The sequence below is a fragment of the Peromyscus californicus genome, unplaced genomic scaffold (assembly GCF_007827085.1).
Source record: "Peromyscus californicus insignis strain IS unplaced genomic scaffold, ASM782708v3 Scaffold_9__1_contigs__length_137607984, whole genome shotgun sequence".
Lineage (NCBI taxonomy): Eukaryota > Metazoa > Chordata > Mammalia > Rodentia > Cricetidae > Peromyscus > Peromyscus californicus.
Window position 1 is genome coordinate 91,026,696 of NW_026294617.1, and position 144,179 is coordinate 91,170,874.

A 144,179-nucleotide genomic window follows, 5' to 3' on the forward strand; every position below is an offset into this window, starting at 1 on the left:
AGAAGCAGGTTGATCTCTGTGAGTTCAAGCCCAGCCTGGTCTACATAATGAGTTCTAGAACAGCCAGAGCTGTAAACTAATTTTAAAATATTATAATTACAAAGTAAAAAGTTTTGTGAAGTGAGGTACTCCTCATATGTTAACAATGCTACACCCCAAAGCCACAGAACTCTAAACAAAATCTTATTATCAGATTGCAGGATACTTCTTGATGAGTTATTGGGCAGTTATGGCCCAGAGCTGTCCAAAACAATATAAGTTGTTGGAGTTGCTCTTGGTTACCTACTAGAACTAAACAGTAAGGCCTTATTATTTAGGGTAGTTTGGGGATAGGACATAGAAAAATCAAACCAAAACTGAGCTGGATGCTTCCTTCTAGGTTGCTAGCTCTCTTAGTGTTGAAATGTTCTATGCAGACTTTGAGGGTAGAGAAGTCTTCAAAGGATGCATCTAGCTGTGAATACTGTGAGTTACAACACCAACATGCCATGCAAGATGTACCCACTGGTATAGTGGCAGCATAATTGATATAGGGATAACCAAATCCTTAATGATTGAATTTCATACTCACATCATAAGAGAAATTCTGGTGCTCTAAACCTGACCAAAAGCTCATAGTTCAGTATGTCAATGAACTTGGTGGGGGAAATTACTATGGTTATTTTGCTAAACAGACATCATGATGTCCAATATTTTCTACATGGTTATGCTTATACACATTGATTTGCATTGTTCTCATCCTTGGTCAGTGAAATTTCCTGTTCTGTGAGTGACAACCAAAGTTATAAAATTAAGTAACTGTTGAGTACTCATCCTAAAAGGGGACCCTAAAACCCCATTCAAAGATCAGAGAATATCATAGAAGAGGTGGTGGAAAGATTGCAAAATCTGAGGATTGAAAGGCATGTTGTGAGATGTTCTCTTTGGTACATGAAATGACTGTTGCATTCATAAAGTAACACAGCAGTGATTAACTACACAAGTTCTGCTTGAAATTGGGCACATGAAGATTCCACTATGGATTGGCCCCATCCCTTCCGGAGGGGTGGGTGAGCTATAAGCAATTAATAGTTGCTAGTATGGGGTAGATTATATTCCTCAGTGTTTTATACACTAGTCAGTTGCTTTTGTTCATGTAATTACTTTCTAGCCAGGCTCATGCAACTTTACTTAAGAGCAGTGGGTCAAAAAAAGACATAAAAAATGGGGGAAGGAGGGATTTGGTGGGCAGAAGGGGTCTGGTGAAAAATGGGAGGAAATAATGGAAGATAAGGGAGTGAATAAGATTAAAGTTATTATATATTATATGAAATCAAGAAAACTATATTTAATAAAGAAGAGAAGTTAAGGTACTATGAGACAAATGGTACTTGTGATTAAACAACATATTCATTAGAATGTCTTCATAGATCTGAAAATTGCCTTTGACAAATAATTTAAAGAAAAACTTATAGAACATATTAAAACTTATATGTAATTTTCTCATAAATATATATGACTTTAATGAGCTTTTTATTACCAATTCAGGTTCATTGATATAATGGATTTTACTACATGTGAATGAAGTATAAAAATTAAATTCATCCCTCAGATGAAGGGATGATTCAATATACAAAAAACTGTCAAAAGAATCCATCGTATAAACAAATTGAAAGAAAAAAAAACACATGATCATCTCATTAGATACTGAAAAAGCTTGTGGCAAAAATTCATCACCCCTTCATGATAAAGGTCTGGGGGAGATTCAGAAATAAAAGAAACATATCTAAACATAATAAAGGCAATTTACAGCAAGCCAACAACCAACATCAAGTTACATGGTGAGAAACTCAAAGCAATCCCACTAAAATCAAGAACAAGACAAAGCTGTACTCAAAGTTCTAATTAGAGCAATAAGGCAACAAAAGGAGATCAAGGGGATACAAATAAGAAAGGAAGAAGTCAAATTTTTGCTATTGGCAGATGATATGATAGTATACATAAGTGACCCCAAAAATTCTACCAGGGAACTCCTACAGCTGATAAATTCCTTCAGTAATGTGGCAGGACATAAGATTAACTCAAAAAAATCAATATCCCTCCTATAAACAAATGATAAATGAGTTGAGAAAGAAATCAGAGAAACATCATCCTTTACAATAGCCAAAAATAATATAAAATACCTTGAGACTCTAACCAAGCAAATGAAAGACCAAGCTGACAAGAACTTTAAGTCTCTGAAGAAAGAACTTGAAGAAGATATCAGAAAATGGAAAGATCTCCCTTGCTCATGGATAGGTAGAACTAACATAATAAAAATGGCAATCTTACCAAAAGCAATCTATAGATTCAATGCAATCCCCATCAAAATCCCAACAAAAATTATTCACAGGCATTGAAAGAATAATACTCAACTTCATATGGAAAAACAAAAAGCCAGGATACATAAAACAATCCTTTACAATAAAGTAACTTCTGGAGGCATCATTATCCCTGATGTCAAGCTCTGCTATAAAGCTATAATAATAAAAACAGCTTGATATTGGCATAAAAAAGACACATGGACCAATAGAATTGAATTGAAGATCCTGACAGCCACCTATGAACACCTGATTTTTGACAAAGAAGCCAAAACTGTACAATGGAAAAAAAAAGAGAGCATCTTCAACAAATGGTACTGGCATAAATGGGCATCAACATGTAGAAGATTGCAAATAGATCCATATCAGTCGCCATGCACAAAACTCAAGTACAAGTGAATCAATGACTTCAACATAAACCCAGCTGCACTGAATGTGATAGAAGAGAAAGTAGGAAGTAGCCTAGAACACATCGGCCAAGGACACCACTTCCTAAATATAACACCAGTAGCACACACACTGAAAACAACAATTAATAAATGGGACTTCTTGAAACTGAGAAGCCTCTGTAAGGCAAAGGACACAGTAAATGAGACAAAACGACAGCCAACAGAATGGGAAAAGATCTTCACCACCCCCACATCTGACAGAGGGATGATCTCCAAAATATATAAGGAACTCAAGAAAGTAGGCCTCAAAATACCAAACAACCCAATTAAAAAATGAACTACAGAGCTAAACAAAGAACTGTCAACAGAGGAATCTCAAATGGCTGAAAGACATTTAAGGAATTGCTCAACATCCTTAGTCATCAGGAAAATTCAAAATCAAAACAACTCTGAGATACCATCTTACACCTGTCAGAATGGCTAAGATCAAAAACACTGATGATGGCAGCTTGTGTTGGAGAGGATGCAGAGCAAGGGAAAGACTCCTCCACTGCTGTTGGGAATGCAAACTTGTACAGCCACTTTAGAAATCAGTATGGCGACTTCTCAGAAAATTGGGAATCCATCTACCTCAAGACCCAGTGATACCACTCTTGGGCATATATACCCAAGGACACTTGCTCAACTATGTTCATAGCAGCATTATTCATAATAACCAGAACCTGAAAACAACCTAGATGCCCCTCAACCGAAGAATGGATTAAAAAAAAATGTGGTACATATATACAATGGAGTATTACTCAGCTTAAAAAAAAAACAGTGACATCATGAAATTTGCAGGCAAATGGATGGAACTAGAAAATATCACCCTGAGTGAGGTAACCCAGACTCAGAAAGACAAACATGGTATGTACTTATTGAGAGTTGCTCATAGCAAAAGGCCATGGGAGCATACAGCAGGTGCAACTATTGTTCAGAAGGTCAACCTATCAGAACCAAGGGTTCTGTTGGAGGAAACCATCATACAAGGCATTTTGGAATTACTGCCTTGTGATTGAACTGGCTGTTTCTTGTTATAAACTTCTTGTGCAACAACAGCTATGATATCTTCCCATTAACATACATCTTCATGTAATATATATATATATATATATATATATATATATGAAATCTCATGATTACATCTCAATCTTATGGGTGGGCACATATATCTGTGGGTAATCAAGAAGATGAATTTTCATTTAGCTGTATAATATTGATATATAGAAAATATACGAGGATATGCTTCATAGCAAGATCTATTTTCCCATGAGACTGTAGACACTGAAGCCTGTTTTGTTCCTTCTGCTCAGACTAACACAGGAAATAATAATCTCTCCTCAGCCTAACACAAACTGCACACATTTAGCTCGTTTTCACCTCAGAGCAAACTAAACTAAAGGCCTTTGTAGATAGATCATAAGTTTAAAACTTTACAGTTACGCACAAGATCAGAGTTGCAGGCATCTACCAAGGTTACTAACACAAAACACCCTAAGAAAAGCCTGCCAATTCTTTGCTTACCAAGTCTGCTGATAAAAACTATGTCTCAGAGTTTATTGCATTGGCCACTGCACCCCCTCCCTCTGGTCCTAAGACCTTGAAACCTTGTGTTACTATGGTATTGGCTCTGCTCCTTCTCATCTATTCTAGGAATGTGCTATGGCCTTGAGGGTTTTGAAACTTTTCTCAGGATTGCCAGGAGTCTCCAGTTAGAAATGTAAGAATTCAGGCAAGAGAAAGGATGAGAGGAGAGAATTAGCCTGCATAGAACAATAAAGTGAATGGACTGAAAGAGCTCAGTGTGCATAGATTCAATTGCTATCCCTCAGATTAGATATCTGCCACTTGTAAGTGTCTTCCCCAGGACTCCAGAGAAATCTCCTGGGGGCAGGTACCCCTGGGACTTTTGATATGTACTCACTCATAAGTGGATACTAGATGTAAAGCAAAAGATAATCAGACTACATTCCACAGCTCCAGAGAAGCTAGGAAACAAAGAGGATCCTAAGAGGGATGCATGGATCACCCTGGGAAGGGGAAATAGATGAGATCTCCATGAGTAAACTGGGGACAAGGAAATAGAGGGGAGGAGATGAGGGATGAGAACATAAGAGAAGAGGATGGTTGAGCTGAGGGAGGGATAGAGTGGGAAAGCAATGAAAGAGATATCTTGATAGGGTTAGGGAAAAACCTGGTGCTAGGGAAATTCCCCAAATTCCAAAAGTCAACCCAGATTATACTACTAGCAATAATGGAGAGGGTGCCTGTACTGGCCTACCCCGGTAATCAGATTGGTGAATACCCTAACTGTCGTCATAGACCTTTCATCCAGTGACTGATGGAAGCAGATGCAGAGATCCACAGCCAAGCACCAAACCGAGCTCCAGGAGTCTAGCTGAAGAGAGGGAAGAGAGACTATATGGGCAAGGGGAGGGGGGTCAAGATCATGATTGGGAAATCTACAGAGACAACTGAACCAAGCTCATAGGCACTCACAAACTTTAGACCAACAGCTGTGGAAATGCATGGGACCAGACTAGGCCCTCTGCGTATGAGACAGTTGTGTAGCATGGTCTGTTTGAGGGGCCCCTGGCAGTGTGATCAGGATCTATCCCTGGTGCATGAGCTGGCTTTCTGGAGCCCACTACCTATGATGGGACGCCTTACTCAGCCTTGATGAATGGAAGGGGCTTGGTCCTGCCTCAACTGAATGTACCAGGTTTTGCTGACTCCCCATGGGAGCCCTTACGTTTTTGGAGGAGAGGATGGGAGGAAGCCAGGGGAGGGGTAAAGCTGGGAGGGGAAGTGGGAGGAGGGATGTGGGGGGATCTGTGGTTGGTATATAAAATGAATTTAAAAATATCTTAAATAAAAAATTAAATTATACGAAAGAAAAGAAATACAAATGATTGATGCTCTCAATATGTATTTATTTTAAACTTTATATTTTTGATTCGGCATGGATTGCAATAAATGGGTCTTCAGCAGAGTTACTAATAGAAAAGTGAGCATTGCCATCACTGTCAACATAGACTTTAATTCCAGTGCAATTGCCGTCAATTTTGTCTCCAGAAATGACATCACAGTATGTGCCAGCAGGAAGACCAGTTTGTAAAGTTGTTGACAATTCCCTGAAAAAGTAAAAAGAAGTCAAATTCAAAATAGGAAAATTCAAGAAAGCAAACTATCTCCAAATTAAATAATTGCCTAAACTTTGTGCTGTACAAATAAAAATTATAATTTACTGGCCAGAAATCAAGTAAGTGAAATAGATAGGTAGATGATAGATAGATAGATAGATACATACATACATACATACATACATACATACATACATACATATAAAAAGAGCACTTGGTAAGTTAAAATGTTGGTCCCCATGTAGTGACATAGTTTGGGGAGGTTAGGAAAAGTGAATTTGTTGGAGGATTTGTGTCACTGAAGGCAGCGCCTTGAGAGAAAAAGAGTCCTACCTTTTCTAGTCAGCTCTTTCTATATTGTGCTGAGGTGCAAAGTGTGAGCCATCAGCTTCCTGCTCCTCCCCTCATACCTTGCTTTCAAGGAGTCTAGCCCACCCCCAGAATTGCAAGCCCAAACAAATTCTTTCTTCTATAAGGTGCCTTGCACATGGTGTTTAATGACAGATTTAATCCAATAATCTAAATGAGCAAAAGATAACTTTCAACTGAGACTGTCAACTACTTACACAGAGATTTTTCTATGTATAGTTATATAAATATATATGAAGAAATTATTAAAGGAGAAGAAAAAGATGCATGCATCAAAAATGGAAGACCAGTCATTGGAAACTGTAGAACCAAACCTCAACTTCCTCTTGAGGAAAACCACCAGCCATAGCCAAGTATACAAATGCAATGAAACTACTCATCACACAGAAGCAGAGAACTTAAGATTATATATTAAAGAAACAGAAAAATAAATAGTTGAGATACAGAGCTAGGGGATGGGGGAGTGCTTTGAATCTAATAATGCCCATACTTACACGGATTTTTAAGACTTTTATTGAATGTTTAGACTTGTACAGATGTCATGTGTATATGAATGAGAATATATTCACATGACAGTGTAAGACTACACCAAAAACAACAGTAACAACAAAACTCTACTTAAAACAAAAGCTACAAAAATGGAGAAACAAATTAAGGGCAAGTATCTTTTTCTATAGTTTTCAGGTCACTGGTTTGAAAAGCTTTTCAGCTACACATGAGCAGGAAACAAAAAGAATGTCTAAAAATATAATAGTATGCAATCCTAATTTAATTGATATCCACTTACCAGTCGTCATTGTTAAAGACAATGAATCCTCTGTTCCCTCTGCCAAAAGCCACTTGGTTGCTGCCGTTATCCCACCAATTTGAGAAAGGCTGACCATTTACGACGTTTCTGAAGGCAACCATGTTCCTAAAAGCACAATATCATGTGAAATGCTGGTACCCTTAAACTTCAACAATTTAAAACATGAAGTTACACAACTTTCTTATTAGACAAGATCTGTAGGGGACACTCCCAACCTTATTTGACGCCATCGATGTTCACAGACCCAGCCATTGCCACAAGTGGTGTCTGCATTAATGGTCACTTCTTTGGTTACTCCATTGTCATTGGGTGGTCCAACCCAATCATTGATATCCTATATTGTAGGGGAAATTTTCAGGATTTTAACGTGAATATTTCATTTCCAATGCACAAAACTCAAAAAGTTCTGCTACTTGAGTCTCTATAGTATCTACTTAGTGTCTAACTTCTTCAGTATTTATACAGACATTTACCGAGTTTTAACTATTTGAGTGTATACACCACAGTTCTCTAGAGTCATATTTCAAAGGATTACACATTTTTATTCACTCAGAGCCTTTGCATGCAATAGCTTCTTATATCTCTCTGACTTCTTTAATGTCACTAGAATGGTAAGAGCACTAGTATTGGGAAGATTAGGATTAAAGACCAGTCTCCAGTACCAATGGCTTTAAAAACTACACATTCAAGATACATAAATTCCCTAGGCCTGAATTTCATCATTTGTAAAATGGAAATATGGTTTGGTTGCTACAAAAAAAAAAAAAACAATGTCTATAAAGCCTGTAAGATTTTTTAACAAATATAATTAATTCCAAATTAATACCAGTTTAGGTTTTGCATAATCTTTTAAATAAAAGAGATAATAAATATACCCTGATATTCTGTAATAAATTCTCTAAAATTTTAATATGCCATTTCATGATTGTCAACACATTCAAACATCTTCCTAAAACAATCGAACAAACATTCTCTCCATTGTCAACAGAGGAAGGGTCTCTCCCCCTAAACCCAGAGCTGGCCAATTTTATGATCCAGGAATCTTCGGACTCCACTTGTTGGGCAAATGCCTTACAGATGAGATATCAAACTGCTTAGCATTGCAAGGTGACAGCGAACTGAACCCTGTCCCTCCTGCAAGAGCTTTACCCTCTAAGTCATCTCCTCTGACCCTTAGTTGCTTTTTGAAATTATTCAGATTAATATATTGCATAATATTTTTGGAATTCTTAGTATTCTTGAATAAATCTTCAAATTTCTTTGCTTAATTTAGTATAATCACACACACACACACACACACACACACACACACACACACACACACACATATATATTAGTTAACCTCAGTTAAACTAAATGATTTCTTTCCATTCCATAGAAAAATCTAATAATATTTAGCAAATATTTATCTTGGTCAAGTTTTAAACTGTGAATCTGGCATGAAACTAAGAAGTCAAGCTTTTTTCATAGTGATAAAGTAGTGGATACTTCTGTGATAAACTTACTTTACTAAAATTACAATAAATAAATATTTGATGACATGCACTTTATGCAACAATTTTTATGTGAAATTAAAACAGGACTGCTTCCCTTCTCTTGAAATAATATATTCACTTACCTGTCCATTCTCAAAATACCTTGGCCAATGGTAACTTGACATTACTCTTGTGAATCCATAAGGATGAGCCAACATAAATCCAACTGCCATTTTATATAGTCTGAAGATTACAAAATATATTATAATAGAAGAATAGAAAACTTGCCATCACTAAAGAGGAAATAACAAGACAGTGAACAATGGTTTTACCCACCTAGCATCCCAAAATGTCAGGATAGATGCTCCTCCAGCCCCATGCCCTCGCTGATTATCATGGTTGTCCACAAAGACAAGGGCTCTGTCGGAAGGCATGAAACCCCAACCTTCTCCCCAGTTCCTATTTAAAAAAAAAATGCATATATTATTCTTTTACAACACCTTTAGATTACCCTCAATCTGTATCTCTTTTTATAATCTATTTTCATTTAACTACTGATTCTCTAACTAAGTGATTATTCCACAGGAAAAAGTTCTTTTACATATGTGCATATATATGTATGTAATTAGCTAATATGTTCCATGATTCTATGTATGGTAAGTTTATTTGCATTTCATTCACATTGCTCCTGTAAGATTGCAATGTAGATGGACTCAAGAAGGGTAAATATTCATATCACATTACATACAATAAAAAACAAAATGAGGATTGAATATTACACTGTATTAAAAACAGTTAAACATTTCAGATTAATTTATTGCAATGTATAAGTGTAACAGTATGGCCACATTATAGTTTTATTTATGTGTAGTAGGGTTTTTAAAGTAGTATCTTGACTTTAGCAGATTATAATTACCAAAATCTAGTTGACTCATATCACAGGCAGAAAAAAAATCTCTAGGTGATGTTTTGTATTTCAGGAATGCCTCCTTGTTATTGACATTTAAAATGAAAATTATTAATTCCAGATGATTAATTGTGATTTAGAGAACAATGAACCTTCTTGATAGCTAACGTATTGATAAATATTTAATAAATCAGAATGTTCTAAGATGATCATGTATTGGGATAATAGGTCAACAGATACGCGGCAGACAAAATCACAAAGTGTGCTGTGTTTACTTTAAGTAGGCCATCTTCTCTCCATCCCACTTGCGGATGACTGTGCCGAGTTTTGCTCCGTACTTGAATTCTGTCACACGACCATTTCCAAAATACTCACTGCTTGTCACTGCTTCACCACCCAGATCAATGACCTAGGAGAGATAAAGGGGAAACTGTCATTTGAATAAAGTAATATTAAAATATTTAACGTGAAAATAATGTCCTATAAATTCCTTATGCTGTTGATGCTCAAATTGGTTTTCTTTATTTCTTTATAAAATATATACATCACTCTTGAAAGAAACTTAACGACAATGCCATTTCTTGTCCAATGAAGATGGTTGACAAATTTCAATTTAACATATAATTGAAAATTCAGAAATTCATATCAACAAAGTACTGTCAGATAAACAATTTCAGAACTTACAAATTCTTCCAGTTCTCCAAAGAAATCAAATACAAAACAGTACTAACCTCTTCACATAAAAAATTTGCACAGAAATATTAATCAATTTACCCAAAATTTACACATTTAATAATACCTCAGACAAAATTTAAATCTAGAAAGACTGGCTTGCTTCAATGACTAAGATTTTCTGTCTTGCATAATGGTCCCTGAGTATATATTAAGTGACACAATAATGTCGCAGGCTATATAAATTCTCTATACTCTCCTAGACCATTATTTTGGAAAATAATTCAGTCTGTTATATCCAAATAAAAGGAAGTTAAAAAAACTGCACATGTAATAAGACATTCAGACATTAATCTATTAAACTTATATTTAATAAAACTTTCCATCTATCTTCTAGTTAATAAAAATGGTGTCATTTATATGCACATATGTGTATTACTTTACCTCTTGATAAATGAAAGGTCTGCTTCCTTGGGAGAACCACTGTGTATTTAAGTCATGCAGTTTGTCCAAAACCGCCTTTATGTCTCCAGGCCACATGTGCTTAGAAGCATCAAGTCTGAAACCTGCTACACCCATGTCAATGAGATGGTTCATATAATTAGCCACTGTGGTACGAACATAATCTTTCTCAAGTGCAAGATCCAGAAGGCCAGACAGACGACAGTCTCTGACCTGTTGAGACAAACAAATAAACAAATAAAACAAAATGGTAATTGACTTATAAATGTCAGCTCTCACCCTACAATCCTTTGATCTATAGGAAGCTTCATAAAGCCTTTTCATGGGACACTGGGAACATTCATATTCAACTGTGGATACATTCTAAGAATATTTTCCCATATGAAGACTGAACTATGAGGAAATAAAGTAGATAATATTATCAGTTGATCAAGGAAACACTTTTTCTTCCTCTCTCTTTTTCTTTTTTTACTGTGGTACAAGAATCAAACCCTGAGCCATCAAATAACTAGGAGCTCTTTGAAGATTGATTTGCATTTCTAACTCTTAGTAATATGTTTCCTGAGGTATCTAAACCACATGTCAAATGGTATTCCAACAGTTATATGTGCACAATAAGGCCATATGATTTTTTATTCTGATCATTTTCCTCACCTGATAAGCATCATTGTAGTTCTCAATGCCTCCACTTCCACTTTTACATTTGCCATCATTAAAATCCCAACCGGAGTATGGAACCTCAGGGAAGTCCCTGCTCTGTGGGTTGAAATAACTTCCACACGTGCTGCTTGTTCCTGCTTCAGCCCCTTCTCCACACATGTGGTTAATAACAGCATCCACATAGATACGGACCTGAAGAGACAAGTGTGTGCTTCAGTTCAATGTAGAGAGCTAAAACCTATATAATTAAACTGCACAGCATGCAAGTAAAACTAAAAAATAGATAGATAAATAGATAGGTGATAGATAGATAGATAGATAGATAGATAGATAGATAGATAGATAGATAGATGATAGGTAGGTAGATAGATAGATAGATAGATAGATAGATAGATAGATAGATAGATAGATAGACAGATATGTTATTTTATAGTTTAATTTTTAGATAAGACAAAAAGTGAAGTGTAAAAGAAAACCAGTGTGAAATGAAGATCACAAACAGTCCTAATATTTGGTTGAGGATTTATAGAACTGATAAGTGGAAAACCAGGAACCGTTATCACTAAAATCAAATGAAAAGTACTGTTTTTTTTTTTAAACTAGAATTAGGTTAAAGATAATTGAACATTCTTGATTTTAAAAGGAGTTAATGTGAGTCTTTTTTTAGTCTCTGAAGATAAAAAGGGTAGATACTGATCTTATTAAAAGGAGAAATAGCTATGTATCATAAAAATGACAGTAAGTATTGCATCTGAAATTTCTAATCCATGATGAGAAAGGGGTTAGTAGAAAATGAGTGTGGTTATAAAGATTAATAGTCAAAGGTTTGCCTTCTATGTATTCTTCTTTAGATGGTTCATATGAAAGAATTTTTTTTAAAGTTTACCATATTTTTCAGAACTTTTTTAAAGTTGAGTTAGAGCTAAAATGTAAAGAAAAAATTAAAGTATAAAGTTTTTTGCTCAAGAACAATAAGAAACAAAAGACAGAAATTGGTTTTTCATATAATGACTTCAAAGGAAATATGAATTCACTTACACCAACATTATTGCACCTATTCACCATGTCCCTGAATTCATCTTCATTTCCAGACCTTGAGCATATTTTGTAGCTAATTGGTTGGTACCTTTCCCACCAAGGTCTTGAAGGACTGTTAACTACTAGGTTTTCATTGGGTGGAGAGACCTAAAAATAAAACAATTAAGATTGTCAGATTATGGTTTACTCCTGTAGAAAACTATGAATGAGCGTGAAATTCTTGAGCTGTATACTTGTAGATCTATTGCTTCAGAACCACTAAAATCATTGACAGCATGATGGAGAGGGCCTCTTGGTGTCCTAAAACATGATATAAAGTTGCTATCAACACCGACCTTTTTTCTTCCTCAAGAAAATTATGCATGAAGTGAAATATTGTTTCAGAATAATTATAAGCTATTAGAAAACAATTTTATATAAGCACAGTGAACTCTTCATTTAAGTTGTGAACAAATCTTACCTGCACTCCTCCAAATCCATTAGGAGCTAAGTATCGCTCACATTCCTTGGCAATATCAACCCAGCGCCACTCGAAAAGGTGGACAATAGCACTTCGTCCATATTCAGTATGTGGGTCATATTGAGCCCAGCAGAACCCAATGAGGGAAAACAGCAGGAAGAACTTCATTTTGGTATGATGTTGTTAGTGTTTTTTCTAACAACCACTTTATTCCTGAAAAATAAAAAATAGAAAGAAAAGGGGGGGAAAAGCACAATGAAATAAAAGCTAACATGAATCAATATTCGAGTACTAGCTATTTTTCAACTGTAAAGGATTACTAATAATATGGTCAACAAGAACCTAATAACAGGAAAAAGAGAAATGCTAAACATCTAGGTATTTGAAAGTGATATCACCTATTAAGGAGAAGAAATGAGAAAGTATCAGATCTCTGAGAAGGTTTATCAAGACTGATATAGATATTAATTATTCCTCTGTCAATTATGATGCTCTCTTTTGCTCCCTCCCCAACAAACTGTATGAACACTATCCTTAATAAAACTAGACTTTTCCATATTTCACAGGCAACTCTATGCTATTCCATGTTCTCCCTATGACCCACCACCCTTAGGTACATGGTACATATTCAACTGAAAGAATATTTTTGTTTTAGTCTACATTTATATTCCCAGGTAAAATTAGTAAATATTTTTTGTGTGACAGCTTTTAGATTATGCTAATGAATTGTTTGATTTATATTATAAATATATTAATATTTACACATTCACCTTTCTGAACTAAACTTTATTAAAGATGTACTTCATATCTAATATTCCTAGTCCTAGCAAATGTTTATAAAGTCTCCTATGTTCTCAGTTAATGGCTATAACAGGCATACACTAAGTTCCAGGTATTGTACAAGATATTGACATGAATTGTGTCCTAATTTTTAGTAAATGAAAAGTATATCAGAAAATATATTTTATGGTCAATTATAAGCCTTGCAATACACACAAAAATATACACACAGGACTAGGGAAACTGTCAATTAGGTTTATGTAATGATTGACAATGTCAGAATTTGATAATATGTCTAACTAAAAATCAGTGTATTCTTTATTTCACCAAAATTTCTGACATTATACTTCACAATATGATACCTATTAGTAAGGATTACTTATTGAATCAAATTAAATGGAGGGAAATTTACAGCAACTCCATTAAAATCAGGAACATTACAAAGTTGCACACTCTTTCCATATCTATTCAATATAGTTATTGAAATTCTAGATAGAGCAGTAAGACAACTGATGGATATCAAAGATATATAAATTGGAAAGGAAAAAGGAAAAGTACCATTATTTACAGATTATATCATAGGGTACATAAGTGACTCCAAACATTCCACCAGAGAACTCCTACATCTGATAAACACCTTCAGCAAAGTGGTTAGAAACAAGATTAACTCTAAAAAATGAGTAGCCCTCTGACAGATGACCCATTGTCTAGCCTTTGACCAACTTTTGACCAGCCTTTCAGCCTTTTGGGGGTCCTGACAAGAGCGCCCCAATGCCAGCTTGAAGCAGTTACAGAAGAGAATACATCGTCCCATGTTCCCTGTTCAGAAAAGGCTGAAATGCTGGGTCAAAAGGAAACTTCTTGGCATAGAGTCAAGATGGCCAACTATAATGCCCATTGACATACCATGAAAACAGGTTCAGAGTTGCCAATAGATAAATTTATTAACTGAGAAGTTTCTGCAATAAGATAAGACACTTGACCTTCTTTATGCAGAACCAAAGAGGTACTATATAAAATGTTAATCTGGTTGTACTCAAAGATCAGAACTACAGGGCCTTAAAAAATGACAATAGACACAGATGTCACTGCCCTAGAAAAATCTGTTAGCTAATGGTTCTTAGGTCCCAATACCCTTGAACCTCTGGACAGGTAGGACTCATGATTGAGTCCTGTCATTGGTACTTGTGAAGGGGGGGATGTGAAGGCCTAGACTTAACTTTACAGGCTCAGGAATATGCCATGATAACTTGAACAGATACAGAACAGTATCCTCCTGCAGACGTCCTGTCTGCTGTTTATACAGGAAAGGAAAGCTTAACAGGATCCTGTCTGTGGTTTATGGCCCTTGGAGATATCTAGACAATCCTACTGAGCAGTCCAGATAATCCTGTTCAGTGGTTGTTGTTCCCGCCAAATGTCTAGACCAATAGTTTCAAAAAATCACCTTGCCCCTTCTACCCAATCCCAAGTTGCCAATTCCCTGCTTGTGGTTTTTCCCTATAAAAACCCTCTACACCTGGGCTCGTGGCCGTCACCACATTTCCTTCCATCTGCCATGCAGCAGCCCAGGTTGAACCTGAATAAAAGGACCCTTATGTGCTTGCATCAGAAAAAAAAAAGTGAGTAGCCCTCCTATATACAAATGACAGACAGACCAAGAAAAAAATCAGGTAAACAACAACTTTCACAATAACCTCAAATAATGCAAAATATCTTGGGGTAACTTTAACCAAGCAAGTGAAAGACTTATACAACAAAAACTTCAAGTCTTTGAAGGCAGAAGTTGAAGAAGATATCAGAAAATGGAAAGATCTCCCATGCTCATGGCACCATAGGATTAACATAGTAAAAATGGCTATCCTACCACAAGCAAACTAAAGATTCAATGCAATCCCCATCAAAACTCCAACACAGTTATTTGAAGACCTTTAGAGGAAAATTCTCAACTTCATATAGAAAAACAAAAAAACCCAGGATAGCAAATATTCCTGAAAACTAAAAGAACTGCTGGAAGTTTCACCATCTCTGATATGACCTTGTACTGCAGAGCTATAGCAATAAAACCCACATAGTATTGGAATAAAAACAGACATGTTGATCAATGGAATCAATTGAACACACAGGCATAAACCCAAACACCTATGGACACTATTTTTTTATAAAGAAGCCAGAAACATACACTGGGAAAAAAAAGAAAGTATCTTCAGCAAATGGTGGTGGTCAAACTGGATGTCAGCACAAAGAAGAAGGCAAATAAATCCATATCTTCACCCTGTACAAAACTCAAGTTCAAATAGATTAAAGACTTCAGAGACAGTGAGGACTAGCCTTGAAATCATTGAAACAGATGATTTTCTGAACTGAAACTGCCAGAGCAGGCACTAAGATCAGCACTTAATAAATGGGAACTCATGAAACTGAACACCTTCAGAAAGAGAAAGGACACTGTCAACTGGACAAAGTCACAGCTTAGCAAATAGGAAAAGAATTTTGCCAACTCCACATCCAATAGAAAGTCTTCTATCTAATACCCAAAATATATAAAGAACTCAGAAAAGTAGATATCCAAACACCAGATAATGCAATTTGAAAATGGCATACATATCTAAACAGAGAATTTTCAACAGAAGAATCTCAAGATAAACACTTGATGAAATGTTCTTGGCACCAAATCAACTAAGCAGGACTCACATGGGTTCACAGAGACTGATGTGACAAGCACAGAAACTACATGCGTTTATACCAGGTTCTCTACTTATATGTTTTGGCTGTTAGGTTGATGTTTTGTGGGACTCCTAACAGGGGGAATAGGTGTATCTCTGACTCTTTTGTCTGCTCTTGGGAGTCTTTTCCTCCTAGGGAGTTGCCTTGTCCAGCCTTGATATGAGGGCCTTTGCCTTGTCTCGTTTGACTATTGTCTCTTAGAGGACTGTTCTTTTCTGAAGAGCAAACCGAGGGGAAATGGATCTGGTTGAGAGGGGAGGTGAAGGGAAGCTTGGAGGAGTGGAGGGAGGGGAACCCTTGGTCAGTATGTATTGTAAAAGAGAAGAACCTATTTTCAATTTTTAAAAAAAATTAAAAGGTAGAAATGTTCAACATCCTTAGCCATTAAGGAAATGCAATCAAAACTACTTTGAGATTCCATCTTACACCTGTCAGAATGGCTAAGCTCAATAACACAAGTGACAGATCATACTGGCCAAAAACTAAAATCAATACAATGATTCTTAATAACATTCTGCTATACTCATATATCAGTACTTTTTCCAGTCATCATCATAGACGATTATTCCAGCAGCAGATAGGAACAGATGCAGAGGCCCACAGTCATAAATTATGTGGAGAGAAAATCTAAGTTGGAGATCTTTATCAAATCTCTACCCAGAAGAGGAGGCAGAAAAACTGTATAATCCAGAGGGGATAGAAGATGCCAGGAGAAAAAGGCCCTCTGAATCAACTAAGCATAAAATTTTGCCTGGGAGAATATTCAGCTAGCTAGGACTGTGTTCATATAAATATAGATGAGCTAACAATGTGGTAAACTAATATTTCCAAGTGACTGAATGATCCATGGGCTCATTTAAAAAAAGTTATCTGTTGAACTATTAAAATGCTGGTAGTCTGAACAGACCAAAGCTTTTCCCAGAAATTATATGTTTTTAAAGTAAAATCCCAGTGTCACGTGTGAAATGAGTGCACTATGAGTTGTTGGCCAGGGAGCCCCCAAGGCAATACATGTATTGCTATTGACAATGATTCCAGTTACCTGTCAAAAGAAAATGGAATGTGTTGAGAACAACACATTCTTTGGATACAGAATACAGAAATCAAGTTGAACTGAGCTCTAAGTTTCCTTCCCACTGACTAGTTTTCATAGTACAGGAAGGTTCTGTTCAAGTGATTGAGAGAAAAAATTCAGCGATGATCTAATACAGTCTTGAACCCTGTGTTAAAATAGCACCCTTCAGCCAAGATGTATTAATAACATGACAGTCCCGGAGACAAGCTATCACTTTCTTTTTGGATCTTGGGGCTGCAGGAATCCACACCTTGTACTGTAAACCTGGTCAAATATTTATGGCCTGGGAGATCATGGGTCCCATGGTAGACTCTACTACCAATGTTTTGTTAAATAAACTAATTGAATTGCTTTCTAAATATTTGTGTTTACAAACATAGATTGGTATAAGTCTCAGCCTTAGCCAAAGAACTCTTCAGCAATGGGTGACAGTCAAAGCAATTACTCAAAACTCTTCAAAGGGCTGAGAATCAGGGAATTTAGAGTATTTGGCCACAAATAAGACATCTATATTATCCACAATGGGTCCCAGAGAGCATCATGGAAGAGGATCTGGAAAGCCAGTAAGAGTTTGGGCCTGGAGTGATGGTTCAGACATTAATAGTGTCTTCTGCCCTTCCACAGGACCTGTTTTTGATTCTCATCACCCACCTGCAACTCACAACCATCTGTAACTCCAGTTCCTGAGGATACAACTTCCTCTTCCAGCTTCTGAAGGCACTGAATGCACATGGTGCAAAGATAGGCATGAAAGCAAAGCATTCAAACATATAAAGTAATCTTTTGATTTTTTTAAAAAGAATCTAAGATCTGGAGGACGGAGTTAAACATTGTAATATGTTACCTTCTGGATATAGCACAATTTTTGCAAATATAAGCACAAAGCAAATATGATCATACACACAAGACTTGCACAGAAGGATAAAAAAAGACATAAAAATAGAAGTTGAACTAGTTAGGAAAGATGTCAAAAGTGTGAGTATAAGACTAAGAGGATAGCCGGGCGGTGGTGGCGCACGCCTTTAATCCCAGCACTCGGGAGGCAGAGCCAGGCGGATCTCTGTGAGTTCGAGGCCAGCCTGGACTACCAAGTGAGTTCCAGGAAAGGTGCAAAGCTACACAGAGAAACCCTGTCTCGAAAAATCAAAAAAAAAAAAAGACTAAGAGGATAAAAGGGAAGGGAATGTGATCACAATATCTTGTGTACAAGTAAGAAATTTTAAATAATAATAACGTCAAATAGAGCTAAGAACAGTTCATTGCCTGAATCTGTGCATAGGATTTATGTGGCTTTGTGTTCAATTTCCAATACACACACACACACACACACACACACACACACACACACACACACACACACACACACACATATATATATATATAACACCTTTGATAATATATATTAGAACATTTGATAGCATCTGAATAACAAAATAGTTCCTATCAAGAATAGGAAGAAGCAAAGTACTAGAGAGGTCCCCAGAAATCCACAAAGATACCTCCACAATAGACTACTGTCAATGGTTGAGAGAAAGCCTGAACTAACCTACTCTGGTGATCAGATGGCCAAACACCCTAACTGTCATGATAGAACTCTCATCCAGTGACTGATGGAAGTAGATGCAGAGATCCACAGCCAGGCCCCAGGTGGAGCTCCAGGAGCCCAATCGGCGAGAGAGAGGGGAGGGATTATATGAGCAAGCGATATTGAGACCATGATTGGAAAAGCACAGGGATACTTAGCCAAACTTGTGGAAACACATGAACTATGAACCAGTAGCTGAAGAGCCCCCATGGAACTCGATCAGACCCTCTGGATAAGTGAGACAGTCGATTAGCTTGAACTATTTAGGAGGCCCCCAGGCAGTAGGACCGAGACCTGTCCTTAGTGCATGAGCTGGCTTTTTGGAGCCTGGGGCCTATGCTGGGACACTTTGCTCAGCCTAGGTGAAGGGAGGAGGAAACTGGACCTGCCTCAACTGAATCTACCAGGCTGAGCTGAATCACCAGGGGAGTTTTTGCTTTGGAGGAGGTGGGAATGGGGAGTGCTGTGGGATGTTCTGTATGGCAAATGTGTTGCTAATTAGTCAATAAATAAAACACTGATTGGCCATTGGCTAGGCAGGAAGTGTAGTCGGGACAAGGAGGAGAATAAAGCTGGGAAGTGGAAGGCTGAGTCAGAGAGACACTGCCAGCCGCCACGATGAGAAACAGCAGGTGAAGATGCCGGTAAGCCACGAGCCACGTGGCAAGGTATAGATTAATGGAAATGGATTAATTTAAGCTGTAAGAACAGTTAGCAAGAAGCCTGCCACGGCCATACAGTTTGTAAGCAATATAAGTCTCTGTGTTTACTTGGTCGGGTCTGAGCGTCTGTGGGACTGGCGGGTGACAGAGATTTGTCCTGACTGTGGGCCAGGCAGGAAAACTCTAGCAACAAATGGCGTCCAACGTGGTGGCAAGAGTTTCCACCTAAAAACTGAGAAAAAAGATTCTAAAATGGAGCTAAAAACAGCTTCCTAATTGTCTCTCTCAAATGAGCGGCAGCTGCCGGTTTGAGCTACTGGTGGGTTCCTAGTGTGAGCGCTCGACCTGCCTATGGCAGGAATGAGGCCTTTGCAAGTGGCACTTTGAGCTGCATGGTGGATTTAGCCTTTGCTGGTGCAGAGCAAAAGGGGAGGTTTCTGGGCTACACACTGCTTGGCTAAAAGCATAGACCCCCGATAGCTCCCAGAGCTGGCGGTAAACCATGGCCATGTTGGGAAGCTGAGGTGGGTGGATCCAGCAGCCACAGCTGCTGCAGTTTAAGGCAATAGATTCACAATAAGACAGATTCAGATGTAATAGTTTACAATGTGTGTAAAAGATACGTAGGCTTGAAAGAGACAAAAAAGATGATATATAGAGTTATAGAAACAAATACATAGTTTTAAAAAATAAAGTCTTTAAAGAGACAGTAAAGGTAGTATAAAAAATAAGCCACGTAAAAATGGATATTACACAGAGAATCTGCATTGTGTTGTCTTTGGGACTTTTAACTGCAGAAAAACATTTCATTGTAAAAGCTGTTGAGTTATGCCAAAATGTATATTTTAAAGGTACCTTGACTTCAAAATTTGAATATAAGGATATGTTGCTTTGGAAAGGAGACTCTGCTTTTGTTCCCACAGAAAGCCAGAGGCTATGGATTTGTTCCAGATTAAGATACATCAGGTTTGACCAGTCAAGACCCCCTGAAAGGTCTCCAATGACACCATGGCCCAGATGATCCAACATCCAGAATGGTTTGAAGGCAACTGGCTCAGATGATACAGCCTCACGGACTACTCCATGATCCTAAAATTTTCTTTGTTTCCCCAGAAGATACAGCGCCCCCCTCCAGCAGGAAGTAGTAAGAGAAGCTACGCCCAAATTCCCAAATTATATGTAATTTTATTTTGTTAAGGTTAAAACCTTCCTTTTTGAAAAAAAAAAATGGGGGAAGTGCTGTGGGATGTTCTGTATGGCAAATGTGTTGCTAATTAGTCAATAAATAAAACACTGATTGGCCATTGGCTAGGCAGGAAGTGTAGGCGGGACAAGGAGGAGAATAAAGCTGGGAAGTGGAAGGCTGAGTCTGAGAGACACTGCCAGCCGCCACGATGAGAAACAGCAGGTGAAGATGCCGGTAAGCCACGAGCCACGTGGCAAGGTATAGATTAATGGAAATGGATTAATTTAAGCTGTAAGAACAGTTAGCAAGAAGCCTGCCACGGCCATACAGTTTGTAAGCAATATAAGTCTCTGTGTTTACTTGGTCGGGTCTGAGCGTCTGTGGGACTGGCGGGTGACAGAGATTTGTCCTGACTGTGGGCCAGGCAGGAAAACTCTAGCAACAGGGGAGTGCATTGGGGGGAGGGGGGTGAGAGGAGGGAGGACAGGGGAATACGTGGCTGATATGTAAAATTAAATTAATCATAAATTTTTTTAAAAAGTTCAAGATCAAAAAAATATTAATAACTAACATTAAGAAATCTACACATATTATTTCACAATTATGCAAAATGCAAATTAAAATATATAAGAAGAAAAATTAAAAATCTTAACTAACATTAAGAAATCTAACTAAAAATTAAACATAATATTACCAACAGCATTTTCTAATCAATGTTCTAAAATAGGTCTTATTACATCAGTATAAATATTAAAGAGGTAAGACTATTTTAAATTCAAGATTCCTCTTAATGCATCAGCTATCATAAATTTAGGCATTTAACTTCATTCTACTTATGGACACCAAAGTCAAATAATTTGAAGAAACTTGATCTAAATGTTAAGAAAAAGGTAGTAGTAAACTCTAATTTGTATTTGTATCTCTATATATCCATGTTTGCATATGTAAATACTAATTATTTACAAAATTTTTTTTTGGATTCTGCCCAAAATTGATGGCACACTAAGACATTATAAAAACGAATTAACAATGATCAATAAGAAGCAGGTTATCTACTCTTGCCATTAGTAATTAGTAGCCTAGAAGACTCATAGTTAAGTATCTTTATGGTGAATGATTATGTATAGTGTCATTAAAACATTAGAGTTTCTTTCATCTTCACATGCAATTTTATCATCTATATCTGTAGTAACACTATCTCTAAGTGTTGAAAGTGTCCATGTTTTATTTTTACAGTTTTTAACATTCTAAATTGTTACTAAGAAACATTACATAAAGAGTATTCAAGTTATGGTTGCTTTACTTAAATAATTCATAATTCCTCTGAATTGTACCTTGCATTCTGTCTCAAATCAGTGAGCATTTACCCAGGAATATCTCCCACCAGAAAAATATATGAACTTACACTTAACGTAAGTCACATATGAAGACTAGAGTTTATCAAGTTTGCACACCAGATCTCTGAAATTAAAGATAAGTTTTGCGCCAAGGCTCAGTAGTGTTTCCAACACAAATAGTACATTCTGTGCTTCTGGGCAAGCAAACACGATCTGTCAACAAACCTAAAAAAAGGCTGTGAAACCCTTAAGCCTGAAAAGGATCATGAAACCATTTAAACACACACACACACACACACACACACACACACACACACACCTCTTATTTAAGTGCAAAAAGGAGGAGAGTAAAAAATGTATGTATTTTTAGAATAACTTACCAGAGTCACTTCTATAAATCAGCAATCATCCAAACCTACAGCTAAGTGTTTGTCAATTGTAAAATAACAGGAATCTCACGGTTTTGGTTTCAATTTCTTTTCAGTTGAAAAAAAGGTCAGATTCAGAATTTTATAATTTTCTATAATCTCATCTTTTCAATATTCACTCTTGAAAACCTTATATAATTCTCCAAATAGGATTTCTGCCAGCATTGTATCTGATCTCTACGGTGACTGACAGTGGACTGGGCAACACCACCCTGGTGCCCTTGAAAGGCTGCTGCCTGCCCTCGGTTGCTGCTTTGCCCCCTCTTCTGTTACAACACAGCTCATCAGCTTGCTTTTTCAATATGCAACATTTCCTTCTACTTTCAGCTTTTCCTCTTATGATTTATATGAAATGCCAGGGTAAAAGTCCAGTAAGACAATTTTAAAGATCACATTAGTTTGTCACTGAGCCAAACTGAATCAATAACATAAATGAGAGCACAGTGGGAACATATTCACTGAATCAAACATCTATCGTTAAGTCTGAAGTTGTCACCCACAATGTGATACTTAAACAAAATATTAAATTCATAGAATTCATGATGTGCCCATATATCAAATAATAAAACTATTGTTAACTGTGATTTAAGAAAAGAAAAAGAACAAACACTTAATGTTTTGTGACCTGTTTCATCATACACTTGAAAGATGGAACTGTAATCATCTTTACATTTAGAATGAGAAAAGAAAGTTATGGACCAAGTAAATGGCAAGATTGGTTCAAAATCATATAACAGGAAATACTGCAGTCATAATTCTAAGCCAAGCAGTCCAGCCGCACAGTGAGTCCCCTCCTCCTACCTTGTCCCTTACTATTTGCTATTTTTAAAAATCAAATCATTTTTTTGTTGAAAATATCTTGGAATATAGAAAAAATTAATGTAATAACAGTGAACATTATACTCAATTGTCTTATTTTTTAAATGTTCGCTCAAAATGAGATTACTTGTCTCTGTTACATTACTCTTTAATCTTACACAGAGAAAATAAATTATTATGAAGAAAGGATTTGATGCTTTTCCATTTATCTAAGTATATTCACAGCTGAGAACGAATATGTGATGTTGACAAATAACTGTGAAAAAATGTTTTTTTTTTGTTTTTCTAACTCTTGAATTATTTTTTCTTAAATACACAATGATATAGTAACTAGAGCCTTGAGAAATTAACATGAGTAAAATCTATCTCAGAAAAATTTTTCAGAAAGTAAATTTAACTCACCCAATACAAAAAGTCAGTGGTGTTTCCCTTGCTGTGTTTTTTTATTAAGAAATTTTTTATTCATTTTACATACCAATCAAAGATCCTCCTCTTCCCTCCTCCCGCCCCTCCAGCCTTCCCCACTTAACCCATCCCCCATTCCCTCCTACAAGAAGGTAAGGCCTCCCATGGAGAGTCAACAGAGCCTGGTACATTCAGCAGAGGCAGGTCCAAGCCTCTTCCCCTGCCTCTAGGCTATGAGAGGTGTCCTACCATAGGTAGTAGGCACCAAAAAAAAATGTTTTACTTAAAGGCCTCCTAAACTGCACATCTCAAAATGAACTTTTCTTTTTCATATCTTTTCTTTCTTTTCACGACAAAGAGACTTCTAAGAATCCCCTTGTTGATGTTTGAAATTTTCAGGGTTTTTTGTTTTTTTGTTTTTTTTGTTTTTTTTTTAAACTAAAACATATCTTCTCTACTAATTAGTAAAGACATTTGATTTCAATGCTCTATTTACTTATTTATTTATTTTTGGTTTTTCGAGACAGAGTTCCTCTGTATAGCTTTGTTCCTTTTCCTGGAACTCACTCTGTAGCCCAGGCTGGCCTCGAACTCAAGTAGATCTGCCTGCCTCTGCCTCCCAAATTCTGGGATTAAAGGTGTGTGCCACCACCGCCCGGCTTCAGTGCTCAATTTAATTCACAACATGTTCTAATGGCATTCATTTCTCCTGGGAAATATGATGCCAAAAGTGTATTAAATCAAAGTGTTGTAAAATATTAACAATGAAAGAAAACTTTGGAATAATTTAATTCAGTGATTTTCAGACTGTTATAGAAAACCAATATAATTTTCAATATTTATCAACCCCCTTTTACTGTTGTCTTGAAGATAAATCTGCGACCTTTTGTTTGCAAGCAAAGCACTCTAGCATTGAGATATATCTCTAGCCCAAGTTTCAAAAAGGTTACAGAAAGACTTTCCTCATTGATAAAACTATCATTAATACATTGTTCCTTCTTAATTTTTTGTTTTTGTTATTAAGGTCACATGCATCCATTCTTATTTAACATCTATGGAAGATGAGAAGTAAAAATAGACAAGTGCATATGCTTAAATAGAAAAACTTTAAATTAGCAACAATGTGACAAAGTAAAACGTTGCAAAAATAATTCTAGGATATCTATGGTATGACCCTAATTACTAACCTATACTTACCTAAACTTCTATCAGAATAAACACTGAAAAATGAGCAATAGAAGAGAAGAAAAAATTAACAACATATAAAATAATGAAGACATAAGAGCTCTAGGTACTAAATAAACGGGAAAGTAGAGAGAAATTTGATACAAAACGAGCAGATCTTTTCCACGGGAAAGGTGGTCAAAGAAGCACAGTGTAGCTGAAAATATTTTTTTTCAGCCAGAAAGGCAAAAATTAGAGACACAATAACATCAATTTTCTGTTAGAGTGTGGAAAATGATCCTACACTGCCCTATAATGAAAAAAGAAAATACAAAATACTACATTTTTAGAGGAGTTTTTGTACATTATTATTCCAAATATACTGTAAATTCTCCTTGTATTTATCTGTGCTACAGAGTGGCTCACCTGTGCGCACAGAGAAAGCTGCCCACGTGTTCATGAGGACCTTTCTTCTAACAGGGAAGGCTCGAGCAGTAAGCGTCCATTGTATCAGAGATTGGCTACATACAAGAAGCCGTGTTTCCCACGGGATCTAGGCCTGCTGACAGTAGAACACTGTGCTGTTCACATTCTTTAGAAGACTCACTTTCTGACCTCACACGCAGACGACTGTGCAAAGGATATGTAAATCTGTGGATATGTCCATTTGGTCCTTCATAATTATTTGTGTTAGTACTTTAAATATCTCCCAATTTGATTGTGCATTCCTTAATATTCCTAATTTCACCCCCGCCCCAACCTTGATCTTTTTTTAACATAAAATTGGTTCAAAGATTTTGAAATTGATGAGTTTCAGTCCCAGTAAAATAGTTTGATATATAAAAGATTTACCTTGGCCATTAATGTGGCCTCTACTTAATTTTGTAAAAACTCACTGGGTTTCATAGTTATATTCACTGGGTTTTTGTTGTTGTTGTTGTTGTTTGTCTGTTTGTTTGGTTTGGTTTGGTTGACACAATTTGCATGGGTAATGTTTGTTATAGCCTTTTATTTTTATCAACTACTTTTATCAATTTTTATCACACCTGAAAATGCTTGTGCTTTTAACAGAAACAATTTTCTTATATTGGGTTAAAGCACTAATACATATTTGCATTTAAATACACGTTCTTACTGAATGGTTAATTTTTCTTCTTAATGTCTTACCTACTTAAACATTGTTTTTATGATATAATTTCCTTTTTGCTACAGTAGAAATTATGTACTCTGTTTCTAATCTGTTACTGGCAATTACATCATGCAGCTTGTCAAAGCTCAAAGAAACATCAAAGCTGGTTGCCAGAGAACGTCCAGTGACATTAGGACAAATGAACATTTCTTCTAAGTTTATAGTCTCCGTGCTCATCCTTACGTCACCCTCGCATTAAACCTGGAAGACATTATCTTCTGAAGTGGGGAAAAATAGTGTAGGTTAGCCCATATCCTTGCCACCTCACTTTCTACTTATGAATCGGATAGCTCAGAAACTCTATCTAGGATTACTCTGGACATCCAAAATAGTTTCTTTATAATTTTTTTTGGTGACTATCTCCTCAGACAAATTCTGTTACTTGGTGGTCTAGAACTGACTGTTTTTTACTTTTATTATTACAATTATTACATAAATAGAATTATAGAAATAATTTTCTTTCAGCCCCTTGAAGGTATTCTGAAGACATCTGCTGTATGTTAAAATTATTTGGTGTAAAAATATTTTCAGTATTTACTACTTTAAAATATTTTGTGATTATAACCAGATGCCTTTACAAGTGTCAAGTGCATGAATTTTTATTTGTATGTTTCTTGGAACACGACAGTTCACATTTGCCTGTGACTCCAATTTCAGGGAATCTAATGCCATTTTCCGAACATCATTGACTCTAGCACATACATAGTGCACATACATACACTTGGGCATACACTCATACATAAAAAAATTAATGAATTTTAAAATTTTGTTTATTCCCTTAGTGTACAGTGTGCTATAGTCATCAGAAATGTAAGCCATAAGAATTGCAATGTTAAACTATGTTTTACTCCTTAGGGCTTTGTTTTGGGTAGTTTCTTCCCACTTTTTGTACCTTAAAGATAATATATAAAAGTTAACATTGATATTAAAACTTTTGTTAAGCTGACTTCCATGTGTCCATTTTTTACTTTTTACTATCAAAGCTGGGTTTTGTGGAATCTCTTTAAATATATATGGAGAAAAGCCTTGCCATGCTTTGCAATCCACTCTGTTGTACAGAATAGTAACATTCTGGCTCTGCTTTGCCTGAGTGAATCGATCTTATAAACAGAAGTTTGCCATGAGGTATTGCATTTTGACTGTAAGTTCCAAAGTAGAATGCTCTATTTATACAAGTAAACACCCACCTGCCAGCACACCACAGGCCACAACTGGTAAATAATTTATTAGTGCCAATAAAAAGTTCCACCCATAGACATTTCAAAACTACAAGAACGATCAGACACATGAACTCCGTCTATTACACCAGTTCTCTCTCCCATAACTAAAGACTAGAAACAGAGGCACTCCAAGACAATGGCACAACTGCCTGCCCACCACTCAGTCATTTGTCAGGGAATTACTGGGGTGTATCAACAAGAGGATTTCCCACTGTCCTCATATTTCAGTTTAAGCGTGCTTTCTTCTTCCAACTCTGCATGGTCCACTTCAAGGTGGCCCATCAAAATGACACTGAAACTGCCTGCCATGTGGGCCAATGCATAATTTTTCTGTGTCTTGGCAGCGCTCTGATGGGTTTCCTGATCATTTATTCAGCCAGCAGTATCAACCTTCTACACCAGTATTTGCTCTCTGAGTTTGCTTTCAGTATTGACTGTTTACATCCCATGGCCTCTTCATTTATTTACTTGCTGGTCTGTAATCCATACGTCATTGTGTGAAGTATAATGTACGGAATGTTATTGATTTAGCAATTGAAATTTGAAGGGAATCTAGAATTATGATTGCCATAGTCATGTTTACCAAGCTAACTCAAAAGTACTTGGTGGCTTAAAGCTGATGAAAGAAATAACTTGTAAATTCTGACATAGATATAAGGTCAAATGTACGTGATTACACTCCTGGCATATTTTACTAATGAGAACTGTAGTAGTTATCATGATTTCACTAAAATTCAACAAATAAAATCACTAGTGCAAAATATTTGAAGTGATATGATTTTCCAAAAAAAATTAAACCATTTGATGATATGAACAAATCCCTGTTGAGATTTGTCATCAGAAACTAAAAATTAATTCTGTTAAGCCAATGCCTGCCTTGTGCTGTTACATCCTTCTATGTTATACTTGATCACAGGGCTGGAAAGAGGCATAACTTCAATCAACACAGATGAAAAATTAATGAGAATGGAAGTCATACCACTAACAAAGGGAAGGGTCTTATTCTCATGAGAAACTAGCTAGTAAAGGAAATAGACAAAGCACAAAGCACCATAAAGAAGAGAAGGAAACACCAAATCATGCACCTAACATTATTTTACTGAAAATTCCTGTGTCTGTTTTAATTAATTTGTGACATTGGTTTTGTTTTAAAGATTTGTTTCTTTATTTATTTGATGTACATTGGTGTTTGCCTACATGTATGTCTGTGTAAGGGTGCCAGATCCCCTGGAACTGGAGTTACAGGCAGTTGTGAACTGCCATGTGGGTGTTGGGAATTAAACCCAGGTCCTTGGGAAGAGCAGCCAGTGCTCTTTACTGCTGAGGTATCACTCCAGTCCCCGTGACATAGTTTTAATCATATTACAGGTTTCTAGTTTACTGGTGATATCAACAGATAGATAGATAGATAGATAGATAGATAGATAGATAGATAGATAGATAGATAGATATAGATAGATAGATAGATAGAGATTGCTGAGAATTTATAAATTTAATTTTATATCTTATGTGACTGTTCATGTTACATTATCCTTAACTAACTGCTTTGTGAATTGATATGGATACCCAGATATGAGCATATGTTTAGGTATTTTCATGTCTAGCCAAATAATTACTGAATATCATTTAATTCCACTCAAAATAGCACCCAATACCTTTCACAATAAACAAACAGTTCTATGGATTTCACAAACATGCAGCCATAACATGAAACACAAACTCAGTTGCACTGACAGCCTAACATGAAGACACTAACAAAATCCGTACTCAGACTAGCATGCCCTTCAAAGAACACATACCATGTGCAGCCTTCCAGCGCAGTTGGAATCTGCTGATCTGGATCAAGAGTGGCCGCTCTAACCTGAGCAGCTCAATTTATTGTCACCTAGGAAAAACATTGTTCTTATTTTTGGCCATTCTATTAGGGTTCTGCTTCCATACAGCTTTCCCCGGTAATCTCCATAATGCATCATGTAGAAAGAACAATGTGTTTGTTCTGGCCACAGAGTCATTGCACTTCTTCTGTCCCGAGTCATGGGGCAGATTGTAGAGAACAGACTGTGCTTTGATCTGCACTAGTCAACACTGAATAGAATGGCAGGTTTGGGGTTGTGTACTACCCTGAATTTTCTACTTTGTGGGGCAGTAGTTTTTCATGAGTTATTCCATTATGAGCACAGCGGTCAAAGTAGAGTAACTCTGTATCATGTTTAAACAAGTAATCAGCCACCAGCTACCTACCTACCAGTGCATGAAAAGACAGACTGACTATTTATTCATAATGATTAAAAATTCTATTTGCAATAATTCAAAATGATATCAGGAACACTAGGAACATGTGCTGATCAACATAACTTCCCTACATGAGATTATAAAGGAAATAGTAGTGCTAGATGATGATGCTGTAGCATTCAAACCATCACTCTGACACTTCTTAGGGGATTCTCCTGACAAAAGCACCTGAGAAAGAACTTCTTGCTTTCTCCAGGCTTCAGCTCAAACATGGTTTCTCCTGTCAATGGTACATGGTCAGCTTCAGGGTGACACTCCAAACTGCCTGTCACATGAACCTGTGCCTGATTGCTTTGTGCCTTAGCATCTTTGTGGCTGAATTTATGTCTTACCTTCTGACAATCACCGACATTCTATTCCACCAACTCCTCTCTACATGTGACTTCAGTATCAACTGTATATTCCTTGGCTTCTTCAAACATGTTCTTTGATGTTCTATAGTATATATGTTATATACATATGATACAGGTCATGTATGTACTATTATACAAAGTATAATGTGAAATCGGAGTGTTACTGGCTTTGGTGATTAAATTTGAATAACTTAGAAGTTGTGATTGCTGTAGTACTTGTTATGAAGCAACTCATTTGTTCAGAGAGACTAAAGTTGCTGAAGTTGAGATAGGAATAGCTTTTATTCAATAAATGGTGATACAAATTATGCAAACATGTTCATTTAAGTTAATATACTCCTTCCTGGCAATTGGTAGAGTTCATAGGATTTGATTCATTAAAGAAAGAATAGAATAAATAAACTGACCACTGGCATAATATTTGAAGTTATATGACTTTATCACAGACAAGTTAACCAACTCAGTGATGTATATAAAATGTATTTACACTACATGGCAAGATTATCCTTTTTACAGTTATACCTGTTTTCTGTAACGAGAGGTAGCACACCTCTGACATGGAGATCAACAGCTGAAACTTAAGAGATCCTGGGAGGCACACACTATCTTTCCTGCCTACACAGCAAAGAGTCTCAGTCTCAGGAAAAAGTACCTAGCAAAAGAAATATACAAAACTGCAATAAATAAGAAAATAAAATATCAGATCTAATATAATTTCAATGTAAATTGGATTATAATATATTAAGAGTTATAATATACTAAGCAATTATTTGAATTAGCCTGATGACTAGACTATGCAAAGGTTACACCCAAAAAACAACAACAAATAAGATAATGAATTTTACTAATACATAGATACAGGATATATAAAATTCTCATTCATGAATGCAATTTTTAATTTACAGAATAGGCTAATTATATATTACCACCATTATAATGATCATCATTATGTCATTATGTCCCAATCATATAAAATAACATTAATGACAAAATAACTTTCAAATTAGGACCTCCCACATCCAGAAAATAATTAACCTTAGAATACTAAATTAACCAAACACATCTCTGATGAACTACATAACAATCCAAAATTGTAGACTATAACAAAAAATACACAAAATCTATACCACAATAAGTGATGCATATCATAAGCCTAGGAAAATATGAGACAGCTAGGTAGTTACATGAATGTAAGCAATAAAGCAGAAAAAGTTTTCAAAGAACACATTCCCTCCAAGAAAACAGACAAAAAGAAGCATTTTTTTCTCATAACCTGGAAGGAGACCTGGACAAAAATAGTATCATAGAATCTTGGGGTACTAAATCATACATACAATTAGCATTGAAAATTTAAAAAATAGAAAATCACATTCACATTACTACAGGGCCCTATTTTACATATAAGGTTACATATGAAAAATTGTGGAAGGCTGAATTTGAAGACAAGAAACTAATTAACGTGATAGTAAAAATTTCAGTGCAGCTCAGCACTCAGGTGGTATTATAGGTCTTTGTGACTGCTTTCAGTCAGATATAGAGTGAGATTCAGGAACAAAAAGCAGAACAGGATGCAAAAGCTTTCCGTTTGGTGAGGAAAGAAGCAAGCTTAAAATTAGGGCTTATAAAACTAGTGGCTGAAGAAATGAGCACCATGAGAAAAAAAATGGTGTGATGACTATAATGTAATTGAAATTAGGGGGAAATATCTTTACATATTCTTTTATGATTCTGGTGTCTTTTGCCTATATTCCATCGTGTTTCTTACTGTAAGAACTATCTGTTTTATTAGCCCATTTGTTCATTTTGTTTCCTTGGTGTTTAATTATTTATATTATTTATAAATTATGAGTATTAGACCACTGTCTGAAGTATAGCTGATAAATACTTTCTCCTGTTCTGCGAGATTTTTTTTAATCTGTTAGTAGGTTTTTCCTTTGTTTTGTTCTCTTTTGTTTGCTGTACATAAACTTTTTTAATCTCATGTTGGCCCATCTGTAGATTCTACTGCATTTTATATAAAAATTATAACCATAATCTGCCAGTATGCCACAAGAGTAATTCAATCACATCAATAACAATTCTGCCTCTGAATATTTCAAGTCATCTCTGAAATGCCATATTGTGAACTGATCAATATCCCAGTATAATTCCCTCACTTAAGACTATTAAAGAAGAACTGGCCCCCATAGATTTCATAGCATGTGACTCATCAGTCATTTGTTAGGGAACTCTTTCAGGAAGATCACCTGAGGACTAACTTCTGACTGTTCCTGGATCTCAAGTCAAGCATAGTTTCTCCTAACCAGGATACATGGTCCACTTCAAAATGATGCTCCAAGCTGACACTCAAAACTGCCTGCCAGGTAGATTTGTGCCTGAAAGTTCTATTCCTTGGCAGCCCTGTATCTGTGCTCCTTAATCCCTTTTCCAGTCATGGGCATCCCCTTTCTGTACAAGAACCTACCTTGTATTTTTGCCTTCAATATTAACCATGTAATTAACTTCATACATTATAAGCACAAGCATTTTTTGGCTGTTTGGTAACTGGCATATCATGTTTTCTTGTGAAATAAAATGTGTCAACTGTCACTGACTTTAGCAATCAATATTGGAACAGATGGAAATGGCAGATTAGGATCTCCTGCATATGTGTGAATGAGTTTCAAGAATTCTATATTTGCAAATATAGACTGTATTCTAATAAGACAGTTTGAAAGAGCATCAGAAATCAAAGATAGGATGATAAGACATTGGAAAAGTACAGAGAAACAGAAGCCTAACTCAGCACAGAGTGCAAAGCAGCTCATCAGTTCATCAAGCCTGTACTCCCCAAAGGGCTGTAGGTGTGGATGGGGGAAAAACACAGACTTTTCATTCAATAGGTAAAGCAGATGTTCCTGATGAAAAGTAATTGCAAGTCATACCCACAGCATAAGCCCATAGTTCTTTAAAGCTGTGGATCTAGTTGGAGAATTTGATGAGACAATGATTCTTCCTTCATGCCAGTTCGGCAATCAATAGGAGATCAATTTTGTTACATTTTGTTACTCCTCAAGTTTCAGAGAGTCGTAGGAGAATACCATCTTCAACAATAACATATCATTTAATGTTAGCTTACTGTAGGATCCTTATAACATGGAACAACCATGAGGCAGTAAGACCTGGAAATAATTTAAATGAAATGAACTTTAAGCAAGAAAGTTCTAGTATAGTTGAGGGCCATGTTTGTCCATCAAATCAAAATACTCTAAAGTCTATACTTTATATGAATAATTCACTTGATAATTGAGGTGTAAATGGTCATCATCTATTTTAGGTAACACTCAGTTTAGAAAGATATCTTTTTTTCTGCAAAAGCTCAACTTGGATGGGAGAATTTTCATGAGGCCTCACCCTTAGATGAAGAGAAAAAGGCAATTAATGGCTACTGAGAGATTGGCAATTGATCTCCTGTGACAAGTCTCCTAATAGATTACCCATTCCCAAGTGGTCAGTGTTAAGAACATACTCATATGAACTCTGTGTGTGTGTGTGTGTGTGTGTGTGTGTGTGTGTGTGTGTGTGTGTGTGTGTGTGTCCATAAATAAATAAGAGACCATGAATTTGAGAACAACATAGGTGGGGCATGGAAAGAGTTGGATGGGTAGAAATGGTATCATTTGAATAATCATAAATGAGATTCTCAATTTTTTAAACAACAAAAAAAGAAAAGACACAACCTTTCATCCATGTATGAGAATGAGTCAAGCTAAAGAAAAAGAAGAGCAAGAAGGAGGAGGAGATATTTCAGGGTTGGGAATACAGCTCAGTCAGAGGAGTGGTTGCTGATTGCCTTGCATAAGGCCATAGATACTATCCCCAACATCACAAAGACTATTTTAATAACTGGTAGCTGCAGCTTCATTCGCCTAAAAATAAAACCTGTTTATGTGACATGACATGAAATATCAATAATTTTTTTCTTGAAATTGTATTATCTCAAGTAATCAAAATATTTAATGCTGTGGATATCGCTCTGTATAAATAAAATACTGATTGGCCAGTAGCCAGGCAGGAAGTATACGCAGGACAAGCAGAGAAGATTATTCTGGGAACAGGAAGGCTGAGTCAGGAGACGCTGCCAGCCGCTCCCATGAGTACCAACATGTAAGATATTGGTAAGCCATGAGCCATGTGGCAAGGTATAGATTTAAAGAAATGGGTTAATTTAAGATATAAGAACAGCTAGCTAGAAGCCTGAGTCATTAGGCAAACAGTTTAAATAATATAAGCGTCTGTATGTTTATTTTATTAGTGGGCTGTGGGACTGCTGGGGCTTGGCAGGAGCTATAGAGAAACTGTCCAGCTACAATTTAACAAGAGAAAACAAAAGGAATTATCAGGATACAAAATATCATTAGTCTTAAAGTTCTCTCATAAAATTTTATTAAGCATTTGTTTGATCATTTTTTGAATTAAATTTGATTTATAACTCTGGTTATATAAGATTCTATAAGAGTTTTCAAGTTTTTTAAAGTCTGGTTTTCCTAATAGAATTTTATCATGATTGTTGTTTTAACATGCTATAAAAATATCTAAAATTGGATTGCTAATTTACTATCGTGAACATGCATTGTCAATATTGTTTCAGATGACATGACCTGTCTGTGTATGGTTAGTAAGGGATAATCTGGCTTTATTAATTCTCATTTTTTGCATGTGTTTATTCTTTAAAATTTTTAATGGTTTCTCTTATACACAAAATGTATTATGAGTGTATTCATTCCCTACCACCCCTTATATCCACTTTCCTTCCTGTCTTATTCCCTTATTCTTCCTACTTATTCTCCCAGTGACTACATTATTAGACAAAAGGGACACTCCCTCTCCAATAGCCATTCCCATCCATTAGATTCTTAAGAAAGGATGCAAATTCATGGAAACCTCCTCTATTCATAACAGAAAGTTAGAAGGCCCATTCTTGTGCAGGTATCCATATATGATCAATGTTCATGGCAGCAATGACAATACCATATCTGGATGTCAGTGCTTCTTGACTCTTCTTCATCTTCAGTCTCTTAAATCATTCCATCCTCTCTCTTGTGAAATTGCTAGGTCTTAGGGATAGGAGACTACATAGATGTCCTGAGGACTTATCAGTCACTTATTCTCAGCACTTTGACCATATGTAAATCTATTTATTAGCCATGATTCTCTACAAAAACTCATATTCCCAGGCTAAGAGTTTCACTACCCTGTGGGTAAAAACATACATGTTTAGAAGGCAGTTTGACAATATATTCATTTAGGGAATAATGGTAGTGTGTTCACAACTTGGATACTCATCTTTCCCAGACACAGGATTTGATCGGGATGATGGCATCTTGTGTGTGTTCTCTAGTGTGGTATGTACCCCCCAAACCTATCAGTTGTTTTGAGGTTTTTAATCTCAAAACATTCATACCACCACTATTGCACTAATAAGTGTAACTTGCCTGGTTTATCAGTACTGTAGCACGAATAATTTAGAGCTGGATAAAGTTGTTGATGCATTTTCTACCTCAGCAGCCTGCATGACATCATCTGGCACTGTGAACATTAGAGAGTAGGAAGGGAGTTACCAGTTAGGTTCTATCTTGATTACTCTGCGACATGTAACCTAAATGTGGTGTTCTCATCAACAGGGACTGCCATCAAAGTATAGTGGCAAATAAGATGAGTTACAATAATCTACATTTTGCTACACTTCTCTGAGGCTTTTTTGGCCAACAAGTAATAGGGAGGTATCCCACATCTGACACCAGAATTCTTGTTTCAAAGTCTATGACTTCTGGGGAACAACATTATCTATCTGGGAAGGATACTTCTGCTCTGTTTTTTCTTTTTAATTTTTGATTTTAATTAAATGTTTTGTTTATATATCAGTGAGGTTTCATATTTTTTGTGTGTGTATTCTTAGTTTTTGTTAGCCCTTTTCTCCATTTCTCCCTTCCCCTTATCCAGTCTATCTCAACCATTTAAACCTCTTTACATTCAGTATCTCCCCAGTTTCAAATTTAGTGTATTTTATAATTCTCCCTTTAGTTCACTACCCACATGGCTTTGTTATTGCTCACTGGCTTCTGTAAAGACACTTAAACTTAAATACAAAAATCTAAATTTGAAACAAGGCTCTGGATTCAACATTTTTCTTCGTGAGCCTGGTTCCCTCACTCAGTACATTTTCCATTTCCATCAACATTTTTTCAAAGTTCAGTTTCATTTTTATGAATGAATAGGATTAAATTATGAATATATACCCTTTTTTATTATCCATTCATCAGCTAAAGTATATCTACCCTGATTATATTACCTAGATATTGTAAATAGATTCGTGAATTAGGTTATAGAGTCCTTTAGGTACATGCCCAAGAGAGGTATAGCTGGATCATAAGGAAATTCCACTTTTAGCTTTACAAGAACCGTCATACTGATTTCCATAGAGGTGGTATGAGTCTACATTTCCACCAACAATGAGTAAGGATTCTGCTTTCCCACTGTCTCTCCAGTATCCGTCGTCATTTTCCTATATCCATTCTGACTGAGGGGAGGTGGAACCATAAAGTACTTTTTACTCACATTCTGCTGGGGCTAATGATGTTTAACACTTTCTGAAATATTTGTAAGTATTTGTAGTTTTTATCTTTTTTTTCAAGAATTCTCTGTTTAATTCCATGGACCAATGTTTGATTGGGTTGTTTGGTTTCTTGATGTTTAATTTCCTGAGATCTTTGAATTTTCTAGATTTTTTCCTCTATCAAATATTTAGCTGGCATGATTTTTTTCTATTCTGTAGGCTACTTCTTCACATGATTGATAGTTTACATTGTGGTACAGAAATTGTATAACTTCACAACATTTCACTTGTCAATTGTTGTCCTTCTTTCCTGAGCAAGTCAAGTCCTATTTTTAAAGTCCTTATCCATTCCTGTATCTTGTAGTGTACTATCTACTTTTTTCTCTAGTAGGTTCAGAGCTTTGGGTTTTATGTTGAAACCCTTGGTTCATTTGGAGTTGATTTTTGTGCAATGTGAGAGAAATACATAGTTCCATTCTTCTACACATAGACATCTTTTTAGTATCATTTGTTAAAGAAGCTCTCTTTTTCTATGTTTGTTTTTTGGAGTCTGTCAAAAGTCAGGAAGATGTAGGTCTGTATCTGGGTCCTTACTTTATTCCATAGATCTATGTGTCTGTCTTTATGTCAGTATCATGCAGCTTTTATTACAATGGTTCTAAATTATAGCTCCAAATCAGGTAAGGTAATCTCTCCAGCAGGATGATTATTACTTGGGATGACTTTGGCTATGTAGACTTTTAAGACTGAGATGTGAATATAGCATCTGTAGGATTGGCTATTATAGAGGTTTTCTCATACTATTATAAACATCAGAAAATTAAAATGCATTGAAGACACAATTATGATGTGAATATTTATATAAATGTGTGTATTCATTATTGTTAAGTAAGCAGTATTTCCTAGAGACTGCTTCCAATGTCTTTGCATTTCTGTGTCATGTGCCTTAGGAGGTCTAAAGACGTCTATAAATAAAAACGTTTCACTTCCAAAACACAGGTCTTCATGTTCTGTGAAGTTACATTTTGATCAAGAGTTAACTTAGCACTTTGAAGTGATACTTAAAACATACTTTTCTACTTTTTTATGTTGAATATAAAATGTATCTACCCAAATGGTTATTTTCCTTGTTTTTTACTTGTCTGTTACTTTTATAGATAAATTAGTTTTAAGCTTCTGTGAACTCTGAAATATTTCCAGGGTACCACTTCTGCTTTATGATGCTATCCCTCTAATAACGGACTTCAGGTAATTTCAACCTAAGGGCCACTCTTTCCAAACTTATTTTCTTCAGATTATGTAGAAAGATATTTTTCTTCACATTGTCACTCCCCCATATGAGACCAGATGAGAGCAAGTCACATATGTTCTTCAGGGAAACCAAAGTACAGAAAGATTAGTAATGTTTTCAGACAAAAAGTTTCGAAAGACTGAAATTGCCCCCACCAAAAAGCTGCAATGAGAACAGACAGTATAAAAGTTCGGGTTCATCTCATGCATCCTTACAATAGGTGGTGCACTTAGCTATCATCTGTCATTGGCTCCTTCTCCATTCCTTTCAGGCAAAAGCTTGGGAATCTATTACTGATGTGCTGCAGGCACCCTCATTCATAGATGAATTCAGTAACAGATGGCCAAATAGATAACAAAGTGTCAGAAGTTTCTCGATATTAGAGAAAAAATTAAAAAAAAGAGGGGATTATAATTGGAGCCCAGGAGTTAGAATCAATTTTCAAAATTTGTCTTTTGTTGTTGTTGTTCCTAATTCCAGCTCCCTTAAAATGGAAGACCAGGCTAACGCTGTGAGAATGATTTATCTTCAAGTTATCTATAGTATCTGAGCCTCACAGATAAAGCACACATGTATATTTACTGGCTTTTGTTTCTTTTTTTTTAATGTTACAACATTGATGTGGGCAAAGTGGAGACTCAAAATTCTTACTATTTTTGAGCAAGCTATAAATGTATATATGTGTATATTCTCTCCTCTTCTCCACCTCCATCCTCTTCCCACCTCACCCCCCACTCCCTCTCTCAATGTAGTGCACCTAGACTCAGAGACAGGCCTTTAGTCAGTGATGCTTGTAACATTTCAGTCGATTATAAATTGCTCTGAAATATGTCTTTTATGTTAGCATATGAACTGTAAGTACAATTTACTTATATTTCACTCATTTTCAGTGAAGAGATCATTGACTGTGATAAACGTGTAAATTAGAAGAATAAGTACTACCCCATTCAAGATATAAAACGTTTTCTCACTAGAAAATTCTTACATTTTATCTTGATGTAAAGATTTGGCTATTCATTGATTAGATCCTCATCAAACTAAGGATTATTCCACAACTTAATAAATATAAAACATTATAGTGATGGGCTTAACAAGGTCTGAAAAATATCTACTCTGGAAAGAAACTGCCAGGAAACTAGGAAAGGTAGAAAACTAATGCAACTTGATAAAGAAAACAGAAAAGAAAAATGAGGTATAGCTAGCACCATTTTTGATAGATAGACACTTTAAGCTTTCCTGAATGTTTCTCAGAGTTTCTTTCCAGAACTATATAGAAGGTTCTAGTTAAGAGAAGAAAAAAAATAAATGAAAGGTGTAAAGATGGAAAGAAAAGAAATGTATTTGCAGATGATACAACTGTTAGGTTATAAAATTTTTTAAAGTGATAAAGAAGGAAAGGGGAAAACAAACAAATAGGTAATTATAGCAAGCTTACAGGACACTGTTAATATGCAAATATCAGCTGCTTTCTTACATACCAGCAATGTTAACTTTGGATTTTAATTGTTTTAAATAGCATTATTTTGTAACTATCTAAAGGTTGAAATGTATTTGTTTTTTATTGAATTTCATACAGAAATACAAAACATTTCAATCATATGGCATTCCTTTCTTTCCCTTACAATTCCTACCATGCCCCCTCACATCTGCCTTACCAGAAGTAGTACAATCAACCATGAGACATACAGAAATAAATCAAGGCCAAGTGGGTTTTTGTTCTGTTTTGTTTTGTTTTAGTTTCCTGCATAAAGGAATAAGTTGGGAGAGGAATAATTTTGGCTGTTTTGAATACCTTCAATGGCCTTTGGGTAATAGTGGCTGTCTCTGATTGGTACCTAAACATGAACAGTTTGGATGGGAATGAAGTTGCAAGACTGTAACAGTTCTATAAGGAGGTGGCTGGGTATTTTGACTGAACTACTTAAAAGCAGGACTGGCCAGGTCCTCAAAACTAGATCAAGATGACATTCATGAAAAGTATATTATGACAGTCTTATGCTTTATATCACTATGTGACATTCTATACATATAATGTACCATCATATGTTTATCCAATCACATGTTGGTAGAATTTGAGTTGTTTTCACTTTGAACAAAGCTGTTACAAATGCTTGCCCATTTTTCAAATGCTTGCCCAAAGTGAGAGTAACATTTAATACTCCAAGCTATCAAATAACAATGGAGCTTCTGCATGTTATTCATAACATTTGACATTGCCAGTCTTTTGAATTTTAAAATGTCATTCCACTGTATCTTATTAAGGCCTTGATTTTATTTAGATAACCACTGAAATTGGACATCTTGTTCCTGAAACGTTTAATAGTTCTCACTGTATGGGTCTATTTAATACATTTATTGCTAATTATTTTATATTTCTAATACTACCATGAAAGGTATATTTAAAGTCACTTTCTCATTTCTAGTATATAAATATAAAACTTTTGTTATATCATTGCTAAATTCATTAGTTACAACAGGGTTTTGTGGCCTTCTTTAGGATTTTCTACATCGATCCTAATAATCCATGAGCATGGCAGGAATGGAAGATTTTTCCATCATCAGATATCCTCCTCAATTTCTTCAAAGACTTGAAGTTTTTGTCATAAATCTTTCACTTGCTTGGTTAGAGTTACCCCAAGATATTTATTGTATATTACTTGTGGTTATTGTGAAGAATGTTGTTTCTTTTATTTCTTTCTCAGTCCATTTGTTATTTGAATATAGGAGGGTTATTTATTTTGTGAGTTAATCTTGTATCCAGCAACTTGGGGATATTGGAGGCATGCAAAGAGAGTAGAGGAGTTCCATAGGCAAGCAGTCTCCTGGACTTCTGGCAGCTTCCACCGTTTTTGGTAGAGCAGGAGGTCTCTGCCTGAGTTCACCCATCTGTTCACCTATCTGCTCTTTTGGCTAGTGTGGCCTGCACATGAGCAGGGAATGTCAGTCCAAGTTGGGGTCAGGGACACAGCAAAGTGGAGTGAGGAGTGGTGGTGGAGGATTATATCTGTGGGAACCATGGGAGTGGGAAGTTCTGAGGGTGGGTGTCCTACTTATTTTTGTAGCTGGCATGGCCTGCACTTGAGCAGGGTATGTCTGCCCAAGTTTGGGGCTGGTCCAGGGCAGCATGGGTGGGGAACTGGGAGGGAAGAGATGGCAGCAGATTGAGTCTGGGGAAACCAAGCAGAAGGAGTGGGAGAGTTCTGTGGCTGGGTGGCCTACCTGTTCCTCTGGCTGTCATGGCCTGATGACACACCTCATCTTGATTGGCTCCATTTACTACTCCACAGGAGAAGTGTGGTCTTTACCAAAGAGATGAATCCATGTGAACAGGTGACCAAAGTCTCACAACAGGGAGCATTTTTTTTAAACAGGGAGCATCTTAAGACAGAATCATAAGCTTTCAGTTCCTGGATTCCTGGTGAATTCTAAAGACTAGATTTGTTCTCTGACTCCATTGGCTTTCCTTGCCCCATGAGCTTCCATCTCATGCAAAAAGAGAAGGCAAGGGACCAAGATGGCTCCAGGAACTCAGACAGAGTCTGAGAAGCTGAATCTGGAGAAATCCCCTACTCAGCTGAAGATGAGGGTAACACCTGGAAGTCCCTTGCCCCATGAGGTGAGTCACAGGCCTTCTGAGACCAAGTCCTTGGGCCTGATGAGCCAGACTACAGCTGCCCCAGCTAGAGCCCTGGCCTCACAACCCCACCCCCAAAGCTCCACAGAGTCCCTGTTCTTGTATGCATGTGTGCAGGTGGATGCACCTAGAGTTGGTAAAAGAAGTAAAGTGAAAGGGACTCAGAGGACCCAGGAGGACTGAGACTTTTCCCAGTGTATTGCAGCTCAGTTTTAAGCAGCACTGGTGGCCTGAGGTGGTCTGGATGAGAGGAAAGGCCCATAGGGGAGCTTCAAGGGCCAGTGCCCTGACCACTTGGAGGGGCGGAAGCTTTGATCCCAGGGTTTGAGACTCTCATAAATAATACTCCAGGCCCAGGTACCCAGGGTACCCATGCAAATGCTGCTGGCTGAGAAGGTAGACCTGCCAAGCCCCAAGTCAGACATGCCTCTGCTGCAGTGGGCTGTGGCAGGCTTACAGCCAGTGGCCTACATTTAGTTACTTCAGATTTATCCCCCTTCTTTGAGGGCATGAGAGGCCCCAAAGGCAGCCTGGGAGCCCTTCAATAACCCTGAAATGCTGTCAGAGCCAATGGAGGAGCAGGTAGAAGCCATCCCATCCCTGGGCTGGGGCTTCCTTCTGAGTCCTCATGCTACAGACCTTTCCAGACTTGGAATTACAACCCTGAAGCCTATTGAAGCCAAGCAGGTCCCTAGAAAGGATCCCAGGAACTGATTCAAGAGAATGAGCGTACCCAAAGCCAGAAGGGCAGACCTGGGGAAAACAGGAACCCCACATGGAAACTTCTGGCTGCTGTGGAGAGCGGCTTGTTCTGGCTCCCTCCATGCAGGTGCACCGATAATGCCTGGGACTCTCACCTCGCTGCCTGCTTGCTCATCTTGCCACAAGGCTGTTTGTGAAAACCTTATATATGCAGGTGTCCATGCACTTTGTGTCATGTCTGGAGATGGGGGTGTATTAACAAACAGATGTATGTATGAAAAGAAACCATTTCTCACTTCACCCCAGTACCAGGCTGGGCCTATATGTCTATGAATTAGAATTGCAGACATGGGTGGAAGTAGAGGGTCAGGGATACATTCAAAGTTAGTAGCTTCCAGATCCCTGCTCTAGCCCACTAAATAAGTCTAGGGCAGTAAAAGAGAGTTCATAGTGAGAACTGGGGTTGGTGGTGTTTGTTGTTTTATTTTTGTTTTTGTTGTTAATTGAGACAAGGTCTCAAAGACACTTGTCTCAAGACATGTCTGGCCTAGCACTTGCATAGCTCTTTCTAGCCTACATTAATAGCAATCCTCCTGTCTCAATCTCCCAAATGCTAAGATTACAGAAATGCACTACTATGCCTGGCTGCTGATGTTTAACAGAAAGACAACTACTGTAGATTCAAAGGGATGGGAGGGAAGAGAAGCAGGAGTGAGTGGAAAGAGATGTTAGAGACAGAAAGAGCTTGAGAAAGCACCCAGATGTCCATAGAGTGCAGTCAAATTGGCCCCACATGGGGTCAACGTGAACAGTAGGATGTGCACGGGGTAGAGAAGAGGTCCAAGAAGGAAAGCGGAAAGGACAGGAGAAGGGAAGGTGACCCAGGAAAGGAAAGGAGCCAGAGTGGGAAGTGACCAGCAGGGAGGACCATTTGTTCCAGAAGGCACCACGACCTGGGTTTGGCAACTATTTCCAACACAGCCACATCTGTGAGTGGCAAGTGAGTGCCAAGTGAGTGGCAGCTCACTTGGCAGCAGGATCCAGGGCAGCCTGCCCTCTGGCCACTCCCCTGCCACAGATTGGCAGCCACCCAACCCCAGGCCAGAGCACAAGACTAATGAGCCAAGCCAGGCCAGGCATCCAGAAGCAAACTTGTCACCTCTGAGAGCGCGTGTGCACAGAGCAGGGGCTCAGTGTGAGCTGATGTATGTGAATAGGCACCTGGCAAAATCCAGCTGGGACCACTGTAGAAGTGTGACACCCTTCACATGCCTGGGGCTCCACAGGACATTTCTGTCTTGACTGTACCCTGTACCGCTGTTGAGAGAGAAACTATTCTAGCTATTTCTTTCTACAGCCCTAGCAGTTCCTTCACTTGGCTCTGCAAAGTCTTCCCTTTGTGTCCTTGACTGTGTAGCATAGGAACTTTTGACAGGACTGGCTGGGTTGGGCTGGAATGGGTCAACTGGTCCAGCGGCCTGAACCAGAAAGGCCAGATCTGGCCCTGACAATGAAAGTGGACTTCAGTTCACTTCTTCAAACCAGACTACACTGTCAACCCCACTCTATTGTTTGAGGTGCTGTACCAGACAGGGGAATCTATGTTTGTAAGTGTGCATGTTGGATGTGTCTGTGTCTCTAAGTGTTATGGATGTTATGAAAGTATCCAGAAAGATCAGATGTGGGGATTGCTCAGCCAAGTGTCATGTGGACCCCAGGTGTCAGGAAGAGGCCCCTGTGACTATAATCCTACAATTCCCATACTGTACTAGCTCAAATGTATCCTCCTCCATGAAGCTTCCTTAAGACATAGCTAGAAATGAACACTCTTCCTCCGTGCTCTGCTTGGATGAACAGAATACTGCAATTGGTTTATTGTCGGTGATTTTTATGCATCCAGACATGCAAAGTGACATAATAACACCTTGTGCAGGGAGGTGTAGGGGTCCCTGTGATCTTCACCTCCTGGTGTTCATGACTTTATATAATGGCCCCCATCTTTGAATGTAGGCAATGCCTCTGACTTGCTTCTGATAGAATCAGGAAAAGGGGATAAGATGCCTCATGACAACGGGTTGAGTAGAGCTTGGTCTATTTCCTTCTAAATTCAGATGGTGATTCTTTCAGATGGTGATTCCATGACCATTATGGCAAGGAACATAGCAGCAGACAGGCAGGCATGGCCCCAGAACAGTAGCTAAGAACTTACATCCTGATCCACAAGTTGGAGAGAGGGAGAGAAAGAGATTTGGGGATGGTATGAGCTTTTGAAATCTCAAAGCCCACCTCCAGTGACATACTTCCTCCAACAATGACATACCTCCTAATTTTTTTTTTTTTTTTTTTTTTTTGAGACAGGGTTTCTCTGTGTAGCTTTGCGCCTTTCCTGGAACTCGCTTTGTAGACCAGGCTGGCCTCGAACTCACAGAGACCCGCCCACCTCTGCCTCCCAAGTGCTGGGATTAAAGGCATGCGCCACCACCACCCAGCACCTCCTAATTTTTTTCAAACAGTTCCACCAAGTAAAAATCAATCATCCAACCATGTGAGTCTATAGGAATCATTCTCACATTCTCATTCAAACCACCACAGTGGTCCTTGGCTCTTGCAGTGAACATTGTCAGTCTAAATGAAAAATTTTTATTTAAACTCTACATGTGTATTTATACAAACTTACATGTATTATGGGGCTTTAAAATGTAGTTAATAATATGATTTCATATGACTTTTGCAGATATCATTATGGTTATTCTACCATCTCCCTCCCCATACTTTTCTCCCATCTCACTCCCCAATTTAGAATCCCCCTTTTTTCCTATTTCACCAATCAGATCATTTGTACTCTGGTATTCTTCTCTATTGATCCCACAACCACTCACCCTGGCAGTGGTCTCATTTCCTGGTTTCTGCAGTTACTCCATTATATGTACTCATATCTAAAGATTTAGAGCTAGGAGACTACAAAGAGAGAACATGTGACATATGTCTTTCTGGGTCCGTGTTACCCCACACAATATGGTCTTTTCTAGTCCCATTCCCATTACCTGCAAATTACATGGTTTCATTTTTCTTCTAAGTGAATAGTATTCCATAGTGTATATGCATACTCTCATTATCCACTCCTTGGTTGAAGGACATTTAGGTTATTTCCTTTTGCTAGCAAATTTTGAATAGAGCAGCAATGACTATGGCTAAGCAAGTATCTGTGGTATATGATATTGAGTCCTTTGGGCATGTGCCAAGTAGTAGTATACCTCAGTCATATAGTACATTTGTCTTACCTTTCTGAGAATTCTCCACACTGGTTTCCATAGTGACTGCACCAGTTTTCAATCCAACCAGCAATCAGTGTGGGATAACTTTTCTCTCAACCATCTCTAGCATTTATTGTTGTCTATTTTATTGGTCTTTGCCATGATCACTGGGGTAAAATGAAATCTTAGAATTGTTTTGATTTGCATATTCCTAATTGTTAAGGTTGATGAACATTTTTTGAGATACTTCTTAGACTTGGTTTCTCTTTTGAGAACTCTCTTTTTGGGTCTCAAGCCCATTTTCAATAGCTCATTTGATTTTTGTTGTTTTATGAGTTTTATAGTCTGAATAGTAATCTTTTGTCTGACATATAGCTGGCAAAGATTCTCTCCCATCGTGTGGGCTTTCTCTTCACCCAGTTGATTTGTTCTGTTTTAGCTGTATGTGCACATTTTTAGTTTTATCAAGTTCCATTAGTCAGTCATTGGCCTTAATTCTTGGGCAAATGGAGTCCTATTTAGAAAATCCTTTTCTACATCTATATCATGAAGGGAATTGCCTATGCTTTCTTCTAACAGTTTTAGTATTCCGTTTGTTTTAGGTCTCTGACCCATTTGGAGTCACTTTCTGTGCAAGGTAACAGATATGGGTCTTATTTCATTTTTCTCCATGTAGACATCCAGTTTTCTCACCATCACTTGTTTAAGACACTTTCTCTGCTCCAGCTTATAAACATTAAATGTCTGAAGTTATGTGTACTCATGTTTGAGTCTTTCATTTTTCCCCCCTGGCCTAAATGTCTGTTTTTGTGCCAGCATCATAAGTTTTTATTACTATAGCTCTGTAAAATATCTTCAAATCTAGAATGGCAAATCCTACAGAATTTTCACTTTTGTTCAGTATTGTTCCAGCTATTTCATCTCTTTTGTGTTTTCATATGAATATTAAGATACCTTTTTTCTATATCAGTGAAGGAAGATGGAGTTTTTGATTGAGGTTCATTGGGTCTGTAATTAACTCTTATAGTTATTTTCAAAATATTCAGTCTCCTACCCCTTAAGCATTGTGTTTTTCCATTTTTCAGTGTCTTTATCTTCTCCTTCATAGATTTGAAAGTTTTATTGTAGAGGTTCTTCACTTTCTTGGCTGTGTTTATCCTTATTTTATTGTCTTTGAGGCTTCTGTGAATGGGAGTGTGTTCATGATCTTTTCTATATGTTAGTTGGTGGTGTACAGAAAAGCTGCTTTGTTCAGATTGATTCTGTATCCCGTCTCATTGCTGAATTTACCCTTTCTGGGAGTTTTTACATAGAACTTGAGGTACCTTTATTGTAGAGTATAATGCCTTCTGCAAAGAGCAAGTTTGATTCTTGTTTTCCTACATGTATTTCCTTTAATTTCCTTCTCTTGCCTTATTGTCTCAGCTAGTAGAAGCACAACATTGAAAAGGAGCAGGGATAGTGGAAATTCCTGTTTGGTTTCTGACATCTATGGGATTGCTTCAAGCTTTTCTTCATTTAAGATGATGTTTTTATTATGTTGAGGTATATTCCATCCAGTTTTACATTCTCTAGGATTTTATCATGAAAGCCCACTGAATTTTGTCATAAGCTTTGTATGTGTGTGCTTATGATCATCTGATTTTTGTCTTAATTCCATTTACATGGTTTACTACATTATTGACTTGAGTACAATGATTCATCCCTATAAGGATAAAACCAACTTGGTCATAGTGTATAAACTTTTGCAGGCATGTCTGTATTCTGTTTCATGTATTTTATTGAGCATTTTTGAGTCTATGGTCCTCAGGGATATTGGGCTGGTATCAAGGTGATACTGGCATTTTAGAAGGAGTTTGGGAGTACTTTTTCTGGTTCCTTTGTATAGTCTACAAAGGACAGCTGTAGATCTTCCTTGAAAATATGGTGGAATTCTGTTGTAAATCTATCTGGCCCTGGATATTTTTAGCTGAAAGGGTTTTTATTACTGTCTCAATCTCATTTACTAAAGCTATGTTTAGGCTGTTGACTTCATCTCAGTTTAATTTTGGTCATTTCACTGAATCTAGAAATTCACCCATTTCACCACCCTCAGTTTAATGGAGAACAGGTTTTTAAAACACTGCCTTGTAATATTCTGAATTTCTTTGGTATCTGTTGGAATAATTCTTTATTCATTTTTAATGTTAATTAGTGTCCTCTCTTTCTTTTGGTTAGTTGTGCCAAGGGTCTGTCAGTTTTGTTTATCCTCTCAAAGAACCAGATCTTACGTTCATTGAATCTTTGTATTGTTTTCTTTTTTTCAATTTCTCTGACTTCTGCTCTGATTTTTAATATTTCTTGTCATCAACTGGGTTTGGATTTGAGTTGTAATTGTTTTTTCAAATTTTTTTTAGTTCTACATCATGTATTTACAAATTTCCTAATTTCTTAACATAAACACATAGAGCTATAAATTTCCCTCATAAGACTGCTTTCAATGTGTTCTGTTATGTTTTCATTCATTTAGTTCCAGGAAATCTTTGCTTTCTGGATTTCTTGTTTTACACTCATCATTCCATAAAGATTTCTTTAATCTCCATTAGTGTATTTACTACAGATTTGTTTGGTGTCAATTTGTTTAACTGCACAGTGGCCAGATGAGTTACAAGGAATCATTTCAAGCTCTTTGAATTTGTAGCAATTTGTGTCCCAGGATGTAGAATATTTTAGAAAAGCTTCTATGTGTTGCTGGGTAGAATATTTTGTAGATATCTGTTAAGTCCACTTGACTTTTATCAATTAACTGATATGTTTATTTATCCACATGATCTATCTATTGGACAAAAGTAGGTAATTGAAATCACCTGCTATTAATGGGTTGATATTAATCTGGCTTTCCATCCAATTGTATATTTTTTAATGAAATTGGGCACCCCAGAGTTTGATGTAAATATGTTTAGGACAGTAGTATCTTCTCAATTAACTGCTCCTTTAATTAGACAGAAGTGTTACTCTTTCTCTTTTCTGATTAGTTTTAGTTTGATGTCTCTTTTTTTTTCCAGATATTAAGGTAACAACACCCACTTGCTTCCCAGTCCCATTTGATTAGAGTACTTTCATCCATCCTTTTACTCTAAGGCGGTGCCATTCTTTAAAGCTATGGTTCTTTTAGAAGGAAGCCAGATGGATTTTTCTGTCATTCCTTACAGATTTGGGGTCAGTACAAAATCTTCTGTGAAGCTTAGCAGTTGGGGAATATTAGAGAAATAATAGCGATGCTTTTTGGTAAGACCCTTTAGCAACATAACTGCTTGCTTTTCCTGAATTTAAAGTGGGACACTGCTTTCAATGTTCCCAGAAATGACATATTTTCTATAATATATAATTACTTTGTAAAGTTTGTCACACACAGACACAGACATAATATATATGTCATGTAATAAATAGCAGTAGTAACAAAATTTAAAATGTTTATGTGGACATTTCTGCTAAACAGAACTGATAAGTTGGTGTTATACTGTTAACATGGAAATCAAGTTTCAGAGATGTATGAAAGGCAAGAATTAAGACCAAAAATTGCATTAATAGCTGCAGATACAGGCAAAATGTTCCAATTAATAGCAATAGTAACAACGAATATCCTCAAATGGGCTTACAGAAAAAAAAAAAATCAGTGATGAGCCTGGCTCTCCACCCAAACTGAAGACACTTCATACATAAAATAGATCACAGATTTAGAAAAATCCTTGAAAGGCATTCTTAAAGGAAATTACTTTAAGGGAGAAAATTACATGTTTAATGTCTGCTAATAGCTTGGTATCTAATAACAAAGATACTCAAGGTGAATCAAAGCTTATCATGAGAAATTCTATACTACTTATCACAAGGATATACACAAATCACAAAGGGCATAAACAGGACAAATACTTTATTATGAAAATTTCACATACAGTAAAATCTGTTGTCTGATGCATAGATCTAGAGTTTTGAGAAAGTACGTTTTTAAATAGAACCACAGCACAGAATGAAGTTACGGTATCCTAAACTCTCACATCATTTTGTACTCAACTTGTTCATCTACTTTTGAATTCTGACTAGTTGTGCCCTGTGTATCCTAGAGTCTACCTTCACATTGTTTTTTTGAAAATGCTGTCACAATAAATTGTAAGCTTGTTGTTTTTATAGTTATTTCTCAATTGCATGTAATGTTAACATTTGGGTGCTAACTTGCACCCATTAGTCCTTGAATTAAGTGTCTACCCAAATTTGTTCCTCATTTTTGTATGTTGCCCACTTTCTGCTCTTTCCTATTTTGATTACTTTATGTGTTTTAGATACAATTGTCATCAAGATATGCTTTACAAAAACGTTTCTCGGGCTGGAGAGATGGCTCAGAGGTTAAGAGCACTGCTTGTTCTTCCAAAGGTCCTGAGTTCAATTCCCAGCAACCACATGGTGGCTCACAACCATCTGTAATGAGATCTGGTGCCCTCTTCTGGCCTGCAGGGATACGTGCAGACAGAACACTGTATACATAATAAATAAATCTTTAAAAAAAAAAATTAAAAGAAACGTTTCTCTATCAATTGTCTCTTTATTAAGTGCTTTTGCAATGCAAAATACTGTCTGAAATCCATCCCTTAAATGAATCCAACAAGTGGTGGTATATGAATTCGTTGCTTAACTGTAGTCAGTGATTTTATCTTATGTTTTTAATTTTTAGTTTTCCATTCTACAATAGGCACATCTTGAATGTTTCTGTGTGAATATATAATTTTTAAATGGTGTTCAAATATTCTATTTTGTGGACAGATGTATTTAAAAAAAACACCAAGACACTACTTTATGCCTACTGAATTGGCAATTGGTAGTAGTAGATGCTGAACAAGTCCTGCATCTCCCAAAATAAATACCACATGGCAGAACTGATGGCCACAAAAAAATTACATCCCCTTCACCCCACTCATCCATTCTAGCTACCCTCCAATGTCCTCCTCCCACTCTTAAGTTGCCTTTATTATTATCATTACATAATATATACCTGTTAAGTTATGCATGTGTCTTCACTAAATTTAAGGAGATGTTTAAAATGTTATGTTTTCAACTCTGAGATACCACCTTACGCCTGTCAGAATGGCTAAGATCAAAAACACTGAAGACACCTTATGCTGGAGAGGATGTGGAGCTAGGGGAACTCTCCTCCACTGCTGGTGGGAATGCAAGCTTGTACAACCACTTTGGAAATCAATATGGCGCTTTCTTAGAAAATTGGGAATCCCTCTCCCCCAAGATCCAGCTATACCACTCTTGGGCATATACCCAAGGAATGCTCAATCACACCACAAGAGCACTTGTTCAGCTTTGTTCATATCAGCATTGTTTGTAATAGCCAGAACATGGAAACAACCTAGATGCCCTTCAACTGAAGAATGGATAAACAAAATATGGTACATATACACAATGGAATACTACTCAGCAGAGAAAAACAATGACATCATGAGGTTTTCTGACAAATGGATGGATCTAGAAAAAATCATCCTGAGTGAGGTAACCCAGACTCAGAAAGACAAACATGGTATGTACTCACTCATAGCAGGATACTAGATGTAGAACAAGGATGACTGGACTGCTACTCACCAGGGAGGCTACCTGGAAAACAGGACCCCAAGAAAGACACGGGGATCGCCCAATGACAGAGATATGGAATGAGATCTACATGAACAGCCTGGACATGAGTGGGGGTAGTGAAGGGCGAGGGTCGAGGGAAAGAGAGCTTGGGGTAGCGGGAGATCCCAGCTGGATCAACAACAGAGAGGGAGAACAAGGAATAGGAGACCATTGTAAATAAAGACCACATGAGAATAGGAAGAAGCAAAGTGCTAGAGAGGCCCACAGAAATCCACAAAGATACCCCCACAACAGACTGCTGGCAATGGTCGAGATACAGCCCGAACTGACCTACTCTGGTGATGGGATGGCCAAACACCCTAATTGTCGTGCTAGGAACCTCATCCAACTACTGAGGGATCTGGATGCAGAGATCCATGACTAGGCCCTGGGTGGATCTCTGGGAGTCCAATTAGCGAGAAGGAGGAGGGTTTATATGAGCGAGAATTGTTGAGACCAAGGTTGGATAAAGCACAGGGACAAATAGCCAAACGAATGGAAACTCATGAACTATGAACCAATGGCTGAGGGGTCACCAACTGGATCAGGCCCTCTGAATGGGTGAGACAGTTGATTGGCTTGATCTGTTTGGGAGGCATCCAGGCAGTGGGACCGGGTCCTCTGCTCATTGCATGAGTTGGCTGTTTGAAACCTGGGGCCTATGCAGGATTGCTTGGCTCGGCCTGGGAGGAGGGGTCTGGACCTACCTGGACTGAGTCTACCAGGGTGATCTCAGTCCGTGGGGAAGGCTTTGCCCTGGAGGAGATGGGAATGGGGGGTGGGGTGGGGGGAAGGTGAGGGGGGCGGGAGGGGGGAGAACAAGGGTATTCGTGGCTGATATGTAGAACTGAATTGTATTGCAAAATAAAAAAAAATGTTATGTTTTCACAATTTGGTGAATATTTGAGAGATTTAATGATACTATGTTGGTTACTGGTCTTTTGTCTCAGCAGTGTGGGTAGGACAGAAGATTAATTGCATGAATCTTTTCTCTGAACCAGGTTTGTGGATTCATTTTTACATTCTATTATTTTCTTCTACCTGTTTATCTAAAAGCTTCTGAAAATACAAAGCTATTAAATTAGCCTTCCCTTCTAAAATCAGTAACCTTTATACATGCCTTTAATTATATCTCATAATTAAGTTTCTCCTTTCCAATCTATTAAAACACTTGATTTCCTCAGAAAAACTTGCTTTGACCCATGTTAATGTTAATATTCAAAAATTTGAAGAATTTTCAAATTTCTATGTTGTTGAAGCTTTCAGTTATAATAGAAGAATATACATTGCATGATCTTTTTTAGATTGTAAGCTTATTTAGTTTTTCTTACATGTGTTTTGTCCTGGAGTGCAGAGGGAGAAAAATCTGTGCATGGACAGAGCGTGCACAGTATAGAAACAGACATACAGTACATTGTGTTTCCAATATTTTGTCATGGAAATTTCATGAGTTATTTAGTAAAATTTAGCTAAGGTTGGCCAGGACTTCAAGATCCTCTTGCCTCTATTTCTAGAGTACTGAGGTAACAGGGTACATGCTGTTACCAATTTTAGTTCCCTGTTTCTTTTAAGGAAAAAATAAACTATTCACAGAATTGCTCACTGACCCTCAAACTTTCTACTAGGAAACCAGAGAAATGGTTCAGTAAGAGTGCTTTCTTCGAAGCCCAAAAAGCTGAATTTGAACTCTGGTACCAACATGGTAGCAAAGAGGTGTGTTCACCCACATACCCACATAGATACATTCCATACTTTCACAATCTAAATGTAATGTAAAAATTAAAAGATTGTATCTTACAAAGTTGATAGAATCATTTCCACATGTCATATATAATGCTGTATTATTTGATTCTATTAATGTGAGCAATGTATGATGATGGAGCCCATTTGGGTTTCCTAGTGGCTTTACCCAGCAGGTCTGCATAGAGAGGGTGATTGGACCAAGGGCCTGAGTGCAGGTGTCTGAAATGGTCTGCACTTGGCTGTGCTGGGTGGAGGTCCTTTGCTCCACCCCTTGGCATTCCTTTAAATACCCTAGGGCAGAGACAGTTGGGGCCCAATGGATTCGGATCCAGGCTCTCTCGAGGCTAGCCTGTATTTTCTGTTGCTCTCCCCTCTATCCTTCTAATTATTTCTTGCTGCTCCTATTCACGAGTACTCTGGGGAAATGTGCGGGTGAGGGATGGTCCCCCACAGTAAGGTAGCATCTTGCATAGCAATCTTTTTCTAAGTTCTAGAATATCACATGCAAGTCCTCAGTTTCTTCTAGCCTTTACATTTTCAAAGATCTGGTAAAAACCATCCCTTTCTTTTTTAAGATGCATTAATATCTTTTGATCTTAGTTTCTTAAGTGTTTCCTTTACAAAACTTTCCAAGAAACAGCAACTTCCAGGCTAATTTGTGTGAAAATAACTTAATTAGGATTATGCAATTCCACTAGAGACAGTAAATTTAGATTCCTGGGAGTGACTGTTCCCTTAACCTTTAATCTCCACCAGATCATCACACAGCAGCCTGGCCACCAGGCCATGTGTGGTATGAATGGTAAAAGATATGCAATTGAGCTTTATACAATGAACACCAAGGTAAGACACATGCTTTCAGACACCTATGCAGTTTTCTGCTTTTTTCGTGCTATACTTTCCCTGTGTAGAACAAATTCCCCTTGTCATGTATTTAAGAGAAAACTTCCCCTCTGTAGTGTCATTATTTGACCTCCATTTAACTAGTTATGCCTAATTCTTCCACTAAATAGTAAGGGACTTGGTTAAAGTAACAGAGTATTCATTTGTGGTGACATTTTATTTATATGTTAATAAATAAAGTTGCCTGGAGATCAGAGGACAAAGCGAGCCATAAACAAGTCAGGTGGTGGTGGTAGCCCACACCCTTAATCCAATCACATGACAAGCAGAGTCTCTGTGTTGTCAAGGACACAGTCAAACATGGTGACATAAACCTTTAATCCCAGTACCAACCAGACACCTGGAGGTCTGTACAGACAGGCAGTGAGTGAGGAGGAAGTCATGTGGCTGGGCTTAGAGCCAATGAGAAGGCAGAACAGGAAGGCAATAAAGCTCAGTTTAGACAGGAGGAAGCTTGCTCTGTGGAAGCTACTGCATGGTGGTAAGCTAAGGCTAGTCGTGGTTATTGGCTCTGATCTCTTTGGCTATTACCTCTGTTTTGATTCGGGGGTTTCTTATTTAATAAGACTAGTTAGAAATTCGTCTACATTCCTTTTCTACAGATTCAAATTACATTTTCACTACTTCTCCTCTGTGACAACTCTAGTTTTGGTTCACAGATAATGACAATGAACTGTCATCAGGATGACTCATAGCACAATGGAAGGCAACTCTTGACTTAGTTCTATCCAGGAGAAAAAAGGTTCATGTAGTAGTCTAGGCATTTTTATGGCTAACAAACTTGGGCTGCATGTTCCAGAGATGAGGTGAGCATAAGGTTCAAATTTTATTATTTCTCTTACACTGTGTGGTGGTTTCAATGAAAATGAATTCCACAGGCTCAGGGAATGACATTATTTGAAATATTAGGACATGTGGCCTTATTGCAGTAGGTGTAGCCTTGTTGGAAGAAGTGTGTCACTGGGGGTAGGCGTTGAGGTTCCAAATGCTCAAGCCAGGCCCAGTGGCTCACTTTTTCTGCTGCCTGCCAGTCCAAATGTAAAACTCTCAGCTCCTTCTCCAGCAAGCACCATGTCTGTCTGCATAAAACCATGCTTCCCACCAAGCTTCAGAGGACTAAACCTCTGAACTGATAAGCTAGCCCCAATTAAATGTTTTCCTTTGTAAGTGTTGCCATGGTCACGGTTTCTCTTCAGTTTGAGAACCCTAATACCTGCATACATGCTTTCTTAAACTTGTCAAATAACCCAAAGCTCTAGATGAGAAAAGGGAGGTAAATAGAGAGGGCATCTCAGAGATAATTAAATTGGAAGGATGACTAAGGAGTTTTCGAACACTTTGTGATCTTTACCCAATTTACAACTGAGTTAGTTTGATACTAGTTTTGACATGTTTTAGTTCTTCCTGTAAGAGGTTAATGTTAGTGGCTTATTCCTTGGTGTGATAATGTTAAAGTGATAGAATCTTGTATGAGATGGAGCATGGTGCTAGGTGGTTGGGTCTCTAAGAATATATCCTCAGAAAGGATTGAATATTTCTCATGGAACCCGTTAGTTCCCCCAAAATAATTGTTATAAAAGGGCAAGAGCACTCCTTCAAAATCCATTCTCTGCTCTTCTGCCTCACTGCAATTTGTCCCTCTAATCACGCCTTCCAATGATGGTGATGCCATTTTACTATAGAACCCCCATCAGAATCCAGTGGCAGTCAAAGCCAATCCTGGCCCCTCAGAGATATGAGCTAAAGAAACTTTATTCAATCTCAGATATTTCCTTATAGCTATGGAGAACAGATTAATAAGTTGATAACATAACTAAAATCTCTTACTTAAATCTTACCGTTTTATGTTTACATTTTATACTAACTTATGGTACTAACATTGTAGATACTATTATCCCTATAGAAATGAGACACAGAATAAAATAATTCTCCTCATGTTATAATTTAGGCTATAATGTAGTATTTAAATTCAAAGCATTTTATTCCTGATGCTACTACCTCCAGGACAGGTGGTATATGCTTGAGATCTCCACATTGGAGGCTGAGATAAAGGGCTATAACCTCAAGGCAAGCCTAGGTCCCACTGTAAGACCTTGTTTCAAACAAACAACAGAAAAACAAAACAAACAAAAAAAACCAAAACACAATTATAATGTTTGTATTATTTAAGACTAAAACTTCGTATTACCATTGTAGGACATGAACACAAAATTAAGCTTATTTTAAAAACTCCTAATTTTATTTATTCTATTCCTACTTGTATCTCCTTTATTTCCAAGTCCAACTTCTAGGAGAGAACCCTAAGCCATCTTCAGCTGTACCATTAATCTGTATATAATTATGTTATTTTCTACAGTCTCAATCTCTTTTTATGTGTGTTTTGCTTTTGCATTTTGAGACAGACTTTATCTGTGTAGTTCTGGCTGTCCTGGAACTCAATTTGTAGACCAGTGTTCTCAAACACAGAGATCCACCTGCCTCTGTCTCAGGAGTGCTGGGATTAAAGGCCTATGTCACCACCCAACCTATCTCAATCTCTTTTTCACTTTATTCTTTGGATTATCCTTCCTATGTTCAAGACCCTGGTTCTTCTTCAGTTTTTGTTATATTCATTTAAGAAAATCTCACCTTTGATTAAATTCACATCCTAAACCTGTATTCAAGGATAGCACTTAGAACTTCAACACTCAATGCACTATTTTGAGAGGTACTGTAAATTCTTAGAAGGAACTTACATGGAAAATATTGGTCACTGTAGATTTTTCTTAAGAGCTGTGTCTTGCCATGTCCCTTTCAAGTTTGTCTCTTTAAGGTTCCTGTCTGCTGCAATGTAGCAATTCTGTTCTAAATGGCCCTCAACCATGTTGTATTGTCTCACCATAGCTCCAGAAATAATAGGAGTCAGAAACCACAGACTAAACTCTGAAACTTTAAGATATAAATCTTTCCTTCTTTAAGAATGATATTCTCAGGCATCTGCCACGTAAACATCAAAAATTTAACATAATTAATGCCAATAAAAATGTAATACGGTCTACCAAACTAAAAGTATCTAGGCTGAAAATATGTCTTTCACAGCATTAGTATTAATGAGCTACTTGTGTTCCTCTTTAAAACTATCCTTTCTACTTATATGCAAGATCTATAATTCAGAAACAGTCCTTTCCTTTCTACAATGTTTCTTCCTTTTATCAGCCCCATTACCAAACCAATTTCTTTGCCAATCTTAAAAGCAAAAAAAAAAAAAAAACTTGTTAACAAATGTCCCATTAAAAACCTATTTCCCTTGTCCAATTAAAAGGCAGCTTTTGCCGGGCAGTAGTGGCGCACGCCTTTAATCCCAGCACTCGGGAGGCAGAGGCAGGTGGATCTCTGTAAATTTGAGGCCAGCCTGGTCTACAAAGCGAGTTCCAGGAAAGGCGCAAAGCTACACAGAGAAACCCTGTCTCAAAAAACAAATAAAAAAAGACAGCTTTTAAGAATTATCTTCTAAGTGGATGATATAATAATAATGCAATACACTAATAATGCACATATAACTTCAAAACAAAACAATTAAATTTTTTGATAACTGAACATACAAAGAGTATACTTATTATTTACCTGAGAGAGAATTGTTTTCAATTTTTATTAAAATCTTCTCGTCCATTTTACTGAATACCATCTCTCTTTTTATCCATCTAACCATTCACTCTGATCCAGGTCATGTGTACAGCTAAACCTTAATCTTCTTTAGTGACTCATTGAGGAACTTCTGTATTTGTCTACTGTCTGCAGCAGATCTCAAGATTTTCCTTCTTGTTCTCTACTAAAGGTTCTTTATCTATTTGACCAGCTAAACATTATCCGCATGTCCTAGGGTTCACCTCTATTTCTAATTCTTATTGAATTCTTTCATTCTGCCCATTCTACAATGCCATAAATACAAGGAAAGAATCTATAATTCTCAAGGGCATATCGGTGACGGCACCAGCTGTAGCAGGAATCTTAAATGGAGCCAGGTATTGGGGTGAACGCCGGAACATCGGAGAAGCAGAACAAGCCACAGCTTCCTCACCTCACCAATTCCTCAGCTGATCCTGTTTCCTCAGACTGGAAGCTTCTGTGTCCTCATCCAAAAATGGATCTCAGCTGAACTGCTGTTCAAAGCCTGAAATCTTAACCAACTAGTTCCTGGTTTTCACAGCTTATATACCTTTCTGCTTTCTGCCATCACTTCCTGGGATTAAAGGCATGAGTCACCATGCCTGGCTGTTTCCAGTGTGGCTTTAAACTCACAGAGATCCAGATGGATTTCTGCCTCTGGAATGCTAGGATTAAAGGCGTGTGTGTCACCATTTTCTGGCCTCTATATCTAGTGGCTGTTCTGTTCTCTGACCCCAGAAAAGTTTATTAGGGTGCACAATATTTTGGGGAACACAATACCACCACAACCAGCCTCTGGGGAGCCGCTCTAAGGTAAAGGTATATTCTATATAAAGGTATATTCACAGGTGACAAATAAGAACTTTTGTAAAAATCTAATTCTTCTACCAAAAATAAATTTTACTAACAGAACAAAATAATTTACTATCTTTGAGCAATGGTTCTACAGAAATTAAGTTTACAGATATAAAATTCAAATTAGAGGTTAGAAATGGTCACAAATATTAACACTTTATAACAGATAAATCTACCATTATCAGGAGAGGGGGCGGTGATAGTCTCAATAAAAATTGAAACTCTTCTTAAAACAATTGCCTAAATAATACTTGTAAAAATATGTGTAAAAGTGTATTGTATATAGGTAAGAATGAAAAATAAAAGTATTAAGAATCATAAAGGAAAATGTATAGTTAGTACTAAAAAATTAATAGTTCATATTCATTGCTAAGTAACAATTCCTTAGATATATAAACAAGTAATAAAAAATTATCGACACTGCTGAGAAGAAAATAATTTATTATATATGCAATAAACTATTATAAAATATCTCCAAACACTAATGTGAAGATATGAGACTTTTGAATGCTTTCAAAGTTGTTACGCACAGTTCCAAGGTCCAGATGGCCAATTTCTTCTCTCATAGTTCCACAGTACTTGAAAGACAGAGAATTCAGAAGGAACCTAAAACACCACAAAAGCCCATTAAAAATAATAATAATTCAATTCATTAACTTTAAAAAGCCCAAATACTTATATGTAGAAAATTAGTGAATCATGTCAGCACAACAAAATATATATTAATGACTGCTACTTATAATATTATAATACTTAAATCTAAACTAATTCAATTGTGTATATCAAGAGAATATAATCTCAGTTTTGGTAAGTTTCTAATATTAGGGTGACAAATAAGAGAATTTTGAGTAGTTTTATAGCACTTATATTAGCACCATTTCCGACAAAATGCTGAGGATTTTTATTTTACTACTAAAAAAACATTGTATGACTAAGTTGGTATGCAATGGCCAATCACTTTAACTAAGTAGCATCTAAACTTGTCAGTGGTCCTTTCTATTACTAAGGGAACCTTTAAAATTATATTGGGCGTAATTTCAAGTGATTTTGATTTATAGTTCTAAGATAAAAGTCTAAAAATATTTATACATAGAAACTCTTCCTCTATATTAATAATATACTAGAATCAAACTCTAAGTCAGAAAACGGGTAATATATTATTACCTAATTTAGAGTTATCAGAATTTAAGTGTGCAGGAAAATTTGAGACTAACTGTTCTGAAAGATTCTAGTCATCATACAGCCTGGAATCACTGTTCTTATTTCTACAAGATAATTTACTAAGCTATCTGAAGTATAACATGTTTTACTTATTATTCTTTTCAAATTTATATATGTACATCAAAATTTATATATACATACATATATATTTAAATCTAGGTTTTTAATTTTTCATTTTTGTTTTAAAAAGACCAAGAGTAAGAGAAATCCTTCCACTTGTCAAAGACATTTCATTTAGACTGTCGATGTGGTATCTGTTACTCTACTTTGAGATTTTTATAGAATTTTGTTAATTTCAATATACTTATTAATAAAGGGAAAAAAGATCCTTTCCCAGTCAAATTTTAGAACATGTTATATAGAACAACTCTGCTGGATAGCCTTGTCAACTTGACACAACACCGAATAACCTGGGGAAACAGTCCTAGTAAACCATTATCTAGACTATGCTGGTCTGAGGGCATAAGATGGTCTTGATTATTAACCGATGCAAGATCCAGCCAATTTTGCGTAGCACCATTCCTTAGGAAAGGGGACCCTGAACAGTGTAAGAGAACAAAAAGCTAGCTCAGACTAAGCAAGTGAGGATCTATATGTTTATTCTCTCTCTGCTCGACTGCAGATATGAGCTTTTAAACTCATGCCTTGCCTTCCCCACAACAATGAACAGTAACTTGGAATTATAAGACAAATAAACCCCTTCTTCCCTAAGTTGCTTTAGGTCAGGGTATTTGTCACAGCAACGGAAATGAAACTAGAACGATACCTCAATGGGATATGCCAGGAAACAGAAAGCCAACAGAGAAGAAACACTACCACACTCTGCAGTCAAACATAGGTATACACTAAGTGACCTGATTCACTAACTTTCCCTGAAAAAAACTCCTTGATTATATGACAACATAGAAAGTTAAACAGTGAATCTAGAATACATGTAAAATATTTGTTCAGGCTACAAAACTAACTTGAGAACCATTTCATTTGAATGAAGTATAAAAAGTTTTGCTTAATCTGGATAAATGATAGAAGGAAGACAAAGCATTTCTAGAAAACAAAAAGAAACAAAACCACTGCCCCAAAAAGGATACAACAAGAAAGGATACACTTGTATGACAGTATTACAGCAGTATTTACGCAGGAATGCTTCTAAAGAAGAACAGCAGAATGTAGTTTATTTTTTTTCTACTTGGTAGCAAATAGATTTATAAACGATTTACTAAACAGACTGAAATTCTTCATTTTTTCTGTACAGTACTTATGAGACATCTGATTGTCTTGAAAGAAAACCGAAATACTCCAAGAAACTCAGAGAGTCAACATTAAGCGAATCTTTCTATTTTTATAGTGTTTTCCCCAGTTAAACAGCAATTTTGACCAATTATTTTCATGTTCTTCCAGGTTCTAAGAGTAGAAAAACTAAAAGTAAAATATCTCTAACTCACACCCAAAGAACTCAGAAAGAACTATTTCCACTCATTTCCCAAAATATCCCAACAATTTAAAGTCTACAGCTCTACCACTTCAAATCATTTACTTACTTACATAGGTAGTCAGTGTGCTCCAAATAAATTATGCCTCAAAATCGTGTTTGTAAAGAATGTTAATCATTCTAAATACACAGCACTGTAGAACTGTAGTAACTGTTTCCCTCAGTTTTCAGTGCCGTCCCTGACCAAACACCTCACTGTCACCTAGGAACTCAATGACTGTGCAATTGGTCTGATGTCAGTAAGAATACCCAACTAGTCCTGGCTTCCATGATATTGCCCCTTTCAGCACTGCAATTACTGCATGCTGAGAAATTCCTTAATAACAGGATAAATGGGACTACCTGTCACCAACCTCAGAACTACTGACACAGAAACTCTTGGAGGGAAGGACCAGCAACCTCTTTTTATCAAGCTCTCCAAGTGAGTACAACATAGGTTAGAAATTAAAAACATTATCATGCAGGAACATATACAAAATAACAAGCAATACATTCCCTTTACAAAATTCTCTAAAATTGTTACATACAAACTGACTTTATTCTAGTTATAATTTTGAAGTTAATGAGAATGAACTATATACACCGCAATTTTCTTAAAAACTCATAAAATACATCTGAATTAGTAACCCATAAGATTGTATGCTTCCTTGTATCTTTTACTGTTTTCTCCATACTTACCTTTACCCATTCCTATCACTTTCGTTTTCCTTCTTTAGAGTCTTGTTTTGGTCTAGCAGATCGAGCAAACTGCTAATGCATTAAAATTAAGGCTTCCATCGAGAACACAAGTGAATTTTTTTTATCATCAAATTCTAATATATAAAAATACATACTATACAGTTCTAGTATCTAATATAGAAAATAGCACTAAAATTATTTTCCTAATTCTTTATAACTGTCCCTTTTTTTACCTGTACCCTCACTAATTCTAATTTAAAACTTGAATTTACTACAAGACAGTTATGCAATGATATATTTTGGACATTGGAATACCAAAGCAGAAATGTGAATTATAATAAAACTACAGTGGAATCCCTTCCAGTTACCCCAAGTATATTTCTAGATAGTATGTCTTGACGTTAACATGAGGAAATAATTCAGAGCTGAATAAATGTATAAACTTGGCTGAACTTTTCCTTACATTGCAAAAGTTATATTATTTTCCAATAATGATTAAGAAAATCTGTCATCTGATCTAAGGCACATTGAACTGTTAAGTAAAAATGCAACCTTGAATAACAATTGCTGACAATTATTATAAATGGTAACTTGAAATTAATTATTTATACCCCACTGCTAAAAACCCCAGGAATTTAGAATGGATTGGTTTAAAGGATACAACCACCATGGGTTTTCCAAAAAGAACATAGCCATTAGCTTCTTTTAAGGCTTTAGCTGCTGCTTTTTCATTTGGAAGTCCAACGAAAGCTTGTCCTTTCATGCGTCCTTCTTTCATCAAGCGGATATCAAACCTAGAAGTAGTAAAAAAAAAAAAAAAAAAAGTAATTAAGACTTAAAGCATATCAATTTTAAAACCATGGGTCAAAGGTTTTAACAATCCACAACTTGGCCATTTCAATGTAACAACAGAACTATTAGATAAGTATTAAAACTAGATATTCTAAAATTCTATTTTGTATTAATCTTAACAAGCAACAATTATATTATGCTCATAATTTTAAAATTATATCACTAGCAAATATAAAAGCGAACTCTTAATTTGTTGTTGTACTATGATCCAGGGTTCTAATAGAGTTACATTATCAACAAAGCAAGCTCAAATTTTTTATTTAATCTTTTTTATCACACAACTTGCAATGAGTTCAATATTATATACTCAAGTGATTTACATGTAAACCACATAAGTGGTTTACATTGTTGAATTTACATTATTATAAGCATTTAGAGATCAAAGCGGTAGATACTTAACAGATACTCAAAGCTATCATTTTATTAATGGTACGTGGACAAAGAATGACTCTTCCAAGCATAAGGATAAAGTCACACATTATTCCTAGTATACTCTCCCAGTATCTTATTATACAGTACAACATATATAAACATTTTCAAGAGATAACTTTTTAAAAGCTATTTATAAAAATGAGATTGCAATTTACAGTGAGAACATGATCTAATATTATAAACCCCAAAAACATAAAACAAAAAGCTGAGCATTGTGATATATGCTTATAATTGCAGAGGTAGGGAGGTAGAAACAGATGGCCCCGATTTACTGGCCAGCCAGATGAGCCATCTTCACAACTTGGTGAGTATTAGGCCAATATAAACTGTGATGTAACTCTCAATGGTTTTATTAAATAAGAAACACAGAGCCAAATGCAGAGTTAAAAGCCCAAGAGGTCAGAGCAGCAGCCAAGAGTTAAGATCAAAACCACCTTCTTACCCCTCACTGTCGCTGTCGTCTTTCCTGTCAGGAAGAGACCTACTTCCTATGTATCTGTCTTTTTATTGACTTTCTGTTCTGCCTTCTCATTGGTTGAAAACCCAACCACATGACCTCCTCGTCACTGCCTGTCTATAGAGACCTCCAGGTCTTCTATGGTTGGTATTGAGATTAAAGGCATGTGTCTCCATGCTGGTGGTGTCCTTGAACACACAGAGATCTGCCTATCATGTGATCGGGATTAAGGGCGTGTGCTACCACTGCCAGACTTCTGCTAAATGGCTTGTTATTAGCTCTGACCCCTAGGCAACATTATTTATTAACATACAAATAAAATCACATTTCTGCACAAATAAAGTATCACCATAATAAACACTTGTCTCAAGCAAACAAACAAAAGTTAAAAAAGGAGGGTGTGTGCTGAGGCACATACAAACACACACAGGTGTAACCACCCATCTATGCATGTTTGTGAACACACGTGAAAATGCAATGCAATTTTTTTTTTGCAGTGAAATTTTTTTAAACATCATTACTTGTCTCAGAGGAAACAATCATTTGGGGATCTACAGCTTTTTCTAAATTGATATGTTCTTTCACCTCAAATTGTAATTATAGGCAAGAAAATACCGAAAATAATCTTTACAATATATATCTTGTATGTACTTGTACATATGAACATAAAATATATCCAAAAGACACACAGGCAGGTAAGATTTTAAAAGTATTGGTTTTACTTAGAAATTAAATAGCTAATGTTATTTCAGAAATGCAAATTTATGAGCTCTGACCCAACTAGAAAACCTATCTTTGGAGGTGGGCCAACAAAACCAATGAACCAAGCTCTCCAGGTGGATATTAGGCAATGCAAAAAAAAAGAAAGAAAGAAAAAGAAAAAAGAAAAGTTGAGTAACAATGCTTTAGTGTCAAAGGGCTTTGGACAAAATATATTAGAAGACCTGTATGTATAAATAAGAATTTAGCAGAATATAACAATAAGAATTTCTTTACATGTAGTTTATCAGCTTCCATACTAGGAAAAATTGAACAGTTGTAACAAATATCTGATTTAAAATATTAAAAATTTTATTTGCTCATTTATATAGAAATTCATCTATTCCTGTTCTATACTTCTAAAAAGACATTTATGTAAGAGAACAAATGATTCATCATGTGGGTTTTAGCACTAAAAAAAAAAAAAAAAAAAAAAAAACAAGCATAACATGGTGAATTTGTAACAGCTAAAACATAATTTGAGATTATGTCTGCCACTTACATTATCCGCTGTGTTTCTGAAGAAAAGTCAACATATCTTCCAAAGATAAATTTAAGGTCCTAGAATTTGAAAGTAATAATAAAAAAAGGTAAGAAGAAAATAGACAAATAAGAAAACTGGGGGAAAAAGTACAATAACAAAATCAAATTGCAAATTTCACCTTACCTTTTCTTGAACATGTCTAGCTAAATTCTTTACATAAATTCGGCAGTTTGGTTCACCAGGTTCGTAACTTCTGAAAACTGAAAGGTTTTCCATTTCTTTTTAATAACAAAGCAAAATAAAGATGTAAAATTAAAATACAATTAGCAACTTTTTAAATAAAATAACATTCAATTGTAACTGCTAAAAAGGCAAAAATAAGCTTCATGAAAATGTTAACAGGTAATAGTAACATTATACAAATAGATATGAAATTATTCATTAAATCTAAAATGAATTATATAAAAAAACTGAACTTTTGTTTAAAATTTCTCAATTATATAGAATTAAAATTTGTCCCCAAAACCAGATTAAGGGTTCTTTAAGAGGAGTCACTTTATTAAAAATCCTAAATATGTGATGACAACCATTTATATAACTATTCTGCTTAAAATGAACTTCCCAAATCACTAGTCACTGTCATATTCAAACATAAGAATAATGCATTCAGCCGGGCAGTGATGGCGCACGCCTTTAATCCCAGCACTCGGGAGGCAGAGCCTGGTGGATCTCTGTGAGTTCGAGGCCAGCCTGGTCTACAAAGCGAGTTCCAGGAAAGGCGCAAAGCTACACAGAGAAACCCTGTCTCAAAAAACTAAAAGAAAAAAAAAACAAAAAAGAATAATGCATTCAAAATTAATAGCCAGAAATATCAGACAAAAGTCTTCAAAGCCCTAACAGTTCCTCATATTTACTGCCAGTTATCTGCTTTGGGAAACTAGATTTTATATTCAAATATATTAATTGGAGGCTGATTCCTTATTACTGTGGAGAAAGGTACTTGTAACAACAATGACAAATCATTAAATTAAAAAATAAATAAATAAAAAATCATTTAGCAGTGTGGTGGTTTGAATGTGAATGGGGCCTATGGGCGCCTATGTTTAAATACTTGGTCCCCAGTTGGTAGAACTGTTTGGGAAGGATTAGGAGGTGTGGCCTTGGAGGAGGACAGGTGTCAGTGGGAGCAAGCTTTGAGATTTCTAAAGACTAGGACCATTCCTGGTATGCTTGCTCTTCCTCCAGTTTGTGATCAAGACATGAGCATTCAGTTGTTCCTACCATGATGTCTTTGTTCTGCCATCATGGACTTTAAAACATGAACCCAACTACACGCTTCTCTTGTAAGTTGCCTTGGTCCTGGTATTTTGTCATATAGAGAATTATTAAAATATATGAAAAAAATTTTAAAGTAAAGAATATTGGAATATTAAATTCTAAATTCAGATTTCTAATCACCATTTTTAATAATCACCTTGTATCGACTTTAGATATTATATGATAATGATTTGTCAGCTATTTTATATATAGAATATGTAACTTCAGACTTGTGAGACTTATTGATTACCCAAATATTTACTGCAAGCACTGTATGGTAAGGAACTTCCCCAGTACTAGGTGAGTCTTTAAAAGAAGAAATGTCAACAAACTAATTATAGAGAGACACTAAAGTGCCCATCTTAATGTAAATGACCCATAGAGTTTTCTAATTTCAGTAAGACATGAAAAATAGAAGTAGGACACTAAATACAAGATGGATTATGAGGTGGTTTATGTGATTATATTACCTTCTCTAGAAATTCGACCCTTTTCCAACTCCCTTCGAGAAATACATTGTGAGGGCATTTCATCAGAATCATCTTTAATCTCTTCTGTGATGCTCAAATTAGGTTTGGGGAAAATTTTTCCAAATCCTGTATTTGAATCATCAAGTCCAGTATCTGGTAAATCTAAGAGTTCAACATTAGCATCAGTCATTAAATAAATAAATGAATGAATGAATGAAACAAACCAAAAAACACTCATGTTTGAAAACATACTTTAGGTTTCTTTTCCTGTACAATTTACAAAAGTATCATTGGGTAATTTTTAGTGTTTCTCAGTATCTCAGGACAGAAGCAGGCTAATCTTTTCTGTAAAGTCCAAAGAATAGTGGTTTAGGGTTTTGTGGGCGAGGACAAGAATTTGGTTTTGACTATTCAGTTCTGTTATTGTAGCATGAAGACAGCCATAGACAACAGCTAAAGAGTCAAAGGCTTACTTTGTAGTGTTAGTTAGGGGGCAAAGAGAAAAGAAAATGAATTAAGCTTTAGCATACTCAATTTGATGTACCAAATGGGAATCTGATGAAAATGCTCAATGTTAGATAAGAGTGTGTATATTGGTATGTAACAATTAATTGTTTAACCTCTCCCTCCAAAATAGTAATAACTACATGGTAAAATAAATGTGTAATCTTTTATAAAAGTACAATCTTACTGCTTTCAGCATAAATTAGAAGATTTGTGTCAACATGTTAGGCTGAAATGAACAGAACAAAAGAGTTCGTTCCATTTGGGGATACAAAAAGATTCCATTAACCCCCTCCCCACCGCTCCAGGAAAAGTAAGTAATAATGTTCATCCTTCATGGACAACTATTTCATACTTAAAAAATTATTTAACTAAGTATTTTTCAAGTTAACATTTTACTTTAGATAGCAACACACTAAATTTTAAAAATATGAATTTTAGCATTAGCAGTAACTGACTAGAACTGGCAAAAAAATGTTGGATGATGAATAGGGTTAAGTACTACTAGAAGTCCTCCAAATAAAAGCAAGCACTGGAAACTCAAAAGTTAGCTGGGGAAATGAAGCAAAACATGTTACATATAAGATTATAAAAGTCTTAATATAGGATATATATTATACAAATAGAATATCTTTAGTCAAAAAACATAAAACAGTGAAAAGACCTCATGTTTCTACTATCCAACAATTACAGCTTTGACACTGATACAGAATGGGATGATGGACTGCCTTTCATAAACATATAGAACGTTTTATTCGAGCATATAATTGTATCCCATAAATGTGTTTAATTTTTATTTATCAATTATACTAAAAGAATATTAATGAAAGGTGACTAGCCGTTAAATGAGAAACAATGAAAAATAGAAACATTAAAAATAAAGCTAATTCGGGCTGTAGAGATGGCTCAGCAGTTAAGAGCACTGGCTGCTCTTCCAGAGGTTCTGAGTTCAATTCCCGGCAATCACAGGGTGGCTCACAACGATCCATAATGAGATCTAGTGCCCTCTTCTGGCCTGCAAGCATTCATGCAAGCAGAACACTGTATACATAATAAATAAATAAATCTAAAAAAATAACATAAAATAAAGCTAACTCAAAAGGCAATACATTGTTACTTACTATGCACAAAAAACGGAAAAAGAAATTAAAAGTTCACTCACTACATATACAGTCCTTACTAGAATTCTTTATTATAAAAAGTAATCAAACATGCAACAAGAAATATACTCTAGTATTTACTCAACAAATTAAAAAGAATGAGGCTGGAATTACAAGTTTGCTCAGTTTAAGAAGTACTGGTGACTAACCCAGAGCTCTATGCGTGCTCTCTACCAACTGAGCTACAGCCTCAGTCTGTAACTGCATACTTCAAGTAAAGCAGACAAACACTACTATAAAATTGGATTTTAACATAAAAAAAGGTTGTCAAGTGTATGAAATAACTAAAGTTTTCTTACCGGAATGTTTTTCCTCATTGTTCTGTTCCTTCTCCAAATCGTTCTTAAATGCTGCTGGCATGTTGGTAGATATATTGAATTCAATTTTTTTACTGCCTACAGGTTGTGGTTGGTCAAATACATCTGATGGTAACAGCACAGGATGCAAACTGGTACTTATAAACAATCATAAGATTATTATTTAAAATAAAATTCTAAGAACATTATTTCAGATTTTCTTTAAATTTAAAAAGCTCATGATGATAAAATATTCTATACATTTTAGGCACTACACAAACTGACTAGATTTAGTACTCCAATAAAGCTCAACAGATGGTAATGGTACTATTAAACACCTAATTTATAAATGAGGGAACTGCGGTTAAATCAAAGTTTAATAAATAAAATCATTTGGTAAATAAAGAAGTTGGGACTTATCTATTTATTTTAAACAGCAGATTTACCAGGGACAGGGAGGTGCGCACTTGTTCAGTCAGTGTAAAAGAATAACTTTTGTTTGTCATTTATTTTTTATGTGTGGTGAGGAACATTTTTAGGTCAGAAGACAAACTGTAGTAGATAGCTCTTTCCTTCCGCCATGTGGATATTTAGGATCAAACTCTAGTCATCACCACTAGCCACTAGAACTTTTTCCCATAAAAGCACCTTGCCAGACCATTTAACACAGGAGTAAGCTTGGTAGATGTAGCAGAGAATTACTTTGAACTTCAAATCATCTGTGTCCCTCTCCCAAGTGCTAGGATTACAGGTATATACCTCATCATCTGGCAGTATTTTTAATACAGTATATATTGTATACTGTGTAATCAGTGCTGTGGTATGCAACTTAACAGTGACTAGCTACAAGTAGATAGTGAATTTCTATAAAGAAAAATGTCTAACTACTCAACATTTTTATACAGATTGTATGATGAAATAATATTTTGAGTATAATGGATTAAGTAATTATAACTAGCCTTGATTTGCTCATTTTTACTGTGTAGTACGGCTACTAGAAAATGTGGCTTACATTGTTTTTGCTGTTTAGCATTAAGAGTTAAAAGCATGGGACTGCCATGTCAACACAGAAAGAGGTTAAGGTGTCATAATTTCCACATAAGATTATTTCTATTAAAACATAACTTGTAGAAGAGTTAAATGAAGTTAAAATTGCAATCACTAGTAAGAAATAGTAAATATGCCTAATAAGAGAAGATACGAATGTGAAATGAATACTGAATATTATTAAATGCTGGTAAACAAATAGAATTTTGAAAACTTCCTAAGTTTGGCAAACAGAAACCCAGTAATCAAGTAAGAAAACTGACAAACTGCCAGACTGAAGAATAATGAGTTAAGTGAATAATCAAAGCACATACAAACAACCCTCATTTCATAAGTATACATAAAACTACCTGTGTGAAGTTGACGAAGGTATATTCAACATATCCTTTATTTTTCGCTTTTTTCTCACTTGGCGTGGCTTTGTGGCTTTGGGTCTTTTGGGCTGAAGATTTGCTAGTTCCATTAGTTTGTTCATTCTGTTAAGAAAAGGGAAGGTAAACAAGAGTTGATATTCTAGAATATAGTTTATATCTCTAATACGAATATATTTAAAACTAATTAGGATAACTTTAAAGCCACCAATAAGCATAATCAATATGAACAAAATTCACATTCTAAATTGACCTGTACCATTTAAATCTTATTTTTAATAAAACCATGCATTTAAAATATTTACACAAAGTGACTAGAGAGTCTGTCTAGTGTTTTATCATTGATTTTGGTGTATCCTTACAAAACAATGTAACAAAAATTCAGGACATTTTCCCTTCCTATTTTTAAGCATTCTGTCTTATTAACCTGTTTTCCTATGGAATATGAATGATGCGTCCCAATGGTATTCCATAAATTCCTTGTGCATGACTAGATGTCTAGAAATTCCTTATTCTGATCATTATTTCTTTTATTACCTCATTAGCATCACCATATTTATTAATTTCTCCATCATATTTAGTTGAAGAAAAAAGTTGCCAAATACTAAAGTTGCTTATAAGTAACAAGTAGAAACTGACAACTGTTATCTCATATACAACTTTCTTCCATTATGACTCTGGTCAGTTAATATTTAGAATGGATCCTATTTGGATAGTTTGGTATCTGTCACAAAGAAGCAATTAAAAACAACTCAGTACAACTCTCTCAGGGCTTCATTTATGAAACTTGAAGGTAAAATGGATATACACATACAACACATTATATAGAAAGGTGGGTGGGGTTAAATATTTTAGGCTATTTTTCTAATAAACAGGTGAAAGTATAAGCATATACTACATAGTAGGAAATTTCACAACAATCAAGTCTCATAAAAACTTGCATTAAAAAGTTGAGCACGGTAGCACATGGTTGTAATCCAGCACTCAAGGAACAGTGGAAGGAAGATTTCAAACTTGGCTCAGTATATATAGCAAATTCCTGGCAACTAGGGCTAAAGAGTAGGACTGTTTCTAGAAGTCTCCAAACCAAACACAATAAAAATGTTATTAAAAATACAAACATTTGAATATTCAAAACACACGCTAAGCATTAAAATTATCCACCCAAAATATACCAACCTTCTAAAACAAGACCAGGCATATAATAAAAAATTAATAAATATTTGACACCTAAATATATTTCTTAAAAATTTTGTCTTATTCCCAGCAGGTAATAAAAATATGCATTAGAAATTGGATTTGTTTTCTTAAGACTCAAGATGAATTTTAGGCAGAATTTCATGCTACATTTCTAATTAGAAACTTACAAAAATTAAAATGGGTTTAGTCTAGAATACTAGAGCATTTATAATTAGGATTACTACTTTTACTTTTTAAAGTATTCCTAAATAGCACTACAAGTTTATTAAAAATTTTTTAAATTATCTAAGAGAATAATTAACAAAATGTAATATTTTATATTACTCTTCAGCTTGAGCAGGGGTCACACTAATCTTCTCTGTATCGTTCCAATCTTAGTGTATGTGCTGCCGAAGAGAGCTCTACTAGCTTGTAGTGAGATAGATTATCATGAAGAACTACCTGCTTTGCTAAATATCTCCCTTCCAAAAAGATTCTATCCATCTTACTTAGTAGTTTGAGTCCCACCAGCAATTTGACTTTTCCAAAGAGAAGAAAAACCACTATTTAGATGGGCAATGGCTTAGTAAAACTGTTGCTGATTAAATATGTTTTCCAAGTCTCTGTTTGGGTCCTGACTCATACTAATACTTCCTTTTATATGTGACTTTTTGCATAGTTAGTGAAGATTCACGTCATTACCCATTAATTAACATAAGGTAGGGGTTGGCCCAAGGACCAAATCAAGCTAGCTATCCGCTCTTGTATATACATAAAGTTTTGCTGGAACACACCACACCTATTCATGAGGTATAAATATGGCTGCTTTCCTGCCATGAGAGAAGTTGTGATATGTGACCAACACCACACCTCACTCACGAAGTAAAAGCACTTCTTCTTTGGATTTACAAAGAAAATGTTTGGCCAATTCTTGTACTAAGATAGGTTTAGTTATAAGCCAGAAAACTGTTAAGGAATACACAATTATTTTTTTAACAGAAACTTTAAATAAACATGTAGCATCTCCAGGTCAACGAATGACGGCAGTAACTAGCATGAATGGTTATGCATAGAGAACTTCCAAAGTTCCTCTAGAAATCATTCTCAAGAGGACAGAGTATAGGGCAATCAGCTGTTCAAAATATGAAGCCAATTAATGCTTATTATCTAAGAAGCTTTTTTCTATAGAAGTCATGACAAACACTGAATAATTAGTGAATAAAATAATATATCCAAAGAAATGTGGGTTATCTTCCTTACTGCTTATAGTATATGATCAGATGATAATATACAACTATGTTTTATGCAAGAGATGTCTTATTTAACAAATATTAATGATTTAACATATATTCAATGCTATTACAACTTTGGCCCAATTTTCTCTGTAAGGTTTAGTTTCCTTGAGCTTAACATCACTAGACCACAGTTAAACTTTATAACTGAAAATCATTTTGAATGTATTAATTAGTAATAAAACAAAAGTATGAAAAACAAATGAAATTAGACCATTAAAAAAAACATGACACACGTGACTAGTATGAGAATTAAAACAAGAATGTAGGAGATAACTGCTATAATTTGAATATGAACTATTTCCCAATGGCCTATTTGTGAAAAGCTTGATTTCAAACATGGTAGAAGCTGCTGAGGACCCTTGGGTTACTTAGGATATATTCTCAAAGAGGTTGTGGAACCCTGATGTCTTCATTTCTCTTGTTTTTATGGTTCTAAGTTGAGTACTCCTGTGCTGTCTTGTGATCTGCTATGATGGACTGTTTAACCAGAGATATAAAGAAGTGGGAACACAGCTGGCTGGTCATGGACTGTACCCTCCCAAACTGTGAGCCAAAGACAATTTTGTTTTTCATATTGACTCTCAGGTACTTCAGTATAATGCTGATATGCTGACTAACAACTGGCCACTTTGTATCTCATTTAGGATCCTATGTGTCAAGTGTGCTAGTTTTTCAGGACATTGTTTATATTCTTATCTATGAAACACCTTATAAATACATCAAGCCCTTGTAAAAAAAAAAATTACAAGTTAGGAAAACAATGAAATTTTTCTTTTTAAAGATGACCAAAGGTAATTTCGGAGCTACTAAAATTTTAACAAGCAAAGTAACAAATACAGAACCATAAATAATGAGGCTCAATTGTACTCCATGATACTAAGATCATCAATCTAAAAAATTATTCTTTATCCAAAAACTTTTTCAAAGACCCTAGTATTCACTGAGCTACTGCATATGCTCAAGATCTTGGGGAGGTTTGAGATACAATTTAATGCAGTCTAATTTTGAATAAATTACATGTGAAATATAGGAAGAGCAAGTCTTTTCCACATTCTTATTCTTAGAACAAAAATAAGTCATATCTGTCATATCACAAACCTCTGTCGGTCCTCCTCATCACTGCTTTCATATTCTGATTCTTTACTAGATAAATCCTCATCCTCATCTGGCAAGGGAGGTTCCTCAGGTGGTTGAGGTGATGTAGGAGGAAGGGGTGCATGCAATGGCACATAGTCCTCATACTATTTAAAAGAACAAAACAAACACTATGGAAACTAATGATATTTACAGAGTACACAAATTATTTTGTATAAATTCTTGATTCTCATGAACAGACTCTCATGCCACAGAAATACTTGATTCTTATTTCTCTTCCTCGATACATTCAATGTACATTCAGAAAATATCTGTGATGGTAGACTATTCGATGGTAACAGTTTTGTCTTCTATATTCCTTAGCCATCTAACTATATAAAACTTGGAAATATACCTTGTATTTCACCATGTAAATTACCCCATGGAATAAGAACTTAAAGTCTACATGTAATCCTCCCTCTTTCTAATCTACAGTATGTTCTAAACAACATGGATAGGCACATAATGAAGACAACTTGGGTCTTATGAATGACTCAAAACATCCCTCCTTCCCTATTATTTGAAATGGAATGGCCATGACGACATGACTTACTGTATTAATAGTATCTAATATTACCTTAATAAATTTCTAAGCAACAAGTACAGTAGTATCATAATAAAAGTTAGAAAGCTAGTAATTCATACAACAGAATAGTAGTCAACTTCAAAGAAAACTCTTTTATCTGTATGTTAAAAGACAAAATAATTTTCCATTAATACTATTGATAAATACAGAGTACCACTGTGAAATAACTTCAAGAGCTGACAGCCTACTATGTAAATTAGTGAACAACTTTTAGCAACCTTATTTACCTTTCCAAATGAAGTTAGTTGTATCTGAATTTAAACCACAGCAACAAATTTTTAGATAATTCATTTAAATAAAATTATCTTTTACTTACAGGATAATATGATATTTGGGATGAAAGGACAGAAAACTGGAAGAAATTTTGGCTTTATTAATGAAAGCGATTCTTCCATAGTCTCACTTTCTTCCATTTTCAGTTCTCAACTTTACTATTAGCATATCCAAAGTTGTTACAAAACTGCTAACATTTACCACTCAGGAAAGAAAATGGTGGCTTCCAAAACTCTAAGAACTTCTTACCATAGGCGGTCGTGCAGTAATAGGTCCAAATGGGGTGGGCAAATTCATTTTATTCATAAGATGAAGCACCTTAAAGGAGCAAAATATTTAAAAGTCACATGGAATTAAAGTCATGATTAATCTCGTATATTTTACATAATTAAAAAAATTCAGAAAAACATTCTTTTGTTTTAAGAATAGTCTCACTACATAGACCAGGCTGATCTTGACTCAGAGATCCTCCTGCCTCTGCCTTCTCAGTGTTGGAATTTAAGGCCTGTACTACTATATCCAGCATGTAAAAACACGCTTGATTAATGTAGTAAAAACCAGTCACTCTCTGGCCTTCATAGTTCTTAAAACAAGAGAAAATAAGGCACCAGTGTATATCAGAACCTTGATCCTCCTACAATATTTCTCATTTCTACAAATACATTGATTTCAATTCCTATTACTAAGAATACAATGGTCTTACAATGTAAAAACCTATGAAAATGTTCTCATACAATTGTCCTTGTTTACTGGGAGACCATGAAACAAAGAAAATACATACCATCTATATTTTATAATTCTAAGAAGTAACATATTACCATCAAGTTTTTCAAGCATTTGCCAAACCAATACCTTTTCTTTAAGGATTTCTATAAGTCAGTGCTACACTCAAGTAACAGTTATAACAAAGTACATCATCCAATGTAGCCCTCTATTAGTATCCATTCACTGTATTTATGAAGTTATTATTTGAGAGTAGCATGTGACAATTCACCACATTTAAAACACTAAATAGAACACTGTCTCTCTGGAATTAGTAAGTTTCCTATGTTATAAATATGTTACAAGCATCAGCATCAGCACAGTTATCTGAAATACCAAGTTATAAACCTCATCCAATATGCGAAAGTGAAGTGGACTCTGCATACCTGCACATAGAACTTGGGCACGCTTGCCAGAGCATTCACTATATTTGCAAGGATTGTACTTGAAGGTGGTGGGTACATATATTTGAGGCATGAATTTAGAGGAAAAGTCAGCCTAAAAAAAATGAAGAAATAGTCTTATTACATTTTAATAATTCCCTATCAGTAACTCACTTTAGATAATCTATTAACACACAAAGCTGCCAAAATGTTAACAGTCATGCATTTATCTTATTTAATATTCCTATTACCTTAAAGAAAATGGAAGCATTTCTTATCAGCGTTCATTTATAGACCTGAACTCTTTAACACACTTTATGCCTAATTAAATTCAGTGAAGAAAAAAAACTCATACCTAAAAACTTTTTTTCAAAACATTAAATTATACATGACATATTAAAAAGTTGACTTTAAAAACTATCCTACCTAGCCGGGCGGTGGTGGCGCATGCCTTTAATCCCAGCACTTGGGAGGCAGAGCCAGGCGGATCTCTGTGAGTTCGAGGCCAGCCTGGGCTACCAAGTGAGTTCCAGGAAAGGCGCAAAGCTACACAGAGAAACCCTGTCTCGAAAAACCAAAAAAAAAAACTATCCTACTTACAGAATATATGTATAATATACATATACACACATACACAGCAACAAAGGCAGAATAATAACAAATAACAAAAATGCAAACCCATGATTTGGTGCAATTCCATTTTCTATTGTTAAAAAGTCAGGCTCTTTCTTCTCTTTATCATCTTCCACAATGTCATCCGATCTAGAACATACAGAATCACAAATGATACTATCTTTAGAAAGAGTGAGAAACTGTATAGATACTATCTTTAGAAAGAGTGAGAAACTGTATACAGAAAAGAAAAATCTTTTCAAACATGTCATTATGAAATCAATTTCATTAGAAAAAAAAACACAAATAAGCACTGATGAGAAAAAAGAGTATAATTAATCTCTACTTAATCCCCATAGCCAGTTTATGAACATGGTATGGCAATTTCAAATGATCCCAAGAAAACTAAAATACACATTATATTATTCAGGTACTGGGGAACTCAGATCTTTTTAATGTGCATCTATAAACAAAATTACAGATTTGGAGGGTCTTACCTCTTTCACCTTCATCTCTTAAATTTCTGATTCTAGTAACATTGGGTCTTACATTAAAAGGCCTAGGATGTTGTAATTCAGTCAAGTTCCTGGATGATGAAGGTAGTTTGGGTATTAAACTTTGAGCTCTACTAGTGTAATGAAACTCTGCAAATGCTAGGATTGGAACTAAAATACTGTAATTTTTTTTCTTTTATTGAAAATAGAGTTTTTTCCTCATACAATATATCCTGATTATAGTCCCCTCCTTCTACTCTTCTCAGCTCCTCTCCACTTCCCCTCCCCTCTGGATCTGCTCCCTTTCTCTCTGTCATTAGAAAAGAACAGGCTTCTAAGAGGTAACAACCAAACATGACAAGATATAATAAGGATGAAGGAAAAAACTATTACACTGAAGTTGAATAGAGCAACTCAGTAGAAGGAAAAGGGTCCCAAGAGAAGGCAAAAGAGTCAGAGATATTTCCACTCTCACTACTAGGAGTCTCACAAAAACACCAAGCTAACAACCATAACATATGCAGAGGACCTAGCACAGACCCATGCAGGTTCCATGACTGCTGCTTGAGTCTCTGTGCGCCCCTATGAGCCCTGCTTAATTGATTCTGTGGGCTGTGTCCTCCATCTCCCCCTTGGCTCCTACAATCTTTCTACCTCCTCTTCTACGTGATTCCCTGACTTCTGGGGACGGGGGGAATCTGATGGCACTAGGGGCAGCTGGGGACTGGAGTAGAATAGGGGAGAGATAAGGTGGAGGGAGAGAGTTAGGGGAGAGCAGCTGGAACTGGGGGAAACATTGGTGAGTGGTGTGGAAACCTAGTGCAGTGGAAACTTCCTGAAATGTATGAAGGTGATCCTAATGTGAGGACCCCAGTAATGGGGGATATGGAGTCTCAACTGACCATCTCTTGTTGCCAGACAAGGCCTCCAGTTTAGGGACTGGGTTACACTAGATTGAGTTGCTGGCCAACAGGGTCTCATGGGAATTCTCAAACAACTGTTTGCTGTTGCTAAGACAAAGGGTTGCTCTCCATAAACTGACAGTGAGGCCCCAATGCCAAGGACAACATCCACACAAACTCACTGAACAAGGAGGGAGAAACTGAGCTGGTGCCTACAAGGAAGCTTTACCCCTATATTCTAGTGTCTTTGGTGCAGTAAGGTACTCTGCAGGCTACAAAAAGAGAAATGTGGACAGCAACCCAGTTACAAAACCTTTAACCTACAATCTGTCCTGCCTGCAACATACGCTAGGGCTATAGTGGCACAGAACCTGTGGGAGTAGCCAACCATGTCCAATTTTACTTAAGGCCCACTCCACTAGAGAGAACTCATGCCTAACACTGCTTGGGTAACTGAGAACCAGAGACTAAACAGCTCAGAGATCTACAGTAAAAACAAACACTATTGGTCTTATAAAAAAAAAAAATTCATTAAAATGACTCCTGATGATATCCTGCCATACTCATGGATCAGTGTCTTATTCACTCATCAGAGAGACTTCCTCCAGCAGCAGAGGGAAAGACGCAGAGACCCACAGCCAGACATTATGCACAGAGGGTCCAAATGGGAAGTCAACAAAAAAGCCATGCCTATTAAGGACACCTTATTATCTCTAATAGTGTTATTCCTACAGGTTGAAATCTGAAATCTACTGAAATTTGAAACTTTGAGGCAACATGTTACAAATTAGAAAATTCTACTGGTAATCTTATAAAACAGATCATAGAACAGGGACACACTGAAAATATTATATAAATTACCTTCAGACAAAGTATACAAGGCAGATATGAAACAAACAAATTCCACATTTAGGCTTGGGATAACACTTCAAAGATAATCATGTATTGGTAAATATTCCAAAGAAAATAATATTTATCCCAAACATTTTGGGCAATGGATAACCAACCTATAGTTGCCCTTCTTCTATAAAAGTAGAATGCCATCCACCCCACTTCCTTTTACTTTTGTTATCTTTCAAGGCTTAGTCCTCAGCACAACTAGAAACAGAACTACTGCTTTACTTTTTAGATTCATTAGAGCAACATTTTATTATGCTTTCAACTTATTTTGTCTGTCAACAATGCAATAACTGTAAAAATGATTGAAAACACACACACACACATCCTTTTCAAGATGGTAGGAAAATATGAACATCTACGCACCTTTTCTTTTTCTCTGTATTTGAGGTGGGACATGGGGAATGAACTCGATCTTGCTCTTTTGCAAATTCAACAACTAAAGTATGGCCTAGAAGTTTCAGCTGATGGAGTCTTGTCAATGCCTTTAGGTACGGCAATAAAAAAATATGATTAAAAAAATTACTTGTTAAATCATTTTAATTGAACCAAATTTATATTCTTTTACTATTAATATTGTATCTATTTCCTTCTCAGGCTATTTTATTAATATTACTTCTCAAATTACTGTACTTAATGAAATCTAACTGACTCCAATATTCTGTTAACTGCTTATACCTAAGCTGAATATAGCAACAACAAAAAAAAAAACCATAATAAATCTTCCGGTCATACACAGTAAATTCCAACCACAAAAATCTCAAGGTGACCCTTAGTGACACTAAACAATTATATATCACTATCTTGGCCTAAATTGCACTAATCTCCAAGAGAAAATTTTGTTATGTTTTCCTTGGTATGTAACCTCACAGTTTCTTCTCCTATCCACTTAGCATAGCACCTTCTGCCCTACTTTGGAGACAAAAGAGTACTCTGAACTATAAATCCTATTTGCATCCTCATGTTCCACTTTGTATCTGTTACCACGAATTAGCTGTCCACATATTCTAAATCCAGCTGTTATCAACTAAACTCCATCCTCTATCATCTCATGTCCTTCTTTAGCTACTCTTTGGACCAGTGGTTCTCAACCTTTCTAATGCTGAGACCCTTTAATACATTTCCTCATGTTGTGGTGACCCCCAACCATAAAAGTATTTATTTCATTGCTACTCCATAACTTTAATTTTGCTAGAGTTATGAGTTGTAACATATAACTGATATGTAGGATAGCTGATATTTGACCTGAAAAGCGTTGTGACCCACAGATTGAGACCCAGTGCAATAAACATGAGCGAATGTTTCAGAATATTCCTTTACACTGTATGAAGATGTATCACTGTGATTCGTTAATGAACAGCTAAATGGCCAAGAGCTAGCAGGAAGAGATTAGGTGGGACTTCCAGTGAGAGAGGACTCAGAAAGGAAGAAGGGTGAGTTGCAAGCCAGACATGGAGAAATCAGCATGAGCAATACGAAGAGATGAGGTAATGAGCCACACAACAGAATGTAGATTAAAATAAATGGGTTAATTTAAGTTATAAGAGCTAGTAGGACAAGCCTAAGCTAAGGCCAAGCTTTCATAATTAATGCCTCAACTGAAGGTACCAGGCTCTGCTGACTCCTCATGGGAAGCTTTATCTTGTCAGAGGAGGGAATGGAGGATGGGTTGAGGTGGGGGAGGCTGGGGGTGGGAGGAGGGAAGAGAGGGGGATCTGTGGTTAGTATGTAAAATGAATAAAAAAAATTCATATTTTAAAAAAAAAGTCTTCGTGTTGTGTCGCTATTTAGGAGCTGGCAGTACAGAGAAAGACTTGCTACAAGGGCAAGTATTAACTACATTATGTTTTACGTCATCATTCAAGTACATAAACTATATTCTATAATAATCATATAAAATCATTCAGACAATTATGGGCCAAAATATAGATGCAAACAAGTTTAATATCTCTTATCCGATACGTCTGGGATCTGAATTCAGATTTTTGGGTTCTTTCATGTTTTAAATATTCACAGACATAATCAAGCATCATGGGGGTAACATCTAAGTCTAAACATGGCATTCACTTGCATCATATATGACACACAGACTCAAGAAACTTATACAGTATTTTTAATGTATGCAGTTTGACTGTGGCCTGTTAACTGAGATAGAGAGTAAACCTTTTCACTTGTGACATGTCAGAGGTCAGAACATTCAAGTTTTAGATCATCTCACATTAAGGATGCTCCATATTTTTAAAATTACAGTATTCCTCCTTGATGAAGCTTTGGGTTATTGCTATTTTTTTCTCCCTGTTTTATGAAGAGTATGGGCAGAGTGTGGTTTAATCTCAAAACCCAGAAGGCAGAGGCAGAAGCAGTGGCAAAGTAAATCTCTGAGTTGGATGCCAGCCTGGTCTACACAGTGAGCTCCAGGTCAATCACGACTACATTGTGAGATCTTGTTTCCAAAAGAGGTCCTGATTAACTCTGATTAGTAAGACTATGCTCATATCTCAGTTATGTCTCAATCACAGACTCTCTCCCTAATTTTTCTTTTGCATCAATATAACATGTTTTTCAGTTTTGCATTTCCTTGTTCTTCCTTTCTTTTTTTAAAATGCAGTATTTCTCTAGGCTTATTTTTTCTTCTTGATTAATCATCCTTTGGCCCATCATAGTCATTTACATATTTGAAGAAACTTTCTTAACCTTGCTCAGCACAAGAAAATATTTTAAAATGTTTATGATTTCCATAGAAGTATTCCAAAGACTCCTCAAAATTAACAGATAACGTAAGAATTCATTACACATCTGTGTAAAGACCCTCATCTTCCTTTTTCATATAAGCTAATCAGTCCAAAGATCTTGAACTAGGGCTGGGAAGATAGCTCACCTGGTAAAGGTGCTTGCTGCCAAGACTGATAATCTGAGTTCTATCCTGAGACATATACTGTGGAAGGAGAAACCAACTCCTGTCCTCTGACCTCCACATCTGTGTAGTGGCAAATGTGCAAATAAAACATGCACATACGTGAAAATAAATAAAACTGTAAAAAAAATATTAAGATCCTGAACTACTCTTTTGTTGTTAATCCTATATCACTAAGACCTACAAACTATTTCTGTAGAACTGGAATTTCAACTCAGGACCCTGTGTATCCTATGCAATACTCTACTGAATTACTTCTGTAGCCTAAGACCCATAAACAACTTCTCTCCAAAGAATACATGCACTTCTCTCTCTCTATTTTCTTACTGCCCTCTTCAGACTCATATTCTTGCCTCTGCCTCTAAAACAGCTTCCCATGTTGTCTATCTCCAATTTTGCTCTTCATCCAATCCACTATTTAAGGATCAACCCTATCAGATACTTTTCATATTTTTCACCTTCTCAAAAGTTTCAGTTCTTTTAAGTTACTTCCTGAACAAAATTTAATAACTCTCTTCTACTTAAATATACTCAGTTTTTTAGTTCTATTACTGCCACTGCCTTTAGCTCCTGCCTGACTTATTAAGAGTCTATGCCCAATTTTACTGTTTCAGAAACTTGAAAGAACAATTTCTCCTGTTTTAGTCTCAAAATTTAATGACTCATTTGAGGCCTAGTTCAAAGATAATAGCTTTTACAACTGATTCCTTAGGTTTATACCTTTTAATATTAAAAAAGTATTATAAATATTACAGAGATATTTATATAATATCCTTTAGAATTTCCTTAAAAACTTATATATGATGTTATTCTTACCTTGCTTAATAATTTATGATTCTTACATCTCAGTATCTAACCACTGGACAAGCTTTAAAATCTGCTAAGCTAATTGTAACCTTTTGGGGAAACTCTTGGAAGAGAAATGATTTTGCTTTTGAAAATAACAGTTTACTATTACCTTCTACTTCTGTCCTAAGATGGGATAAGAAATCTCTGAAAGCTTTAATAATAAAGAAAAAGACATACCTTTATTGCTGCTTTTTCATTAGGGAAAGTAGCAAATGCTGTATGTTTCTGAAAAAAAATTAAGGTACATATTATTTCCAGTATGATTTGTTTCTCATAAAAAGTAACATTTTAACGGAATTTAATATACTAGGAAAAGTATAGGAAAGGATGGAAATTGTAGACTATTTATTTATTTGCTAGTTTCAGTTTGTTTGTTTGTACTAGTTTCAGTCTAGTGGTTCGAAATCTTCTTTGGGTCAAATTTCTTGAACTTGAAATCTCTTCAGCCTTTGAACATAAGTGGATAAGGACAAACACAGTATATAATAAAAACTGTTTATAATAGCAAACAGTTCAACAGACCACAACTTCAAAAATATCTATATTGGGAGGCTAGAGGAATGGGTCTGTGGTAAAAATGGGTAGGGCTCTTCCCAAGGACCTCAGCTGGGATCCCAATACCCGTGTCAGGCAGCTTCATAACCACCTGTACAACTCCAGCTCTAGGAGACCCACTCTAGTCTGCAAGGGCACATACACTCCAGCACCCCCACCCAAACGCACATAATTTAAAGTAAAATAAAGGGTAAAACATCTCCACTTTTCAAAAAGGATCAATCTTAAAACATTTAAACATATGGAATACCCTCTTATTCACCACACCCAAAGATCTTAAATTTTCATACTGTCCAAGATAAAATTTAAAAGCATTTATTAATAGCAGAAGCACCCCTCAAATTAAATGTTCTCTTTCTGCTTTATTTTTCTAATTCGTTTCAACAGTATGAGTCTAGTTTTTTAATTCTGGGTATTTTTAAAACCATCCAGAAAAGGTGAAAGGAATTATGTTACTGAAAAGTTATATTTTGGTAAATTTGAGTTTTTTTTATTATAAGTCTAAAGTTGTCCAATCTGACCCAACATGACCTTAGTATACTTAAATTGCGCCTGAGAATATTTTTTATTTGAATTTGTTGGAAATACATAACACTAAGTGCTCAAAATCGGTCTTTCTTCTAAATTAACAAGTCTGAATTTTGAGTATACAATTAAGACTCCTGAAATTTTAAAACCATTGGTGTCTTGGCTCCATTATCTTGTATAGACTTAGAAAAATCAAACCTTCGCTCGAAGAAGACAAAAAAAAAAACCAAAAAACCCTAACTGATCATTCCAGAAGGACTTTCAACTCTCAAAATAGCGTTCGCTGAAAGATTACTTCGGGAAAGTTTCCTGTACTGTCAGAAACATATGACATCGAGTTCACTCAGCCTTCTGAAACAATGTAATTCCTGCTCTACAACCCAAAATTGAAAAAAAAAAAAAGTCCTTTCTTCACACGTCTGTAACAACCTCACAGAAATCTGTCCATGTCCAGCGCGTTGTGAATTCGCGGGGTGGACGCACAAACGGTCCACAAGACCACACAGCGTCACTCCGCGCCCACGCCCCTCCTCGGCCCTCTGCGCAGGGCCGTGATGACGTCACGGCCGGGCTGGCGGCGCACGCGCAGAGCGCCGGCCTCGTCCCCGCCCACCGAGTCCCTTCGGCCCGGCCCGACCCGGCCCGCCCCCCCGCGAAGTGCGCACGCTTACCAGGCGCCCCTTATCGGACAGGACGCGCACCGACTGCGCCCCGAAGTACTTGAGCAAGTCCTCCTTCTCCTCGGCCGTCAGCTCGGCCGGCAGGTGCCTGACGAGGAGGGTGCGCTCTCCCCGGGGCGGGGAGAGCGAAGCGGAGCCTGGGCCTCCTCGCGGCAGCGGCAGCGGCGGCTCGGGCACCGCCATCGTCCACGCGGAAGCAGCCAGAGACAGGCGCTCCCTCCGCCCGCGCTCCGGTCCCGACCCCGGCGTCCACAGCGGCTGCGGGGCAGGAGGGTTCCGCCTCGCGCTAAGGATTCTGGAACCTGGGAAATGCCGCGAGAGTTGGCCTCCTCGCGAGAATGGCCTCCCGGAGCTCTCGGCGGGCTCTTATTAGACAGAGTAGGGAGAGCCGCGGTTTAAATTCGGGGAGACGTTGAAAGAAAACAGGGGCGAAAGAAACACCATTGTTAAAGGACCAGACGTCTAATCGAAGAAGAGGAACCTCAGTCGTGGGAAAGACAGAGGCTGTGTAGCCCCAAGGACCGAGTGCTGAGGGAGCGGGTGTTAGTATTGAACGCTAACATCGTGTCCGGGCTGTTGCTCTCTGGGAACTCAATCCAGGTTTTCAGGAAATCAGTCTGACTGGCGGAGGGCAACTCTCTAGAAATGCTAAGTGTGCTCCTAGAATTTGGGAGTGGTGAAACCCAGAAGTAGCCATCCTGCGTATGAATCATGTCGGCAGGAGAACACACCTTTGTCAGTAGGCATATACAGCCTGAAAGCCATGATTCCCTGCCATGGTTTATTAGACACCAGCATTGGTGACCTCCAGGAAGAAATGGACTAAAACGTATAAGCATACATATACGTGTATGTAAGTGCTCTAACCACCTCACGAAGGAGAGTACTGCCATAGATTAAGTCACATTGCTAGTCCATAGGTGACATTGATCCCTTGCACCTAACTGGGATCTACACTCTTGTGATCGAGATTAGGCCATGAGGATCAGAAATAATATCCCTTACAGATTAATCCAAAGTGCATATGTACAATCTGTAGAACCAGGTTATCTTTTACTTCTCTTTTAATTTGCTTGGTGGATGTGAACCAGTAAACAACCCAAGTTATGCTGTGAGGAAGCATTGGTTGGGGAGTGAAGGGAGGAACTACAATAACATTGACAGGCCATATGAATGGTAGAGGTTTGTTAAGAACCGTAAGTGTAGAAACCGGCAGACTTTGTAAAGAAGGTGTGGAAGGAATGACTAAATTTTAGGTTTGAAATTTCCTCCTTGATTTCACTGTGAAAAATAAAGCAGAGGTCTGGCATGGTGGCACACCCTTTCAATCCCAGCCGGGAGGCAGAGGCAGGTGGATCTCTGTGGTTTTTGAGGCCAGCATGGTCTACACAGTGAATTCTAGGACAACCGGAGCTATGCATGTCTCAAAAGAATAAGTAAATGAAAAGAATGTAAGGAAGAAAAGAAAGTGGAAGCACTAAGAGAGGAAAGCCGGTTCCATTTTCACAAGAAGTTACTAGTTTCCAAGTATCAGACAGGAAAACATTTTATATTACCTCCCCACCAATACAATATTATTTATGGGGCAAGTTCCCTTCATAAGCTCTTAGCAATGGACATTTTCATTTTTATTTATTTATTTGCTGCTTGGTCAGTAAGTTTGTTGTCTTTAACAAGAAAAAAAAATCTTCATAGATGTAGCACGACTCTTAAAAGGTCTTATTAATAAAACCAAACCCGGAGCCAGGTATTGGGGTGAACACTGAAAGATCAGAGAAACAGAACATGTCACAGCTAACCTCACCTCACCAACTTCTCAGCCAATCCTGTTTCCTCAGACTGGAAGCCTGGGAGTCCTCATCTGGAATGAATCTCAGCTGAACTGCTGCTAAAAACCTAAAAGCTTAACCGGGCTCTAGTTCCTGATCCTCACACCTTATCTGTCTCTCTTCTTCCTGCCATCACTTCCTGGGATTAAAGGTGTGAGTCACCATGCCTGGCTGTTTCCAGTGTGGCTTTGAACTCACAGAAATCCAGATGGATCTCTGCCTTTGGAATGCTAGGATTAAAGGTGTGTGTGCCACCATCTTCTGGCCTCTATATCTAGTGGCTGTTCTGTTCTCTGACCCCAGATAAGTTCGTTAGGGTGCACAATATGTTGGGGAACACAGTATCACCACAATAGATAATTGCGTTACCTCTCAGCAGCCCATTCCTGAGCTCTGAGGAAGCTTGCCTGCTTTTGAGCAACTCAATCTTCTAGGCAAGGAAGGACATTTGGTTCTACCTCTTTCATTTGTCTCCTGGCCTTCTTCTCACAGACTGGGTTCTGTCAGGTAGCAGCATGAGCTTTCGTATGTATCTCCTCCATCATGTCTGGAGTTATGATGCTCGTTATGAACTGAGAACTGTTTCCTATAAGCATGTTCATCTTCCTCCATTAGGTAACACATGCAGTCTGTGACATTCTGACCCATGCTGTGCTTTTAGTGTACTAAACAAGCACTGAACTTGCTTTCAAAAGCAAGGAATCTTTTGGTACTATGAGGGATAGATAGGCCTCCATCTACCGTACCCCTCAGGCCCCCCAAAACTTTTATTTCCAGTTGTAGTTCAGGCAAGACCTGCATCCAAATAGCAAGTGAATGCACCAGGCTGACCACCACTGCTTTCCACATTGTTTTCATCTCACTTTGGCCTTTATATAGATCTTGTCCAGGCCAAGCCTATTGAGAAGCCTTTGGGACAGCCTCAGGCCAGTACTATAGCCTGCAGCATAATTTGTCAGGCCAATTTTCACACTGTATTCTGGCAGTTCATGTGCATATGCTACACAGACTATCATATGTCCTTCTACAGGCATACACAATCTAGCAGCTGATGTTTCTGTTAGTTACACAAACTATCATCCTGTGTTTGAGTGAGTTGTACTTATTTTAGTCCTGGATCACCAATCGTTTCTGAGCATAGTAGTCAGTTTCACCCTCTCACTGCCTTCTGAATCTCACTTGGTATCTTAAAGTAGGCCTTATTCTTGACAACTTTAATAAAGCCCATCCTGAGGAAGAGAAACGCACAATCTCAGCTCCACACAGACCACAGGCCTGCTGGGACTAGGTAGGGAAAGACCAGAATCTCGTGCACCCATCTTAATTTTTTACCTAGTTAAAATGTACATGTGCTTTTTGATCTAGAAATTCTTTTTTAATCCAATAGTGAAAAAAAAATGACTTCTGTGTTTAAGTAGGTGGAGTGTTTGCTTTGGTTGGACCTATGCAAACAGTGGAGCAAAAACTATGGAGTTAACCCTCCACTCAAGAAATATTCTGTTTTATAATGATGGCACTGTGTTGATCGGGTCAAGTGAGCAGTAGATAGCGACCAATTTGAACTCATTGGTAACACATGTGTACCTCACTTCGCCTACTCCTCAGCTGATCTTGTTTTCTCAGACTGAATGCCTCTGAGTCCTCACCCCTGATGGTCTCAGTAGTTCCTGTCTCCTAAAGCCATATATACTGTTCTCCACCCAGTCATGTCACTTCCTGGGATTTAAGGCGTGTGTGCTTTCCAAGCAAAAGCATGAGATCTCAAGTGCCGGGATGTAAGACATGTGCCACCACTGCATGACTCTGTTCCCAGAGTGGCCTGGAACTCACAGAGATCCAGACGGCACTCTGCCTCCCAAATGATGGGATTAAGGGTATGCACTACCACTGTCTGGCCTCTAAGTCTAAAATGGTGACTGGCTTTCTCCACTGATCCCCAGATAAGTTTATTAGGATACACAATATATCACCACAGACAGATGATCAAGATCCCTTCTAACTAAGTTATGATACAGGGCTGGAGAGTTAATGCATCCTTGAAGTAAAACTGTAACGGTATACTACAAGTCTTGCCAACTGAAAAAACAAAAACAAACAAACAAAAAAAAAAACTGCTTCTGGTAGTCCTATTGACAGGTACTGAGCAAAAGGCATTTGATTGATCAATAAATTCATATCATGTACCAAAAGATGAGTTAATCTCAAGTAAGCACAGCACATCTAATACAGCAGCTGCAATTGGAATCACTACCTGATTGCATTTTTGATAGCCAGTTGTCATTCTCCACCATCCATCTTCGATAGGAGAGTTAAAGGGAGATGTGTTGGAAACCATCACCTCTGCATCTTTCAAGTCCTTGATGGTGGCTCTAATTTCTGGAAACCCTCCAGGGATGTGATACTGGTTTTGATTGACAAATATCCTTTGCAGAAGAAGCTCTTAGAGCTTCCATTTAGCCTTTCCAAACATAATAGCCCACACTCCATGGGTTAGAGAGCCAATGTGAGAATTCTTCCAACTTCTAAGTATTTCTATCCTAATTACACATTGTGGGACTAGGAAAATAACCACAGGATGAGTTCGGGGACCCACTGGACCTACTGTGAGTTGGACATCAACCAAAACTTCATTCATCACCTTATCTTCATAAGCCCCTACTTTACCTTGATAGTGACATTTTTTTTTTAGAATCTCTCAGAATTCAGAACCAATACCCAATAGCCCTCAGAAAGTTTGATTGTTTCCTTTCCCCCAGTGTACAGTTACCCTTGTAAAAGGCCTTTGGGGAGAGACTGCAGAGAGGCTAACAGTGAAATTTTAGGTATTTTATCAAAGTCCTTCCTCTAGGAAAATTCAGCCTGATCCAGCTTTATGTTCCTTCCACCATTATCCCGTACCCTTAAAGTCCATTCCCACGCATATTCCTGAGACTTCTGCTTGAAAGAACTGGTAAACAAAGCTCTTTTGTAGTGTAGCACACCTCTTGGTTATACTTTCTTCTTCCCCTCTAGCAGCCTGCTTTGCCTTAATAAGTCTGATTATACATCTAGAGGGCCCCGAGGGACATCAGTATTGTCTTGCCTGGCATTTCCTTCAGAGAAAGTCACTGCTGGTTTAGCAGACCATGAAGGATTAATTTTCTCAGTCTAAGGTGGCAAAGGTAATATTTCAGGGAGTGGCTATGTGAGTACATCTCCTGCTGAGGATAGAGAGACTACTTCCTCAGGAGATATAAACCCTTGAGAATCTGAGGGTTCAAAGTTCTTAGCTTCAATAAGGCCCTCCTACACATCCCAATCCCAAGTTTCAAGATCTCAGTAAAGACTTTTTAATTATCCCAGTTAATGCCCTCACTTTAATTGCTAACACCTGAGGATGAGACTTGAATTTTTTAATTGTAATTCAACCATCTTCTAATGAGGGCTGCAGTTTGATTTTCTACAACTTGAGCTCTGTGGCTGCTGGAGAGAAGATCTCTTCTAGGGCGTGCTTAGAAACCTTTAGGTTGTTTATGCACATCTGGAGCTGGTCAGTTTTATCTCTAAGTTCATTGTTGTCCTTCGCTGTATTCTGAGATGCTAGAAGTGGATTAATTTTATCATGCATTCATTCCTTTCCTTGGTTAATTATCCAGAGACACTAGGAGCAACCAGCCAGCAATGTCATTTTCCTTATTTTCCCACAAACTGTCAGAAGTTTGAGATACAGGGTCACCAAATCTGTTGCCTCCCACAGTTGGTGAATCAGAATAATCAAATGCGTCTATCTCTTTAAGTCCAAAAATAGTTCACACCATGGGCTTTTAGTACTCCCCGAGATCCCAGGAGAGACTTTGGGAACTTTGGGTATTGGCAAATTGGAAAGCCAAGAGATTCGTCCTTGTACTTCTGTTGCTCTAAAACCACCCCTGGTACCAAAATCTGTATTAGTCAGGGTTCTCTAGAGTAATCCAGTATTGTTCAGTCTACTAGGCTGGACATCTCAGCTGGTCTTCAGTAGATGATGAAATCTCATAGACGTAGGCTGTAATGCCAGACAAGAAATGGACACTCTAGTGAGATGGAAGCAAGCAGGCAAAGGGCAAAAACTTTATTGTTCCGTGTCCTTATACACTGCATCATATATTATAGAATATACAGGCTTCCAGCAAAAGGCATGGACCAGATTAGAGATGGATTTTCCTATTTCAAAAACTCTGGATGAAACATGTGTCTTCTTACCTCAAAAACCTGGACTAGAAGTAGGTCTTCCCACTTCAAATTAACCAAAAATATTCCACAGGTGTGTGATCCATTTGGGGGGATAGTTAATTCTAGATGTCACGTTGACAGCCAAGAATAGCTATCACACTTACCAAACTATTTCAGAAACAAAGTTAGAACATACTTTTCAGTACTGTCATTTGAGTTACTTAAGCAAAAATTTACAGTTTTACACTACCATGGCTTTGTAGCACATTTTATTTAAGGGCACCTTAAAATTATTGTTTTTTCTGTCAAAGCAGGGGCTTTTCTCTCAAATGAGTGAAGACTAGAACAGGACCATAGCCAAGTGGAAGACAAACTGTCTTTTCTTCAGACTACTTGTGTTGTGTGGGGTCTGAGAGCCCAAAACAACAGAAGCAGGCACGAGAGTCCACACAAAGCGAGATCTTTATCAAACTGGGCGGCAAAACCTGACCAGTCAGGGACAGCAGTACAGATCACGGAGCTGACTGCGTCCCTGAACGTTCACTTCAGCAAGTATTTAAAGCACGAACTCCACAAACTATGCCAAGTTACAGTTACATTTTTCCATCAATCAAGATTCAAAGATTAGGGACTTTCCTAGGAACATTTCCTTGTGGTACACTTTCCTGGCTCTCATTGGTTGGTTTACTCACCTGTAGCAGGGTTGCCCAGCATTCATGTCTCAACTTGCCAACCAGGACCTCAGGAACGTCTCGGGGGATCTTGGGAACTTAAACTTTGTTTCACTCTGCTTTTCAAGATGGAACTTTTACTCAAAATGGCTTCAGTTTGGTTCCTTCTTACACTTGTAAGCCAGTCCTAAGAGCTAACAGTTGTTTACAGCTTGTTGGTTGGGGATTACTGACAGATGCATGGATGAGTTAAAGGCTACTCCCTCAATGAAGACCCCATCTCAGTATGAGCAGTGAGGTACAAACTACATCCTCAGAGCTCCCTTCGTGACTTGTATGTAGCCTCACTGATCAAGTCTCCTCTCACTAGCAATTGTCACTGCTTATATAACCTTGGGAAGGTTATAAAGGATCTTGTAAGTTCAAGAGCTTACTAGTTTTTTTTCTTTTTGAATCATAACTGACTGTCCTCTAGGCAAGAGTGTTTTAATTCTGAGGAAAATATATATATATATATATATATATATATGCTTATTTATCAATATTGTTCATTTTTTCAAAGAGGCAACCTTTTGGTTGATTCTATATATTCTGTTTGCTATTTCATTAAGTTCTTCCAAAGGTCTTGATTGTTTCTTGCCACTTACTGCTTTTGGGTATAGTCCACCATGTTTCGCAAGCCCTAGCAGGAGTAGATGGAGGCATCTGATGATAGTGCACCCACAGTCAAGAAGCAAAGAATGATGATTGCTGGTGCTATGCCCCTGTGGTGGTATGAATGAAAATGCCCCCCCCCCCCACTCATAGGGAGTGGCATTATTAGAGTAGGTGTGGCCTTGTTGAAGGAAGTATGCCACTGCAGGGTGAGCTTTGAAGTTTCAGAAGCCCAAGCCAGGCCTAGTGACTCACTGTCTCATCCTGTTGCCTGCTGATCCAGATGTAAAACTCACACCTATCTCTCCAGTGCCATGTCTGCCTGCATGCCACCATGCTTCTCACTATGATAATAATGGATTAAATTCCAAACCTTAAGCCAGCCCCAATTAAAAGTTTTTCTTTATAAGAGTTGCCATGGTCATGATGTCTCTTCCCAAGAATAGAAATCCTAAATAAGCCAGTTTCTTTTTGTACTTGTCTTTTTGTATTTCAGTTTGTATTTGTCTGGCTGTTAGGTTAAGTCTTCTTCTCTCACTTAACCTAATCTAAATAATCCTTAGCAGGAATGCCCTAAGGCTTATCTTTTAGATGACTCTAGATCTTCTCAAACTGACAATCAATATTAACCATCTCAGTATCTAGAAATTTACAATGGTTACAGCTGTTTGATGAGTTAATCTGACTAATGTTTAGTTTCAAAACTACTTTACCATATATATCAGAATAGCTTGCATTTGATTAACAGACTGTTTTACAACTGTTAACTGTGAGTCTGTGGGTGTCTTTATCATTGTACTATGTTTCTTGCAGACAACAGATAACTGGATTTGGTTTTGTAATCCTGTCAGCCAGTCTGGGTCTCTCTACTGGTGAACTGAGGCTATTTACATTTAATGTTATTAATGGAAGATGTTTCCTAATTGATATAATTGTGTTGGGTATCCCTAGCTTGACTTTGATCAAGTATTTCTCTTTTGAAATTTATTCTTTCTTGTACTTTATTCTGTTTTTCTTCTCTGTGAATAATATCCCTTTATTATCTGGTGCAGTACTAGTATGATGGCTATGAACTGCCTAAGCTTGGCAATATTTTTTCACAAGTTTTAAAATACAGCTCTGCTAAAAATAGCAGTATTTATTGGTAATTATTTACCGCCAAGACTTAAAATGTATTATCCCATGCTTTTCTAGCTTTGTAGTTTTCAGGTGAGAGACCAGATGTTATTGAAATGTCTAACTTTGTGCTTGATTACAGAATGTAATATTATCCCTTTACATTTATAACATCTTGACTGATACATGCCATGGAGAGAGTATTCTCTGGTTAAAATGGTTAGTGTTAATTGCCAGTTGACAGGATCTGGACAAGCTAGGAGACCAGTCTCTGAGTATACTTGTGAGATTACCGTGGTTAACATAGCTTCTGGGTAAGTCTGTAGGGTTTCCTTAATTAGATTAATCAACTTGGGGAAGCCCACTAATTGTAGGCAACACCACCCCCTATATGGGATACTGGCCTCTTTAAAAAGGAACACCTGAGCTGGACCCAAATATTCCTTTCAGTCTGTAGCTGGAATTTTTTTCTCTCTGGGTCCCGCCAAGCCCTGGCAGTCTGACAGTCCACTTATAAAATAAACACACAGATGCTTATATTATTTACACTGTTTGGCCTAATGGCTCAGGCTTCTAGCTATCTAGTTCTTACATCTTAAATTAATCCATTTCTGTAAATCTATACCTTGCCACGTGGCTCGTGGCTTACCAGCATCTTCACATGCTGCTTGTCATGGCGGCGGCTGGCAGTGTCTCCCTCCACCTTCCTGTTCTCTCAATTCTCCTCTCTGTTAGTCCCACCTATACTTCCTGCCTGGCCACTGGCCAATCAGTGTTTTATTTATCCACAGCAGGGGTCTGTTTCTAGATTGTGGATGCAGCTCCCTCATGCTCCTGCTGCCTCGACTTCCCCACCACGATGTGCTGTAACTCTAAACTGATCCAAAACAAATACTTTATTAAGTTGCATTTTTATTTTATTTATTTATTTATTTTTTTTGGTTTTTCAAGACAGGGTTTCTCTGTGTAGCTTTGCGCCTTTCCTTGAACTCACTTTGGAGACCAGGCTGGCCTCGAACTCACAGAGATCCACCTGGCTCTGCCTCCCGAGTGCTGGGATTAAAGGCGTGCACCACCACCGCCCGGCGCATTTTTATTTTTTTAAGTTCTTATTCATGACCATATGTGTGTGTTTGCTTGCCTGTATTAGCACCACATGCATGCAGGCACTTTTGGAGGCTGGAAGATGGAGTTTGAACACCTAGACCTGGAGTTACAGTCAGTTGTGAGCCACCCAATGTGGGATCTGTAAACTTTAAGAGTAGTAAATTCTTTTAACTGCTAAGACATCTCCCCAGACCCTGGTAGGCTGTTTTTGTCATGGTATTTTATCACACTAAATGCAAATTAACTAAAACACTGGTCATGCTTGTTTGTGTTGTAAATGCCTCATACCTGAGTATTCATTTGTTACCCTGGATTTGGGTAATTTTCCACTATAATTCACTCAATAGTTTCTCTATGCATTTAGCTTTATCTCAGATCCTTCAGTACTGTACATGTTTAGGTTTAGTGTGTTGACCTTATATTAGGGTTCCTGGATTTTGTGGCCATCCTCCCCTCCAAAATTAATATTTGAATATTGTATTTCATAACCTTGTGCTCCATCCTTAGTATTGTTCTGACTCTGTGTTGAGTCTATTGGTGATACTTTCCAATGTTGTTTTTATTCTACTGAGTTTATCACTTACATTTCCGTATCTTTTCTTCCACCTGAAAATCTGTTTCCTTCCTGAGTTTTTCTTCCATCTTCCTGACTATTCCTAACACCACACAACTGTGTTAGTTGTGGTGATATTGTGTCCCCCAATATATTGTGCACCCTAATAAACTTACCTGGGGTCAGAGAACAGAACAGCCACTAGACAGACATACAGGCCAGAATATGGTGGCACACACACCTTTGATCCTATCACTTGGGAAGCAGAGAGCCATCCAGATCTCTGTGAGTTCAAGGCCACACTGGAAACCACCAGGCATGGTGACACACACCTTTAATCTCAGGAAGTGATAGCAGGAAGCAGAAAGGTATATAAGGCATGAGAGTCAGGAACTAGGCTTTTTAAGCTTTTGGGCTTATAGCAGCAGTTCAGCTGAGATCCATTCAGATGAGGACTCAGAGGCTTTTAATCTGAGGAAACAAGATCAGCTGAGGAGTTGGCGAGGTGAGGCTGGATGTGGCTTGTGCTGTTTCTCTGATCTTTCAGCGTTCACCCCAATACCTGGCTCCGGGTTTGTTTTTATTAATAAGACCTTTAAGATTCATGCTGCAGTTAGTTCTCCCATTCACTTTGTTGAGTTTTTCTTGTGCGTGGATGACTTTCCTTTTCAGGTCCTAGTTTGAATTCATCCTCTTGGTTTGTACTCGTTCAGGTTATTAATCATTTTAGTAGTAAAGTTTTAAAATACCATCTTCTGGATCAGGCCCTCTGGATAAGTGAGACAGTTGATTAACTTGAAGGGTGGAAGCAGATGCAGAGATCCACGGCCAGGCCCCGGGTGGAGCTCCAGGAGTCCAATGGGCAAGAAAGAGGAGGGATTGTATGAGTGAGAATTGTTGAGACCATGATTGGAAAAAGCACAGGGACAAATAGCCAAACTAGTGGAAACACATGAACTATGAACCAATAGCTGAGGAGCCCCCAACTGGATCAGGCCCTCTGGATAAGTGAAACAGTTGATTAGCTTGAACTGTTTGGGAGGCCCCCAGGCAATTGGACCAGGACCTGTCCTTAGTGCATGAGCTGGCTGTTTGGAACCTGGGGCCTATGTAGGGATACTTTGCTCAGCCTGGGCGAATGGAGGAGGGGACTGGACCTGCCTCGATTCAATCTACCAGGCTGAGCTGAATCCCCAGGGGAGTCCTTGCCCTTGGAGGAGATGGGAATGGGGGGTGGCCTGGGAGGAGGGTGGGGGTGGGGGCTGGAAGAGGGAGGACAGGGGAATCCGGGGCTGACATGTATAATTAAGTTAAATTATAAAATAAATTAAAAAAAGAAGATAATTGAAAAAAATAATAAAATAATCATCTTCTGTATTTGCACTCTTTAATCACTAGATGGCAATCTTGTCCAGGCAACACAATTGCCTGCTTTAAGCCCTCATAAATTAAGCATGGTTTCTTTCAGGGTAAATGCTGAATATGTGGTTTTTAGATTGTTACAGTCACAGAAAGGGGACAGTTTATTCGTGTAACATCATTGCTTATGACTTATTCCTGTTCATTCCATTTTGTTCTGTATCTTCCTGACAAGTTCATCTTTTGCATAATGATGTTTTTTTAAATCATCTCTACTAACCTCTTATTGCTATATTAACATCTATTAGAAAAAAAAAGTTTTGAAAGAACATTTAGTACTTCTGGATCTTATTAAACTTGGAGTCCTTACTAGTTGTCCAAAATACATTTTCATTTTGACTGGGACATAGATTACCTTATGCTATAGTTCATATCTAATCTCACATATATAATAATATAATATATGTAAGGCCTAGGATATAAAAGAGTCTATAAATAACATGATTATTTAACTGGTCATTTTTTAAGTTATAAATTTATATATCAATTACAGAGGGCTGGATATACTTTGACAAATTAAATTTATCAAACTCATTAAAATTGTAGGCATATAAAAATAAGTAATAATACTGTAAGACAATGGTAAATGCTTTAATTATATTAATAGTTAAAGTTATATTCACATTTACCTTTTAAATTATCTTTTCAATTGTGTGGACATAAGACTAACTTTAAAATACTTTTTATGACTGGATATGACGTATTATAACCTAAAATAAATTATTTTCCTTTCTTTTTATCCTATTTTAGTCCATTCTGACTTTTGTAGCAAAATGCCATGAGCTAAGTATAAATAGAGGCATTTATTATAAACCAGAAACATTTATTTCTCATAATTCTGGAGTCTGAGAAATCCAATATTAAGACAACAGTTAACCCAAGTGTCTGTCTGGTAAAGCACTCTCTGTTGGTGTACACATGGCATCTTCTCACTATGGGGTAGAAGGACAGAGAAAATTTCTGGGACCTGTTTTATGAGGGCACTAGTAAACTTTTGACTCAGTTACCATTGGATAGGCTGTTTTAATGATATGACCTTGGGAGTTAGAATTATATCATGTCAGTTGGTGGGTAGCAGAAACATTGAAATTGCAGTGTCTCTCTTTAGAAAGAAGTATGATTGTGTAATTCTAGAGAGTATCTGTAAATGCAGGGGATGTAAAATTTTCAATGGCTTCTATTGACTTTTTTCTTCAAGTTTTCCTAAAAACAGCTGAGATTCTGTCATTACCAATGTTGACAAGAAATCAACCATGGGGACAATCTTTCTCAAGTTAAATAATTAGATTGAAGAAAACATTCATTGGCAGGGATTTCTTGGGAAAGCTTATAGTATGAATTTGAAAGTTTCCACTCACTTCCACATCTTCTCTATTACTATATCTTATCCTGTTTCCACACTGCCTTTCATATTGCCTGAATTCACAGAACTGACTTATATATCCCACTTGAGGCTTTGTGAGATGAGCTACCATAGTGAGCAGGAATCATCCAAATGTACTTTCTAGCTACATTTCTGCCCCAGAAATATTCTATACTAAGTCATCCTAAAGATTTACATTTTAAAAATAAGTATTACTTGAAAGTATACTTTACTATTCTCCTAGAGGTAATTTATAACCACTGTTGAAACTCTATATTCCCCAACAAAATGAAATGTATTTGTATGCACACACACACACACACCCCACACACACAACTTTACAAATATTGACAGTATTTTTAACAACTTAATATAATTCCTTTTACTTTGTTACTTACGTTATTTATGTTTTTGTAAAAACTTGAATGCTACCATTAATATTGTTTTTTAACTTTTATCAAAATTGAGTGAACATCCTTCTACATGATTTTGTTCTTCAACTCGGGTGTTCTGATATGTTATTTGTTACACACTAGAATGAATGTAGGCAACATATTCAGAAAGCTAGAAGAAAATCCTTGCTGTGGAATGCTATAGCTAGTTTTCCTGCCTGGCCCACAGTCAGGACAAATCTCTCTCACCTGTCAGTCCCTCACCTGCCAGTCCCACAGACGCTCAGACCCGATCAAGTAAACACAGAGACTTATATTGGTTACAAACTGTATAGCCGTGGCAGGCTTCTTGCTAACTGTTCTTATAGCTTAAATTAATCCATTTCCATTAATCTATACCTTGCCACATGGCTCGTGGCTTATCGGCATCTTCACATGCTGTTTGTCATCGTGGGGCTGGCAGTGTCTCTCTGACTCAGTCTTCCACTTCCCAGCTTTATTCTCCTCCTTGTCCCACCTATACTTCCTGCCTAGCCAATGGCCAATCAGTGATTTATTTATTGACCAATCAGCAACACATTTGCCATACAGAACATGCCACAGCAGAATGCTGTCCTCTAGACATGATATAGACACTGTTCTCTTGAACTCTCAGTAACCGTGATTAGCTAAAGGAGACATGCACACAATTAGATGTATCAGTGTTCTGTCATGGACTGGGAAAGACCTCTGAGTCTTGCCCTCCCCATCTTATAGGATGTTAGGGGTTGCTAATAGGAGCTCACAGTGCCTTACTCTCCCATGAACATGTATAGCAACTCAGTTGCTGGGAGGCAGAGAGATGTTTCTTTCTTCTCTCCTCCCTCCCTCCCTCCCTCCCTCCCTCCCTTCCTTCCTTCCTTCCTTCCTCTCTTTTTCGACTGTTCTTTTTCTTTCTTTTTTAATTAATTAATTGATTTTTCTTTAATCCATACAATACTGCCCATATTCACTGATTAAAAAACAAAAGTTTATGTCTATATAATACAGTTTTGATAAAGCAATGTCAAAATAATTATCATAATAATCACATAAGAACTACTTTAGAGTAAAGGACACATTCCATTATTTTTTAATTAAATGTATTTATTTGTTTTACATCCTGACCATAGTTTCTCCTCCCTCTTCTCCTCCCATTCCCTCAACCCACCTCTCCTCTGCACTGTGTCCCCACCTCCATTCACTGCTCTTCTGTTTCTGTTCAGAAAGGGGCAGGCCTCCCATGAATATCATCAACAAAGCATAGCATATCAAAAGTTGCAGTAAGACTAAGTGCCTCTCCTTGTATTAAGGCTGGACAAGGCAACACACAGTATGAGGAATAGGGTCCCAAGAGCCAGCCAAAGCATTAGGGACAGCCCCTGCTCACATTGTTATTAGGGTTCTGGAGAAGTCCCACAAAAGACCATTAACCATGTATGCAAACAGCAAGAGTGTTTATTATCTTGAGAAAGATTCCAGTATACTGGGGCCGACCATTCTACACAAAGGCAAAATGGCAATGACCCTGAGAGGTGCTTACAGGTCCTTTGAAGTATAGACGAGGGGAGGTCCTAGAGCAGTTAGGTCATTTTAGATATGACTGGCTTAAGCAAGTGACAATCATATTAGTACATTCTAATTGGCCAGGGCTAGTCACAGGCTAGCTAGGGCTACCGTTTTCCATTTGGGGGCAAGCCTGGACAAATCCCAGGCTTAATTCTTATTTAGTTATCACCTTGAGCTTGCTGACTGTGGCTCTGGCCTGGTCTGGTATTCCATGTACCAGCCCTCCTCACCCTTGCTGTCAGGGGTAGGGGGTGTTGGAGATTGATTGTCCTTTGTTCCTGACTCTCTTAGAAACTGCTTGTTCAGTCTCAGGAAACTGGAATTAAAGCCTGATCTCTGAGAAAAGAATGAGCAACCTGGTATGATATTTGCCTGGCCCTCTCAATTGTTAGAAGTCCCACAAAAAGACCAAGCTACACAACTTTCATATATGTAAGTACAGAGCCTAGGGAGGTCCCATGCCGGCTCCCTGGCTATTGGTTCAGACTCTGTGAGTTCCTATGAGCTAGGTTAGTTGTTTTTGTGGGTTTTCTTGTGATGTTCTTGACCCCTCTGACTCCTACAATTCTTCTTCCCTCTCTTTAGCAGCATTCAGCCTAATGTTTGGCTGTGAGTCTCTGCATCTGTTTCCATCAGTTACTGGATGAAGGCTCTCTCACCAATCTGATATTTCTTTAATGGTGTAGCCACTTAAGTTGCCCATGCTCATGTAAGCAACACTAATTAAATTCATTGGTTTACTAAGACTTGAGTGAAATAATTTCTTCACCGTTTTTTTTTTCCCCTTTTCTATTTTAATAAAAAGGAAAAAAAAGAAAAAGGTTATAACTAACAAAAGAAAAACTATATACAAAAGTACAATGACTATATACAATATATACAAGTAATAAATGTCTAAACAATGTCTAGTCCATTTGTATTTGACAAATTCAGAGAAAATAATTTCATTATCTATCCTATTTTGTTAAGTCCAAAATGTATCTAATTCACTTTCTATCCTAATTAATCTTCAACTATAACTAACTAACCTTCAACTATAACTAACTAATCTTCAACTCCCTCAGAGACCCAAGAAGGAAATAATATTAGCTAACAAAAATAAAAACAGAAAGTGCATGCAAGCAACTTCCAAAAAATTTGTGAGTTGACAGAAACAGTCAGCTGCCTGGACAGTCACCTGAGGTTTCTCCACAGTGTTGGGGCATCATCTTCAGCCTATAGGCTTAGCATATCTGACAGACTCATTTGTGAAGTAGGATGTACACAAGGTCGACAGTTCAACCTCACATTGGGTGAGAGCAGTCCATGTACCAGAAACACCTGAATTCCACTAGTGTCATGTCATGATTCAGGATTTTAAATTCTGGAAATTGTTGATGGTTTTTTAATTCAGCTGTCCATTCTTCTTGGCTGTGTATATATGGCTTCATCTTAGCATCCCGTTCTTCTCCACATCCCTCTGTCAAATGCCAGTTTACTATTGCGAGGCGTGAGCTTAGTTACTCTTCAAGAATAACTGTTTCAGCTGCTGTTCCATTGCACATCAGAAGCCATCGGCCCACTGCCTATTCAGCTGCCTTCGAAGAAAAGGGCACTGTACCTTTTCCGAATTGCAAAGGCAGCTTCAGGGATGGTGCCATATTGTCCTGGCCTCAGAAGATGCCTTTTGATAAAGCCATAACCACACTCGTTTTGGCAAGAATCAGTAGTCCTTTGTTTCATGTCCTGTCTGTCCATTTTGTCAGCAGTTGATTCAAGGATACTTTGTTGTCCAGTGGCTAACTTTTGCCACAATGAAAGTTAACTCCATATGCAATTTCTTCAATGCCCATATTTTCTCTGAAGTAGATTGGTACTGCCAGGAGCCGACATGTCTCATAATCATAACAAAAAAGAAAAATTTTCTAAGTTATTAAAACATTTTAAATGCCATATTCTGTAGATCTCTGAAGGGTTTGAAGATGACCTGTCTAAAATATATCTGCTCAATTTTTAAAACATATCTAATATGACTACAACTTCTATTGTAATGTCTAACTACTAACTTTCATTTCTTTATATCCTAATAGTTGGTAATAATAACATTCAAGGATCAGAAAATTGCATTGTTAAATGAACGGTATAAGTACAATTAGAAATATACATATAGCATTTCCTAACAATATCAATTTCAATATATATAATTTGTATACAATATAAAACAATCCAATCCAATGTAAAGTATTTAAAACTAGTAATTGTCTTTTTCTTCTTCTTTCTTTCTCTTTTTTTTTTTAAACAAGAACCTTAAATCTAATCTCCTTTGCTTAGCCTTTTTCCTAACCCTTGACAACAACTTGTAACCAACTCCCCTAAACAACGAAAATTATCCCAGACCCAAAACCCATTAAAAAGACCAAAAAACCACCCGCCCCACACCACCTCTTTTTTTTTTTTTTTTAAATTTATTTTAATTTATTTTGCAATACAATTCAGTTCTACATATCGGTCACGGATTCCCTTGTTCTCCCCCCTCCCGTCCCCCTCACCTTCCCCCCAACGCCCCCCCCCCCCCCATTCCCATCTCCTCCAGGGCAAAGCCTTCCCCACAGACTGAGGTCAACCTGGTAGACTCAGTCCAGGTAGGTCTAGTCCCCTCCTCCCAGGCCAAGCCAAACAATCCTGCATAGGCCCCAGGTTTCAAACAGCCAACTCATGCAATGAGCACAAGATCTGGTCCCACTGCCTGGATGCCTCCCAAACAGATCAAGCCAATCAACTGTCTCACCCATTCGGAGGGCCTGATCCAGTGTGGACCCCTCAGCCATTGGTTCATAGTTCATGTGTTTCCATTCATTTGGCTATTTGTCCCTGTGCTTTATCCAACCTTGGTCTCAACAATTCTCGCTCATATAAACCCTCCTCATTCTCGTTGATTGGACTCCCAGAGATCCACCCAGGGCCTAGTCATGGATCTCTGCATCCAGATCCCTCAGTAGTTGGATGAGGTTCCTAGCACGACAATTAGGGTGTTTGGCCATCCCATCACCAGAGTAGGTCAGTTCGGGCTGTCTCTCGACCATTGCCGGCAGTCTGTTGTGTGGGTATCTTTGTGGATTTCTGTGGGCCTCTCTAGCACTTTGCTTCTTCCTGTTCTCATGTGGTCTTCATTTTATTGGTCTTCTGTTTGGAGGAAAAGACTTTGTTTGTCTTCCCAAGGAAAAATTAACACAATACTGCTTGGCCAGTTTTCACCAAAAAGTAATTACCAGTACTTGAGAATATAGATATGTTTAACCTGATTTAAGCATCACACTGCATATGCATACAGAAACAGCACAGTACCCCACTTGAAAAAATACATATAATTTTTGTGATTTTCTGTAATTAGTTTAAAAATAAATTTAGGAAAACTATAAAAGGCAAAGACCCTTGCCAGCAAAAATAAATTGTTCTAAAGCTTGTAAAAATGGTTATACCAATGTACAATTATTTCAATTCACTAATTTTAGAAGCTTAAGATAAATATTTGCCTATCCATTACTCTAATTCCTTTCAAATTCACTTGATACATATGGCCTGGCCATAGCATAGTCATATAAGATGCAATACAATGATATATTTTTAAGTAAATGTGAATTAAACCAAAGAAAATTTTATTATAGAATTGTATTTTAAATTATTTAAGATTCCTCTCAAAAACATTATATGAAGATTTTTCAAATAGTTATCAGAACTATCACTGGTCCAGCAATTCCACCATAGGATGTCTGATCAAAGGAAATGAAATTGATATATTAAGATAATATCAGCCGGGCGGTGGTGGCACACGCCTTTAATCCCAGCACTCGGGGAGGCAGAGGCAGGTGGATCTTTGTGAGTTTGAGGCCAGCCTGGTCTACAGAGCGAGATCCAGGAAAGGCAAAAGCTACACAGAGAAACCTTGTCTCGGAAAAAAAAAAAAAAAAAAAAAAAAAAAGATAATATCTGCACCCCCATGTCTGCTGTAGCAGCATTCACAGCAGTCAAGAATGGAGGCACGTACCTATTACTGATGAAAAGATCAAGAAAACGTGGCCCATGTACTCTATGGAATACTATTAATGCAAAAATGCAAAAATGGATGAAACTGGAGATCACTACAATTAAGCCATTCACAGACAAGTACCTTGTGTTTTGTGACAAGACTTTTCTGGGGAAACACAACACACACATCTACTTTAAATGATCCATGCAAGATAAATATTTACAATCACACTAATTAAGCCAATTATAGGTATACAAGGCCTTTTATTATCCAACAACCAAGAACAGGCTCATGCCTCCAAGTGTTGAAGTTCAGTTGTACAATATTTTAAAAGAGAAAACCATAATTACATCAGTGTTTTTGGGGTGGGGTGGGGGTGTCATTTTGCAGATCTTAGCAACATTTTTCAGAGACAATTTCACAAGACAATTTATTTCTGATTTACACTTTTTTTGTAATTATCTTAGTTTTTGGTTTTAGCCTGCACAAACATCAGTTATTCTGGCTAAAACATCTAGAGTGGTCAGGGTCACAGCCAGTCCCAAAAGCATTGCCAAGGCAGGTGTGGCCGTTGAGGGTACGAAAGGCTTAAAAGTGTCTAGACAGACACAAAATAAGAGTCAAGTCACACAAGATAGGGAGCCCATGATAGACCAAAGTATGGATACTACCAAAGTTCAATTTGGTGAACCAGTGTGTTTCATGGGATTACTTACAGGAATATGGGTGAGGGGTTATTTACAGCTGCAGAAAAGACTCAAAGACAGCTGCATTCATCAAATCCCACCCCAGCGGAGGTAACAACTCACAAAAGCTGGAAACCTAGGGCAGACTACACAGCCTGCAAGCAGTTCAACAGGATGGAGAGTGTCCTTTCCAAGTTACTCTGGTCTAAACCTCTTCTAGGCACCTTGGCTGGATCTGGTCTCAAAGTCTTCCTTGCAGTTTGGTGTAACTAAGAGTCTTTGCAGCTTGGCTTGTGTACTTTGGGAGGGAGGAGCCTAGAGAACCTGGTCAGTTTCAGGGACTTCCTGAGGCTGTTTTGAGTTGTTTACATTCATTTACATTCCTGCTTAAGAAGCTTCCCTGCAGAATGGAATGTTTCAATGTTGGAAGAAATTGTTACACAACACTAAGCAACCTCATCAATTTATGCATTCTGCATTCTAAAACAGTATCTCATAGAAACTGAAAGTAGAATGGTGAATATCAGAGTCTGGAAAAGATAGATTGGAGAACAAAATAGTCCATCAGGTTATAGTTGCAAAAAGTAATTTTTTAATTTTTTCCTGAGACAGAGTTTCTCTGTGTAGTTTTGGTGTCTGTCCTGGATCTCGCTCTGTAGACCAGGCTGGCTTCGAACTCAGAAAGATCGCTTTGCTCTGCCTCCCAAGTGCTTAGATTAAAGGCTTGTGCTACCACCTTCTGGCAGCAAAAAGTAAAAAGTTTTAATGTACCATTTTATAGGCACAGTATAACAGGAATATACCCCATATTACAAAAGAGTTAGAAGTAAGGATTTTGAATGCTTAATTATAAGAAAGGAAATAATAAATAGAAATATGCTAAAGCTCATTGAACATTGTACTATACACACATATACATATATACATTACATGCTACTCCATAAAGATATATATTTTTGTTTTATGTGCTGATTTACAAATATATTAGTTAATGATATAACAAATGTTTGATAGGATTCTAACACTACAAATCCTCTATGTATCTGAAGCCACAGTGACTTTTTGTATGATTATATCTTCTCTGGGTTAATGTTTCTTCAGAAAATTATTTGAAGTTATACTCTGTAATGATTTCAAAGGGTTTTTCTTCTTAAGATTTTTTTGAGAATACAAGCAGATACTACCATGCCAGACTTTCAAAATGTATTCAGAATCATTTTCTTTATCTCATGTGACCCTGTGTAACTCATAAATGCTTACGTGTTCAACATGATTCTATGGGTCACCAGTTGCCAGCTATTCAGTTATCTCACTTCCCTTATTATTTTGTCACATTCTTACCTTTGCCAATCATAGATGAATGTGGCAACAATACTTGCAGTAAAGATGTGGACCTTGCTTCCTCATGTCTCAGTATGTGATAAGAATTATATTTAGTACTTAAGATAAAATATATCAATACATTCTTAAAGAAATAGCTGGAACTCAAAACTAGACAGGGCTACTCCCAGATTTTATAACTTAATCCTTAATTATGCTTAGTGGGTGGTATTCTTACATATTTGTCTGTTCAACTTCTTGTTACAGAGGTCGTATATTCTTTAAAAAAAGAATGTCATTGAAATTTCATTTCCTGAATTCTCATGCCTTAATCCTAATAAATAATAATTTTCTTTTTTTTTTTTTTTTTTGGTTTTTCGAGACAGGGTTTCTCTGTGTAGCTTTGCGCCTCTCCTGGAACTCACTTGGTAGCCCAGGCTGGCCTCGAACTCACAGAGATCCGCCTGGCTCTGCCTCCTGAGTGCTGGGATTAAAGGCGTGCGCCACCACCGCCCGGCAAATAATAATTTTCATCTTGCATCTTCCTCCAAGATGACTAACAGCTGGAAGGGTGACTCCTTTTGAAAATACCTTGATGAGTCTTTGACATCTAGGACTCCTAATATGCAAGAAACATTCACCAGAAAATATCCAGCAGAATCGCCCACCAGGAGTAGAGAACATTATTCCTTAGTAAATTTCAAGGTAGAAAAGAATACCAAGTAAGGGAGTTACAGTTAAGCAATTTACTACTCTCAGATTTGCCTTGAGTTTTCTCTACCGCCTTAATTTCAGTTTTAGCTTTCTCACCCACCTCTGAGTGTAATCTTGTCCTGACTTATTGTCAGGAGCTAAGATAGGTAGATAGATACCACAGTTCCACAATGACTTTCAGAGACACCATGTTAATTTATACTTGAGTGAGCTGATACTTTGTAAGATAAATAAATGCTAAGGAAGTATATGCAATTTTACACAAGCCATGCAAGTCTTCACCTTAAAATGTCTATTCCAAACGGAGTCCTTTTACTTATTCATAACCGAAGTCCTACTGTCTCTGTTACTGTGGCTGTGGTGACACACCATGACCAAAAGCAACTTAGGGAAGAAAGGATTTATTTCACTCACACTTCCATGTAACAGTTATTATCAAAAGCAGCAAGAGCAGGGGACAGTAAGGAGCCTGGAGGCAGGAGCTGATACAGAGTCCATGGAGTGGTGCTGCTTACTGGCTGGCTCCACACGGCTTGCTCAGCCTGCTTTCTTATGGCACCAAGGACCACCAGCCTAGGGGTGGCCCCACTCAGGATGGGCTGGGATCACCACGCCAATTAATAATTCGGAAAAATGCCCTGTTTACTGCCTGATGTTATAGAGATATTTTCTCAGTTGAGGCTCCCTCCTCTCTGATGACTCTAGCTTGTGTCAAGTTGACATAAAACTAGCAACATCGCTAATGTTTTCTCTACTTCATAAAAATGACAACATTCATTTAAAGATTATTCATGCTTCTATTTATAACCCTTTAAAATTTTTTAGCTACTTTTAGGTAGAAGGCTTTATAAATTATTAGTTAGACATTTTTATTCTAGTTTACTAAGTCAGAGAATAGCTATATGTGAATATCAAAACAAAAATGTATATACTTCCTGGGAATTTTTATGGTATGCCTACCAATAGGAGGTTTGAATATAAGCAATATTTGCTAAATATACATTTTAGATAGTACAGTTATTTATTAAATCCACAATTATCTTGAATTAAGAAATCCAGTAGCTTATACTGTGTACAAATAAACCTCTCTAACATTCAAAATAGGTGTTAAAATTAATACAATAAAATTTCTACAATGTGTGGCCATCTTGCTCCCCACCCCATATAATCAACTAAGAAGTTTCTACTGCATTAACTTTAATCTAGACTAGCCTCATACTGACCAGAAATAGTCATAATCTGAATTGTGAGTATGTTTCAGTCTGAGTAAGAGAGTTTATTCAATCAAAGCATATTTAGAGCCTTATGAAAATGCCATGGGAGAACTTCTCTCCAGGGACTTAAAACAGCAGTGAGTGTGTGGAAAGCAGTAAAGCATTTGTTAAAGTATGAAGAAGGGCCTAAGATCCATTTCTCCAAAGAGAGTACAGCCTGGAGATTTATCCTGAATAAAATGTTGCTGTATACAAGAGGTAGATCTACCCTTGTATTAGCCAACAGCCCATCTTGATTCAATATTCAACTAGCTTTTTAGTTTCCTGTCACTTGCAAGCAAAACAATCCTAGCTGATTGATTTGTTTATAGATGATTTCAGTCCTTAAATATGTATATATCTGTGAATATTTCTTTAAGAAAAACATTAAGTTGTGTGGTTTTCAAGCCAACAGTAGAAATGCATACAATGAAGGGAATGATGTTCAGGTACAATAGCATTTCAGGTAAGCTTATAGACTGGAAGACTCATGAAGTAAGAGGAGGATCTTGGTTTTCTGCAAGCAAAACAATCCTAGCCGATTGATTTGTTTATAGATGATTTCAGTCCTTAAATATGTATATATCTGTGAATATTTCTTTAAGAAAAACATTAAGTTGTGTGGTTTTCAAGCCAACAGTAGAAATGCATACAATGAAGGGTATGATGTTCAGGTACAATAACATTTCAGGTAAGCTTATAGACTGGAAGACTCATGAAGTAAGGGGAGGATCTTGGTTTTCTTTGTATAATTTTTGCTCTCAATTGTCCAAATAATATATTACACTTTTCAGCTTCTTAATTAGCATCTATCTACTTAGATATATAAGCTTGGTGGTCATTGGAGATGAACCCCTACTTCATAATGTCTAGCTTGTCAAATTAAGAAATAAGAAGTAAGAGCTTTGTTAAGAGTCAAAAGAATAAGGACTGAGTTGCTACTCTGGCCCCAGAGTGGCCAGACATTCTAAACTTTTAGGAGGGCCATTAATAGATAAAGGTTTAAACCTTATCAGGTCACTATTTGCTCAAGGGTTTCTAGTTACAGCCAGGCTATACTATTAATCTCTCCCATTAGAGTCAATTCCAATCGGCCTATTAATCACCAGAACAGAAAACACCCCTCTGGCCTTAAGCTATTAACATTTGTGGCTGTTATCCACTATTACTCCGAGTGTGTTCTACTTTTATCCCATTTAAACCCAGCCTATCTTCTCTACTATGTTCTGTGTGTCTTCTCTAAATTCCTTTGGTGGATATCACAAAGACCAGGGAGCACAGGAGAGTCCAGATTGAGATTCTAGGGATGTTGTATTTAGTCTTTTCTTTTTTAAAATCTACATTATTTTTGCCTAAAATATCAAATAATTGTTGAAAAACAGACTTGGAGTTAAACATATTCACCTACAGGGTTTGCATGATTGCAAAGTGGGGCAAAAAAAAGCATTTTCTTGGCAAGCATGAGGACCTGAGTTCAGACCCAGTACTTACTCATATAAAAAGCCAAAGGGGTCCTTGTGTTCCAGTAACCTCAGTGGTGAGAGTTGAAGGCAGAGATAGGAAGATCTCTGGAGCTTGCTGCTCCCCAACCTATCTCAAAAATGGAGGCCTCTAGTACACTGACTCTGTCTCAAAGGAATAAGAAGGAAATGAATATTCTACTAGGGCTTCCATACATGTGCATGGAAATGCATGTCCACATACAACATGTGCTCACATAGAGCATAAACATACACAAATAGAAAAAATGATCTTCACTTACAATAAATGTAAAGGAGTAATAAAAATATAATTTGTGATCATGAAAAAATTGCATATCTGAACCTCATCAGCAAAATGTAAATAATTATCCTATTGTGTTAATGAATTCCTCTAATAATTTAGTAACTTATGTAAAATTGTCATAATTCAATAAATATCAACTACTAAAGTAATGACTGAATGTTCTTTGTGTTAATAATGCTTAGTTGTTACTCTGTTGTTATAACTTTCGTGTTTTTGTTGAATGATAAATTGTTTGATTAAATTTTACACTAAGAATATCCAGTTAGATATGGATGTACATTAACTAGTCATATAAATTTTTCTCATCAAATGTCTTTATTTAGGAATAGTACTGGAAGCCTCTTTTATAGAATGCCTGACAGCATGGCTGCTGAACATCTCCACTGGTTTGTCCAACTACATTTAGTTCTTTGTAGTAGTTAACACATAGTAATGTAGTCGGAAGTTTTCCTGTGTCACACCTGGTCCGCAGCCACTCAGACCCAAGTAAACACACAGAGGCTTATATTAATTAAAACTGCTCGGCTATTAGCTCAGGCTTACTACTGACTAGCTTTTACACTTAAACTCAGCCCATTTCTGTTAATCTATATGTCACCATGTTTTCCATGGCTTTACTGTGTGCCATTACATGCTGCTCCCTGGATGGCAGGCTGGCATATCCTGACTCAGCCTTCCTCTTCTCAGAATTCTCCTTGTCTGCTTATCCCACCTATACTTCCTACCTGGCTACTGGCCAATCAGCATTCTATTTATTAACCAACCAGAGCAATGCATATTCACAGCATACAGAACATCCCACAACATAGTAGGGACCTGGTATTGCAACTTGTAGTTGTGAAAATGAAGAACTAGTAAAAGAAAAATAGGAAGGCAAATTGTAGAGTCTTCACTTTTGCTCTTCCAATTGAGAAGCCTACTAAATTTTTATCCTGTGGGATGGTCTGTATGTCAAGTGTGTTGCTGATTGGTCAATAAATAAATCACTGATTGGCCAGTGGCCAGGCAGGAAGTATAGGCGGGACAAGGAGGAGAATAAAGCTGGGAAGTAGAAGGTTGAGTCAGAGACACTGCCAGCCGCCAAGATGACAAACAGCATGTGAAGATGCCGGTAAGCCACGAGTCACGTGGCAAGGTATAGATTTATAGAAATGGATTAATTTAAGCTGTAAGAACAGTTAGCAAGAAGCCTGCCATGGCCATACAGTTTGTAAGCAACATAAGTCTCTGTGTTTACGTGGTTGGGTCTGAGTGGCTGTGGGACTGGCAGGTGAGAGAGATTTGTCCTGACTGTGGGCCAGGCAGGAAAACTTTAGCTACATTTTTATATTATCATTATAGACTCTAATAAAAAAAAAAAATAACAAGCCGGGCGGTGGTGGCGCACGCCTTTAATCCCAGCACTCGGGAGGCAGAGCCAGGCGGATCTCTGTGAGTTCGAGGCCAGCCTGGTCTCCAAAGCGAGTTCCAGGAAAGGCGCAAAGCTACACAGAGAAACCCTGTCTCGAAAAACCAAAAAAAAAAAAATAAATAACAAAATAATGTACATATTTATTTACCTTATCCAGCTGTGCCTTAAATGTACTCACACACTACACTTTTGCTTTGATGTTCAAAGAAAGAGAGAAAGAAATACCTTTAAGATTAATTTACTTTCAGGTAACCACTTCATCTGTTACCGTCTGTATTAATATCTTTTCTCTTGAGCTGTTATACCTCAGACTAGTGATATTATATAAGCATACATATGTGTGTACACATGCAGTTATGATGTAGTAGAAATGTAGGTAGATAGATGATAGACAGATGGTAGATAGATACATAGATGATAGATAGATAGATAGATAGATAGATAGATAGATAGATAGATAGATAGATAGATGGTAGATAGATAGATGATAGATAGAAGGTAGATAGTAGATGACAGATTATATAGAAATAAGGATCAAAATTCTTAGAAGACTAAGTTTGAGGTATAAAGTTATACTGCAAATGTTTCCCTCCTCCCTTTTTTTCCCTCAGCATTACCCCTATAACCTTTCACTTCAACGACAACAAAATAAACAAAGGTATGTTGTAGACAAATTTCTAAGTGGTCTTATTAAATAAGAAGCACAGAGCCAAATATAGGGGTGAAAGCCTTAGAGATCAGGGAAATAGTGAAAGCCACCAGCTAACCTTACCTCACCATGCTGCTGTAGCTTCCTAAGAGAGCTACATCCTATCTACCCAGGCTTTTAGCCTAGCTACCTCACTTCCTTGTTACTGCCTGTCTGTACAGACCTCCAGGTTTCTAAGATGGGTACTGGGATAAAAGGCATGTGTCATCATGCTTGGCTGTTCCCTAGTGTGTCCTTGAACACACAGAGACCCTGCCTGCCAAGTGATTGGATTAAGGGCATGTGCTACCACTGCCTGACTTTGTGTTAATGGTTTGTTATTACCTCTGATCTTCAGGCAAACTTTATTTATTAACATACAAATAAAATATCACCACATTTTAGCACAAATAAAGTATCACCACATTTCTCCCTTTTTGTATAATAAAAATATTATAACTAAATACAAGAAAAACTATATACAATAAGTACAATAACTATATACAATATATACAAGCAATAGATACATCAACAATGTCTAGTCTATTTGCAGTTGACAAATTTAGAGAAAATATTCCATTATCTATCCTATTTTGGTAAGTCCAAAATGTACCTAATTCACTTTCTATCCTAACTTGTATTACCAACAGAAAACTATCCCATGATGTCTTTCAAATGTACACACTTTACACCTCTTAGTGAGTTTCTTTTCTGAAAATTCTTAACAAGGAAAATTGTTACTACAACTATCTAATCTTCAACCCCCTCAGAAATCCCAGAAGGAAATAATATTACCTAGTAAAACAGGAAGTGCAGACAAGCGACTTCCAAAAAAAAGTGAGTTGACAGAAACAGCCAGCTGCCTGGACAGTCACCTGAGATTTCTCCTCAATGTTGGGGCGTCATCTTTAGTCTATAGGTTTAGCACATCTGACAGACTCATTTGTGAAGTAGGATGTACGCAAGTCCTACAGCTCAACATCACATTCGGTGAGAGTATTCCATGTACCAGATAAACCTGAATTCCGCCAGTGTCCTGTCATGATTCAGGATTTTAAATTCTGGAAATTGCTGGTGTTTTTGGCATTCGGCTGCCCATTCTTCTCTGCTTGTGTGTGGCTTCATCTCCAGGTTTCTCCCTATACCCATGATTTCTTCCTTTATCAAGATTGTGGACTTTTAAAATGTGGAATGCTTATATTGTAATTTTGATAATAATATATGATCTTGAAGAAGAACAAGAAGGAAAGGTTGGTTGAACAGTGGTTGGTAAGGGGTCAATTGTACTTGCTAGTTTTATGCCAGCTTGACACAAGCTAGAGTTATCTGAAGGGAAACTTCAATTGAGAAAATGAAGATCCTCCTTAAGATCCAGCTGGAAGGCATTTTTTTTTTTAAAAAAATTAGTGATTAATAAAAGAGGACCCTGCCCATTGGAGGCAATGACATCCTTGGGCTGGTGGTCCTGGGTTCTATAAGAATGCCCACAGGCCCACCTATCCCACTCAGCTGGGGTGGGTGGAGGATACCTGGTCAGGTAGAGGACACCTGAGATGCCCCCGGCCCACATCCATGCAGCACAGGTGGGGTGGGTGCCACTATGGGGAGCAAGTACATGATGGAGAGATGTACAGAAAGAAGCAGAATGGCTTGTGCATTATGAAGAGAGGCAGAACTGAAGAGGCAAGGGTGGTGAGGAACAGCCTGATGTGAGTAGCCTGTGCTGCCACCTGAGGCCACAGAGATGCCCTGGCCTGTTCTGCCACCAAGGGCCATGTCTGAGTTCGTGACCATGCAGCAACAGTGGTCTGGTTGGATGTCTATGGCCCATTTTACCACCAAAGGCCTTGGGGACATTTTTGGTCTGGGCTACCGCCTAGGGTCATGTTGCTGTCCGAGGGCTGGGCAGAGCTGGCCCCACTCCTCACTGGCTGCAGCACCAGAGAGAGCTGATCGGAGAGGGAGAGCTGGTCTTGAGGGCACGACAGTGAGAGCTGACCTCTCCTAAGCTACAACACTTGAGAGAGTAGGCCTCACACCTCGCCTGGGCAGGACAGTAGACCTGGCCCTGGTGGTGCAGGTAAGGATAAGTGAGCCTGAGTGTGTGAGCTCCAGAGAGCTAGTCCCATCCCTTGTCAGCCTTGTGGTGGTGTGGGCACGGGGCAGAGGGAGCTTCAACCCCCAACCTGCTCCTAGCTGCCTAAGGCCGACAGGAGAACTAGTCCCGCCCCTCACCAGCTACAACATTCAGGAGAGTAGGTCCCTTCTCCTCACTAGGGCAGTGGTGGAGAGCTGTACCTGGTGGTGTGGGTGTGGGAGAGCTGGCCCAATGGCATGAGTGGTGGAGAGCTGATCCTGTCCCTTGCCAGCTACCACAGGCAGGAAAGCTAGTCTCACCTGGGCAAAGCAGGACTGGTGGTCATGGTGACATGGGTGTAGCAGAACAGGCTGGCTGACCAACTCAGTTACCACCCATGCCCAGATCCAGGGGTTGGCTCACCTCAGCATCTACCCCATAAGAACTGCTGGAGCATGTGAAGGGGCCAGTCCTGCAGAACCAAAGCTGCAGAATCTCCATGACACAGGGCAGCAACAGGACATTCAGGAGTCTTGGTTAGGATCCAGTATTGATAGTGTAGCAGAAGCCAGAGGCCTTGGAACCAGACCAATGACTCATTGCAATGAACACTGGCAAGTAAAGCTGTTAGGGAAAGGATGGACTGGCTGACACACCGTGACACATGGTGGCTTCCACAAAGAGATTTTTTAAATTTAAATTTAAACTTTTTATTTTTTATCATTTTAATTTTTTTTTGTTTTCTTTTGAGGGAGAGATTGCAAGAGATGAGGGCATATATAGAGAGATGGGGAGATAAGTGGGACTAGAATGGAAATGGATGATATTAAATTCACAAAGAATCAATAAAAAGCTAAAAAAAAAAAAATAAAAAGAATGCTGGCTGAACAAGCCTTGGTGAGCAAGATAATAAGTAAGCAGCACTCCTCTGTGGCCTCTAATGAGCTCCTGCTTCCAGGTCCTGCCCTGTTTGAGTTCCTGTTCTGACTTCATTTAATGCTGGACTATGATGTGGAAAGGTAAGCCAAATAAACCGTTTTCTCCCTAACTTCTTTTGGTCATAGTGCTTCATTACAGAAATAGACAATAGAAATCCTAATTAGGAAAATGGCCAACAGAAAACAAACTCAACATTATTGGAGGTTCTTAATCTCATAAAATCATGTCGCGGGTTCTCACCTGTCCCCCTTGGTACATGATATTTATAGACTGTGTGAAGATGTGTGATGCTGATTGGTTTAATAAAAAGTTAAATGGCCAATAGCAAGGCAGGAGAGAATAGGCAGGACTTCTGGGAGAGAGAGGAACTCTGGGAAGAAGAGAGGTGAAAGATGCCAGCAAGACACGGAGGGAGGCAGACATATATTATAGAAGAAGAAAGGTAACAAGCCACATGGTAGAATGTAGATTAATAGAAGCAAATTAACTTATAAGACCTAGTTGGGAGCCTAAGCTAAAGGTCAAACTTTCGTAATCAATAAGTCTCTGTGTCATTATTGGGGAGCCAAAGAAAGTCCAACAAGGAAGTCTAACATTATCTGGCGCTCCAACATGTGGCACAATTACACAGAGAAATTGAGCCAGATGACTCCACAGCAGTGCCCACCTGGCCCTTTCTGCAAGCACTCACAGTAACTGGCTGCCACTCACAAGGACTCTGGAAAGTGGGCTCAGCAACTTCCCAGAGCTGGAACAGGTAAGCTTGGTGGGCATGAAGCTAGGCTCTCACAGAAAGACAAATAGCTGTTGCATCCCAGGGCCAGTGGAGTAGCCTGCTGGACCAACCCTAGGGGTGGAGAGCCACCAGCCAGAACCATGTGCTAAGAGCACAGCGTGTAGCCTAACTGTCACCTAGTCATTTAAGATTTGGCTCATATGGTCAGAGAAGCCTACAGATGTACAGAAAGCCAGGTACAGACTGAAAAAAAAAAAAACCCAAACAGGTACAGAATGTTTGAAAATGTGCTTAGGTGCTAAAAAAAGAAAAGACAATGGGTAAAGACAGTCATAAAATATTTTTAAAATAAAAGTCTTTAAAGAGTGAGTAAAGTAATATTAAAAAAAAGGAATAAGCTGTGTAAGGATGGGAAATACACAGAGAGTCTGAATCCTGTATGGTGTTTTGTGGCTTTGAAGTTTTGAAATGCCAATGAACAAAAAACAGCAGCTGCTGAGAGATATCGTATTATGCAAAAAATTACTGAATTAAACAAGCATATATATTTTAAGGATATCTTAACTTTAAAACAGAAATCAGAAAAATGGGTTATGTTAGGGGAGAGGTTATGATTTTGTTTCCACAGGAAACAAAAACTATAGATTTCTTCAAAATTAATAAAGATCAGATTTGACCAGGGAAATCTCCTGAGAATCTTGGCTGTACACCTGAAGGAAGAAACCAAGAAAAACTATGAGACAGGTGATGTATATACTGATCTTTCTACTATGGGAACAGCTCTGAGACTGAATGAGACATGATAAATCTTATTGGCTATAGAGTACTCATGACTTATTTCATATGGCATAGATGGAGATTTATATTACAATTTGGTTATATAGTCCAAAAGAACTTATGAAATTGACAGATGCCTTTTACCTGCTCAAACACAGAACAGAGAATCATCTTTAGCTGATTTGTACATATTCCACATTTCATCTTTGTGTTAATGCAGATATGTATGTTACCTTTAAAAGTTTGTGTGTGTGTGTGTGCGTGTGTGTGTGTGTGTGTGTGTGTGTGTGTGTGTGTGTGTGTGTGTATGTATGTTAAGAAAGAGACCAGACACCAATATAAACAAGTAGCCCAGGTAATCCAGACTTTCAAAATGACTCTGTTTCAGTTTCCTCAAAAATCTACATCCAAAAAAACTTCAAAGTTGCTATCTGAGATGGTCCGGCTTCACAGATTACTCCAGCTAGGACTTTGGATAAGCCCTATACTTTTCCATCACACAGAGACTGAATAAAAAAATAATACAGTTAGATCTCTCAGGACTTGACCATTATCCCAATTTTCTCAGGGTCCCCTAAAGATGCTATCACCCCCAGACAACAGGAAGCACTCTAGAGAACACATATGCCAAATAATAATGGACTGGACATTGTGAATGCAATTCACACCTGGTAATTGTTCTTGTTGTACATAGTTTACTGTGTTAGAGTTAAAACCTTCCCTTTTTATTTAGACAAAAAGGGGGGAATGCTATGAGATATTTGTATACTGTGTGAAGATGTGTTGTTCTGACTGGTTTAATGAAAAGCTTAACAGCCAATAGCTAAGCATGAGAAAATAGGTGGGACTTCTGGGGAGAGAGAGGGACTCTGGAAAGAAGAGAGGTGAGAAATGCCAGGGAGACACAGTGGGAGGCAGACATGCATTATGGAGGAAAGTAAATGAGCCACATGGCAGAATGTAGATTTATAGAAGCAGGTTAATTTAAATTACAAGAGCTAGTTGCGAACAAGCCTAAGCTAAAGGCCATGCTTTCATAATTAATTGTCATTATTGGGGAGCTGAAAGTCCAACAAGATTGTCTAAGTACACATTTTCCTTCCTTTCTTTTCTTTCTAAATTTTTTTTTTTTTTTTTTTTGGTTTTTCGAGACAGGGTTTCTCTGTGTAGCTTTGCGCCTTTCCTGGAACTCGCTTTGGAGACCAGGCTGGCCTCGAACTCACAGAGATCCGCCTGGCTCTGCCTCCCGAGTGCTGGGATTAAAGGCGTGCGCCACCACCGCCCGGCTCTAAATTTTTAAAAAAATATATAAAAACTGTAATATCTTGCCACTACGTATTACCTACACTTATATTTGTTTTATGTATTTTTTCATTATTAAGAAATTTTTTTATTTGTTTTATATACCAATCACAGATCCTCTTCTCATTCCTCCTTCTGCCCCCACCCCCAACCTTTGTCCCCAAAACCCAGCCCTCATTCCCTCCTCAGAAAAGATAAGGCCTCCCATTGGGAGTCAGCAACACCTGGTACATTCAGTTGAGGCAGGTCCAAACCCCTCTCCGTGCATCAAGGCTGTGCAAGGTGTCCCACCATAGGTAATGGACTCCAAAAAGTCAGCTCATGCACCAGGGATGGATCCTGATCCTACTGCCCGGGAGCCCCTTAAGCAGATCAAGCTACACAATTGTCTTGCTTATATAGAGGGCCTAGTCCAGTCCCATGAAGGTTCCACAGTTGTTGGTCTGAAGTTCATGAGTTCCCACTAGCTTGGTTTGGTTGTCTCTGTAGGTTTCCCCATCATAATCTTGAAGTCCCTTGCTCATAAAATTCCTCTTCCCTCTCTTCGACTGGACCCCTGGAGCTTGGCCTGGTACTTGGGTGTGGATCTCTGCATCTGCTTCCATCAGTTACTATAGGCTCTATAATGACAGGGTACTCACCAATCTGATTATCAGGGTAGGAAAATTCAGGCACTCTCTCCACTATTGCTAGTAGCCTAAGCTGGGATTATCCTTGTGGACTCCTGGGAACTTCACTAGCACCAGGTTTTTCTCCCTATCCCCATGAAGTCTCCCTCTATTAAGAAATCTCTTTCATGGCTCTCCAACTCCATCCCTGTTCCAGCTCAACAATCCCATTTCCTTATGTTCTCATGCACCATTCTCTACCCTCCATTGTCCCCCCAAACCCATTTTGCTCACAGAGATCTCATCTATTTCCTCGTCCCAAGGTGACCCATGAGTCCCTCCTAGGGTCCTCCTTGTTAGGTAGCTTCTCTGGAGCTGTGGGTTGTGGTCTGGTTATCCTTTGCTTTGCATCTAGTATCCAATTATGAGTGAGTGCATACCATGTTTGTCTTTCTGAGTTTGGGTTACCTCACTGAGGATGATATTTTCTAGTTCCATCCATTTGCCTGCAAACCTCATGATGTCATTGTTTTTCTCTGCTGAGTAGTACTCCATTGTGTATATGGACCACATTTTCTTTATCAATTCTTCAGTTGAGGGGCATCTAGGTTGTTTCCAGGTTCTGGCTATTATGAATAATGCTGCTATGAACATAGTTGAACAAGTGTCTTTGTGGTATGATTGATTCTTTGGGTATGTGCCCAAGAGTGGTATCATTGGCTCTTGAGGTAGATTGATTCCCAATTTTCTGAGAAACTGACATACTGATTTCCAAAGTGGCTGTACAAGTTTGCATTCCCACCAACAGTGGAGGAGTATTCTCCTTGCTCCACATCGTCTCCAACATAAACTGTCTTCAGTATTTTTTATTTTTAGCCATTCTGACAGGTGTAAGATGGTATCTTGGAGTCATTTTGATTTGCATTTCCTTGATGACTAAGGATGTTGAGCAATTTATTAAATGTCTTTCAGCCATTTGAGATTCTGTTGACAGTTCTCTGTTTAGCTTTGTAGTTCATTTTTTATTTGGATTATTTGGTATTTTGATGCCTACTTTCATGAGTTCTTTATATATTTTGGAAATCAGGCCTCTGTCAGATGTAGGGTTGGTGGAGATCTTTTCCCATTCTGTAGGCTGCCATTTTGTCTTCTTTACCATGTCCTTTGTCTTACAGAAGCTTCTAAATTTCAGGAGGTCCTATTTATTAATTGTTACTCTGAGTGTCTGTGTTACTGGTGCTATATTTAGGAAGTGGTATCCTATGCCAATTGTTCAAGGCTACTTCCCACTTTCTCTTCTATCAGGTTCCATGTAACTATATTTATGTTGAGATTTTTGATCCATTTGGACTTGAGTTTTGTGCATGGATATAGATATGGATCTATTTGCAGTCTTCTACATGCTGACATCCAGTTACACCAGCACCATTTGTTGAAGATGATTTCTTTTTTCCATTGTATATTTTTGGATTCTTTGTCAAAAATTAGGTGTTCATAGGTGTGCAGGTAAATATCTTCAATTCAATTCCATTGGTCCACATGTCAGTTTTTATGCCAATACCAAGCTGTTTTTATTGTTATAGCTCTATAGCCGGACTTGAGGTCAGGGATAATGATGCCTACATAAGTTGCATTATTGTACAGGATTGTTTTAGCTATCCGGGTTTCCTGTTTTTCCATCTGAAGTTGAGTATTGTTATTTTGAGGTCTGTGAAAAATTGTGTTAGGATTTTAATGAGGATTGTATTGAATCTGTATATTGCTTTTGGTAAGATTGCTATTTTTATTATGTTGGCTCTACCTATCCATGAGCATGGGAGATCTTTCCATTTTCTGTTATGTCATACAGGTCCTTCACTTGCTTAGTTAGAGTTAACCCAAGGTATTTTATATTATTTGTGGCTATTGTAAAGGGTGATGTTTCTCTGATTTCTTTCCCAGCCCATTTATCATTTGTATATAGGAGGGCTACTGATTTTTTTTCAGTTAATTTTCTATCCCACCACATTACTGAAAGAATTTTGTCAACTGTAGGAGTTCCCTGGTAGAATTTTTGGGGTCACTTATGTATACTATCATATCGTCTGTGAATAGCGAAAGTTTGACTTCTTCCTTTCCAATTTTTAATCCCCTTGATCTCCTTTTGTTGTCTTACTGCTCTAGCTAGAACTTCAAGTACTGTATTGAATAGATATGATGACAGTGGGCAGCCTTGTCTTATTCCTGATTTTAGTGGAATCTCTTTGAGTTTCTCTCCATTTAATTTGATGCTGGCTGTTGGCTTGCTGTAAATTGCCTTTATTATGTTTAGGTATGTTCCTTGTATTCCTGATCGCTCCAAGATCTTTATCATGAAGGGGTGTTGAATTTTGTCAAAGGCCTTTTCAGCATCTAATGAGATGATCATGTGTTTTTTTTTTTCTTTCAGTTTGTTTACATGGTGTATTATATTGACAGACTTTTCTATGTTGACTCATCCCTGCATCTCTGGGATGAAACATTCTTGATCATGGTGGATGATTTTTTGATGTGTTCTTGGATTCTGTTTGCTGTTATTTTATTGAGTATTTTTACATCAATGTTTGTGAGGGAGATTGGTCTGTAATTCTCTTTCTTTGTTGCATCTTTGTGGGGTTTCTGTATTAGCATAACTATAGCCTCATAAAAAGTTTGGCCATGTTCCTTCTGTTTCTATTGTGTGGAACAATTGAAACAGTATTGATTGTTTAAATCTGTTTTGTTTTTCTTGGAATATCTTGTGTACTCTGAAAGTTTTGTTGGGTATAGTAGTCTGGACTAGCATCTGTGGTTTCTTAGTGTCTGCATAATGTCTGTCCAGGACCTTCTGGTTTTCAGAGTCTCCACTGAGAAGTCGGGTATTATTCTGATGAGTCTGCCTTTATCAGTCACTTGGTCTTTTTCCTTTGCTGTTCTTAATATTTTTTCTTTATTCTGTATGTTTAGTGGTTTGATTATTATGTGGCCAGGGGATTTTTTTGGGTGTTCTTTAGTTTCTCGCATCTTCATAGGCATTTCCTTCCTTAGGTTGGAAAAGTGTTTTTCTATGATTTTTTGAATATATTTTCTGTGCCTTTGAGTTAATATTCTTCTGCTTCTTCTATCCCTATTATTCTTAGGTTTGGCCTTCTCATGGTACCCCAGATTTGCTGGACATTTTGTGTTATGACTATTTTAGCTTTAGTTTTTTCTTTGACTGATGAATCTATTTCCTCTACCATATCCTCCATGCCAAAGATTCTTTCTTCCATCTCTTCTATTCTGTTGGTTATGCTTGCATTTATAGCTCCTGTTCATTTACTGAGATTTTCTATTTACAGCATTCCCTCAGTTTTTGTCTTCTTCATTGCTTCTATTTCAATTTTCAGGTCTTGAACTGCTTCCTTCACATGTTTAATTGCTTTTTCTTGGTTTTCTTAGTTTTCTTTAAGGGATTTATTGATTTCTTCTAATTTTTTGTTTGTCTTTTCCTCAATTTCTTTAAAGGAAATTTTATTTCTCTTTAAAGGCCTCTATCATCTTCATAAAGTTATTTTTTTTCTCAAAAACACGTACAATTTTATTTAAATCATTTTGGGTTTTCAGGAAGATCGACAAAATAGACTAAAAGCCACTTCTTGAAACCACACTGAGAGTTAAGAAACTTGATGGAGTTTGAAAGATGTGAAGGTCATGAGCCCAGTAGTTTTAAGAGGAAAGTCATATTCTTCTGAAAAGCACAAGTAGATTAAATATGAAAGAGGAAACTTGATATCTTGAATTCAGCATTGAAACATTTGAAACAAAACTCAAAAAATGTGTTGGAGAGATGACGGAACATTTAATTCTGAAATAGTTGAAACACTTTCTTAAGAGAGCACTTGAAGATGATTTATTTATTTATTTATTTATTTATTTATTTATTTATTTATTTATTTACAGAGTTAAAAGCCCAAGAGATCAGAGCACTAGCCTTTAGCTTACCACTCACTGCTATCCTTTCCCTGAGAGAAAGACCTTCTCCTGTGTGACTTGTCTTTTTATTGCCTTTGTGTTCTACCTTCTCATTGGCTCTAAACCCAACCACATGATTTCCTTGTCACTGCCTGTCTATACAGACCTCTCTTCTGCTTCTTCTACATTATGATGTTCAGGTCTTGCTGTTGTAGAACCACTAAATTCTGGTGGTACCATATTGCTCTTTATGTTGTTGTACGTATTTTTCCACTGGTGTCTACCCATCTCTTCCTCCATTGGTGCAAGAGGTGTCTGTGTCTGAGGGAGCTGCTCTTGGTCCAATTTGTGCTTGCTGGTTCTGTGTCTTGGGGGGCCACTCTTGGCCCACTTAGTGCTCTTGGTCCAATGAGAGCTGGTGGATTCTATGTCTTAGGGAGCTGCTGAAGTCACACGGGATTGGTGGGTTTGGGGGAGGGAATGGGTCTTATAGATTTCAGGGTCTGATGGGGGGTGTTGGTGAGGAGGCCTGCTGGCAGGAGTGTTCCCTGTTGGCCTGAAACTGGGGCAGTGATTGTTGGGAGTGGAGGGGGCACAGGTTGTGCTCTAAGGCCTAGGTCCTAGAGATACGATTCTAGCTGGGAGAAGAGTCACTCACCTCTTGGCCCAATCAGAGCTGGCGGATTCTGTGTCTCAGGGACCTGCTGAGGTCTCAAGGGGATGGGTGGGTTTGGGGGAGGTAGTGGATCTTATAGATTGCAGGGTCCAATGGAGGGTGCTCGTGGGAAGGCCTGCCTGCAGGAGTCTTCCCTACTGGCCTTAAACTCTTGGTCCAATCAGAGCTGGTGGATTCCCCCTCCTTTTCTTTTATTACTTTATTTATTTTTACCGTACAGGTCCTTTTTGTATATATATTGGCTTCTGTTTTTTGTGCTTTTATTGGCTTTCTGAGTGTGTAAATGAGTAGGTCTCTGCATCTTTTTCTATTTCTTGTGCTATTTTTGGGCTCTTTTCCTTCTATTTGTTTTGTGCTGTTCCAATTTGTTTGTTTTTAATCTTTTTATATATTTATTTATATCATTCCTTAGATGCATGTTTATACTCTAAGGAGAGAAAGAAAGATGGTGGATTTGGAGGGGAGGGAAGAAACGGAGTAGTAGAGAGATGGGAAACTGTAATCAGAATGTATTGTATGAAAAAAACAACTTTTCAATAAAAGAGTGTGATGTAGTTATTCTTTATACCTTACTAGTTCAATACTGGATTCCTGTGTTCCTTCCTATGAAAGGTGCCAGATATCAATTACCTTATCAGATTTTGCTATTGTAAGCAATGCAGAAGCTCCTTACTGAGGTATAACTACTGAGGACAAGCCCTGGACTGGAGAATCTCCACACCAGAAAAGATGAAAATATAACAGAAGAAAGAAATAACTGGAAGATAGAGGACAGGATGCCACCACCTGAGCTTTCAGCAAGCTAAAGACAAACTGATATTGGTTGTCTAGTCCTAGTCAGAGGTTAAGATTTGCAGACTGAAGTAGGTCAAATAGCATTCCTTGCATAGGACTTGCCTGGATTAGTTGAAATGATTGAAGAATGGATGCATATCTGACCTTTCTGTGTGGTTGTGTGTCTTACCTTATTGAAGTCTTTCCCTAAGAGGGTGTATGCTTCCAAACCAATTTTCTAGCTGTATTAAAATTGACTACAATTAACACAGGGATAATGGTTAATTTTTATATGTCAATTTAGTTGGACTGATTGCTCAGGTATATTGTCAATCATTTTTATGGATGCTTGTGTAAGAAAGTTTTTGCATGTTACTAACATTGATTTCTTTTAAGTAAGGTATCTATCTGCCCTCAACAGTGTAAGTAGGTTGTGTTCAGTCAGTTGAAGACCTGAGTAGACAGGAACAGACAGGCTTGACCTCCACAAAATAGAAGTTTGAAGCACACAACTACTCTGCACATTTTAAACTTTGCATCCTGTATTATAATATTAACTGTTTCCTTAAAGTGTGTCTTTTTTGAGGAGAGCCTTGAATAATAGGAAAGACAATATCAAAATACTTACTAAATATGAAGTACGTTCATACTAATTTTCTAGGAGAAAATTCTATTTCATATGAAAGTAAAATGATGATGATAACATAGATGATAGTTACAACACAGGTGCATAAATTATAACTACTTTATGACTTCACATTATTATATTACCCTTAGCATATTATGGGGCATCATTCTTAGCTTCTATATGTTATTTATTAATGATTTGACTCACAAAAGTAGTGTGTACAATGAAATACTTCAATCACAAATCTAATAATTTTTGAGAAGTAAACAGGAATGTTTACCTAGTAAGATTTACCTTTGGTTTGACCTGTAACTGTGGAAAATGCCTCCTTGTGTTAATGAATAGATTCAGTGAGCCTGGCCAAAACACCTGCCAAAAACACCTTTAAAATGTTCCTTTCACACAACTCCAAAATGAAGAGTGTTCAAAATGTTAATTTGAAGCAATAAAGGAACAAGCACATACTTTGTGCTAAATAGTGTTTATATAAAGTAGAAATTGAAATCACTGAGGCTCAATTATGAAAAGGTATCTGAGACTTTGCTATAATTTTGGATAAAATGTTTGGATAAGGTATTATTAAGGTAAATGCATGTCTTGTTAGTTTTTGAAGAATAAAATTAACTATTATTTAAAAATTTGTAAAATACCAAAAAGTAGGAAATAGTGATGGTGAGAGATGATGTGACAAGCATGAGGCAAAAATGAATATTATCCAAGCTCAAGTACTTATTGTGGAAATAGAAGTTATTGAGTGTTCGCTGTTAAGTACTTCCTCTGTGATTATGTGTTGGTCAAGCTCTTTATTCGAGTGTCTTTGTTTGCTTAATCCTCATGACATCTACATAGAGTGGTTACTCCCACTCATTAATCTGTTCCATGTATCTCTCCCAAATCACAAGAAATGGCTTTTGTTGAAAATAATCTTTGGAACGTAAGGCCAGATGAATGCTTCATCTTGATTTTCTTTATCTCTGTGGCATTTCAGTACTTTTAGTCACTTGGTGTGGAGGAAGCTGATTTCACTAAAGTTAAATTTGGAAAACATGTATCTTGTAATTATTTATAATAGGAAACTTTGAAAGTACTAATCTAAAGGAAAGGAATAATTATTCAATTATGAAGTGATTATATATTTTTCTATATATATATGGAAAAAGTAGTACTGTGTTTTCATTCCTTGAATGGTTCCTGTCTGAGTTCCTTACAAAGAAGCAGAGAAATTGTGTTTTTGTTTTGTTTTATAATTATGCAGCAGTACAACTGAAGGACAAAACGGTGATAAACAGTGTAGGAGGGTACTTAACAAAACCTACTTATTAAGGTTCTTTTAAGCTTCAGTGGTCAGAACATTTCTTTCTTCCAGATATAGGGAGGATGTTTCTGGAATGAGGGTTTTATGACCCACATCTGGGGAAGATCAACTAGGGTTTATGGCCCTCCTTAGAGGAGAAGAGAGGAAATGTGAATGTGGCCTTCCTCCTGTTTCCTCCAGCAAGCTTAGTTATATTTGGGGGTTGCATATCTAGAAGCCAATGATACACATATATGGTTACATACTGTAGATATGCCATTACTTATTTAATCAATGTCTTACATTTTGAAATTTTATTTATTTATTATAAAAAACACTGTGGTTTTTCTTGGCATGATTTTCCAAAAGTATATACACATATTTCGAAGTCTATGAACATGTTGCAAACAAATCTCTCTTAGAACCTTCCTTGAGCACAGCTTTCCTTGGACTACTCTTTCCTAGGTCCTGTTAGCCTTGTATACTAAAGCTTTATTTGCCCTCTGTTCTATAGACACTTGTTTTCCAGACACCACTTCTCATAGCGCGGTGCCCGTGTCAAGACCATGATTCTTCTTAACACTTTTCCCCATTGTTTTTTCTTCTGTGTTTTCCTTTCCTTCCTTCTTTTCATCGTTTTTTTTTTTTTGTGTGTGTGTGTGTGCCAAATTTCATTATGTAGCTCAGAATGGTCTCAAACTCTTGATCTTCCAGTCTCTGCCCCTCTTGGGTACAGGGATTTCAGGCATACATTGCCATGTCCAGCCCTTTCTTTTCTGCTTTTTTAAAGTTTCCACTCATCACTCAACCCCAAAGCCAATGCCATTTGCTTTATATTTTTAATATTGCATTCACTACATATATATATATGTATATGTATATATATATATATATATATATATATATATATATATATATATATATATATATATATTAGTGAGTTATTTGCTGGTTCTTGACAAGTCACTCAGAATTTTGCTGGCTTAAAACATAAAAGAATTATGTGGGTTAGCAGTTCGGCTCAACTTAGTTCAGATTTCTATGTGATTATAGTCATTTGAAGGCTCTGTGTGTGTGTGAGGGGGAGGTAAAGGCTGAATCTCCTATATTAGTATATTAGTTTCCTATAGTGCTACAGCAAATTACCCCAAATTTAGTGGCTCGAAGCACTACAAATTTATTATCTCATAATTCCACAGGTCAGATGTCTAGTGTCTAGATTACTTGGCTGGTTCCTCTGCTCTGGATTTCATGAAGCCAAATTAAATGAGTTGTCCAGCTGGCTTTTACAGAGAAAGGCTCTGAGAAGAATTTGCTGCCAAGCTGGTTCAGATTGTTCATAGGGTTTGATTTCTGCAGTTCATAAGACTAAAGTCCTTTCTTCTGCAGTGGCTGTCATCTTGGGGATTGTCATTAGCCCTGTGAGCAATCTTTGTTCCATAGTTGTTGCATGTAGATTTCGACGTCTTAGCCTGATTCAATTATTGAATTATTCTTAAGCTTGGAAAGTCTCTGACTTTCCATTCTGCTGATCCAACTCATTGCTTTTAAGTGAAACTCACTAGTCATGTAAAAGAAAGCACATCAACATCAGATCAGAAAGTTAAAGACTTACAGACACAACTGAAATTTGTAACCTGCTACTTAATGCCCTCATTCTAATTTTTCATACAAAATGATATACATTTACGTGTATTTATACCATTCTTTTGCTTTCAAGTTAGACTAAGAAGTTAAACCCATAGAAACTAAGTTAAATCAAACAAAAATATAAGAAACAAACAGAACTGGAATCATAAAAGCACAACTATCCTGAGAGTGAAAATGAGTGAAGTTGGGCCTCACGTGGGTTGAGTTAGGAGCATAAGGAGTAGAGACTACTCTGTTCTCAGACACCCTTTGGATATGCAAACCTGTTTTCTTGCTTCTAATTTTTGTTTGGCCACACCCTTCTCTTTCACAATCATCATCTTGCTGGAAACACCATCACAAAGAGACCCAGAGGTATATTTTGTAAGTGATTCCAAATGTAGGTAAGTTCAATAAAGATTAACCATGACTAGCTGTTACAGATGGCATTGAGACCACGGTTTTTCCATTCCTGGAGACAGAAAAGTGGATGAGAAGGTCTTGTTCATTTGTATGCTGTATGGTTATAGCAGATTTAGGAGAATGAATTTTTGGAGAGAAATAAGTGACATCAAAATTTAAGTAAAAAGACAGAAAAATTTTAGGAGTGTTTAAATGATATTTGTATATTTATAGTTAGTATATTGATTTATGTCTAGTCTTTGTAGGAACATTTGTGGTTATGTTGACAATGGTTATGTTGACAAATGTGTATATATTTGTGTAAAATACCTTATTTTGTTTTGATTTCTTGTCATTTATTAATATAGTATGAAGATTTCCCAGATCTTAAGTGTTCTAACTATAAACACAAAACAAGAAAATAATTGTGTGAAGTAACAGATGCTAGTTTACTTGATTGTGATTATTACATATCATACACATTCATAATTGAGTTATACATAAATATACATATAATTTTTACTTTTTAATTATGCCTCAGTAGAGCTAAAAACAAGATTAATGTTTAATGACTACATTATATTATTTAGGTATAGAATTTGCTTAGCTATTGCTTTAATATTAGAGATTTAGTTTATTTCTTGTATTATAGGATTTTGGTTTGATGAACATTTATCCTTCTTTAGTATGTTTGGTGCTATATTTTACATATTACTTTTTTGGTAGTTCCTTGAAGTATGTACTAGGTAAGGCAAATGTGACTACTTTTAAAGCTTCCCAGTTTTTCCGAGTAGTTACCAAGTTATTTCTCGAAGAATTATGGTGTTACCACTCTGATTCTCTTGCTACACTGTTCTGACCTTTGTTTTTGTTTTGTTTTGTTTTACTTCGTTTTATGGTGAGAGAGAGAGAAAGAGAGAGAGCACAGGAAATTTGGTGGATCAGGAGGACAGCGAGATCTGAGAGGAGTTTAGGGAGAGGAAAGACTATGTTTAAAATATATTGTCTAAATTTTTTAATAAATAAAAATAATAAATAGTCCTGAAAATAGGAACTTAGTTGAAAATTTTAAATATTTAAAATTCCAGGGAGAAAGATCTAAACTTGCATTTCCACAAAACTTGGCCTTTGTTTTATGAAATATAGATTGTGAAACAGTCCTTTTCTTTTGAAGAATCTATTCATTAAGAAAGTAACTTAACAATTACTTTTGTTTGAAACTTTGTATTTCTACATAGAACATTACCTGATTAATCATTCTGATAGGTACAGTTACCTTCTGTTTTATTTTGTTTTTACAGAAAGCTGCATATGGTTTTTCTATTCTTATCTACTAATGTAGTGTAGTATCTTGTCTAAAACACACCATGTTCTCTGGGATTACATCCCAATGTGGAATGTCTCAAAATCCTAAACACTGTGATTAATGATCTGACTAGCAGAAACTTCTTAGAAGCAGAAGTATTAACATAGATATTGAGGACAAGTCTCGGGATGTAGAGATATACAACTTGGTATCACAGATCTGGTCTTGCTCTATGCTAGCTAGGATGACCTCATCTTGCTGTCTTTTCCCACATCTATTAAAAAGATACATTAGAAATCAAATCATCTCATGTTGTTTTGTGGAGTAAGTTATTTTCTACATGTCAGTAACTTGATCTGTGTGGTAAACACTCAAAGTGTTGGTTGGTGTTATTGATCTTTAAAGCAAATATGTTAGTCTGGTGGTTTGAAAGAAAATGGCCTCCAAAGGAAGTGACACTATTAGAGGATGTGTCACTGTGGGGGTAGTCTTTGAGGTCTTTTTTTCTCCAGCTTCCCTCAGTGTGACAGTCAGTCAGCTTCCTGTTGCCTGTAAGATATAGCACTCTCAGGCCCAGCACTACGTCTGTCTGCATGTTGCTCTGCTGCTCCCCTTTGTGATCATAATGGACTAAACCTCTGAAATTGTAAGCAAACCACCCTTAATTAAAGGTTTTCTTTATAAGAGTTGCCATGGTCATGATGTCTCTTCATAGCAATACTAAACCCTAGGTAAGACAGTTAGTTTTTAGTTATTTCTCTTCTTTATAATTTTTTCATTATCTAAATTTTAACTTACTGAAAAAAAATTGAAAATCTAGTTCTTACCCAACCTTCATTCTTCCATATTTGTTTTCAGGTGTTATTGGATTATTGATTTTAATGATAAACTTTTCCCTAAATGAACTAATGTAAAAGTGGAATCTTATTAAATATTAATAATACTTATATGGTTTTTAAAATTACATATTTGACTACAATGAAAATTAGTTTAGTAAAGTTAATATTAAGTTTACTGTAGTCATATTATTTAGCAGCACATTACAAATCATGATGTAGTACAGAATTTATAAAAATAAAGTCACCTTGTATTTTTTGGCCCAATTAAAATACATTGTCATCATCTTTTGAAACTTTCCATGGGGGTATTTATTCCAAGATCCTTCCCATACCAAAATCTATGGATGCTCAAGTCCCTTGTATAAAATGGCATAATATGTACACATAGTCTACACATAGCCTTTTATATATTTCATATCTAGATTACTTAGAATATTCAGTACAATGAATATACTATGTAAATAGGTATTATAGTGCATTTTAGTGAGTAATGATAAAAATGCTTGTAAATTCTAAATGTAAATTTACTTTCTTTCCAAATATTTTTGATTCTTGGCAACTTGAATCCATGGATGCGGAACCTGTGGCTATGGCTGGATGGCCCTAGTTACTTTCATTAAGTGCCTATTTGGAGAGAGATAAGAAGACTTCCCGGTCATGTACTGGTGTTTCTGTGAAGAGGTCTAGGATTCACAACTAAGTTCTGGTCTTGTTGCCATTAAAACATACTTTCTGTCAACATCAATATCAGACAAGAATACTCTGGAACCATGATGGGACAATATAAAGTTGACCTAATTCATCATGGTGTCTGAATGAGAGAAAACTATGAACAACATGGATACAAAGAAAGCAGAGGCTTACTAATTCAAATGAGTGATTATTGACTTCTGCCACATAGACTTTAACTCACAGTCGGGATTCTATTGAATTATAAGCCAAAAAAATGTCATTTATTTCTGGCAGAATCTGATTCAGGGCATTCTCATTTGGTTTTTCCCCAAATTGTTTAAACATATCTTAATCTTGTAATTCCTTTCTAACATCTCTATAGAGAAAAGCCATTCAATTTCCATGCCTAACCTATTCACCTATGAGTGTTTGGTAGACTTTGGATCAAGAACCTTGGCAGTGCATAAAGTTATTACTATAGTCATATCTTTTATCACTTTTCCCAACATAAATTAGTATCCATTTTGATAAACAGTGAGACTACTTTTACATTACCACAGTACTTTAAATTGCAATTTGAGAGAATAGAGAGATGTCTCAGTTAAAGAGCATTTGGTGGTTCCAGAGGACCTAGCTTTAGTTCACATCAAGCTGTCCACAACCACCTGTAACTCCAACTCTGGGGAATCCAACTCCTTCTGGCCTCTACAGGCACCTATACATATATGGCAGACACACATGCACATCAAAAATAAATTCATGGTTTTTATGTTTAAGCACATAAAATTATATTTAAAATTTTTTCTACTATTTTTCTAACTTCAGAAAATCCAGTATTATTTTTTTTCATTCAATGACTATTCCATGTGTTCTTTTTTTTTTTTTCCCTCAGAGTTGAGGACCAAACCCAGGGCCTTGCACTTGCTAGGCAAGCACTCTACCACTGAGCTAAATCCCCAACCCCTCCATGTGTTCTTTTATATTTGATAATAACTGCTAAATATGATTTGCCAAATAATTGCACTTTCATTTAATGTCTATAGTATTTGAGTTGCATTCATTTTATAGACTGCTAATGTAACTGTAACTGGAATGTAACATTTAATATTGAACTGAGAATATTGATAGCTTGTGATTTCAAAGCACAATGTGAAAACTTTAAGGTGCTGTATTTTTCAGCAGAGTAAAATAAGATAAAGTTGCATTAATTCATGTATTGAACTATTGCTTGATGAACTGTTTGAAGTACAGTATTTCTAAGCACTGTTCTTGTTAAAAGCTCTAAATTTAAGTTTAAGGATATGCATTGTTTATATGTTAAAATACTCGCTCATTGGCTGGTTATCTGTGCTCAACTGGCCTTATAAAAGAATTTACTTATACATCATTTAATCTCCCCCATTCTTCTCACATGGTAGAGAAGAAGTAACTTCGTATCAAATCTTTGTGCTGAATTTTCTCAGTGAGCTACTTCATTTAGCAATGGTAAAAAGTTTTATTTATTTGTTTGTTTATTTATTTGTTTGTGTGTGTTTGCATGTTAGTATGTACATATGTGTACAGGCACTTGTGGAGGTCAGAATAGGGTGTTGGGTTCCTTGGAGTGGTGGTTGTATGCAGCCTGGTGTGGGTGCTGGGAAACAAACTCAGCTCCTCTGGAAGAACAGCAAACACTCTTAACCACCAAGCCATCTCTCCAGCCCTATTATAAAGACCTTTATAAGAGATCATTCAAGTATGCAAAGGAGGAAACTGAAACTGAGAGAAATTAAACTCAAGACCACACACTTTTATATAGTGACCCTGAGTTTGACATCAAGCACTCTGGATTCACAATCTGTGCTCTTTGCCTCTATACTAAAGAGGAGATTGTCCTGTCTGGTGATTAAGACACAGGCTTCAAAACCTGATTTGTTAGTTTCAAATTCTACTTTGTTACTAGGCAGTTGTGAGACCTTTGCCTTGTTTTCTCCTGTAAAGTGGTGATAAAGATAATTATAGTACTGTTTCTTTCATTGGGATCCTGTGAGAAATATGATTACCCAAAATAGAAATTATTGAAAGAAACAATTGAGAGATCACAGGAAAACCTGTCAGGCTTTAAAAAAAATCCTGCTCCTTACCTTGTTTTTAGTAGAACACCAAATAGCATAGCCCTTTCCCAGTGTTTCTATGTTGCAGGCCAAATATGACTAAAAAGCAGTATTTTCTTCAATAAGTTTTCCTATAACCACATTAACCCTACTATTTAAATTGCTCTCCTGTGGACCTTTATACTATTATTTCATTAATTGCATCAAATTCAAATTTAAAGTTATTATTGCATTTCTAGCTCTATACAAAGACCCTGAAAGTAAACTTTGGACTGAAGAAACAATATGTGTGAGGATATAGGAAAGAAAAAGCAAGACCAGAATGGTTGCTGTGCAAATGAAGAATAATAAAGCGTAAAACAATGCAAAATGAACTAAACAACAAGAATTAATACACATTTTTAAATAGTAACTTAATATTAGTACTTTTGGTTATTGTAATGGCATAGACTAGCAACATTATAAAACAGGATTGATATATATTTTTGCCTCCAAGAAATGCACCTCACCATCAAAGAAAAATGCTACCTTTGGGCAAAGGAGTGGAAAAGGATATTCCAGGCAAAATCTAGGAAACAAGCAGGAGTCACTATGTTTGACAAAAATAGACTTAAAATCAAGAAAGGTAAAGAAAGTCATTTTATACAGACTGAAGGATCACTCCACCAAGTGGACATTACAATTCTAAATCTAAAAAGAAAAACAAAACCAAACAAACAAACATGGATACATCCAATTTCATGAAGGAAAGAGTACAAGATGAAAATCCACACATTTCCCCAGAACAATTAGAAATAGCAGTACTACTCCACTCTCACCATAAATAATAAATAAATAAATAAATAAATAAATAAATAAATAGATGAACACTTGAATTAAATGACACTATTGATCAAATGGGATTAACAGACATCTGTGGGACAGTCTATCTAAACTGCAGAAATTACATTCTTCTCAGCATCCCAGGGAAGTCTCTCCAAAATAAATCATGTGTTGTGACATACAACAAGACTTAGAAATATGGAAACACTGAAGTGTTCTTTGTATCTTATGTGACCACAATGGACTAGAACTAGACACACGCCTATTCCCAGTGATACATCTACAAGAAGTCAGAGATGGCTCAATGATTTAGAGCACTGGCTGTTCTTCTAGAGGTCCTGAGTTCAATTGCCAGCAACCACATGGTGGCTCACAACCATTTTTAATGTGATCTGGCACCCTCTTTTGGCCTGCAGGTATACATGTAGACAGAACACTGTATACATAATAAATAAATAAATCTAAAAATAAAATACAAGACACTCAGTACCAAAGGCTCACCAACATTGTAGAAGAGGAGGCCGAAGGAGGATCAGGGGACTTGCTGGAAGATTATGTCTCCAAGTAACATACCAGACAGGCTGAGAAAGTAATCAGACAAATAATATCATTCACAATCACCTAGAAATAAGGGAATAAATCTAACCAAGGGGGTGGAAGACCTCTACAATAAAAACTTTAAAAGAAAGAAATTGAGGATGGCACTAGAGATGTAAATACCGTTCAAGCTCAAGGGTCTACTAATATATATATATATATATATATATATATATATATATATATATATATATATATATAGAGAGAGAGAGAGAGAGAGAGAGAGAGAGAGAGAGAGAGAGAATGGAGACTTTTTTCAGCCATAATGAGGAACAAAGAAAGATTTATGGTTTGCAGCAGAGTGAATACAATTAAAATTAGTCATCTTAAGCAAATTATGTCAAGCACAGCATAGTGGCACACACCTTTCATCCCAGCACTGGGAAGGCAGACGCAGATGGATCTTTGTTAGTTTACGGTCAGTCTGGTCTACAGAGTGAGTTCCAGGAGAGCCAGAGATACATAGTGAGACCCTATCTTAAAAAAAACAAAACCAAATTATGTCAGTCTCAGAAAAACAGATATCATATATTTTCTTACATTTATGATTCCTAGACTTACATTAGATAATACAATCATTTATGAACACATACAATGAAAGTCAAAGTAAATCTGGCTAGTGGAGCACAAGGGATGGGTGTGAGGAGAGACCTGTGAGAAAAGGAATGATAGCAGTATGTAAGGATAATACCCCTGTCTTACAAAACATACTTGTAGGAAAACTTAAAATATAAATGTAAGCACATGTTCCAAACTAGAAAGTATAGATATTGGACGATAATTTTGGCTAATTTCAGCTAGAAATCTTTAGAATGAACCTCCAAAATAGTTCATGTATCTTAAATAATACCACAGCATTCCTCTGTTTATTTATATAGATTATCAAGTTTAATAAAACTATAAAATCTTGTTATAGAAATACTTATACTACTGTTTTCAGAAGAACTTGGTAAGGAAAGTACTCACTGTCAATGACTTCAGGGGAGAAAGATTTATTTTTTTATATTGGCTTTTGATTTATACACTTTTCAGAAAAAGAATCCACACTATGACATCTTCATTTTCTCATAGCAGAATATTAACCATAACACACATGTTAGGTCTTTCTATTTCTAAGTGGATAAAGGGATTGGTTTTTGTTGTAATCAAGGAGTACTTTGAATTGAAATTAGAGTCTTCAGATTTCTATGAGCCTACAATCTTTTGTTATATTTACAAATAAAATATATCATTTGGCATTGAAGTTTTCCATGTTTTTAATTTAATATTACTGCCACAACCTTCTAGGGCAATTATTGTCTAAGGGCATGATGTTGTTTTAGTTGACCTGTAGAGGTCACTCTTAAGCAGACATAGGAAAGCCTCTTGAAATTATGTCAGTATAACTAAATTTTAATTTCTGCCGGTCCCAAATCGCTAGAATGTCAATCATATTATTCAGTATTAGGGCATTATACAAATGTAATACAACTTAAAAATTATATTTTGTTTAGAAAATTAAGTAATGAAGCAGCTACTACTACTTGAGTGGGTTAGCCAAGTTCTTTGATTTCCTGCCTGCGGTTTCTTAGGCCTAACACAAGATACCCCACTAATTTGAGTTCTAGAGATTGCCTACTTAACTATCTTGTCTAATGTGTAAGAAACTGACATAGAGCAAGGAAATCAAGACCTTGCTTAGATACTTCATTCCTGCAGCAGAACAATATATTAGAAAGTATGAATTTGACTTATAAAGAAAAATACTGAGAAGGTAATTCTTGTAAAAAAGTAATTTTAAGTAATATTTTTAATGTTTATTTAGTTAGGTGGCATTCAGGTGGGCACAGACAGGGGAAAAGATCACGGCTGTTCAACAGAGAAATGGCACGACCGTGAATGCCAGGAAAAGTCTCTCAAAATGAAGGGAATCTGTCATTTTTTGTAAATTCTCTTCTGCTTCCATAAACACAGCCGTAATCAATTAAAGGCTGAGTTGTGAAGGAGCCATTGTCTGTAGTTGATTCAAACATTGCTGAGTTGTCGTTTAGACTGCCCGTGCGGAAACCCTGGTAAGGTGACGAGGAAGTTCAAAGCACCTAACTCTTCAATGTGGAGTTTGTTCTTGACAGTTGCCTCTCTCTTTACTCATTTAGAGAGACTGGAATGTAACCTATGCATTAGGAGGCTTAGGAATACAGCAAGTGCCTGTCCCTTGTACATTGTAGGTAGCAATTCCTTATTTATGAAAAGAGAATCAATATTGACTATGTTGGCTAAGAAAATAAACAATATGTGTTATGTGTCCCTTGGAAGAAAGCAAGAGTGCTGTCTCCAGCACTAAGGAATTATTCATTCATTTTTGTTGTGATTGCTGATTTATTTTTGTTCTCGGCCTCTTCCCTACACTCCTAATTTGAGTGAGACAGTGTTGCTGACACTGAAATTGGCAGTGTTCAATTATGACTGTTACATTTGGGAAACTGGTTAAAATCTTACTATCAAGGCACTTGGGAAAATATTTTTAGATAAGAATTTGGCATGCATGTTTTAAAAAATTAACAAGGCAAAATTGAATTAACATTAAATATTTAATGCTACTGGTGTGCATTGAGTATAGGGAACAGACAAATTTTCTCTCAAATATAAACAGTGAAGGCTTCTTAGTAATAAAAATAAATTATTAGGCTTTTCTAGGTAAGGAATGGCCAAATTTCTTCTCTGGCTGTCCAAATAACAATCTGGAGTACGCCTGGAGGAAGTCCCATTCAGCCATATTAAAATGGATATTTATGCCAAATATGAATGTGTTTGGAGTGGAAACTAAGGAATGAAGTGATCATTATGAATGTTTTGTCTCCTGAGACTCTTTTGCTTTCTGGATCAAATGAAGAGAACAATTTTCTTTGAGTGTTCGATTTAATAGAACTTCTGTGTCATGTCGCTGTAATTCAAGCACAGAAGCCTCTCTCTTCTCTCTAAGTGACTCATCTCGGGAGGTTAGAAGGCAGAGCCTGACTGCCCAGAGGAGCCACTGTCGGAATGACTCAGGACACCTTCACTAAATCCATTCATTACCTTGGCCCTGGTGGGAGTTGCAAGGAAAGCCTGCCAATTAGATGTTGGTAATGTGGACTTTGCTTTAGGGAATTGGGTACAACTGCCAGAATTCATTCCTGAACTTTAGCAGCCACAAAAGAGTATTTTTTCTGTCCTCTGAAACTGGTTCAAAACCAGGTCCCAAAAGGACAAGCTTTCTTTTGTGCACCGGCTACCCCAAGTCCAGTTACTAACAAGGGCACAACATTCAGTTTTCCCGAAATCACAGGAAACATCTGAGGAAGGAGAAAAGAAGAGAAAACGAGTCATCTATTGAACTTATTAGCTTCTGTTTTGATTTTGTTTTTCTTCTGAGTTATGAGCATTCCTTTTGGAAAATAATTGCGTCGTGACAGCTTACTAGAAACTGGCAGTGCTTTATTATGAAATGAGAGGGTAAACGTGGTGTGTCTGAGCCATCTTACCCCAAATCTTTAGGTGTCAAATAGAAATTAATGTCAGTTTATATTCAAGACTACTTCCATCTTTCTTTTTGAAAAAAACAAAAAGGTCTGGAAACCCCTGGTCCCAAAGCTGTGTTAGCATCAATACTCCACTGTCTTTTCATATATAAGCAAAAATATGCTCTACATTCAAATTCTTTGGTGTTATTGGTGTTAATTGATATTAATTTTATGTTTTATTCAATTTGAATGCTTAGGTGATATTTTGAAATTTTAGTAGGCAAAGTGTTCTTTAAGGAACCATAAATATATTATTAGTTAAATGTCAAATCTTGGTAAATTCTCTAATCAACTTTTTAGAAAATTTCAGAGTATCCTATCAGTAGGGAGTTAGATTGAGAAACTGCTGAGCAGTCCCTGTACACTCTAATCAGAAAGAGTACCCCCAGACCCTTTAAAGCAACGTATTTTTTTGGCTTCTATTCTCAACTTCACATTAGAAATTATTTTTAATGTATCTCAGACAGGGCCCCTTCTATCCCAGTGTTGAATGAATACAAGTACTGTATCTTTGTTTTGTATTCTTGTACAAACATATTTTATTGGGAACCTACTTCAAATTCTTGTTAAACATATGAGCTTATTCACATGAATGCACTCAAGAGCTGTGCACATAGGAGTAGACTCTGGAACAGAGAGACCAATGTCTCCTATGCTTGGCTGCAGCTCAACATTAGGGGAAAGAGGTTTCCTTCAGCAGCTCTCTGCTGGTGCGCATTTTGTGTTCCATACATACTTACTTCTTTCTGCTTTGACATGTATACATAGATGCACTTGTACACATTCCTGTGATCTAAGGGAAAGACAGAGATTAGTCGCAATGCTTATGAGTTGAAAGTAAGTGAACATGGTCACAATAATAACTGTTCAGAACTTGAATGAATCGCCACAGTTTTCACCAAGTAACTGGCTGGCCTTCTCAGGCAGGCTCCAAATTCCTGTTGAAATGAAGACTTTCTTTCCTGGACTGGGCCTGGCATTCCTAGGAAACAATGGTTCTTTTCAACTAGGCTCTGAAATTTCACAGGTGAAGGGAGAGGGGCAGTCATTTGATCCCACCCACAAGAAGCCTGTTCGTATTTTAAAGAGTGAAGACAGAGCTGATCATGGAAATGCAGGCAACACTGGCTAGTGGCTGAGAGCTGCAATCTAGACCCATGGTTCTACAGATCCCCGTGCAGTATGGATCAGTTTCAACTCGCATTGCAATGCTCTTTCTGGACTTTTTCAAGAGCAGACTACAGGTCCACTGAAATTGCATTTAGCTTTACATCATGTCTCATAGAAGAGAAGAATTCATGTTTTTTCTCATTAGGACTTGGCAGTAGATTATAAAAGCAAGCTTTTACAGATGTATCTGTTTGTATAAATTTATTTTAGAAAAGATGAAAGGTAATATTTTGTGTATGTATAAGCCAGTATATAATTGCATAAATAAAATGACAATTCTAACTAGCATCCTTTCCAAAACACTTGTCTATTTATATTATAATTCAAAGTTTCAAAAGTATTTAGGTATTCAGAACATATTTATGAAAATGTGAACAATATGCAATTGGGGAGAATTTTTGCATATTGGTTATTTCATATATAGATATAGTTTTATATATATATAACACTAACACCAGATAAATTTAAAAAAATATGGAAATTTTTTGTGAGTAAATTCCTGGCTGTTTTGTAACTTTCATTTGATCAAATCTCTTCATAATTGGGTGAGATAAACTGGCATTTGGGCATTGCTTCATGTATGTGAACAATGAAATTTCAGCTTGTACTTTTATTAATCAAATATGTCAAAAATAAGTTCCAAGTCTCAAACAAAGAGCCCACCATTCCAACTGAAGTGTCTGGACAAGGCAGCCTTCACTGTTGATCAAGAAGGTGTGCTTGGGAAGCTGGAATATACCTAGACAGGAATGCACTTAGTTTTTATTCTGACTCAGGAGGTAACTGTGTCTTTTCCCCATTGGCTGGGGTCAGACCCCACAATATTATTCAGTAGGAAATGGAGGAAGGAAAAAGGAGTCAGTAGGAAAAAGGTCATCATCACTCCAGGCCATTGAGTAAATAAAGGTTTCACTGGGTGGGGAGGATTAAAACACTTACAAGTCTTACAAAGTTGAGGACACAAAAATACTTTAATTCCTTGTCCTCAACACATTTTCATAGTATTTCTTAGAAAATGTTTATAGTTGATATTTCTTACAAGTAGTGAGTGAACACTTTCCTCTGTTTCTTCAATAGCGTTCCTGTTAAGATAAGGAGATACCAAGATTTCTCTCTCACTTTTTCTTTCTTTCTTTTTTGTACTATCTATTGTACATCTTTGTTTTTAAATTCAAATTGAATTGAATTTGTCAATATATAGCTAATAAGATTAAATAAGTGTATGAATTTCTTTTCCTTTTACCAAAAATAGATTTTTTTCCTCACATAATGTATGTTGATTATGTTTCTCCTCCCTCTATGCCTCTCAGTTCCTTCCCAACTCCCCTCCCATCTGGGTCCATATCCTTTCTGTCTCTCATTAGTAAATAAACAGACTTTTAAGGGATAACAACAAAATAAAATCTGAGATAAGACAAATATTATCACATCAGAATAGGGCAAAACAAACAAACAAGCAAGCAAACAAACAAAAACCAGAAGGAGAAGAGCCCATGAAAAGGCACAAGAAACAGAAAAAGACATGGAGACTCACCAGTTTGCACACTCAGGAATCTCATAAAAACATTAAACCAGAAGCAAAAAAAAAAAAAAAAAAAAAAAAAAGCTTGGACACAACATTGTGAGACAGAGAATCTCCAAAGATGCTGTTAATTTCATTTTTTGCTAGACATCATCTACCTTGCCATGTGGCCTTATCCTGAAAAGTGGTTTCTTTCCCCAGTGAGACTCCCTTGGAGAAAACTAAATTTACATTTGCAAGTGGTTATCAATTGGAGATAGCTTTGAGACAGGGATGGGGGCATGTGTCCACTTTTCCTTTCAGCTGTAGGACCCAACATGGTGCAGATCCATGCAGGCTGTGTACATGCTACCTCATGCATTCACATGTGTGTCCATCCTGTTGATTTAGACGGCCTTGTTTCCTTGGTGTCCTCCATCCCCTCTGGCTCTTACACTCTTTCCACCTCCTCTTCTGCAGGATTCCTTGAGCACTGAGGGCTACATCTCATTTAGGCCTGAATGTTCCAAAGTCTCTCACTCTCTGAATATTGTTTGGATATGAGTCCCTGTATTTGTTCCCATTTGCTACAGGAGGAAGCTTCTTTGATGATGGCTAAGCAAGGCACTGATCTATAAGTATAGCAGAGTGACATTAGGAGTCATTTTATTACTCTGTTCCTTTAGCAGAACAGTGGCATCTGATTTTCCCCTAGATTCCTGGGCCATCTAGTCTCTCTTTTTTTTCCCCCTTTGGTCAACTGAGCAGTGTTTGCTATAGGTTCCATCTCATGGACTTCTCCAAGTTCAGTGAGTTGTGTAGGTGCTGTCTTCAGCACTGGGGCATTGCCGTCAGTCTGTGGAGAGCAACCTAAAGTCTTGGCAACGACCCTGATAGTTTGGATGTTTCTTTGGGAACCATAGGCCAACAACTCCATTAGATGTAACCCATTGCCAGTACTGGAAGCTTCATTTGGTAACGAGAGATGTCCATTTGTGGCTCTCTATTACCCATTATTTGACAGTTTCATTTAGACAGCCTTCACTTGTGTATAGGAATTCTTCTACTGTATTAGGTTTTCTTCAAAGGGCCCTTATTATTAAGCTGTCTCTTCCTGAATTCCCTCCTTTGTCTCCTTCTTCCCTCCTCCTCCCTATTGGATCCTCTCATTCCAATCGCCCACCCCCATCCATTCTTAATTATCTATTCTACTATCCCCTTCTAGGGAGATCTATCGCTCCTCTCTATCCCCTCATTCTATACCTATCCTCTGTGGTTTTATGGATTGTAGCTCCCCTATCACTGACTCAACAGCAAACATACACACATAAGTGAAAAATACCATAATGACTTAAAGGCAAGCATTCACATATAAGTGAATACAAACCATATTCCTATGTTTGGGAATAGGATACCTTATTCAGGGTGATTTCTTCTAGTTCCATCCATTGACCTGCAGATTTCATTATTTTTAGTCCCTTAGTAGTATTCCATTGTGTAAATGTACATTTTGTTTATCCATTCCTCTGTTGAGGGACTTCAAAATCACTTATATTCTGGATATTATAAACATAGTAGCAATGGATATGTTTGAGCAAATATCTTGTAGTAGAATAAAGCATCCTTTGGGAATATACTCAAGAGCTGTACAGCTGGATCTTTAGGTAGATCAATTCCTATTTTCCTGAGGAATTACTTCACTGATTTGCATAGATGGCCTGGTTACTCCACTTCCTGGCAAAGAAGAGATGTCCAGTAGTATAAAGGCTACCACATAAGGGATTTTGGTACCTCCATTACTCCTTTTACTCTGTCCTACCTCAGTTATACAACATCCTCATTCTCAGCTTCATCACATGTTAAAATGAGTAAACAGATAATAATGTGAAACTCTTTCCACATCAAAAGAAATAATTTAAATAAAATTTATTAGCTGAACAAATGTACTATGTATGAGGTATTAAAATAATAATGTCCACCCCCTTAGTAGAACCTATAAGATAAAATTATCTTGTTAAAGAAAAGGTGACTTTTCTTTTAGTTTGAGATCATATTTGTTTTAGAATTTTTTTTGGAACACATACATGCATCCTGTATACACAGAGCTTTTATGAATTGGCATGTTTGATTTGTTAACATAGTGTCTCTTACTTAGATATTTATATGTTTTGTGATAACATCTTCAATTGGTAACTCTCAATTTTGAAACATATATAGACTGAGAACAGTACAGGTGACAAAGGGGCATATTAATATATATATATATATATATATATGTTCATATATATATTATATATATGTTCAGCTTTGTATGGAAAATACATTTGTGTGTGTGTGTGCATGTGTGTGTATTGCATATAGTATTATATGTGAGAACTGTATTTAAGTCTCCTAGTAACCATATGACATTTGTTATATTTTTTTATTTTACAACTAAAGGAATTAACAAAGCATTAAGTAACTTGGTCATTATTGTTCTACTGGAGAGTGGCAAATACCAGCAAAATCATATCAGAGTTTCCTTTCTTAAATATATACTCTATCCTAATTTCACCAAATCACATTCTTCTTGTCAATCCTATCCTTATCAAACAGACCTACAATGTAGCCATCTTCTAATTATGAAAGAAGAAATTAAAGATCAGCATTGTAAATATCACATATAGAAGTGAAGATTAGTAATTCTCCTTGAAAGTGTGAATTTGAAAAGTCTCCTGAGAGTGCTCTGAGACCCACTGATGACAATAGATCACATTGATAGGTCCAGAAACAGAGTGCCAACAGAACTTGATGAATTCATTTCACAGCTTGATGGACATAGAGACTCACAATTTTCTGATTCATGTCTAAAATATCTAAACAGAAAAGCCAGTCTGAGGACTACCAATACAGGCAGTTGATACAGTGTTTGCCCAGCACATATGATGCCCTGCGTTTAAGACTAAGTGACATATAAACCCAGGTGTAATGCTCATGCTTATAATCCCCGAATTTGGGAAAAGGGATTAAGAGTTCATCATCATTCTTAGCTATAGAGTGAGCTCAAGGAAAGCCTAGGCTACATGAGACTAAATGGAAAAGAAAAGTCACGCTTTGTTAGTTAGTTACTGCATGAAAAAAAATGCACTTTCACTGAGATTAAAGTTGTACTAATATAACCCCCTTTTCCATGTGTGGGCTAACATTATGAAGAAATCTGTTGGCGTTGTCTTAAACCTGCTCAGAGTCCTACCTAAAGATGACATCACAGCAGGAAAATGTATAGAATAAAGATGGTAATCATACCTACCACCTAGTAGAGATGTATTTGTATTTACCAAAGGATCTGCTGAAGATCTCAGAAAAATCTACATACTACCCCATGAATCTAGTGGCTTAGATATCTTCTGTGGCCAATGATAATGAATGCTAATGTATGTTTTGAGCCCATCACATAGCATCTTTTTTGATACTTGCTTTTCCCAGAGGAATCAGATACTGTGGGTCACTACCACTTTTCTTGGTGTAAATGGTGTTACTAGTCCTATGCTTCTTTCAGTTCTTCAAACACGTCATCACTACCTCAGGGTTTTTAAAAACTATACTCATCCACATGATAATTATCAAGCTGGCTATCTTTTTTTTTTTTTTTTTTTTTTTTTGCAATACAATTCAGTTCTACATATCAGCCATGGATTCCCTTGTTCTCCCCCCTCTGGCCCCCCTCATCTTCCCCCCAGCCCACCCCCCAGTCCCACCTCCTCCAGGGCAAAGCCTCCCCTGAGGACTGAGATCAACCTGGTAGACTCAGCCCAGGTAGGTCCAGTCCCCTCCTCCCAGGCCGAGCCAAGCGATCCTGCATAGGCCCCAGGTTTCAAACAGCCAACTCATGCAATGAGCACAGGACCCAGTCCCACTGCCTGGATGCCTCCCAAACAGATCAGGCCAATCACCTGTCTCACCCACTCAGAGGGCCTGATCCAGTTGGTGACCCCTCAGCCATTGGTTCATAGTTCATGTGTTTCCGTTCGTTTGGCTATTTGTCCCTGTGCTTTATCCAACCTTGGTCTCAACAATTCTTGCTCATATAAACCCTCCTCATTCTCGCTAATTGGACTCCCAGAGATCCACCCGGGGCCTAGTCATGGATCTCTGCATCCAGATCCCTCAGTCATTGGATGGGGTTTCTAGCACGACAATTAGGGTGTTTGGCCATCCCATCACCAGAGTAGGTCAGTTCGGGCTGTATCTCGACCATTGAAGCTGGCTATCTTTAATTTACATATTATATAATGTCTTTTGAGAAAGGTGTGCTGCTACAACAGACTGGGTGATTTATAAAAAGTAAAGTCTTTTTAACAGTCACGGAAGCTGAGAAGTCAAACATCACACTATCAGTAGTCTTGCTGTCTAGTGAGAATTGCTTTCTGCTTTCAAGGTGATGCTTTTTTTTTTGCTGCATTCTACAGAGAAATAGCAAAATGACATTCTTTAAGGAGAAGGTGGGACTTGAGGACACATAGGAATTTGCTTTTGCTCCTATCTGTCAGTAAGAAAATGCACACACCTTATATAGCAACAAGGAAATGAAATTTGTCAACAATCTGAATGAGCTTGGACAAGTGCTCCAGCTCCAGATGATACAAACCCCAGCCAACACACCATTTTGTGTCATGTATGCTTCAGTGCAGAATATTCAGCACCTTGGGCTGATCTTTAGAAACTGTGGACCTGAATTCAAATCCCTAGGACCTACATAAATAGTGGGGTATATCCATGCACAGTGCAACCCCAGAATTGTGGGAGTGTGCAAGACAAAATGATGGCTGGGCTTCCTAGCTACCACAGTAGCTCCAGGTTTAGTGAAAGATCCCATCTCCAAGGCATAAGACAGTTATATAGCAGAACATCTTATATCCTCATCTGACCTCCATACACATGAAAGAGTGTGTACCTCTACACATGTGTGAATCCATGTTATATTCATATAGCACACATGGGTACATTATAAACACATATAACAAGAACACACAGGCACATGCAAAAAAACACTTGCACACACATGCACTCATGTTCACACACACAGGTACACACACACAGACAGTGAGAGAAAGACATAGACAGAGAGATACACAAAGAGATACAGAGAGAGAGAGACAGAGAGAGAGACACACACACACAGAGACAGAGGGACAGATGGACAGGCAGACACACAGACACATTTATTTGGAAGGGATGCCCCGAGTCAAAAAGACCCACATGGAACTTCTGTGTTCCTGATACCCC

The 144,179-nt window shown here is 37.2% G+C and overlaps 2 protein-coding genes, 1 non-coding gene and 1 pseudogene across 15 annotated transcripts; all 4 read right to left on the minus strand.

The window, feature by feature from the left end:
* Positions 1–5,679: 5,679 nt before the first annotated feature.
* On the minus strand, positions 5,680–58,902 carry LOC128106527 (alpha-amylase 1). Of its 6 annotated transcripts, XM_052732083.1 has the most exons (12): positions 58,785–58,902; positions 35,458–35,551; positions 12,762–12,974; positions 12,302–12,448; positions 11,258–11,455; positions 10,586–10,816; positions 9,745–9,878; positions 8,899–9,021; positions 8,706–8,805; positions 7,303–7,421; positions 7,067–7,192; positions 5,680–5,901 (listed from the first exon to the last, which is right to left on the minus strand). In XM_052732083.1, exons 3-12 carry the CDS (start codon positions 12,927–12,929, stop codon positions 5,712–5,714), a joined length of 1,536 nt encoding a protein of 511 aa, XP_052588043.1. In that variant the 5' UTR covers positions 12,930–12,974; positions 35,458–35,551; positions 58,785–58,902; the 3' UTR covers positions 5,680–5,711. The 6 variants fall into 6 exon arrangements, with proteins under 6 accessions (XP_052588043.1, XP_052588042.1, XP_052588041.1 ...); XM_052732082.1 differs by lacking the exon at positions 35,458–35,551 and having other exon boundaries at positions 58,785–58,892; XM_052732081.1 differs by lacking the exons at positions 35,458–35,551; positions 58,785–58,902 and adding an exon at positions 30,506–30,620.
* On the minus strand, positions 25,355–84,134 carry Rnpc3 (RNA binding region (RNP1, RRM) containing 3). Of its 8 annotated transcripts, none has more exons than XR_008216739.1 (18): positions 83,826–84,133; positions 82,249–82,296; positions 78,675–78,793; positions 76,082–76,165; positions 75,407–75,518; positions 74,508–74,576; positions 73,364–73,506; positions 69,771–69,896; positions 68,377–68,531; positions 66,414–66,575; positions 64,810–64,904; positions 64,645–64,703; positions 62,304–62,436; positions 61,643–61,714; positions 58,785–60,621; positions 30,506–30,635; positions 29,138–29,223; positions 25,355–25,488 (listed from the first exon to the last, which is right to left on the minus strand). XR_008216739.1 is itself a non-coding variant. In XM_052732077.1 (15 exons), exons 1-14 carry the CDS (start codon positions 84,015–84,017, stop codon positions 61,658–61,660), a joined length of 1,554 nt encoding a protein of 517 aa, XP_052588037.1. In that variant the 5' UTR covers positions 84,018–84,133; the 3' UTR covers positions 58,679–58,860; positions 61,643–61,657. The 8 variants fall into 8 exon arrangements, 3 of the variants coding, with proteins under 3 accessions (XP_052588037.1, XP_052588036.1, XP_052588038.1); XR_008216741.1 differs by having other exon boundaries at positions 25,355–25,491; XR_008216740.1 differs by having other exon boundaries at positions 25,355–25,559.
* LOC128106775 (U6 spliceosomal RNA) lies at positions 71,291–71,393 on the minus strand. The gene has a single exon (XR_008216831.1). It is a non-coding gene; the product is annotated as a U6 spliceosomal RNA (small nuclear RNA).
* Positions 84,135–84,247: 113 nt separating the features above from the next.
* Positions 84,248–86,897, minus strand: LOC128106529 (60S ribosomal protein L5-like; annotated as a pseudogene).
* Positions 86,898–144,179: the final 57,282 nt, after the last annotated feature.

Coding starts and splice junctions, on each gene's coding strand:
- LOC128106527 (XM_052732083.1), bottom strand. CDS start 12,929: ATGAAGTTCTTCCTGCTGTTTTCCCTCATTGGGTTCTGCTGGGCTCAA. Junction 10,817..11,257: donor ACTACAATGATGCTTATCAG/GTGAGGAAAATG, acceptor TTGTCTCAACAG/GTCAGAGACTGTCGTCTGTC. Junction 7,193..7,302: donor CATCGATGGCGTCAAATAAG/GTTGGGAGTGTC, acceptor TTGTGCTTTTAG/GAACATGGTTGCCTTCAGAA.
- Rnpc3 (XM_052732077.1), bottom strand. CDS start 84,017: ATGGCGGTGCCCGAGCCGCCGCTGCCGCTGCCGCGAGGAGGCCCAGGC. Junction 74,577..75,406: donor TGCCCAAGTTCTATGTGCAG/GTATGCAGAGTC, acceptor TGCTCCTTTAAG/GTGCTTCATCTTATGAATAA. Junction 64,704..64,809: donor CTAGACATGTTCAAGAAAAG/GTAAGGTGAAAT, acceptor TTCAAATTCTAG/GACCTTAAATTTATCTTTGG.